General features: G+C 35.9%; 3 protein-coding genes across 13 annotated transcripts; all 3 read right to left on the bottom strand.

Moving 5' to 3' along the window:
* Positions 1 to 5,778: 5,778 nt before the first annotated feature.
* Positions 5,779 to 23,130, bottom strand: MED26 (mediator complex subunit 26). Of its 4 annotated transcripts, none has more exons than XM_070218005.1 (6): positions 22,966 to 23,130; positions 22,536 to 22,668; positions 21,593 to 22,472; positions 20,788 to 21,474; positions 20,659 to 20,730; positions 5,779 to 5,843 (listed from the first exon to the last, which is right to left on the bottom strand). In XM_070218005.1, the coding sequence occupies exons 2-6, from the start codon at positions 22,599 to 22,601 to the stop codon at positions 5,794 to 5,796; spliced, it is 1,755 nt and encodes a 584-aa protein (XP_070074106.1). In that variant the 5' UTR covers positions 22,602 to 22,668; positions 22,966 to 23,130; the 3' UTR covers positions 5,779 to 5,793. The 4 variants fall into 4 exon arrangements, with proteins under 4 accessions (XP_070074106.1, XP_070074107.1, XP_016998556.2 ...); XM_070218006.1 differs by lacking the exon at positions 5,779 to 5,843 and adding an exon at positions 6,322 to 6,347; XM_017143067.3 differs by lacking the exon at positions 5,779 to 5,843 and adding an exon at positions 12,886 to 16,118.
* A 4,505-nt stretch (positions 23,131 to 27,635) lies between these two features.
* Sox102F (transcription factor Sox102F) lies at positions 27,636 to 111,983 on the bottom strand. Of its 5 annotated transcripts, XM_070218076.1 has the most exons (6): positions 110,823 to 111,983; positions 98,553 to 98,637; positions 87,546 to 87,726; positions 82,533 to 82,650; positions 30,141 to 31,067; positions 27,636 to 29,249 (listed from the first exon to the last, which is right to left on the bottom strand). In XM_070218076.1, exons 4-6 carry the CDS (start codon positions 82,629 to 82,631, stop codon positions 28,416 to 28,418), a joined length of 1,860 nt encoding a protein of 619 aa, XP_070074177.1. In that variant the 5' UTR covers positions 82,632 to 82,650; positions 87,546 to 87,726; positions 98,553 to 98,637; positions 110,823 to 111,983; the 3' UTR covers positions 27,636 to 28,415. The 5 variants fall into 5 exon arrangements, with proteins under 5 accessions (XP_070074177.1, XP_044251283.1, XP_016993321.1 ...); XM_044395348.1 differs by lacking the exon at positions 87,546 to 87,726; XM_017137832.3 differs by lacking the exons at positions 82,533 to 82,650; positions 87,546 to 87,726; positions 98,553 to 98,637; positions 110,823 to 111,983 and adding an exon at positions 38,979 to 39,293.
* Positions 111,984 to 120,327: 8,344 nt separating this feature from the next.
* fd102C (forkhead domain 102C) lies at positions 120,328 to 135,418 on the bottom strand. Of its 4 annotated transcripts, XM_017139367.3 has the most exons (3): positions 135,141 to 135,418; positions 121,882 to 122,388; positions 120,328 to 121,827 (listed from the first exon to the last, which is right to left on the bottom strand). In XM_017139367.3, the coding sequence occupies exons 2-3, from the start codon at positions 122,322 to 122,324 to the stop codon at positions 120,543 to 120,545; spliced, it is 1,728 nt and encodes a 575-aa protein (XP_016994856.1). In that variant the 5' UTR covers positions 122,325 to 122,388; positions 135,141 to 135,418; the 3' UTR covers positions 120,328 to 120,542. The 4 variants fall into 4 exon arrangements, with proteins under 4 accessions (XP_016994856.1, XP_016994855.1, XP_070074209.1 ...); XM_017139366.3 differs by having other exon boundaries at positions 120,329 to 122,388; XM_070218108.1 differs by lacking the exon at positions 135,141 to 135,418 and adding an exon at positions 125,903 to 125,954 and having other exon boundaries at positions 120,329 to 122,388.
* Positions 135,419 to 144,179: the final 8,761 nt, after the last annotated feature.

Consider the following 144,179-nt stretch of genomic DNA (forward strand, 5'->3'; position numbering starts at 1 on the left):
AAAATTGGATCTACACAGCGATCTGTGAACAATTCGCAGCTCGCCTACCTTTTTTTTAAAGCGGACAAAAGATAAAAAGGAATACAAATTTGTTAAAATTATATAATAACAATGTAAACAACTTGCCAAGTTTCAAAATTCCAGCACAATCTCTTATTGGTTAAAAGAAAGGTGGTGTGTCCAGCCTACGCACGACAGAAGTGAAACTATTCCTCTCTCCTTTATCATTTCATTATCTCTTTTTTTGGTGTAATTGGAGATGGTGTTATACGGGGGTGTGCCAGAAACCGGCGACGGATTTGGGGACGGTTGGTTTAGAAACCAACCGACCAAAACCGTTGGTGTCACAGCAATTCGAAAGATTTCCTTTTTTCGGAAAATTTATCAAAAAAAGTCCAAAGCTGGATGCATACACTAAATATCGAATATTCAATAATTATCGAATTTTTTTTTACTTATTTGGACTACTTTCCAATAATTTGTAAACTTAATTAATGTTTTTCTTGAAAATTTACAAAAAAACAAGAAAGGAAGCTACCTTCGGCCAGCCGAAGCTTATATACCCTTGTAGATAAAGTAGTGCTCACTCGGTGCAGTTCCAGGGATTCCAGAATCAGCGTTTCTATTTTAATTTTGTAGACAAACAATAATTTTAAATTAATTTTATTTATTATTTTTTTATATTATGTAATTTATTAAACATTTTTAAATATTTTTTTTTAAGTTTTTAAAAAAATTTATTTAATAAAAATAAAAAATTATAAAATTTAATTAATTTTTTTTTTTAAATTTAAAAATAAATATTTCAAAATGTTTAATAAATTACATAATATAAAAAAATAATAAATAAAATAAATTTAAAATTATTGTTTATTAAATAGACGGTTAAATAAATAGTTGTAAGTTTTTAATTGATTAAAAAATGACTTTTTACTTTTTGTCATTCAGAAATTGTCAAAAAACTTAAAACTTAACTTTTAATCATTAACAATTGTTAAAGGACTAGTAAACAATGAGAAAACATAAATTCCATTAGGATCCGATAAGAGTGAGAGAGTAGATCTACTTGCTGCGACGTTTTTTCATAGAAAAAAGCCGAGGCCTTGCTAAAACAAATTCGATATTTTAAAATCTAAAAGTGGCTCCAACTTTTTACAAAAACCGATTGTAACTAACAATATGACGCAAGTATTAAAATAAAAAATTTTTTTTTTTTTTGTGGGGGCAATAGTTAAAAAATTTTTTATACCCGTTACTCGTAGAGTAAAAGGGTATACTAGATTCGTGCAAAAGTATGTAACAGCTAGAAGGAAGCGTTTCCGACCCCATAAAGTATATATATTCTTGATCAGGGTCACTAGCCGAGTCGATCTAGCCATGTCCGTCTGTCCGTCTGTCTGTCTGTCTGTCTGTCTGTCTGTCCGTCTGTCCGTCTGTATGAACGCTGAGATCTCAGAAACTACAAAAGCTAGAAGGTTGAGATTTCCCACACATATTCTTAGGCCTCCTACACAGCGCAAGTTTATTTTAGCCGAGCGCCACGCCCCCTTTAACGCCCACAATCGCCCACTAACGATTTTAAAATGGGTCCTGCGCCCACATCTTTAAAGATTTCCGTGAAGTATAAATGCAATTTTGTTGTGTATATTTATACCTATCGAAATGTAGAAGACATATTTCAAATCGTACCATTCATTAAAAAGTTATACGCAATCAAAAATTATATATCTATCTCCCTCGCACTCCCTTTAGCTGAGTGACGGGTATTAGATAGTCGGGACAACAACCCGACTATAGCGTTCTCTCTTGTTTAAATCTTATTTTGTTTTTATTTTTAAGAAATTAAAAAAATTTTTTTTTTAATAAATTTTATTTTGAAAGGAGAGGTTTTAGAGGAATTAATGCAAAAGACATGAAGTCAATTGGATTCATATAACCGGAGATACAGATTTTCAATGAGAGGGTACTTTTTCAAATTTGACAATTTTTGGCACACTTAAAAAAATTCTAACTAGGAAAATAATTTTTTTTCGGTCAAATCCTGATACACGTGTTTACTTATTTTCCGAATAGTACGTGTAAAAAAAGTTTCAGGCAAATCAAAAATGTGAAATTTTTTTTTTGGCCAAATCTGTTCGGTTTGTAAAAGAACGGCCCATTTGTTTAAATATTCCTATGGGAGCCTTATGATATAGTGGTCCGATCCGGCTCGCTCCGACATATGTACTACCTGCAATAGAAAGAAAACTTTCGGGAAAGTTTCATCGCGATGGCTTTAAAACTGAGAGACTAGTTCGCATAGAAACGGACAGACGGACATGGCTAGATAGACTCGGCTATTGGTGCTGATCAAGAATATATATACTTTATGTGGTCGGAAACGTCTCCTTCACTGCGTTGCAAACATCTGACTGAAATTATAATACCCTCTACAAGGGTATAAATATATGTTTTAAATATAACCCGGAGTTTATATAAAAATCGTAGTATGCAGATAGTTGATAGAATTCATTAGAGTTGTCATAAATAAAGATATATTTTTGGGAAACATGTGTAATAGTCTAGTCACACTGTGTGGGGTAACCTATCGAGTGAGCCAATAACCCATTTACTCCAAAAAAGTGTTTCCACATGGTTAACTCCAAATATCGAGTAATGACATCTAGTGTTTGTTGTTTGTGTTGTTCATTTGACTAGGGATGGACCTTCAACGATAGGAAATAAATACAAAATATACCGAAATATACAAAAAAATACTCCGAAATACCAAAGACCCTAAAAGTACCCCACTTTTGCCCACATCTAGTTGCCTATACACATCCTATGTAAAAAAAACAGGGTTATGTCAATAACCCCATAACTCCATAACTCCACTTCAGTGTAAATAGACTATTAGTTGGTTAATTTTATCAAAACGTCCGGCAAAATACGGGGGACTTAGAAACCATTAAAAATTACGTCTGTGATACCGACATTTGCTATTCGGGGGAAATTCGGTTTGAATGGTTTTCTGTGACACCCCCGATAGAGAGATTATAAGACGCGTTTTCTGTTCACACTGTTGTCGGCAAGGCGAAATGGGGGAATGAGCTTGTTCTATTTTTAACTTTCGTTTATTAGGTACACAAAACAAAAATAAATTTTTAGTTCGCGCAAATGGCTTATCTAAAATATATGTAATATATTTAATATTTTTTTAAGATCTATCTATTTAATAATAGTGTTACCCATTGATGATCAAATGTAGAAAACAAAATAGAAAAACAAAAAAAAACAAGAGAGAACGATATAGTCGGGTTCGTGTCCCGACTATCAAATACCCGTCACTCGGCTAAAGGGAGTGCTCGAGAAAGCCAAAATGCCTTAGCAGGGACTTTATTTATTTGGTAAATGTTAGCCGGCACTCGAGAAACCGGACCTAAGTGAGATCACTTGGTATAGAAGCAATTGCATTAAATACACTCACGAAATAAGCAACAAAGTAGTATTAACAAATGGGATGGATATTTTTAATGAATATCCATTTCAAATTTAATGGTTCTACGTCTTGTCGTCAAAGAGATATTAATTTATATATGCACTGCAAAATCAAGCAAATTTAAACACGTGTTCGCCAGCTGCGCTTGACTCTAACAGATGTTATTTTAACATTGGACTGGACTGGACATTTGCGATACAAATTTAGAATATTTGAATACGGGAGTACCAAAAGTCCACTGAAATGATAGCACAATTACTGGTGCACTTTAACCGCCTGGCTAAATCCTAAGAATTCGCGGACCAAGGAGGAGAAGCACAAAATAGTGGAGTGAAGAGGCAGAAAGGAAAGGTTCATTAAGAAAGTTTGTTTTTAACCTTTTTTGAGTTATGGACCGCTGTACCATTGGGCTTGTTTTGAACGCATGTGGCCCAAAGATTTCGCGGATTGATTTTGATTGTTTTTTGGATCGGTTGCTGTTTGCATTCGCAAGAGCAAGTGCATTTGTGCTATGCTTTTTCCTCCATGGACCGCGACTTCTTCAGCTGTTATTTAATCACATAAGGTATGTTTCAAAACTCTAAGGTAGGTAGAAGTGGTGATGTCCTCTCTGCACTCATAAAAGAAAATCAAAAAATTTCCTTAAAATCTATAAAGTTCTTTCCTGAATTTTTGCAAAGTGCGACCTCACCTTTGTTTCAAGAAATGTTTTTTTTGAAAGGCCTATTAAAACAAGAAAAAATATTTCTTAAAACAAGAAATTAAATTTTTTAAAACAAGAAATGGTTTTTTAGAAAGTTACCATTGAAATAAGAACACATCTTTCTTAAAACAAGAAAGGCGATTCTTGTTTCAAAGGTGGCTGCTTTCTTGTTTCAAGAATTTAAATTTCTGAAAACAAGAAATGGTTTTTTAAAAAGGCACATTCTAAACAAGAAAAAATATTTATTAAAACAAGAAAAGCAATTCTTGTTTTAAAAGGAGATTTTTTCTTGTGAAAATTTTTATTTCTTGATTTAAGAAATAACACTAGTTTACAACTTTAAATTTTTTTTCGAGGTAAGCCTTCAGACCAATTTTTTTGTATTAGTTTTGAGTTGCTTATCACGCTGAACAAATTAAAATATTGAATATCATTTTCCAGAAATGGGTTGTTTCAATAAAAAATGCATATCTCCTAGAATTTGCACTCGATTTGCAAATATATGGCCTTAACTTGTTAACAACAAAAGGGCCTTTAGATCTGAAAGCTCAAAATAATTTATACATTTTTATGTGTTTTTTTTTTAAGTAAATGAAATCTAGCTATAACAAAAAAACGCCAGAAATTAAACTTTTTTGAACTTTCACAGGTTGTACCTCTATTAATTGCGACCCGATTACAACGAGTAATAGCTTTTCAGAAAGGCTCATCTATTGCCTTTAAAATAGTGAAAGTTACAAGTTTATTGGTCTAATGGTTTTTGAGATCTGTTAGGTTTTATAAAAGAAGTGCCGAAAATCTGGATTTTTGCGAATATCTTCAGAACGGTTCTTTGGGAATTTTTTTTAATTTGTTCAGCGTGATTAGCAACTCAAAACTAATCAAAAAAAATTGGTCTCAAGGCATACCCTTGTAGAGGGTATTATAATTTCAGTCAGATATTTGCAACGCAGTGAAGGAGACGTTTCCGACCACATAAAGTATATATATTCTTGATCAGCACCAATAGCCGAGTCTATCTAGCCATGTCCGTCTGTCCGTTTCTATGCGATGAAACTTTCCCGAAAGTCTTCTTTCTATTGCAGGTAGTACATATGTCGGAGCGAGCCGGATCGGACCACTATATCTTAAGGCTCCCATAATAATATTCAAACAAATATCAGAAAATTCATTGTAACTTTGTAGGAAGTAGGCGTTTTGATTCTTGACTACTTAAAAACAAAATTTAAATAAATAGAAACGCTGAGTCTGGAATCCCTGGAACTGCACCGAGTGAGCATTCTTTTATCTGCAAGGGTATATAAGCTTCGGCTGGCCGAAGGTAGCTTCCTTTCTTGTTTTACTGTAAACTAGTGTAATAAAAGAAATATAGAGAAAATAGAAAGGAAGTTTTACAAACCCTAATAGTAAAAAGTAACTTAGTTTTTTTTTTTATATTGTTTTTTATTACATTTCAAACATTTAACACTTAACATTTAAACATAAACATTTTTAAATAACACACTTTTGACTTAAGAAAACATTTATTATTTAGCATATGAGTTATTATTGGTGGTATATTGTATAACCCAAGGTCTGTTGAACTTCATATGACATAAGGTGATCTCAAAACTCAGTATGTAGCTGCAGGCATCAAATACCATTTTCTTCGCCTTCCCTCAACTGGAAAAAATAGAATTATCAGGATATCAAATATTTGTTTTAAGATAAACAACATTTTTTGAAATAATGTAATGTTAATATTAGCCAAAATACAATCACGTTGGTCAAAAGACAGTGAGAGGAGCAAGACAGGTAGAACACGAGCATGGAAGGGGTGAAAATCGAATTTCAGAGAGAGAGATCCGGGAGAGACACGCGCAAGGGGGTCCGAATGTAAGCAGGGCGGATCATGACAATTTTAAGAAGAAGAGAGAAACGTCGCGTCGGTCAAGAGAGCGAGATACAGGAGCAGAATATGAAAGGGTTGAAAATCGGGTTTCAGATCAGGTGAGCCGCGTACATACCTACATATTTACATTGGGAGGTATGTCAAATAAAACAAATACAACATATTATTCTTTTTGATATACTCTTACCTTAGAAGGTTTTAAAACAAAATAACAGCTTCGCCAAAGAAATTATTTGGCTGTAGGTATTTTAGCGATTCATCTGTAATATTTCACTCTGAAAAATAAATATAATGCGAGTAATAAGGTGAAGTTATTTTAGAACTCTACACCTAAATATTTATGTACAAATGTATGTATGTAAGTAGCTTTTAGCTAAAAAACAATTCAACTACATTTGTATAAACTTGGTTAAGAGATTTACAGTTTTTCATTTAATTACATACACACAAATACGCGCTATACAGAAAATTATACATGTACATATCCCTTTGAATATTTGGAAAAAGGCTTCACCTCTTATACGCTTGAGAATCACGCCCATCACTTACGAATTTTTTTCACAATTGACGCTCGGGTGATCAGAGAAGTATTCGGGCCGAGTAGGCCCTTCGTCCTACTTCGTTTTTCTTGTCGTTAACATACGGTAGTTCTAGGGTCATTTCTTTCATATATTCAATGGCGACTTTGCCATTAAATACGTAGAAATTGTTTTGGCTGCGACGGCAAAAAAAACATATAAGATTTTTATTTTTCTAATTTCAAGAAAAATTATTTCTTGAATTTTCTTCATCTCTTCAAAGGTAAATTTTCTAAAAACAATAAATTTTTTTCTATTTTCAAAGGTAGGCCGGTTTAATGGCGATATTTCTAAAATTTAGAAATTAATTTTTATGAGGGTGAGGACTTCCAAGTAGAAACCCTAGGATTGCCCCGAAGTATCTCGCCCTGATGTGGTTTAGTGCTGGGCAACGCCACATCATGTGCTCAGGTGTCTCCTGTGTGTCTGTTTCTTTGCAGCTTCTGCAATTATCGTTGTACGGAAGCCCCATCTTCATGGCTTTCGTGCCAATGGCCCAATGGCTTGTGTTGAGTGCCATGATCCTACTAATATCCCTTTTACTTTTAGTTATTAGCTCTCGAGTTATCTTGCTATTGACGGTTGGCCAGCAGAGCTTTGATCTCCTGAGACCCCGCTTTTTCGACCAACTTTTACTGGCTTGTGTTTTGTAGTGATCGTGAATCCTTGCTTTGACTGTATTTAGGGATTCAGGTAGACTAGTTGTATAGGAGTCGTCTGCCGTCCCCACCGCCTTTTCGTTTCCTGGTATATCATTGTGCTTTGGCACCCATGTTAAATATACATGATTTTTTGTTGCTAGTATGCAAAACTATAAGACCAAAGAAATTTTTTGTTTGAAATTTTGTAAAGTTTAAGTTTCTTATGGAAGCAAAACATTTGCGATTGTTTCATAATCCTAAGACACCATTGATATTCCGTTCTAATGGCCAAACTTAACGTAGGTTTTTCCAGGTTAAGGGCTCATATGAAACAAAATTTTTTGACGTTGTTTTTAACAGACTCCATTTTGAGAGAAATCCAGCTCAAAGACGCTTCCAATCTTCGACCCATATATAAATCAAATAAAAACACCTCTAAACGAGGTAAAAAACTAGTGACGATCGCACCTTCAACGTACAAAGGTTCTGATATCAACTTTTGTGACGAAAAATGATTTTAGATGCGACTAAATAAGTACGCTACCTAAAATTTACTCGTTCGGCCCGCTTTAGCAAATATTTAATATCTACACGAAAGTTTTCTGTTGTAGCGTGCCGAATGAATAAATTTTAGGTAGCGTACTTATAATACATATAAAAATACCTTTCAAACGAGATGCTGCACAAGTCTGTAGCTTTAGTAGTATAGAAGTTACGGTTTTCCGAATTTTAGCTATTTATAGCTGTTTTCCCGCTAAACTAGCGAGTTTTTCCAAAAGTGGTAGAACAAAAGTTTTTTATATCGATGTGATGAACGTCATATAAAATTTTCAAAACTTAAAAAACATGTTTTGGACAAACTGACAAACTGACAAACAGAATTTAATTTTCATTTTGGGAAGACGTAGAAAATCTTATTTTGGCTATAACTTTTGAACGGAGCGTCGGATTTTATCATATGACCCCTCATTCGACGGGTATTTTCAATAGGAACACAAATAAAGCATTGCGAGGGGGCATATATCCCCCCGGCCCCAACAGCTCCAAATTTCGAAATTTGCACTTTTTCACTTTCACTGCTCTCTCTCCCAAGCCAATTGATTTTCTTAAAGTCTTGGTATGCAATCCTTTAAGTTTTTGCAATACCTTTCGATTGGTGTATTACTCATTACGATCGGACTATCACAGCAGATTTTCAATTTTGCGGCTATATAATAGTAGTCGCCTTCGCACACTCTCCTGGTGCGCTTCGTCACTACATGGACTGCCGTCCATAGTGATATTGAATATTTTTTTGTTCCTTAAAAAATAGTTTTTTTGAAGTCGTTTCGCTATCAGTCTCTCTGTTTTGAAGCTTTCGAAATGAAACTTTTCCAAAAGTCTTCTTTCTATTGCAGGTAGTGTATAAGTCGGAACGGGCCGGATCGGACAACTATTTCTTATAGCTCCCAAAGGAAGGATCTTAAAAGTAATTGGAAAAAAATTATAGCTTCGATGTTTTTTGACATATAGCCTCCTACGCTTGGGAATAACATTTGCTTATTAATTTTGAAATTCGAATTTAATTTTATAAACATCGCACGACCATATAATATAGCTGCCATAGGAACAGTTAGTATAAAAGTCGCAACTGATCGGACAACTATATCTTACAGCTCCAATAAATAGGATATGAAAAATAATTGTACAAATTAAAAAAAAATATATAGCTTTGGTGTATTTTGAAATATTATTGGATAAACTTCCGTTTAGCTCCTACCCCTAATTTTTTCAAACTTTTCATATTGACGTGTTTTTGGGTCCTGATTACGGGAAAAATAGCCAAAGTTGGCGCAAATAACGGGATCTTGAAAAATAACGGTAAAAATCTTAAAATTTTCGGCTTTTTGCAGTTTTTTCGGAAAATAAAAGAAAAATCAAAAAATGTTTTAGACAAAAACAGAAGATATTTATAAAACGGATCTATTGTGTATTAATCATTTTCTTCGTAAACATAAAGGTTTGCGAGGAAAAACTAAAAGAAGTATTTTAAATTGGGTTGAACATTTCAAAATACTGCAATATCCCGCCATAAAATGGCGACAGATAGTTTTCGATTAGTCGATAACAGCATTTTACCTTCTACTCTAGTGATGGACCTATTTTGCCTTTTTATACGATGTATCGTGTTCATGCTCCTCGAAAAAAGGAAATGGAACGGATGACCTGAATGAAAGGTGCATAAGCTTTTAAAGAAAGTAGGTAGGTAGGGGAGAAAAAAGCGCCGCAAGCAAAAATTTTTTTAAACAAAAATCGCGGCGGTTTTTGTTTAAAAAAATTTTTGCCTGCGACTTAATAAATGATTTATATGTATTTTTTGTTAATACATATTATTTCCGTTGTATAATTTGTATTTTATTTTGTTTTCTAAATGTTATACTTAACTACGATAACTGAAATGCTCTTCCTAAAAAATGTAATGCCATTCTCGTGCTTAGGTAGTATCATCGCTAATACATCGAGAGACATCGATATAAATTTTGACACACCGATACAACATGAAGAACATGAAGAATAACGTGGATTTTGAAAGTTTGAACGAAATCGGGGGTTTGGAGCTAAACGGAAGTTCACCCATATTATTTTCTACTTTTGGGAATATAATTTTATTTCTGAATTTTGATAATAATTTTGAAAAAATCGGAAACTAATTGTAAAAATTATAGCTTTCTTGATTTTGTTGAATTCTTTTCTACTCTGTAATATAGGGGAGAGTGGGGCAATTATGTCACCTGCAATATCTCGGAATCCATAAGTCGTAAAAATATATAATTATACCCGTTACTCGTAGAGTAAAAGGGTATATTGTATTCGTGCAAAAGTATGTAACAGCTAGAAGGAAGCGTTTCCGACCCCATAAAGTATATATATTCTTGATCAGGATCACTAGCCGAGTCGATCTAGCCATGTCCGTCTGTCCGCCTGTCTGTCCGTCTGTCTGTCTGTCTGTCTGTCTGTCTGTCTGTATGAACGCTGAGATCTCGGAAACTATAAAAGCTAGAAGATTGGCATTTTGCATGAATATTCTAGGAGCTCCTACGCAGCGCAAGTTTGTTTCAAAAAGGTGCCACGCCCCCTCTAACGCCCACAAGCCCCCTTTAACGCCCACAGTTTTGAAGCTATTATGAAAATAGTAACTGATATGTATTCGCTTCGTCAATACCTATCGATTGGCCAAGTAAAAAATTGCCACGCCCACTCTAACGCCCACAAACCCAATAAACGCTTAAACCTGGCCAGCGCCTACATTTCCACCTTTCATGACCAGTAGTACCAATATCTGGCGGTAGATGGCGCAATACAATATACACTAGCGCCATCTAGGAAATGGCATTGGAAAAAATCTGCGTTTTTTTCTGTGGTCACTCTAATTCACATTATGTTAATGCAAATTTTAAATTATTTGAAATGCGGCGCGCATTTTGTCTCTTTTTCTCGTATACGTTTTTCACAAGTGCTTTCACCTGCGCTAGAGAGAGACGGAAGATGTGCTAGGCAGAATTGAAAGTTCTAGAAAGCGTCTTCTAGAAAGAGATCCCTGGGTAAAAATCGAGCGGCGAAAAACATATAAGAAGGCATATTTCTATTAAGTTGTTTAGCTGAGTAACGGGTATCTAATAGTCGAGGCACTCGACTATAGCGTTCTCTCTTGTATTTTTTTGTTTTAGTCCTTCAAGACGGCATGACACAACCAATGCAATTTTTTTTGCACAGAAGGTCAAGATAATTAAGCTATAATATTAAATGTGTTTTAATAGTTCAAAAGCTATATTTAGTTCTCGACGAAATTTTTTCTGTATGCCACAATTAAAAAGGGATAAGATACAGTTTTTTTTATATAATACACAGTGCTATAATGTGCATTTAGTGATTTAGTGATTTTTAACTTCGCGCCTAATTTCGGAAAAAAAAATAATTATTTCTAAAAAAGTACTGTGTGGGGAAATTTCGCCACCATATGCTAAGGGTAAATTCGCACCTATTTTAAATACATATTTTTTTATTTGACGAGCTGGCTAACGAACAGACTACCAGCAGCAGCAACAAATATAAGACGTCACCAAAAATGGTACGCTTGATCAGTGTAGCATATTTACAGGCGTTAAACTCCCTACATTTTTCAGGTGACGAAATTGCCTCAGTGGTGTGGCGATTTTACCCCCCTATGTGGCGAGATTGCCCCAGTATATTGGTTTTACTTTTTAATTTTTTATAAATCACCAAGGTAATAAAAAAAATTGGGGAATGCCACATTTTAAAGCTTGGTGCTAAGCGCATTCATATTTTATTTTTTCAGAGCTTGGAATTAAGTTTAACGAAAATCGGACTTACTATATACAGCTGTGACCATGAAAATAGTAGTGCACTTACTTCTTAAAAGTTTTGCTGTGGCTATTCGGATTCTTTTGTTAGATAAGACTATATAGAGTAGAATTCAGCCAAAACCCGATCCAAATTTTGGTTTATACCACTTTTTAAAAATTATGTCAAAATTCGGCCGCTCATTAAAGCAGAAGTGCCAGCGTTAATGACTAAAACAATATTAAAACTTAAGTTTTTATTTTCAATTCCTATTCAAAATAATGTTTTTGTATTATAAAGTGCCATTTAAATAACATCCACTAATTTTTATAGCCGATACTATCGGCTAATATATCGGTGGCAAAGCGATTGCTGGAACACTATTAAAAAAAGGCGTTTTGTTGGCATACTATATTCTTCAAGCATTTTCGACACTTAATTGGCGGCTGGGCAAAACAAACCCCTATGCTCACTTAATAGGGCGCTGCCGACCTATGCCTACAAATTTCCAAAAAGTACCTATAAGCAACATTTTTCAAATATACTTGGTTCTGACACTTTTGGCCATGACTTACTTCGGTATCTGGCCGAGGTCTAGACTTGCATAAAAAAGATATAGGTTTTATGGCAACTTGGTTTTGCTGTACTGTTCTTGGTGGTATAACTTAACTTTTTACTGCACAACATTATTAAATCAGTTCTTTATGAAATATTTAATCTAATAATACACACATTTAGTTCAATTTTTTAATTTTGCAAAAAAACGATAGGACCACCCAACTAGGCGCACACTTCTGATCCTAAATTATTGGTTTATAAACGTTCTAGCCGGTAAATTGTAGATTTTATGATAAGTTTCTACTCTTAATAGTGTTAAATTAATCAAAAAGGTACAAAATGATTTTAACATGTAGTTGTTTTTGCATTTCAACCACCACATTTTATTATTTTTTGTTATTACCGTTTTTATGTTTTTCCCAAAGGATAACGACAGTGTATGATCGTCCAGCTAAAAACTTTTGCCGATCTAAAACATTGCGTTTTAATATTTCTTTAGTCATTTGGTTCCGATTAATGTGTTTTTGCGGGGATAATATCGTATTTTAGTGGAAGAAAAAGACAAACAAAATAAAAAAACAGGAACTATAAAATATTACTAATTTTATTATTTTTAATATTTTTAATTTTCTCATATGCCGTAAAATTGGATCACGGAAAATATCTTCGTAATATAAAATTTGAATTCGGTAAAATTTCATTGAGAAACGTATTTAATGTATATCTATTTTATTTACAGTTATTATACATTAGTTTGTGTTACTTATCGGTATTTAAATATTTACTGAAAATTTTCAAATTAAAAACATAAAAAGTTTTAACAATAGAATGTAACAAAAATTCATATTGCAAACGCAATTGATTCTTCTTATATTAGTATATTTCTTTTAGTCCTGGCAAACGTACAATTAACCAACAGTGCTGTGATCTGATCAAAAGTGACTTAGTATACACAACACAAGATTATGATTAATTGATAATTTTTTTTAATGTATTTTATTTCGCTACACGCTTTTACATTTTCTTTTTTTGTTTTGGAAATGCTATCACACAGCGTGAGTGAAAAGTTGAATTTATTCAAGCAAAACGTAAGGCAGAACAATTAAGGGCTCATTGTTGTACGATTTTAGTTGGAGAACCTGATGCCATTCCTTAAATTGTTGAAAGCTGGTTAAGTTCTTTTCCGCTATACTTGTAGAAGCAACATCTGAAGATGACCGAATTCCAGTGCGGTACTCAACGCCGAGCAATGGAAATTTAATGGTTGATTCGGCCGACTCGATAGATTTCCGTCTCATGGTTAGGTCTACATCTAAGTTGTTGTTGTTGTTAAAACATATATTGCTAGCATCGGAATTATCAATTTTTTGTGATTCGAGCGATGCTTTAGTCGGAGATAATTTTATACTTGCAACAGAACTCTCAGCAAATATTGAATTAAAAGATTGCAGCATACTGTTGTTTTGAAAATCGTTCCCCTCATTGACAGTATAATCAATTTCTTTAAGTTCTTTCTGATCTCCATTATCGCTATCGCTTAATGAAGTTAAATATGAATCCAAATCGCTTTCAAAATTGGCCTCGGAAATCGCTGCTGCGGCACTCATTTCAGTCTCAATTTTTAAATTATATGTATCCAAAGATGAACTTTTTTTAACTTTTTTGTCCTCTGCGGAAGTGTTTTCCACTTCGCTATCGTCGTCATAACTAGAGCTGCTGCTACTGCTATAATTTATTATTCTTTCCTTTACACCTAGAGCGTTCTCCCTGCACAGTTCATGGTGGAAAAACAGTTTATTGTGAAGCTTAATATCTGAGTAATCTGTTGTATTTGGTTTTAAATGAAATAAATGTTTTAGTTCTAAATCAATAGACCTAATTTGACTTTTTTCTTGTTTTCGGCATGTTCGGCGATAGCGGATATTACGGGGCCTAGAAGCTAGCCTGCATGTTTTCGATTTTACATTACAGTGTTCCAGTGGAATTTCAGTTTGGCATTTAGTTAGATCTTCTTGAAAAGAGTTGGGAAGCGGTTTTTTTACATTTCCCATATCTGAAGTAGTATTTGGTGAGACTGCAGTCATAGAGTTGGCTGGAGAATTAATTTTACTTGGCGTTTTCTTTATTGTCAATACAATATGGTTGCTGCAAGCTCCCCCATCACCTACTGGGCGTTGAACAATGGCATATTCTTCATTATTACTGTTTTCGTATTCATTCTCATTATCATTCTCTGCTCCATTGTCACTATCACTGCTGTTATTATTACTACTCAAATTTGAAAAGGTTCCATTCAAAGATGTTTTAAACCGCTTGACTGAAATATTAAATTCATTTCGTACTTGTTTCTTCTTTTTTATAACATCCTCTGCATAAATTCTTTTATTTTTTCGATGTACTTCTGATTTTGTGCCTGATGAATCTTTCCTTTTATTTCTTAGTTTTTCATTTATGGAGTTTTGAGTTGCTTTTAAACTAGAATAGCTACAACTGCTGGAACTACTAGACCTATAAGGACTGTCATCCTGATATTCGTGATCACTGCTTTTATCAGTTTTATCAGGATCAGCGAAGTGCACTTCATCATTAGCCAATTTTAATAAATTATAACTGAAAGCTTTCACGGAGGACGTACCAAATAATGTCTTCGTTGACGGTGATATATTGATGTTGCAATTAACTTGCGTTGGCACGTGGTTTTCATTATGGCTATTCGTACCAGAAATCGGGACATCAACATTAACCTCAAGCGGGCTGGAACTATTAAATTTATATTCTATGTTACCTTCGGGAATTTCTAAACTTTTAGAAAATGTATTAGCAGTATTCGGAGAGTTCAGCCATTCCTTAACCCTGTTTCTAGCACGTCGACACGTTGGCAAGCACTTTGCTACGCCAAGAAATGGTGCCATTAAAGATTTAAATTGTTTCGCTTTAAAAGGTTTTATAAATTTTAAAGAACTTAGGTCTTTTTTGATTCTATCGGATGTTAGAAGTCCATATTTAGGGACAACATCAGCTCCATCAGTCACTGTGTAAGAGTCCAAGGTGTGGAGACATTTATTCTCAGATTGAAAACTAGAGGCTGAGTCAACACTATCCCAGTTCCCATTTATGTTTGGTATGTAGAAATTATGCAAAGAATTTATGTGAAAACTGGTTACTTTGTTGGTTTGTATATAAAACCTTTGCTTTGCTACGCAATCAGGATCTTCGTGAACTGTAAAGACAGGAAGAACTTCATTGTTTGTTTCACTGCTTTCTTTTTCTTGATTAGTATTGTCAAGTTGAGCATCCGCGTTATTACTTATCAAATTTGACGCAACGTTTTGTATGGGTGCACTAAAAGATACATTTTTGGTATCAGAATTATTTTTTGAATCTTCAAAATTAGCTATTGGCTTTCGAATTTCATCCATTAACGAATACAAAGGATCGTCGTTATCATCAAAATCTAGATCAAAAATTGACTTTACTGGTTTTGGCTGAGTGTCACCTACTTCACCATTATCCACACTTTCAAAATTAAGCAAGTTTTCTTCATGCTTGTGAGAAATGTTCTCCTTATAATTTAAACTAGTTTTTGGATCATTCTTATCCGTATCTGAAGTTGCATTTTTAGACTCTTCTAATGTACTCTGAACTTCCTCGATAACTAGGCAAGTACATGGTACTATTTGAGCTTGGTACATTTTCTCAATTTCCATTTCATTCAGTGGGCTGTTCAAGCTGTGAATTAGGTGCATTAATTGAGTGGTGACATCATTAAAATTGTTCGGCATCAAGTTTTCCGATGTTCTTGCTAAAGGTAAGGTATGGAGTGAATTGCTATTGCTCTCCAATGAAGTACATTCCTTAATTTCCTGCGATTTATTACTATCGTGAGATGGTTCTGAAGTCACCGTATCACTGTCCGTAATTGCAGGTTCTGTAAAGGGAAAATTGTTTTTTTTTAATTTTTAAATATACCAGCAAGGTCGGCCGCAGTTTTGCCTGCGGAAATCAGGACTGCAAGTTTTGAAAATAGATTCAGTTATAATTGCTTATATGCAGTCACACCACGTTAATATATTTAACAAAGAAAATCAAAGAGCCCTTTTGACTTATCTTTCAGTTCGTGTAGCTCAGGTCCAACATTTTTACTCAATTAAAGAAAGCAAGTAGACTGGATCAGAGTAGCAAGACTAAAAAATTATTATAGGGAATTTTTATACCGTTTACCATCAATACTTTTACATTTCCGCGATTTCTTAAGATTGGCCTTAAGGAAAAAGACTTTGGTTGTTGGTTCGGTAGTTTCATGTTAACGAAATTCAAAGATTATTAATTCCATTGGGGATCCTGTTGTCGCGATTTATGACCATCATGTCTCTCTATAATTTTAAAAATATTGCTATATCGTCATCTAAAAAGTTGACACTTTAGGACTCAAGATATATTTTTACCCTGTCTGTGTGTCTGTATGAACGCTGAGATCTCGGAGACTACAAAAGCTAGAAATTTAACAACACAAATTGTTTGGCTCCCTACGCAGAGTTTGTGCCACGCCCACTCTTACGCCCACAGTCGCATTAAAGGACTTACTCTATGTATTAATTATATCCGATACTCGTAGAGTAAAAAGGTATATTGTATTCGTGCAAAAGTATGTAACAGGGAGAAGGAAGCGTTTCCAACCCCATAAAGTATATATATTCTTGATCAGGGTCACTAGCCAAGTCGATCTAGCCATGTCCGCCTGTCTGTCAGTCTGTGTGTATGAACGCTGAGATCTTGGCAACTACAAAAGCTAGAAAGTTGGAATTACCCACACATATTCTTGGGCTTTCTACCCAGCGCAAGTTTATTTAAGCCAAGCGCTGAAACGAACGCTATATTCGGGTGCCCCGACTGTCAGATACCCTTTCCTCAGCTAAAGAGAGTGCAAGGGAGATATAAAACTTTGCTCGGACATAACTTTTTAACGAATGGTCCGATTTGAAAAATTTGTCTTCTACATTTCTATAGGTAGTACACACAAAACAATGCATATTTACTTTTCCGAAATCTTTAATTGTGTGGGCGCCAGACACCTTTTAAAATCGTTTAAGGTGATTATGGTCGTTAGAGGGGGCGTGGCCCTCGGCTGAAACAAACTTGCGCTGCGTGGGAAGAGCCCAAGAATATGTGTGGGTAATCCCAACTTTCTAGCGGACAGACGCACATGGCTAGATCGACTCGGTTACTGATCCTGATCAAGAATATATATACTTTATGGAGTAGGAAAAGCTTCCTTCTACATACTCTTGCACGAATACTATACCCTTTCACTCAAGGAGTAACGGGTATAAAAACATAAAAAAAGTAATTTTAACCCTTGCAGAGGGTATTAAATGGTCAAGAAAATCTTAATAAATAAATAAATATTTATTCCGCACAACCTGAAGATCCCCTAGTTCTAAGGAATTATTTAAGGACAAATTTCTCTGATGGTTGGTTTGATATACTTCATTACCCGCGAATTCAACGTAACTAAAGATATTGACAAGTATTGGTACTTATGTTCAATGTTGGTCCCGTTTGTTATCAAGAAATCGGCCTTAATTGGATCAAATAAAAACACCTCTTAACGAGGTAAAAAACAAGAGAGAACGCTATAGTCGGGTGCCCCGACTATCAGATACCCGTTACTCTGCTAAAGGGAGTGCGAAGGAGATGGAGATAAGAACTTTGATCCGCCGTAACTTTTTAACGAATGGTCCGATTAAAAAAATTTCTTCTACATTTCGATAGGTATTGATAAACACAATACAACTGCATTTTTACTCGTAAAATCGTATATAAGCGATTGTGGGCGTTAAAGGGGGCGTGGCACCCTTTTGAAATAAACTTGCGCTGCGTAGGAGCTCCTAGAATCTGCATGCAAAATGTCAATCTTCTAGCTTTTATAGTTTCCGAGATCTCAGCGTTCATACGGACGGACAGACAGACGGACAGACGGACATGGCTATATCGACTCGGCTAGTGACCCTGATCAAGAATATATATACTTTATAGGGTCGGAAATGCTTCCTTCTAGCTGTTACATACTTTTGCACGAATACAATATACCCTTTTACTCTACGAGTAACGGGTATAAATTCCTCAAGTACCAGAGCTGTTTTTCTATGGTTTTGGTTTTACTCAAAAATTTATTTATTTATTTATATATATCGCCAACGGATAAATCCTTATCTGGCTACATCTTAACTTAAATCTATTATTGAAAAATTGTTGGCCGTTTTTTTACGCAGTTTCAAACACATTCGCTTGGGACAATTTTTCTCACCGTTTTGTAAAAAGGATTTCTTTACCTCTATAACTCAATTGCAGGCTGTTTTGCTTTTAACTTAATAGTTTGACATGTAAAAATGAAGCATTCAGTACAGAAAAATGTCACACACAAAAAAAAAACTTGGTAAAATCAACTGTAATAATTGTCAAACAGGCCCCAACCAGCAAAATTGTCAATTCTAAATAAATAGTCATTTCACAACAACAAAATACACACAATTAGCAAAGACACAAACCCAAAGCAAAAACAAAATACACGTAAATATTTTAATAGTTTCGTAACTATCTTTGTTGGTCAATTTTACCAAGCAAATTTTTTTGTGTGCACATATTGGCATTTCTATAGGATAAATTAACAACAAAAGACAGGTCCAAAAAATAACAAAAAAAAATCCAAAAACTAACTTGCGTATATTGATGGGGTGGGTTTGTCATAAAAATCAAACTATACTCAAAATTTGTAGTTTAGCTCAGGATTCAACTAATTAGAAACTAATATAGCGGCAAAATCATGTGGAAATATGTTTTATTAAAGTTTAAAGGGTTTTGGCATTGTGGACTTTTTGGTGGAAATGCCCATATGTATACACAAAAAAAACTTGGTAACATCAACTGTAATAATTGTCAAACAGGCCCCAACTACTAAGCAAATTGTTACTCTTACGTAATTCGTAAACGTAAGGGTTACTATAAAAAATAGTTATGCAACTATAAAATAGGGTAGAATGTGCCCGAACCATAAATTGTAGTTAACTTACTATTTTTATAGTAAATATACAATTATTTATAGTTATTTTACTTTTATACTAAAGAAGTTACGTTAGGGTAACTATTGTTCATAATTAAACAACTATTTAAAATAGTTTCAAGGTACAAAAACAGAATACACACATCTCGTAATCGTAACTATTTTAATAGTAGTTTAACTATTTAATAGTACGCAAAGCCAAAACAAATACACGGACGACTATTTATACCCGTTACTCGTAGAGTAAAAGGGCATATTGTATTCGTGCAAAAGTATGTAACAGGGAGAAGGAAGCGTTTCCGACCCTATAAAGTATTTATATTCTTGACCAGGATCACTAGACGAGTCGATATAGCCATGTCTGTCTGTCCGTCGGTATGAACGCTGAGAATTTGTAAACTACAAAAGCTAGAAAGTTGCGATTGTCCACACATATTCTTGGGCTTCCTACGTAGCGCAAGTTTATTTCAGCCGAGCGCCACGCCTTCTCTAACGCCTACAAACGATTTTAAAATGTGTCTAGCGCACACATTTTTAAAGATTTCGGAAAGGTAGGGGAGAGGTCTGTAGGTTGGGATGGTCTGTAAGTTGAGACACTCAATTTTCTCAAAACTTTTCCACTAAAAAAAATGGATTTTATTTTTTTTTGTAGTCCTTTTTAGTGACAAAACTTTTGGGAAAACATTATAAGCCAGGCTCTAGCCAGATTTAAGCTGTGAGAGTCGTGTACCATTTTATACCAAAAAAGTTTTTGTCAGAAAAAAAGGTTTTAATTTTTTCCCGAAACATCCTAAAAGGCCTTAGCCCGACAGAGGTCGCTTTCTTCCTAGTACATTTCTTTGATATTAGGGGAAAAGTGCTTGTTTAATTTGGTTTAAGTTCTTAAAAAATGGATGGGAAATAATTTAGGACGAACTTAAATTGGTTAAATTAACATAAATAAATTGTTTTTAAAAGTTTGGACTACTTTTGGTGTGAGTATTATTGACTTATAAAAGTGTCCCAACTTACAGACCTCTTTTTCAAAATGTCGTTTTTTGACACTTTTCAAAAAAAATTAATTTTTACTTTTCCCTAACAAAAAAAAAATTTTTTTTTGTTTTTTTAAAGCTAATAGACTAACCTTTCGATCAGTACCAAATACGTGAAGTTTCACAAGTGAATGTCGAAATGGCAGATTAAAAACAAAAGGTGTACCAACCTACAGACCTCTCCCCTATAAATGCAATTTGGCTGCGTTTATTTATACCTATTGAAATGTAAATTTATCAAATTTTAAACTTTTTTAAAAGTTATATATCTCCGTCTCCCTCGCACTCCCTCGAGCTGAGTAACGGGTATCTGATAGTCGGGGTAGTATTCCGACTATAGCGTCCTCTTCTGTTTCCCTATAAGTTTTTGTACAAACCTTCTATTTTGCTTGTAAAAGTAGCATTGCCCGAAAAAGATTCCAAAATTTGTGGAGAATGCATTGAAGTGTCTAAAACATTTAGATAAATAATTAATCATTGCGCAATGAGTTTTTCCAAAAACATACCTGAGCAAGACGACGTTGGTCTTGGAAAGATAGCACGGGAAGCCAGTTCTCGATTGGTTGACGAATTTGAAAGATTACTGGTTGACGATTGCATGGAAACACTTAATTTTCTGCTCTGAATTTCGTTAAAGAGTTCCTTCGTGGTCTTTACTTTTTTAACGGTTGAGCCCCCAAAAAATATTTGTTGCGACAGGCTAGATGACTCCTTGGCGATAAGACCGTCCACACCTTTTGATCCTTTTTTTCTACCACGTCTTTTTGGAATTTGAGACTGGGAGGAGTTTTCCAAATACTCAGGTCTACTATTTGGATCATAGCCCATGCCGGAAGAAGGCATTGCTATCTGAATAGCAGATGCATTGTGTAATCGAGCATCAAATAAATTCTCGGACTTTCTTACTTCTTCGACAGTTGATGGAGATAGACGGCTACATGATGCACTTGAGTCGTAAGCACTATATTCATCAAATTTTTGCTTCCCTGATTCAGTGTTTCGAAACACACTGTTTTGTCCGGCCAAAAAGCTTGAATTACTGTGGTTCGAAACATCCAATTGGTTAACCGACTTAAATCTGCCGGTAAATGTCAACTCGCTTGAGCTTAATCGAGTCTTATGCTGGGAATTTCCCAATGTAGCATCCCCAGATAAAATTGAGCTCATAGAACTGTTTGAAAGGGAAAAAATTTCTGAAAATATAATAAAAAAAGGGATTTCCTTCTAATTCAAGCATTAATATCAAAATATGTATCGTTACGTCACGAAACATTTATAAAAAAAACTTTTGTTTTTTTTTTTAAATCATACCTGAATCTGCTGCGAGAGCAGACTGTAGCAATCCGTCGCTAACTTTTGAACCAAATCTTATGTTTTGTGCGACCTGCCCTTCTCTATCCTTACTTCTTTTCTCTTTTTTTAATTTTTTCTGCCGAGAGCTTGGCGTTGTTGGAATTGCAAGGGGCGCTGGCACCACCAAGTTGGATTTTTCTTGCTTCGACACACAGTTGTTGTCGTTCTCATCGGAATCGGATACAATGTCAATGACAACTGAAGCTTCGTTCATCTTCTCGGCGCTGACATCGGTTAGGTTGAATACGGAATTGACCGACTGTTCAATTATGATCGGCTGAGGAGAGCTCTGGTGCCTACTAAGTGTGGGCTGTGGTTGGCGCCGGTCCTTGTTATTGTGCAGTGTCGTTACAGAGTTTTTTTGGTCACGCTCGCAATCATGGATATTGTTGACCAGGTTTGAGAAGTTCGTATGAAGTTGGGTGTGCACACCCAAAGGCGCAGGCTCAGAAGAGTCGATATTTAGTTGCATGTGTGAAGCAATTTGCTGCGAAGACAACGCTTGAGAGAACGGTAGATGAGCAACTGGCTCGCTCATGTGGACACCGCTGTCTGGTGCCACCGCTGCGGACTTTACAAAGTCTGATACTAGCTGCGTGGGTTGGGAAACAATTTGACTGGGATGTGGGAGACTTTCAGTGGCCGTTTGCTGAATCCCCACCATTTCCCTCCACTTCTTTAGCAAGGACTTTGCGCGTCGAGCCAAATGCTCATTTTTGGTCCTTCTTCTCAGCTGATTAATGTACTTAGCCAGTCTGGTGGCCTCCAGCTGCTCCTTGGTGATTGGTGTGCCTTCCAGTGCACATATAACAGAGAGCACTGTATCCATGTTGACGACCTAGAAACATCGTTTATAAAGATATAAAGACCGATTTGTTAAACAGATAACACACTTTCTTACATCGTAGTTTTGATCAAGTGCCTGCGATAGGTGAGTGGTAAGTTGCTGGATTTGGTTTTGGTTCATTTATATCTTCCGGATTGCAAAGCCTCTGGTCCAGATTCAAGGAACAGCAAACGGCGAAAGGCGAGTTCTGTTCAAATTTTTTAAATGAGAGAAAGTAGCATGTGAAAACAAAATGTATTTGCTGTAAAAATTGTATTCATTTTGTCTGTAGTTTTGTATTAAAATTTTTTAAATCAAGAAAAGATTTCATCTGTTTTTATACACAAAATCCAACAATTGTAACTTAAGAAATGCTTCAAAACAAAAATGTGTTTTCTGAAGACCAAAATATTCCAAAATTATAATGTAATTAATGTATGCAATGAATATCTGAAAAAACACACATACTAAAGCACGATGTATATTGGCCAATCGTTATGCTTACAAATTATAGCTACACAATTAAATTGTAAAGTCTGTGTTCCCTCGACACACTTCCTTGAACACGAAATTGTTTATATTCGTCACAAAATAAAGTAAATTAATAATTTATCATCAGTTCCCCGACTCCATCGCAATTCGCCATTTTCACCATTGACAGCTGCACTACTCTGCGGGTGGGAAGAAATCGATAAAAAGAAATATCGCTACTTTTCACGTGTACTTGTTATAATATAACAGCCTGTTCATACTGTGCCGCATCTACGGCAGGTCCCAGTCTCCACCATCAGTCTTTGTCGTAATCTTGTAAATTGTCGATAAGCTACGCGATAGGTAAGGCTCTCCCCCAGTCAGCAATATGTATGCATACTCGTTATAAGAGCTCAAATATGTTTTAAACTCCTATCTTATGCTATTTAGTGTATTATTCTCAGGAACCCTACTCATTATAAGTGAAAAAATAAAAATTACCATTTAATGATTATTTGTAAGCGAAAAAAAATATCGCTCAGAAATAATGATTATTATGTGAGCGATATTAAGGGCTGTCCATATATTACTTAATCACGTTTTTGGTGATTTTTGACCCCCTCAATAAACAACCCCCCCCCCCCTCCCAATGATTACGTAATCCCAAGAATACAATTTTTTTTGTTTTAATCTGTGGATTCAAACGGAGATGCAACCCAATCTTTAATATTGTTTATAAATGAAGTTTGGTATGACACATTCGGTTCGTCCACGGTGATATTATCTCCATCATACTCTTCGTCAAGCCATTTCGTGTGATTGAACCACTAAACATTCTCTTTTTCGCCTCTCCATGTAATCAAACATAATCATTTCAATGACCCCCTCCCCACCCCTAGCTGATTACGTAATATATGGCCAGCCCCTTATTTCGCTTAAAAATATCACTCAAAGTGCGTTTGCAGCCGTTCTGTACGGAATTTTAGAAAGATTTAAATTTGTGCTTGTAGGTAGAGCCACGGAGCACATATTGAGTTAATAAAATAAGGTGTTTTTTTTGTATAAACTTTTAACAACGCTGTTATTAGTTTACAAGAGGTATGCATAAAAACAAAGAGTTGTAGCAACCTTAGGACTTTATCTTGTTTATATAGTAGCAAAACGACTTAACAAGATCTTATGAACTATTTCACATAGATCCAACCCGACATGTGGGCTGGGTGTTAGTGTGTTGGTCTCCCGTGCTGTAAGCACGAGTTCGATTCCCACAGAAAGTGTTTTTTTTCTACAAAAGTCAGCCGTTTTTAAGCGGTTTATACAAAGAACATTTTTTTTAGCTGGATATGTGCTTCGTGGTTCTACACATTTTAATAATTGTAAAATTCCGCGTAGGACGGCTGCAATCACACTTTAAGTGATATTTTACGCGAAATAATATCGCTCACAAAATAATCATTATTTCTGAGCGATATTTTTTTTCGCATACAAAATAATCATTAAATGGTGATTTTTATTTTTTACTCAAAAAAAAAATCATTATTTTCGGTCCCTGATTATTCTACAATACGATTATGAGAACGCAATTTAACGACAGTTTTGCTGAGTTGAAATCCCCCTTCGGTTATGATGGGTTAAGCAACTGCTCCTCAAGTCCGCTGTTATCGGATGGTGTATGTGCTCTGTGGAAACACGAGTTTCACATTTGTCAAAAATCCCAACCGTTTCACACGGACTCTATGGGAAGAGGCTATAAAACACTTTGCGGTTTTTTGGTATTTTTGTTAATTTTCGACTGGCAACGTGAGGTGTTTCCATTGGCAAACGCGTTTGAAAACAGCTGTTCTGTGAAATTGTCAGTCGCAAGCTAAAGAAAACGAACGATTTAAGTAATTGGTTATTGATAATTGTAATCGCAGAACAGCATTTGCACAGCGTAAATATATGTGCCAGCAGTTGGTGAAGATCCAAATAAAGATCGGGCCATCATATATGTATTCGGGAGTCCAGACAACAAAAAGCAAATGGATCTGCTGCAGCAGAAGGGAGAGGTGCCATTTCCAGCAGTTCTTCGAGGACGGTAGCACCACCAGCAAAGTAAAATAAGATAAGGAGCAGCATTCAGTGGCAGTAAACAAATCAGGAGGTGGTCATGCTGCTTTCTGTCGTCGCCAGACAAAGTGTGTGTCACTTAAATATGGAATAGCCGTCGATGGTCGAATCATAATTTGGTACCTGCGCACAAAGTGTTACCAGGAGGTCGCCTTGATGGCAGGCCCATGTGCCTGCGCTACAACGACCAATTGGTCGATTTCGATCCTTTCTAGCTGAGACAATCCATTGGGTAGACGTACTGAAAAGTACCACAAATTTGATCTTGCAGCCCTGTAACGCGAAAATATTCCACCACGCGTTAAGCCTAGTACTCAGTACGACGAAAACTGCTAGCTAAGCATAGGAGCCAGCGAGAGGCAAATAGGTAGCTAAGGCCTTTAGCTGGGACTTTTTTCCACGGCGGTACTCAGTTGAGCTAAGGAAACAATAAGGAAATACCAAAAAAATACTAGATTTAGCGGATGAATTCCGATGAACGCTTTTAGCCGCGGCCCAAAGAATAAAGCCTAGTACTCAGTTCGGCTAAGAGTTTTACTAGTCGAAAAATATTAATATTTTAGGGTGACCGAAGTTTTCGGAGTTCATCCGCAATGCATGTAGAATGGTCTTACTCTTAGCAAGCAAATTAACTGGCGCCAATTTTGAAATATTACAAAATGATTAGCCGACCTAGGTCGCAAGCTTTAAATTTGCTGTTGGAATGAGGATATGTATTGCTACAACTCCTACAGGCAGTTTTCCATTGGTTTTTGGGGGTTTCATTCTATTTATAATATGTTATTGGCATACCGCTTCTGCACAAACACAGCCAAAGATCAAATTTTTTATTCTTTGGGCCGCGGCTAAAGGCGTTCATCAGAATTCATCCGCTAAATCTAGTATTTTAGTGGTATTTTCTTACTATTTCCTTAGCTCAACTGAGTACCGAGGTGGGAAAAAGTCCCCGGCTAAGGGCTTTAGCTACCTATTTGCCTCTCGCTTACTCCTATGCTTAGCTAGCAGTTTTCGTCGTACTGAGTACTAGGCTTTAGCCAAAGCCTAGTACTCAGTTCGGCTAAGAGTTTCACTAGTCGAAAAATCGTATTCTTTTAGTGAGACCGAAGTTTTCGGAGCTCATCCGCAATGCATGTAGCATGGTCTTACTCTAGGCAAACAAATCAACTGGCGCCAATTTTAAAATATTACAAAACGTTGAGCCGATCTGGGTCGTAAGCTTTAAATTCGCTGTTGGAATGGCGATATGTATTGCAGCAACTCCTACAGGCAGTTTTCCATTGGTTTTTGTGGTTTTCCTTCCATTTATAAATTGTTATTGTCAACCCGCTTCTGCACAAACACAGCGAAAGATCAAATTTTGTATTCTTTGGGCCGCGGCTAAAGGGGTTCATCGGAATTCATCCGCTAAATCTGGTATTTTTTTGGTATTTCCTTACCATTTCCTTAGCTCAACTGAGTACAGCAATAGAAAAAAGTCCCAGCTAAAGGCTTTAGCTACCTATTTGCCTCTCGTTTACTCCTATGCTTAGCTAGCAGTTTTCGTCGTACTGAGTACTAGCCCTTCAGTTCTGGCGTCCCATGTCGGGGACAATTCCTTAGGCCAAACGCTCGGCCGCTGTCGACGTCAGCAGAGCAGTCGGTATTTATATATTGCGCTCTCTTTCCTTGTCTTATAATTTGTTGTTGTACTGAAGGAAAAAGCGGAACACCCATACAATTTTCTCTATGTGGCATCCTCGGTTCGTCCTGAGGTACAAATGACATGTCCTCGGGCTTTCCTTTGGTGATTACTGAGGGAAAAGTGACATCTGGAACTGAAGGGAGGCTATAGGGGTAATACATGCACAGCCAATACCCCTATTTAAATTTTCTATGTTTTTATTGTATCCGTGCAAAAGTATGTAACAGGGAGAAGGAAGCGTTTCCGACCCTATAAAGTATATATATTCTTGATCAGGATCACTAGGCGAGTCGATCCAGCCATGTCTGTCTGTCCGTCTGTCTATCCGTCTGTCCGTCCGTATGAACGCTGAGATCTCGGAAACTTCAAAAGCTAGAAGGTTGAGATTTTCCACACATATTCTTGGGCTTCCTTCGCAGCGCAACTTTATTTCAGCCGACCGCCACAGCTCTCTTATGCCCACAATCGCCCACTAACAATTTTAAAATGGGCGCTCACACCTTTAAAGATTTTCGAGAAGTACAAATTCAATTTTGTTGTGTAACGAAATGTAGAAACTTTTCAAATCGGACTATTTATTAAAAAGTTATACGCACTCAAAAAAATTTTATATATCCATCTCCCTTGCACTCCCTTTAGCTGAGTGACGGGTATTAGATAGTCGGGACAGTCTTGTTTTCTTTTTATTAGGAACGGTACTGTCCCGACCCGGCAATCTTATCGGACTCTTAGCTCTTCAGACGGAACTCATACAGCATTTGCCATACATTATTCAGGACAATACGAATCTATATTCCTGACAAAATCTGACCTGCGTAATCCAGGCAAAATACTTACATTAACATGTTTTTCCACGCCAGGAAAAGTTATGTTCCCCTTCCCATTACTCCCTGATAAAATTCAATCGCTTTCAATTAGTTTTAAATTTATATTTCAGAGTATGCGCATTTTGATTCGATTGCATTGTTAAAGATTAAAATTAATAAGGTTAGCGGGAAATGATATTCTGACTGATTGTACATTTTGACCCTTTCTTCAAAGACAATACATTCTGTGAATTTTTTGAAAATATACATTTTAATCACCAGCATAATAAACACCAGCAATACGAAAAGCGGCTTACTGCCGGAATAGGAATACTATTAGTTTTTATAACAACATAGCAATGTGTTTACTAAGTATGCACACAAGTCAATTTAAATAATTAACTCGAAAGTAATCATGAAAATATACGACTAAGTGAATATATGTATACTTATGTATTTTAGTGGCTTCTATTAGACTACGTTCGAGTATTTGGACGCATACAAATTTGACATTTACATATGAATCTATTTGAGTTTGTATATTTTACAAATATTAAACGATACTAACTACCTATTTGAGTACGTCTAAACTGGAGTATATTTCTATGGCTACAGCATTGGTGCGTAAATGGCACAAAAATTGCAATGTTCCCAAGACCGAATGTCTTGCGAACTATGGTTTCACAAATTATCTATATTTATACGCGTGTAATGGCACTTGAACTGAAACTTATATGGCTAAATCAAACAGTGACTATCCTAACCGTTTTGTATTTACAAAGCTGATTACATTTAATTATCTCCCTCCCTTCTGTGCTATGGAGAACTGGTACGTCTCGTCAGAATTGTCACTATCCCGTTATTGGCCTGGCAATCGCCGTCCCCACCTTAATCGTCCAGCTCGCGCTGAGATGCCAACTCCACTTCGTCGGAGGAAAAGCCAGAGGGCGATAAGCTTTCCGGCGGGTAGAAGAACTGCTGAGGGGGCGTGTGCCCGCAGTCGTTGCCATGAACGGTAGACGCTGCTGCAGATGCCATATCCTGCAAATGGTAAACAGCTGCAGCGGCTGCAACCGCCGCCTGGGCGTTTGATCCACCGGGGTGTCCTTTTGGACAGGGATCGGCGCAGGCACTTCCAGAGCCACTGACCCCGCCGGTCCGACACCATAGCTGTCTCATCTCAGCCCGCCGATTGCGCATCAGGACTTTATATTCGGAAATACGCATCTTTTTGCCATCTACAATGCAGGTGCGCTTCGGTCGTGGTCTGTAGCGGTAGTCCGGATGCTGCTCCATGTGAAGCTTTGAGAGCCTTGACTGTTCCTCGTAATATGGCTGCTTGTCGGCGTTAGACATTGCTTTCCAGCGCGCACCCAGGATTTTCGATATATTCGAGTTATGCATGTCCGGACATGCCTTCAAAATCTTTCTTCGCTCATCCTTTGCCCACACCATGAACGCATTCATAGGCCTCTTGATGTGCGGCTTGCTATGCCCGTGCCCGTGGCTATGACCGTGTCCATGTCCATGCCCATTGCCTTGCCGCAGTGGATGTGACGACGGTGACGGAGGTACAGGGCCAATTTGACTTGGGTTAATGGTTTCTGGGTCCAACGCAGCAGATCTTTCTGAATTCGTACCACAACTGTTCACTGAGTCCCGACTCATGCGCGTTGCACGTGATCCTCCAGAACCGACGACAGCTGAGTTCCAAACTCTTCCCTGGAAAGAAATGCACAAGAAAAAGTTTAATATTAACTCCGAAACCATAATATATTTTATTAGATGCGCTATGCACTACACTCATCATGTTTCATATTTCACATGCATGTTTTGATTTCCCACATTTTTGAAAAGAACCTTTGCTTGCTCTTACGAAAGAAATTAAGTATGGGAGGTGAAAAAACTGAAACCTCAATCTCATCCAGGATTATGATAGAATTTGGTGAGCAACAAATGCATTTGAAAACAAGACAGAACGCTCTAGACGAGTGTCCCGGCAATCAGAGATCAGGACATGGCTAGATCAAATCGGCTGGTGATCCTAATTAAGACAAGAGAGAACGCTATAGTCGGGTGCCCCGACTATCAGATCCCCGTTACTCAGCTAAACGGAGTGCGAAGGAGATGGAGGTAAAAACTTTGATCCGCCGTAACTTTTTAACGAATGGTCCGATTAAAAAATTTTTTTCTACATTTCGATAGGTATTCACAAACACAATAAAACTGCATTTTTACTTTTCCGAAATATTGAAATTGTTAAAATCGTATATTAGCGATTGTGGGCGTTAGAGGGGGCGTGGCACCCTTTTGAAACAAACTTGCGCTGCGTAGGAACAAAATGTCAATCTTCTAGCTTTTATAGTTTCCGAGATCTCAGCGCTCATACGGACAGACAGACAGACTGACAAACGGACATGGCTATATCGAATCTGCTAGTGAACCTGATCAAGAATATATATACTTTATAGGGTCGGAAATGCTTCCTTCTAGCTGTTACATACTTTTGCACGTACTTTTTTACACTACGAGTAACGGGTAAAAATATACAGTGCAATACAATATTCCAGTTAAGCGAGAAAAACACGGGAAAACAGGAAGTGTTACACTCACATGACTCTTCAAAAGAGGTGACTCTATCTCGGCATAATGTTGTTGCCCTTGATGCCAGCTAAGGGGTGGACTGGACACAACGGGAGTAAGGCTTTCGCTGTGATCCCTTTGGGAAGAGCTGTTCGGCGAAGAACTGGGCGATCCCTTTGGCTTGCTGAGATTCAGTGGAGCATCCATTTCCGAGTCTTGGGCTTCAGAGAGGCTCGCCATGCTGTGATTGTCCATCGGAGATGGTGGAAAGTTTTTGGAACATTCAGCTGTTCGCCCATGTGGAGATTCCGGAGGTGTGTTGTGGCTATAAGAGAGGATTGCATAAGGTGGGTTTTCGTATGCTGGGGACTCTGGCCTTGACAAGCTTGCCCCTCCATTCCCGCCTCTTCTCATCTCTCCGATCTCCATCAGTGGCAGAGAGACGGAGGAATCTGCGCTCGATGGCTCATTAGCAATATTTGATGAAGCGAGTACGTTGTTGTTGCTAGAAAAATTGTTGCTGCTTTGATTGCTATTGGCAGCTGCTACCGCTGCAGCCGCCAGGGCCGCCTGAATGTGCGCAGCCGCCACCGCCGCAGTGGACCACATAGGAGCTAGGGCCATTTTGTGTGCGCTGGATGGCTCGTTTTGCGGGTGACTGTGGTGGGCGACAGTTTGGGGACTCGCATGGCCAGGAATAAGCTGCAAAAGCTGCTGAGCAGGCATTGGGGGCTGTAGGAAGGCCGGAAGGAATGGAACCAAGTTTCCGGAAGACACGGAAACTGCCTGCTGCTGGTGGTGGGGGTTCGGTGCTGCAAATCGAGCTGCCCCAAACTGACTGCTCAGTTGATTGTGCAACTCTTGAAGGCAGCTTTCGTGTTGCAGCCTCTGCACGTTTTGGAGGTGTTGTTGCTGTTGAGCACTTGCATCAATGTCGGTCATGCTAACGTAATGGGTCTGAAAAAAAAAATATTTTTTCCTGTTAGTATGTGCAAACAAACGAATTATACTGTCTAAGACTTTAATCAATTAAAACAAGAGAGAACGCTATAGTCGAGGTCCTCGACTATTAAATACCCGTTACTCAGCTGTACAACTTTAATATAAATATGCCATCTTGTATGTTTTTTGCGCCCCATTTCAAATAATTTACATTTTGCATTCACATATTCCAAATTAGAGTGACCAGCTTTTTTCCAACACCAGCAAGAGTTTTGAACACGCGGCGCCATCTATGGCAAGGAATTGGTACTGGGTGTACACAAAACTGTGGGCGCAACGGCTTTTTGCGGTTTGTGGGCGTTAGAGGGGGCGTTAGAGGGGGCGTGGCACCTTGATAAAATAAACTTGCGGAAATCCCAACCTACTAGCTTTTGTAGTTTCCGAGATCTCAGCGTTCATACAGACAGACAGACGGACAGACGGAGGACGGACACGGCTAGATCGACTCGGCTAGTGATCCTTATCAAGAATATATATACTTTATGAAGTCGGAAACGCCTCCTTCCAGTTCCTTTTGTAGTTTCTGAGATCTCAGCGTTCATACAGACGGACAGACGGACATGGCTAGATCGACTCGGCTAGTGCCCCTGATCAAGAATATATATACTTTATGGGGTCGGAAACGCTTCCTTCTAGCTGTTACATACTTTTGCACGAATCTAATATACCCTTTTACTCTACGAGTAACGGGTATAAAAATGCAGTTTTATTGTGTTTATCAATACCTATCGAAATGTATAATTTTTTAAATCGGATCATTCGTTAAAAAGTTAAGGCGGATCAAAGTTTTTATCTCCATCTCTTTCGCACTTTCTTTAGCTGAGTAACGGGTATCTGATAGTCGGGGCACCCGACTATAGCGTTCTCTCTTGTTAAAAAATGTAATGGCTACATCTAACATAATTGGTTTTTATACAATTTTATAAAGAAACAAGAGAGAACGCTATAGTCGGGTTGGTGTCCCGACTATTTAATACCCGTCACTCAGCTAAAGGGAGTGCGAACGCTGTACTCGGGTTGGTGTCCCGACTAGCTCAGCTAAAGGAAGTGCGAGGGAGATAGATACATGTAGATATTTTGATTGCGTATAACTTTTTAATGAATGGTCCGATTTGAAAAATGTCTTCTACATTTCGATAGGTATAAATATACACAACAAAATTGCATTTATTCTTCTCGGAAATCTTTAAAGATGTGGGCGCAGGACACATTTTAAAATCGTTAGTGGGTGATTGTGGGCGTTAGAGGGGGCGTGGCGCTCGGCTGAAATAAACTTGCGCTGCGTAGGAGGCCCAAGAATATGTGTGCAAAATCTCAACCTTCTAGCTTTTGTAGTTTCCGAGATCTCAGCGTCCATACAGACGGACAGACGCACATGGCTAGATCGACTCGGCTAGTGACCCTGATCAAGAATATATATACTTTATGGGGTCGGAAACGCTTCCTTCTAGCTGTTACATGCTTATGCACGAATACAATATACCCTTTTACTCTACGAGTAACGGGTATAAAAAATAAGTTCCTGGACTTAAAAATGGAAGAAAGCATCTTTTGAAAAAAAACGATAAGGGAATATAACTTTGGCATGTGTAAATAGAAAATATGACAAATATACAACAAAATATTGGCAAATGTCTTGAAAAACAACCAATTTTGACATAATTTATTCATTCATTCATTTTATAATGACTCGTAGCTGTTTAACTGAAATCGCAAAGCGCATTTAAATAGACGGACGTAGCTATATCAACACGTCTAGTGATCCTGATCAATTAGGGGAGAGGTCTGTAAATTGAGACACCATATTTTCTCAGAACTCTTCAACAAACAAATTTTCTTTTATTTTTGTATACCCTTGCAGAGCCACTCAAAATAAATTTAACCCTAAATTTTAGAAAATCGCCATTAAAATTTCTTTTTTCTAAATACAAGAAAGTTATTTCTAAATCTAAGGAAATTTTGCTTAAGTCAAGAAAGTTTTCCTTAAATCCAGGAAGTATTTCTTAAATGTAGAAAATGGTTACCATGAACTAAAATCACCCTAAAATCTAGAAAAAATGCCCTTAAAATTAGAAATAATTTTCTGAAAAATAGAAAGGCAAACGAAAATAATAAAATATTTTGGCAACACTTTTTCTAAAAATGAGTGCCCTAACCCTAAAATTAAGCTAACCCTAAATAATAGAAACATTTTCTAAAAAGTAGAAAGTTTTTCTAAAAAATAGAAATAGTTGTTTTCACATGCTCTGGCACACCAAAATGTTCAATGCCAGAACTTGTCAGCTGCCGGGCGGCTGTACTCGTAGCGCAGACGGTTAAAGCGCTTGGTTAGAAATCGAATCGACCCTGGTTCGAGTCCCAGAGCAAACTATTTTTTACCTTTTTTTTTTTAAGTTTTTTTAAATTTTCTTTTAAAGTTTTTTTTTTTAAATTTGTTTTTTTACTCTTTTTTTTATTCCTTTTTTTTATTGGTGGCAAGCGGTAAACCGAAAATAATTTGGTTTATATTTAGCTATTTACTATATACTACACATAATATAAATTGCGATAGCATAAATATATACATAAGTATATATGTATGTAAATAAGTAAAACGCGAATGGTCAAAATTATGCAATAGTATTCAAATGTATTCTCCGCTTGACCCTTTACATACAATGCTCGGTTTGCCACAGCGAATTTAAGTGCTACAATGGCCCAGTATGTAGGCCGTTCGCTCCTCGCGCGGGAGACCCGGGTTCACCGACGGACAAGTAAAAATGTAAGTTTTTTTCATGAAGATAAAATATTAACTAATCATAATTTCTACATTCCCAATCTTCCGCAGTCCCGTAGTCCACATTTACAACAACATTTGGCTTTGGTTAGATAAGAAATCCAAGCGCAAATACATAATAATAAATACATAACCTTTAAAATTCACAATATACAAGGCACACAACGCCTGCATATGTATATAGGGAGGAGTACATAATATAAACGTATATACAAAAAAAAATCATGATTGAACATGTTTTTTTGTTTTCTTTTTAATTTCTACTTTTTAGGAAAATTTCCTACTTTTTAGAAATTTTTGCCCTTAAATTTAGTAAAATTACCCTAAAAAACGACGTCAAACAAAATCAAAAAATATAGAAAAATGTGACCCTAAAATTTAGGGCGAGCTTGTCTTGAAGACAAAAGTAAAGCGATTTCCTTGACTTTAGGGTTAATTTTATTTTGAGTGAGGGTATTATGATTTCAGTCAGAAGTTTGCATCGCAGTGAAGGAGACGTTTCCGACCCCATAAAGTATATATATTCTTGATCAGCACCAATAGCGGAGTGCACCTAGCCATGTCCGTCTGTCCGTCCGTCTGTCTGTCCGTACGTCTGTCTGCCCGTTTCTACGCAAACTAGCCTCTTAGTTATGAAGCTATCGTCTTGAAACTCTTCCAAAAGTTTTCTTTCTATTGCAGGTAGTATATAAGTCGGAACCGACCGGATCGGACAACTATATCTTATAGCTCCCATAGGAAGAAACGAAAAAAAAACTTTAAAAAAATTCTAGCTTCGGTGTTTTTTAAAATATTACCTTCTAGTCTTGGGAATATTATTTTTTAAACATTTCTGAATTTCGATTTAAATATTTTAAAAATCGGACGACTATATCATATAGCTCCCATAGGAACGACCGAAAAACAAGAGAGAACGCTATAGTCGGGTTGGTGTCCCGACTTTCTAATACCCGTCACTCAGCTAAAGGGAGTGCGAACGCTGTACTCGGGTTGGTATCCCGACTAATAATCGTAACTCAGCTAAAGGGAGTGAGAGGGAGATAGATATATAAATTTTGATTGCGTATAACTTTTAAATGAATGGTCCGATTTGAAAAATGTCTTCTACATTTCGATAGGAATAAATATACACAACAAAATTGCATTTTTACTTTTCGGAAATCTTTAAAGATGTGGGCGCAGGACCCATTTTAAAATCGTTAGTGGGCGATTGTGGGCGTTAGAGGGGGCGTGGCGCTCGGCTAAAATAAACTTGCGCTGCGTAGGAAACCAAAGAATATGTGTGGGAAATCTCAACCTTCTAGCTTTTGTAGTTTCTGAGATCTCAGCGTTCATACAGACAGACAGACGGACAGACAGACGGACAGACGGACAGACGGACATGGCTAGATCGACTCGGCTGGTGATCCTGATCAAGAATATATATAGTTTATAGGGTCGGAAACGCTTCCTTCTACCTGTTACATACTTTTGCACGAATCTAATATACCCTTTTACTCTACGAGTAACGGGTATAATAAATGGGAATGTAATAGGAAATAAATGTTAGCTTTTTTGTTTTTTTTTGTATTTTCTTCTACTGTAGGACATGACTCTTTTTAAATATTTCCGAATTTTAATTTTATCAAAATCGGACGACTATATCATGAAGCTGCCATAGAAACGATCGAAAAATTAATGTAAAATAATAGGAAATTTAACATTTTTTGTGATATGTCAATTAATAGAATGATCTGCAAGGGTATATAAGCATCGGCTTGCCGAAGCTAGCTTCCTTTCTTTCTTTCTTTTTAATATTTCCGAATTTTGTATTAAATTTAACAAAAATCAGACGACTATATTATATAGCTGCCACGGGGAAGGACAGAAAAAATAATGTCAAAAAAATACGAAATTTAACATTTTGGCGATTTGTGTATTAATAGGAACGATCGGAACGATCGGAACGATCGGCCAGCCAAAGCTAGCTTCCTTTCTTGTTTTCAAGTAGTTTTTGATTACAAAACTTTTGTGTTTAACATTCGAAGCCAGGCTCAAGCAGTGACACTCGTGTACCATTTTTTACAAAAAAAAGTTTATTTTCACTTTTTTAAAATTTGAATAGCGCGCTAAAATTAATTTGGTAAGATGTTTAAAACATTAGTAATTAAACTGTAAACAAATTAAAAAAATTATAAAATTCATTTGACAGTAGGGCCACTTTGAGCCTGTAAGTTGAGATACCCGTTTTGCTAACAAAAAGGCCTCAGCCCGACAGAGGTCACTTTATGCCTAGTAAATTTCTTTGAAATAACGGAAAAATGTGCTCTTTCAAAGAGCATATTGGTTTTAATTGTTATTTGATCTAAGTACTTCGGCTATTGGTGCTCATCAAGAATATATACATATATATACTTTATGGTATCGGAAGTCTTTTTAACTGCGTTGAAAACTTGTGACTGAAATTATTATACATTCTGCAAGTCGTCGTTGATTTCGTAAATGTCAATCGTGGAACCATAAATTATATTAAAGTGGTATTAAGATAGTTCAATAGTTCCTGATATTAACATTTGAGATGAATTTTTAGCATTTTCAGCAAACAGTTCTAAAAGGTTTATCATTATACCCTTATATACCCTTGCATATAAAGTAAATACCTATAGTTTAATGCTCACTCTATCGGTGCATTTCCAGAGATTCCAGATTCTGCGTTCCTATTTAAAATTTTATTATACCCTTGCAGAGGGTATTATGATTTCAGTCAGAAGTTTGCAACGCAGTGAAGGAGACGTTTCCGACCCCATAAAGTATATATATTCTTGATCAGCATCACAAGACGAGTCGATCTAGCCATTTCCGTCTGTCCGTCTGTCTGTTTCTACGCAAACTAGTCTCTCAGTTTTTGAGCTATCGGGACGAAACTTTCGCAAAAGTCTTCTTTCTATTGCAGGTAGTATATATGTCGGAGCCGACCGGATCGGACAACTATATCTTATAGCTCCCATAGGAAGGATCGAAAAAAAAACTTTAAAAAATTCTAGCTTCGGTGTTTTTTGAAATATTACCTTCTACTTTTGCGGATGTTATTTTTTTAATATTTCTGAATTTCGAATTAATTATTTAAAAAATCGGACTACTATATCATATAGCTGCCATAGGAACGATCGGAAAATTAATGGAAAAGTAATAGGAAATAAATTCTAGCTTCTTTGGTTTTTATTGTATTATCTTCTACTCTAGGATATGACTCTTTTTAAATATTTCCGAATTTCAATTTTAATTTGATCAAAATCGGACGACTATATCATATAGCTGCCATAGGAACGATCGGAAAATTAATGAGAAATATTAGAAAGTTGAACATTTTTGCGATTTGTTAATTAATAGGAATGATCTGCAAGGGTATATAAGCTTCGGCTGGCCGAAGCTAGCTTCCTTTCTTGTTTTTAAGTTGTCAAAAATCAAAACGCCTACTTCCCACAAAGTTACATTGAATTTTCCTATATTTGTTTGATTATTCCTATGGGAGCTTTAAGATATAGTGGTCCGATCCAGCTCGCTCCGACATATGTACTACCTGCAATAGAAAGAAAACTTTAGGGAATGTCGCTAGACTAGTTCGCATAGAAAAGGACAGACGGACAGATCGACTTTAGTGATGCTGATCAAGAATATATATACTTTATGGGGTCGGAAACGTCCCCTTCACTGCGTTGCAAACTTCTGACTGAAATTATTATTCCCTATGCAAGGGTATACAAATGTCAGACCAGCTCCAATTTTCCGAATTATTTAATTTTTACTTTTACCCACATTTTTTCGGAGTCCTATGTTTTCTGAAAAGGGTTCAGAATCGCGCACTCCCGGTGCGATTCGTCACTACGTGAAACGCCGTCCACAGTAATAGAAAGAGGACGGACAAGGCTAGATCAAAATAATTGTATCTAAGAGCTAGCAACATTTACACCCACATTTTCGCCCCGATGAACGCATTTATCATATTAACAGCTTTCTTCAGAAGCAACTGCCGAGAAGGACAAAAAAATTAATGTACAGCGAAATCTAACTAACAAGTGAACAATAATCTTATTTGACGTTTTGGGTCGGTGAATTTAAAGTCTCGCTGATAAATCGGTCTTACAGAATCGGTTGATATACTTTTTTGATCATGATAAACATCCGCTCCAATCGGGCAAACACCATGTCCTATTTCTACCTTGGGAACAAATGTAACATTTTGTATATTTTGTTCTAGTGCGTTATAAGCAGGGAGCGTCATTAATTTCAAAGGTAAATCATTTTAAGACAACAAGGGTGCAACAACTTATATTAGCAAAATCATAGTTTAATATAATTACACCGTGCAATGTATCCCTGTGGAACAAGGTCGTAATCCGCCTTCCAGTAGATACTGCTATTCAGCAGTCGAGTTTTTCATTTAGAGCCTACGAAGCGCGCCCATTTTCTTTTAAACAATTTTCAGATAGTTATAAAATAGCACTGTAACACAGTATAGTCCGTTTTTTCACTCGTATCCTTTTATTTTTTTGTGTCGGAAATAATCACTCGAGAATGATTATTTTGTGGGCCATCTGCTCCACTCACTTATGCCGCACAGAGTTGTACTTATATTCACGAATGTTCTAGTGTAAAGTCTTTCCTGATTTGCACTCACTAGCTTTGAATCTTGGTAAATACAGCAGGTGGCTCACCTCGCGCATCGTCAAGAGTTGTGCCATTACAGCAAGTCAGTCTTGTCGAGCAGTTGAAAATTTAAATAGGGAGGATGGCCCGAAAGGTCTGCGCCTGATTGGCCAGGGCAATGCGACACAATAGCAAATCGCAGCGTGACGCGTATCCGTATCGGTATCAGTACCCGTAAACGTCACTGCCAAGCGCCAGTGTTCCTCCACCTCCACCTCCACCTCCACCGACCACGTTGCCTGCTTTGCTCAAAGCTCGGTGCTCAGTGCTCGGTGCTCAGTGCTCGCCGCTCTCAGAGGCAGCATTCGGCACACATTGGTCATCCATTCCGGCAGGGTATCCAAATCCAAATGACGGTTCTGCTCTGCCCTCGGGACTCCACTTGCCGTACTCTGTGCACTTACGCTGGCCCTCGTCGTCGCCGCCTTGGCATCTACTCATCTACTGCTCCTGTCGAGCCATCGCGGAAAACTGTCGAGCCACTGCGGGAATCTGACGATGGAGCGTCGGAAAATTGGCGACGCTGGAGCACCCGACTACTTCTGCGCTGCGGCGGAGCTGAACAATGGACTGTTCGAGACGCCCAGAGCGCAGCAGCTGCGCACAGTTGGCCGGAATGTCTCAGCAGCGGAAAACGTAAATTGCTAGGCTGGGCGACCCCAAGTCGAAGCTTCCAACGCTTCTATTGTATATTTGAAAGTATTGATCTGTCTGATTGGAAACCTGGGAGAGTGTTATATACATTGTGTTATTTAATAATAATCAAAAAAATATCTAGCAACTTGGCCCCAATTTTCGTATTTTTTTGAGAGGATTATCAGTTATTTTTTCTGACGTTTGCGCGGTACGAGGTTTGTCGATCAGCAAGCAATAAAATAATAATAAAAAAAGTTAAAAACTTGAGTTGGCTCGTTCACCTCATCCACTGTGCAGCTCACATTTTACTCTCTTTGCGCTCTTCGCTTCTCTTCCTGCCACTCTTTGCTTTGCCAGCCGACGGGCAGGGCGGCTCTTTCCTTTCCACCAGCTCTCCCACCCTTCGAGGTCACGAAACAGCTCGCCGAGTGGTTGGTTGGGGATCGCCGTAAATGTGTGTGGGCGTGGATTCAATTGTTCTGCACATACATATTGTTGCACGAATTACGAGAATTGTCTCTCTCGCTCCTTGTGTTTCGACCAATGTTTTCCCATCACTCTCTCTCACTTGGGGAAGACCAGGCCCCCAGACCCCCGGACCCCCCGACCCCGGGACCCCCTCTCCGTAGATCTGTCTCTGTCCCGCCCGTGCACGGGGTTCGTTGCCGAGTGAATACATGAATGCCGAGAAACAAAAACCTTTTTGTTTCTGCTCGACTCCAAAATCGATAGAAAGAAAGCCAAGGAAAGGGCATTGTCCAACACAACCGTACATATGTACAGTGAAGCTCCGCCTCTTTTCGTGCAGCGACGTCGCAAGTAGTGGTGGTTACTGCTCCGCTTGTCTCAGCCAATTGTCTCGTCAATTATTTGCTATTGTATTGCAGCATTGCGATTCGGTTGGCGGACGGATAGCGGAAAACCGGTAACGTAAGTATATTTAAAAGAAGCACATGCCTATGTGGACATGCCTTTGCAACATACGTGTGAGTGTGTACGTTACCCTTCGGCTTTTCAAACCGTGTTCACTATTTCGACCATGTACGCATGGGCGTAGCCCGGAATCGAGCTGGTGGTGGCTCAAAATACACTTTGTAAGACAATTTAATGCACAAAGCCCACATTCATGACACCCATTACATAAGGAAAAATAAAAACATCGCTTTTCTGAATATGCATACATATGTAAGAACATGAGAGATTATTTAGCTGCCCAAGAATTGATTTCTAAAATGGGATTAGTAATTGTCTGCCCTGGCTATATGCTGTTACTAATCGCCGGTAAAATCTGGGAAACTTACCCGTCCATTACAAGAATGAGGGAAAAGATTGGATGAAATTCGCAATGCTTTTCAGTCGATGGCGATTTACCATATTTTTTAGAAAGAAATTTTCTAAAATGTAGAAAAAAAGTTTCTGAAAAGCAGAAATACTTTCCTAACATCTAGAAAAATATCCATCAAATTGAGAAATTTTCCTACAATTTTGAAAGTACTTTTCTTAAACATAGAATTTTTTTCTTAAAATAAGAAAGGACTTCTTTTATTTTCAAAAAGTTTTCTTTATTTAAATAAAATGCATACATTTTATTTTACTATTTAATTTCCTAAACAAGAAAGAGAAATGAAAATAAAAAAGATGAAAAGAAAATTATGTATTTTTTCTAAACAAAAAATGAAAAGAAAACAAAAAAGAAAAGAATAACATTAAAATTTTTCCTAAAAAAAGAGAAAACAAAACAAAAAAAGATAAAAATAACATTATAATTATTTCCTAAACAAAAAAGAGAAAACAAAACAAATAAGATAAAAATGTAATTATTAGGGGAGTGTAGGGTAATTTGACGAGTAGGGTAATGTGACGAACTCGTCGAATCTCATATATGACGTCACGACAAAAATTCCAAATAAATGTAGTCGTCTCCCCTTATCGTGTCGACAATGTATTTACAGTAATATTAATAAGAAGTCCCGTAATTTGTTCGTGAGGTAATTTTCGCTAAAAATGTGGTGCGCAAACTAGCAAACCTATTTAATTTACAAGCAAAGATGAGTGGAAAATAAAACCAGGCAAATATATGCACGTATACATGAGATCTTTATCAACAGTTTTTGGTACCTCGCGTTTTTTTCTTTTGCGCCGTTTGAGAGTGACACCATTTTTGCTCCAAGTCTACCTTGTAGGGTATCGCGACGAACTTTTTGTAGGGTATTGTGACGAACTTTTTTTATTCAAGAATTTTAATTGTTAAAGTTAATTATTTGTAAAAAAAATATAATAATACCAGATAACATTTACTGCTGCAGTTTTATTGTTGTTTTTAATAGTGAAATAAACAAAAAAAAAATTTGTTTAATTTAAAAAATTGCACTTTGACCTTTTTTTTTGGTAAGTTTCGGTATTATCTTATTACTTCTTTCTTTTCCGTATCGAAAATAACTTTTCCGTAAATTATATATAAAAATTTTTTTTTTTTTTTGTGAAAAGGATGATTTTGACCAAACGCTGTGGGATTTGGCTACATTGAAATTTCGAATACAAATTTTTCAGAAATATGCTCAGTAAATGTAAGTAACTTTCTGCTTTTACACTTTTAAAAAATATTGATTTTTGGAGAAGTTACATTGAAGAACAAATCGTTCGTCACATTACCCTACAACTTTTGAAAGTGCAAAAAAAGAAGTGTTCACGCGAAACGCTGAGGCACTTGGCTGCATTGGAATTTCGAATTTTACAGGGATATGCTCAGTAGATGTAAGCAACTTTCTGCGTTCACACTTTTGAAAAATATTGATTTTTAGAAAAGTTACATTCAAAAAACGAATCGTTCGTCACCTTACCCTACACTCCCCTAATATTTATATAAAGTATTTAATATATTATTATTACAATTTACTTACTTACTGCCAAATTATCAACAATATCTGAAATAGAAATTACTCCTGCAATCGAAAATAAAAATTAATTTTAGAGAAGGATGGTATTTGCGGCCTGCAATATTATTAATAGCCAAATCTATTAAAATAGTATGCCCTTTGGTTACCATAAATTTCCACACACTTACCAAAGTTATATTTCAGTTTAATTCAATTGCTTACCTATAAATTGCATCTTTGAGGAATCGCACTTTAACTTTCTTAAATAGGCTCAACACAAACTTGTTCTTTAAATTTAAAAAAATGTACCGTGGGTTTTATGGCGACTTTCTAGATTCTAGAAAGGCTTGAAGTACATTTTTTCTTAATTTAATGGCGAAATCGCCATTAATTTAAAAAAACATTTCGGAGAGCAAAGTAGGAAAAAACACCATTGATTTAAGAAAAAAAATCATTTTTCTAAATTTATGAAAAGTTTTTCATAAAATTATGTTTCTATGGTCGATTTTCCTAGATTCAAGAAAACAGCTTCTAAAATTCAGAAAATTTTCTAAAATTAAGAAAACTTTTCATTTTATGGCGATTTTCTAAAATTTAGGAAACAAATTTTTTGAGTGTAGGTCACTGTTTAGTCTGCAGTGCCCGGTTAGTAACCCGGTAACGATCTTAAGTGAATTCTGGTTGGATAAGTTCCTTGAACCTCTTGTTATAGTTATCTATTAGAGTTTTGGCTTGCCTTAGGCCTGGGGTTGTTGGGGTTCTCGTTTCTCAACTTATTATTCTCTCCTCTATTTAAACACATGGATGACGTCACGATGCTTGTACACAAACCCACCTTTAAATTTAAATTGTAACTGAAATAATAACTGAAATTATTATATTATTTATTAATGATAAACATAAAAATCAAATAACTTACTATCTTGAGAAAAACATTTTGGTCGCTCGCGGGAATCGAACCCCTTACCTCACAGTTTGCAGTCAAACACTCTACTAGCTGCGCCAGGGAAGCATCACGAGAGGCGCTGTACAAAGTACATTCTCATTCTGTTCTCTTGGGTTTTAGGTTTATAATCTTATTTATCCATTATGTGTGTGTTAGCTTACCTAAATCCTTATTTGTATTAAAGTATTCATATTAATGCGCAAAAAAAAAAAAAAAGACGCAAAAAATGTCCGCCTCGACGTGGGATCGAACACACGCTTCCGAATATAAGCGTAGAAAACAAATAATTCGCTCGCATTAGACCCCTAGGCTACCGATTGGGCCAATTTCCTAAAATGTAAGGCGATTTTTTCTTAGTTTGAAAGAAAAATTTCTGAATAACAGAAAATTTTTCTTAAAGTGGATAACAAGAGGAGTTGATCTAATCAGGGTAAGTTTTTCTTATTATTTAGAAAAATATTTCTGAAAAATAGAAATATTTTCAGAATTTCAAGGCGATTTTCAAAGTATGGCGATTTTCTAAAATTTAGGGCGATTTTTTTTCTGAGTGTATGCAACGTCCGATAGTATACCTCAGCCTCAGTCTGGCCAACTTACAAAGCTATCTTAAGCTGTATCTTAAACTATTACAAGTAAGTTATAAGCTTAGGTGTTGAAGGCCTAGCAAACTTTTTTTAAAATTGACCAATGTTTTTTTCTTTATAAATGCGATTGTTAAACGATGCATATATATGCATCCAAAGAATTCGCGGTTTCGTTTTCGGTTTTTCGGATATTTAACTGAGGGCTTAGATAAGACAGTAAAGAAATGACATTTTTGACCAAGAAGTTGGCCCAATCAGCTGAAAAACTCGCGGTTTAACCAAATTTTTGGTAAAAAAAAGGATGACTACGATACAAGTAATCAACTTTAATGTCCGTCCTCATCCATTTAACGCCTAAGAAGTCGAAGACTTCTCATATGTTTAAGGCAAAGCTTCTTATTGTCTTTTTCCTCAAAAATCATCAAGCAATTCCAAAAATAAGAAGTTAGCCTTTTCTTGTACGTCAATATCTTTCAACGATTTTTGAAAAAAGGTCGTTTACAGTATTTGTTTGGTAAACTTACAAAGTTTACACTTTTGCAACGCAATTGAATACCCTAATTTTAAAAAAAAACCTTGAAAAGGACATCACAATTTCCGTCGGAAGAACAGAAAGCTGTATGAGATAATGACGTTCTTTAGGCGTATTTGCCATCGTTTCTTTGGTGCTTTTATGACTGACTAATACTTTGCCTTAAAACAAGTTACTCAGCTAAAGAAGGTGCCACAGATGGAGATAAGCATACAACAGAGCGACTGTTGCAGTGCTTGAATTTTATTATTTGCGCATAACTTTTGATGAATGGTCCGATTTGAAATCTCCAGAACACGTGTGGACCAACTTTCTAGCTTTTGTAGTTTTCGATCTCAGCGTTTGTACAGACAAGCAGACGGCGTGGCTATATATAAACACGGCTAGTGATACTGATCAAGAATATATATACTTTATAGGGTCGGAAACGCTTTCATCTACTTGATACAACTTGCCGATGAATACAATCAAATAAAAACACCTCTTAACGAGGTAAAAAACTAGTGACGATCGCACCTTCAACATACAAAAGTTCTTATATCAACATTTGTGACGAAAAATTATTACACTCGTCCTTAAATAGACTTTCTAATATTTTCTCATTCGGCCCGCCCTAGCAGACTATTCCAGCCTTTTTCCCTTCACAGGCATTTTCTATTGCAGCGTGCCGAATGAAAAAATATTAGAAAGTCTATTTAATGACGAGTGTAATAATTTTTCGTCACAAATGTTGATATCAGAACTTTTGTATGTTGAAGGTGCGATCGTCACTAGTTTTTTACCTCGTTAAGAGGTGTTTTTATTTGATATCAGAAGTTTTTGTTTGTTTACATTTGCTCTCATAGGAGCTAATATATACATTTAAATTTAAATTGGTCAATCATAATTTGTAAGCCATTATATTTAAACAAATTAAGTTAAAAAGGCGTTTAAGTATTTCAAAATACCTTTTAAACGAGGTATGGCGCATGTCTGTACCTTTAGTAGTGTAGAACTTACAAACTAACGAAATTTAGCCATTTTTAGCTTTTTTCCCGCTAAAGTAGCGGCTTTTTCCAAAAGTCGTAGAACAAAAGATTCCTATATGGAACTCTTAAGTGCAAATTTACTGATTCCATGACCCTAAAATACAGTTCGGATACCTTCACACAAAATTCAATACTCAGGAAGCTTTAGTTGTTCGAGCTGGCAAAAGAGGCTATTTTCGTATAAAAATAACTTTTAAACGTGACTTTTTACAGTAATGTGTTATATACCAAAATTTAAGGAATCTCAAGGGCTATACAGTTTAAAGTTTTTAAGAAAATCGTTAGAGCCGTTTTTGAGAAAAATAAAAAAAAGCTAAAAAAAAAGTTTTAAAAAATTGTCTTTTGTTCATATCTTTTTAACTATTACATTTACACAAATTCCTTATAAAAAGCGTTTATAGCATTTAAAAATACCTTTCAAAGAAGACGCAAGTCTGTAGCTTTAGTAGTATAGAAGTTACGGGTTTCCGAATTTTAGCTATTTATAGCTGTTTTCCCGCTAAACTAGCGAGTTTTTCCAAAAGTGGTAGAACAAAAGTTTTTTATATCGTTGTGATGAACGTCATATTAAATTTTCAAAACTTAAGAAACATGTTTTGGACAAACTGACAAACAGAATTAAATTTTCATTTTGGGAAGAAGAAGAAAATCTTATTTTGGCTATAACTTTTGAACGGAGCGTCGGATTTTGACAAGTGACCCCTCATTCGACGGGTATTTTCAAAAGGAATACAACTAAAACATTGCGAGGGGGCATTTATCCCCACCGGCCCCAACAGCTCCAAATTTCTAAATTTTCACTTTTTCACTTTCACCGCTCTCTCTCCCAAGCCAATTGATTTTCTTAAAGTCTTGGTATGCAATCCTTTTTTTGCAATACCTTTCGATTGGTGTATTACTCATTACGATCGGACTATCTCAGCAGATTTTCAATTTTGCGGCTATATAATAGTAGTCGCCTTCGCACACTCTCCTGGTGCGCTTCGTCACTACATGGACTGCCGTCCATAGTGATAAATCCTTTTACTCTACGAGTAATGGGTACAATATCCCAGAGTAGAAAAAAATTGTATTTTCAAAATACAATAAAAATCAACGAAGCTACAAAAATGTTCACAAGAGTAGAGGTAATATACATTTGTTTCATAAAGGTGCCACCACCCCTCTAACGCCCACAAACACAGTTTTAATGCTTGGATAAAAATTTAAATTGAAATCTAACTGAAAACGGCCTAAACGCTGTCTAGCGCTCACATTTATGCTTTGCATGGCAAGTGGTACCACTGCCTCCCGGTAGGCGGCGCAGTGGCATAAATTGAAGCTGTTCCTCTTGTTCTGAGGAATTCGGGGTTCTGTTCTGCTAAAGAATTAATTTAAATAAGTTCAAATTGAAAGCTTACAAACATAGGTTTAAACTCCAACAGACGAGATTTCTGTGTTATTCAGATATTTAAGCAACTGATATTTATTAATTATATATTAAAGATCATCAGGAATATGTAGACCGTGTCTCCTTCTCGCCGTTTTTAAGCTTTTTCCGTCCAGGACCATCAATCCAAATGTGGATATTTAAATACTACATTAACGTTCCTAGTAAAAGTTGAAGGCGTATTTATGTATCAACGAGCCAACCATAATCGAATGTGACTTAGCCAATTTGTATTTGCGATTTCATTTGTTTGTCTTGGTACTTTGGTTCTGGTTATGGCTTCAAAAGCATCTATGAACCAGTCGAAAATTACGCTTTCTTGGGCATGGGTTGAGCGTGGAGGAGGTGGAAAAAGATCAAAGGACAATTTCCTGATTGTTTTATTCCGTTATTTTATTTTGTTTGCGCTCCGTTTCGTTTCGTGTTGTTGTGTAGATGTTGGTACAGTTTTATTGTTGATTTTTGGGCGTATGTTGTCTTTGCTTATTTATTCTATTCGTTTACTTTGACATTCACCGTCACTCTGTTTCAAATACCCTCGGCCGGGCGCATCCGCCTCCCTTATTGTCAACCACCCACCATGGTCAGACTTATTTATTTATTTGTTTATTTTCATTATTAAATTGTACTTCATTTGTATATTCCGTTTTGTTTCATCTCATTTATCGTTTGGGTATTACGTTAGCTCTGCTTTGCTTTTGGGACTTAAAGCCGATTTATTAATTGATAAGAGTTTGTTTTCCATTGCCGCTTGCAGTCCGGGGACATGTGGTGGTGGGCTTTTCGTAGCACTAGTAATACAAAATTAAGATAAACCTTGAGCTCCAATTAAAACAGCAAGTGTTTTAGCCCCCATAACAGCCGTAGCACCGCCCTCCTATCTTGCACCAACAATGCAAACCCTCTGGCTCCCATCCTAGGAGAAACCGCAGACCCGGACACCGGCACCTCATTAACGCCGCGAAACGAACTCGACACAATGTCGAGCTCTCAAGTGTACTCTTACAGCCCAGCTCATCGGAAGAATGGGTATTGGGGATGGGATTTGTTGTTAAAATGTTTTGTTTGCCGCCAAACAATTGCTTTAACCCCGTCAAACGTACTCATCCCGGTCGAGTGCCTACTGCAATACTGCCAAAGAAGCTTCTCCACAGACCTTCCGTAAAATCTGATCCATTGAGAAACGTGCCGGGTCGATGGCCGGCCGTTCACGTTGTGACGAATCGCACCGGGAGTGTGTGGAAGAAGATTACTTTATGTGGGCCTGAAATTTAATGCCTGATACTAAAGTCCGATTCCAAAAATTTACCCAACTGCCATGCTACTAGCAACAAGAACGGAAACTAGCTTATATAACCCTGTAGATCATTCCTATTAACTAAAAAAAAAACATTAAATTTATATGTTAAAACAATCAAAATTTCGTATTATTTTGGAATTATTCGATTGATCTTTCTATTAGAGCTATATAATATAGACGTCCGAATTTTGTTAAATTTAATAGGAAATTGTAATGTTAAAGAAAAGCTATATCCCAGTGAAGAAGAGAATGTAATAAAAATCAACAAAAGATATATTTTTTTCCTAATAATTTTCATTTAAGTTTTTTAAAAATATTTATTGTAATAATATTTATTATAAATATATTTTTTTATATTTTTTTTATACATTTTTCTATATATTTATTTATATATATATTAATTTTTTAATAATATTTAAAAAAACACCGAAGCTAGAATTTGTTTTAACGTTTTTTTCCGATCTTCCTTATGGGAGCTATAAGATATAGTTGTCCGATTCGGCCGGTTCCAACAGACTTCTGACTGAAATTAGACCAATTTACCGTTATACCCTCTGCAAGGGTATAAAAATAGTATAGTGCTGAAATATTTTCCTGAAGTTGCCCCCATTAAAACGTATTTATTTTATCGATTGTATAATCTTTTTTCGTCACAAAACTGTATAATAGGTGGTGCACTCGTCACACTCTTTTTATTTCGCTAAGAGCTGTTTGTAAGAAACTTTTTGAAGTATTTGTATATGTTTTTCATCTTGGTGATTAACCAGTTAACCAGTGGTGATATTGTCGGTGTAAGCCAAACATATTTATCCGATTCTTATTTTTGGTAAATTTAATTTAAAATTCGGAAATATTAAAGAAAAATCATATCCTAGAGTAGAAGAGAATACAATATGAACCAACGAGGCCATAATTTGTTTCCAATAAATTTTTCGCTTGTTTCTATGGCAGCTATATGATATAGTCGTCCGATTTTGATAAAATTAAAATTGAAATTCGGTTATATTTAAAAAGAGTCATATCCTAGAGTAGAAAAGAATACAATAATAAACAAAGAAGCTAAAATTTAATTCCTATTAATTTCCCGTTCATATTCTGATCCTTCCTATGGGAGCTATATGATATAGTCGTCCGATTTTTTAAATATTTAAATCGAAAATCAGAAATATTTAAAAAATAATATTCCCAGTAGAAGGTAACACCGAAGCTAGAATTTTTTTTACGTTTTTTTTTCGATCCTTCCTATGGGAGCTATAAGAAATAGTAGTCCGATCCGGTCGGACAGACGGACGGACAGACTGACAAAGGGACAGACGGGCATGGCTAGATCGGCTCGTCTAGTGATGCTGATCAAAAATATATATATATTTTATGGGGTCGGAAACGTCTCCTTCACTGCGTTGCAAACTTCAAACTGAAATCATAATACCCTCTGCAAGGGTATAAAAACGTTAAAAAAATTATATCTTTAGTGTTTTTTGAAATATTACCTTCTACTCTTGGGAATATAAATTTTTAAATATTTCTGAATGTTGAATAAAATTTTTAAAAAATCGGATAACTATATCATATAGCTGCCATAGGAACGGTCGGAAAATTAAATACACTTATGTGGTCGGAAACGCCTACTTCACTGCGTTACAAACTTCTGACTGAAATTATAATACTCTCTGCAAGGGTATAACAAGACGAAAAGCTGTAAACCAATTTAAAAACAAGAAAGGACGCTAGCTTCGGCCAGCCGAAGCTTATATACCCTTGCAGATCATTCCTATTAATTAACAAATCGCAAAAATGTTCAATTTTCTAATATTTCTCATTAATTTTCCGATCGTTCCTATGGCAGCTATATGATATAGTCGTCCGATTTTGATCAAATTAAAATTGAAATTCGGAAATATTAAAAAAGAGTTATATCCTAGAGTAGAAGATAATTTTTTATTTTCTATTACTTTTCCATTAATTTTCCGATCGTTTCTATGGCAGCTATATGATATAGTAGTCCGATTTTTTAAATAAATAATTCGAAATTCAGAAATATTTAAAAAAAACACCCCCAAAAGTAGAAGGTAATATTTCAAAAAACACCGAAGCTAGAATTTTTTAAAGTTTTTTTCTTCCGATCCTTCCTATGGGAGCTATAAGATATAGTTGTCCGATCCGGTCGGCTCCGACATATATACTACCTGCAATAGAAAGAAGACTTTTGCGAAAGTTTCGTCCCGATAGCTCAAAAACTGACATGGCTAGATCGACTCGTCTTGTGATGCTGATCAAGGATATATATACTTTATGGGGTCGGAAACGTCTCCTTCACTGCGTTGCAAACTTCTGACTGAAATCATAATACCCTCTGCAAGGGTATAATAAAGAGTCAGTCAGATGGCGCCAGCTGCAATTGCATGGGTACCTATACTTCTTAAATTATTAATTTAAAATATACAAGTTGTGTTCAATGACAGATATGTGGGAGTATCATTGCTCATAGTATGCTTCTAAGGGTCTAATATAATTTCGCGCTTTGTGGGATGTGGTTCAAAACACCTAATATATGTACATATATTGTAATAAGGAGGAATGTACCTATTTCGTCAACGGGAAAATACCATATTGCGAGCCATTGAAAAGCAGAAACAGTTACGTTTTCCTTTCCCGGGTTTTTAAGACCCAAGTTGCGCCAGGCAATCCTTTTGTGCTTTTATTATTGCAGACGCCTAGCCCCCAAATGATGAATAAATAACGAAATGAAACAGACACCCCACAAGCATATTGAGGAAGAGGCAGCCACAACTTTGAGATATAAGGAGAAATGCCCGATTACTCTGAATGATGTACACACTACCAAGCACATATACATATTTGTGCATACATGCATACATAATAGGTTAAGAAGACCCAGTTGGAAGTTAAAGAAGACATTCAAAACAAACTCCTCAGACCCTCAGATAATATTCAACTAAAGAATTCTTGAATTTCGATATTCGTCTGTTGTAAAAATATCGTTTTAAAAATGAAACTTATTTTCCTACAAAAATTACTAGTCAGTACGGGGAAAAGACGATTGTAATATGGGGTAAAGAGGTATAGGGGGTGGAAAAGCTCGCCAGGCGATTTTATGTTTCGACCATGTCTAATGTTTAACCTATTTGACGTGTATTGTCGGGCGTGTTGGTAATGGATGAAGATTGATGACGGCGATTGATGATCGTTATTATCCATATTATTGGTGGGGTGGCTGCTGTACTTGGAGCTGAACAGCGTGTTGACGGACCACATCACCCAGCTACTTTTATGTATATCCTTGGCGAAAGCCGTGGTCTAGGTTTTGGATCTACGGCACTTGCGAGGGCTACGGCTTATGTGAATACATCCCAGCTCTTCATTTGTGACCCCATTGTCTGACAGGAACAATGGGCCTTGGATGTCCCAATACATTGACTGTGGCGCTACTTTGGCAACAAAACATCGACAATGAGCTTCTAATTTGAATGCTATTTTGTCTTTTGTTGTCGGAGATTTAATCATCTCCTTCTAGGCGGGACTGGAGCTGCCTGGCATTTTCCCATCATTAGAGCCACCATTGTTTTCGGGCTTAAATGAGCGCTTTATTCTCATATTGGGTGATGGGTGGTCAGAAGATTGGGACAACTGACTACATATGTGAGTGTCACAATGGCCTTTTAAAAACTTCGATGCGATGTTATTTCCAAGGCTTCCTGTACTTTGAGGACGGCAAGTACAGCCTGAAACGCAGTTCTAATAATTTCTACAATCATGTTTTCAATTCAAATTTCAATTTCCCCAATCTATATCCGAATTTCCTGGCCAAGAACAACGGTGTGGTGAGACCTGGACGACATGTGGAAGCTTCGTGCGTATCCCGTTTGCATTGCCAACGTTAAATAATTCGTAATTGAATTGACGCCGACTCAGGATGCAGGCTTCAGTATGTAGTGCGCAGGGGCTGTTGAAGGGAACAAAGTTACAAATTGTCGAGCAAAGAAAGAAAAAACAATTACCCAGCAAACGATGGGCGGTCCAAGATGAAATGTGCTGCTATTGAAGAACTCTGAACTGAATTCCGTTCTCTGGCCCGCAATCTCGTCTCTTATGTGCCGCGACCTTTGCTCTGACTGTGACTCTGACCAAGACATTTGCACTTGACATTAGCCGTGGGTGGGCCGAGGGTTGTTTTTGTAGCTTTGTAGGCTTGTACTCGTAATTAGAATAAAGCCAGAAGTTGAGTGGCGGTCTTTGCACAGCCACACCGGCTTGCCACTTCCACTGACTTTTCTCCCCGGGAAAATACAAATCATTTATTTGTGTTCTCAAACCATTCAATGACCTGCACGTGCAACTGCATCACCCTTCTTAGGGCACACTCCCTTTTCCGTGTGGTACTACAAGGGCCATCAGACAAGCGTTCAAGCTATATTCGCTTGCCATTTTTTACGAAAGGTCCATTAACAAAAACACTGAAAAAGCACAGGTGTGTTCCCACAGAGGCAAAGGCTAGCTCTTTTTTTGCTTTCAACGGCAAATATATTAGCTGTAGGATATGGTCGTTGGATGTCAATATAATTTTCTTTGGAAAATACTTAAAATTTGACAACATTTATGAGCAGATAATAAATTCAAAATAACGGTTAAATTGGAATAATAAGTCCAATAAAATATCCTTTTAAATACGCTTTAAAACGAAATGAAAGCTTACAGTGGGCAGTAGATTCCATGAATAACAATAGAGAACGCTATAGTCGAGTGCCCCGACTATTAGATACCCGTTACTCAGCTAAAATGGTACGATTTAAAAAATTTCTTCTACATTTCGATAAGTATAAATATATACACCAAAATTGAAGTTATACTTCTTCGAAGTCTTTAAAGGTGTGGGCGCCAAACACATTTTAAAATCGTTTAAGGCGATTGTTGGCGTTAGAGGCCATCGGATGAAACAAACTTGCGCTGCGTGGGTAACCCCAATTTTGTAGCTTTTGTAGTTTCGGAGATCTAAGCCTTCATACGGACAGACAGACCGACAGATTGCTAGTGATCCTGATCAAGAATATAATGAGTTATTAATGAGTTATATACTTTTGCATGAATACAATATACCACTTTTCTCTCTTCGATTAACGGGTTTGTTTGGGTTAATCAAAAAAGATTTCTTGTAAAAACTTTTTTGAAATAAAATAAAATGGTTTAAAGATCCAAAGTAAAAAAAAATTGTATGAAGCGTAATACTTTTTTTTTAATTTTTTACCCCTGATTTCGAACCTAAAACTGTTAATAATTTTCAATGTGTACCCTCAGCAAAGGTATACAAATTAGTTCCATTTAAGATTCGGTTTGCCATCAGGGGAATCGTGAACTTTTTGGGAATTTTCAACTTTGACGTCGAATTAAAAGCACATGAGAAATGGTTCAAATTGGGGACAATTTGGGAATGCCGTAGGTGATGGAACATAACATAAGGACTTTTACTCAGGTGCACCCAAATATCATGGAAAACTAGAAATGGTTCGTTGAAATTTTACAAAGTTTAAGTTTATGTTCCTGTCTAATCGCAGTGTACAAGAAAACCTAACAATGTGAGTTTTAGTTGGCCAATTTGAATACCCATTACTTTATAAATTAATAAAGTATATTTGTACGTCTGACCGTACCGCAAGCGTACATATAAGTTTGAAAATCAGTTTTGCTAATCGGACGTATTAAAAAAGTTAAAAGGCACGATGATATGCAAAATAGCTTAAAGCAAAGAGATTTCGCTGCAAGGATGTGATTATTGGGTATCTCATAGTCTGGAAATTCTGTGCAAAATTATATCATCACCAGCAACAACGAAAACGTAGATTAATGGCAGTGCATAAAAGGAGCAGTTTATTATTATAATTGAGTTGAATTTTATTTGAATTTCACGGCTTTTTGGCCAGGAAGAAAAAAATAATAATGCGAATCAGAATAATCACTTTTGCATTACATTTTAATATTTTATTTCGCTTGTATCGCAGCTCATCCGATGCCTGTGTATCCTTGCTCCGATGCCTGTGAGTTCGGGAGCAAGGAAAACAATTATTATTAATTCTGTAAAAGAGCTGAAGTATTTAAAGAATGGCAAACCAGCCACCCGTTGGGTATGATTTACCTTCCCATGGGGTTTGTTTTTAAATATTTGTTTTTATCTTATCTCATCGTTGGATCTAAGACTCTGCTGTTTAAAAGAAAGCCGTATTGATTTTATGCCATCTGAAAAGGAAATTACTGGGAAGAGGCCCCTCCAAAACTCTTGTAAAACCTTTCCACCAACAACAATGCGACAAGATATGTACGACAATGCGAAATTATTCAATAAGCAAGGGCTCAGCGCCAAGGAAACTTTTTTCAGAGTCATTCTCCAGGACCAAGGACCAAGGCCCAAGGACTAAGGAGTTAGTCAATGAAGCGATGACACAGCGTGTCATCTGTGTAATTTGCAGCCTTAATGCCACCGGCTTTCGTCCACTGTTACCCCTCACTTTCGCTATACCTTGTGTTATTGGAATATTAACGGTTTTTGTTACAGCTTTCGGCGACAGGAGCAGTCGCTTGGGAATTCGGATTCGGCAAGTACGCGGCTGAATGTCTCAGCTGGTGGTTGCGGAATTGCGGAGTTGCGGTTGCTTCAATTTTTATCAGATTAAGCCTTGTTGGCAGACGACACACGGAGCGTGCCAATGAATTTTAATAGCAGTAGCCACCTGAAAAGCAATAGGAACGTCAGTACCAATCTCAACAAAATCTTCTTTTCTTCTTCTTCAGGTCTTGACAGCTTGATAGCCCTCTTAGGAGAATTTACAAGAACCAAATTCAACTTACATATTTTACAATAATATTAATCCAGCATGTCATCGATGATTAATCCGATAATTATCGGACTTTTGTCAAAATTTGCTTAGGCAGAGATATTTTGGACTGGAAGCTCCTGCTTGACGTTGCAGTCGGCACGATGGTAAAACTTTGATGAATTTAGCCGGTTAGGAGAGCAACTAGTCTTACATCTCAATTGCCTGCGTGTCACATACGTGCGTACAACCCATGCTGGACAGCGTGCTCTAATTGCGTAGGGCACACACGCACTTCACCACAGATTTATTTGCTATTTCAGGAGTCATTAGCTACGCAAAGGGAAAGGACATCAACCCTATTCTAAGCCCCTCCTAAAATGTTAGAGGCATATGTATAATAGGAGGATTAAGAAGATATGCGAGGTGGTGGCAGATGGTAATTATATTTGTTGGTCCCAAGCACTTCGCTTTCCTAATGTAGGCCATTTTAACAATCCCAATTTGCGTCATCGACGTGGTAATAAAAGCTTTACTTATTTATTATCCAATATAAAACAAAAACCGTTTACTAATAATTGCATCGCCCAGGGCGCTACCTCGCTCAATAAGTCTCTTACTTTGATTCTTAATTTTTAAAAGTCAGTAAGGCACATTTCTGCCGCCAGCACCAGGCTAAAGATACATACATAAATTAAAAGAACATACAAGTGCATACTCCGAGGGAAAACGAATAAAATACATAGAAGTCTGGTCTTGAGACCTTTTCTGAATTCCGAAAGAGAAGAGAGTTGTGAAAAAATACAACTAGCTATATTTTCATAACAATTATAGTAACACAAGTTTCCAAAATAGTTTTTATCAAATAAAAACACCTCTTAACGAGGTAAAAAACTAGTGACGATCGCACCTTCAACATACAAAAGTTCTGATATCAACATTTGTGACGAAAAATTATTACACTCGTCATTAAATAGACTTTCTAATATTTTCTCATTCGGCCCGCCCTAGCAGACTATTCCAGCCTTTTTCCCTTCACAGGCATTTTCTATTGCAGCGTGCCGAATACAAAAATATTAGAAAGTCTATTTAATGACGAGTGTAATAATTTTTCGTCACAAATGTTGATATCAGAACTTTTGTATGTTGAAGGTGCGATCGTCACTAGTTATACCCGTTACTCGTAGAGTAAAAGGGTATATTAGATTCGTGCAAAAGTATGTAACAGGTAGAAGGAAGCGTTTCCGACCCCATAAAGTATATATATTCTTGATCAGGGTCACTAGCCGAGTCGATCTAGCCATGTCCGTCTGTCCGTCTGTCTGTCCGTCTGTCTGTCTGTCTGTCTGTCTGTATGAACGCTGAGATCTCGGAAACTATAAAAGCTAGAAGATTGACATTTCGCATGCAGATTCTAGGAGTTCCTACGCAGCGCAAGTTTATTTCAAAAGGGTGCCACGCCCCCTCTAACGCCCACAATCGCTTATATACGATTTTAAAAATTTCAATATTTTGGAAAAGTAAAAATGCAGTGTTATTGTGTTTATCAATACCTATCGAAATGTAGAAGAAATTTTTTAAATCGGACCATTCGTTAAAAAGTTACGGCGGATCAAAGTTTTTCTCCATCTCCTTCGCACTCCCTTTAGCTGAGTAACGGGTATCTGATAGTCGGGGCACCCGACTATAGCGTTCTCTCTTGTTTTTTACCTCGTTAAGAGGTGTTTTTATTTGATATCAGAAGTTTTTGTTTGTTTACATTTGCTCTCATAGGAGCTAATATATACATTTAAATTTAAATTGGTCAATCATAATTTGTAAGCCATTGTATTTAAACAAATTAAGTTAAAAAGTATTTCAAAATACCTTTTAAACGAGGTATGGCACATGTCTGTACCTTTAGTAGTGTAGAACTTACAAACTAACGAAATTTAGCCATTTTTAGCTTTTTTCCCGCTAAAGTAGCGGCTTTTTCCAAAAGTCGTAGAACAAAAGATTCCTATATGGAACTCTTAAGTGCAAATTTACTGATTCCATGACCCTAAAATACAGTTCGGATACCCTCACACAAAATTCAATACTCAGGAAGCTTTAGTTGTTCGAGCTGCCAAAAGTAGCTATTTTCGTATAAAAATAACTTTTAAACGTGACTTTTTACAGTAATGTGTTATATACCAAAATTTAAGGAATCTCAAGGGGTATACAGTTTAAAGTTTTCAAGGAAATCGTTAGAGCCGTTTTTGAGAAAAATAAAAAAGTAGCTTTAGTAGTATAGAAGTTACGGTTTTCCGAATTTTAGCTATTTATAGCTGTTTTCCCGCTAAACTAGCGAGTTTTTCCAAAAGTGGTAGAACAAAAGTTTTTTATATCATATTAAATTTTCAAAACTTAAGAAACATGTTTTGGACAAACTGACAAACTGACAAACAGAATTAAATTTTCATTTTGGGAAGAAGAAGGAAATCTTATTTTGGCTATAAAATTTGAACTGAGCGTCGGATTTTGACAAATGACCCCTCATTCGACGGGTATTTTCAAAAGGAATACAACTAAAACATTGCGAGGGGGCATTTATCCCCACCGGCCCCAACAGCTCCAAATTTCGTTTTTTTCTATTTTTCACTTTCACCGCTCTCTCTCCCAAGCCAATTGATTTTCTTAAAGTCTTGGTATGCAATCCTTTAAGTTTTTGCAATACCTTTTGATTGGTGTATTACTCATTACGATCGGACTATCACAGCAGATTTTCAATTTTGCGGCTATATAATAGTAGTCGCCTTCGCACACTCTCCTGGTGCGCTTCGTCACTACATGGACTGCCGTCCATAGTGATTATTTCGCTAAGAGTCCTGCAACAGCTCAAATATGATTAAGGGCCGTTTTCTCGTCCGTTTCTTAAATTTAAAGTTGGGTTAAAAAATAATTTCCCATACGATTTCAAGGTTTTAACCCAACTTTAAATTTAACAAACGGACGAGAAAAGGGCCCTAAAACTGATTAAAACTGTGCGGTTCTCTTTCTCAGAATACATATAGGGGAGCATTTTTGTAAACACATTCGCAAATTACGCTTCGAAGCCAAAACTATCCATAAGCATTCATTTATGTACAACTTAGCTGTAACAGTGATATTATTGATTCCAATGACTCGCTGGAAAGAAAATACTTAAATATGTGTAAAGGTAGGTACAACAATAAATATTTACATTTTAAAAGAAGTGGTATTTGAGTGCTCACGCCGAAATGTGCCCTTTCACTATGTGATGCAAAGGGGAATGTCAACCAATTATTAGGAATCCCCTCTCTTAGCCATGCCCCGAAGAATCGTCATATTCTCAAAACAGATCGTCACAATCACACACGACCCACAAAAGACCACGCGTATGGCACATGCCACACGCGTATCCCCGCGTATCCATCAAAGAGGTAGACATCATAGAAAATCTTCGCAGAAGATTAGTAACGGAAGTTTACTTCGCTATGATGAAATTTTAATACCAATCCTTACGCTTGGTTATCTCTAAAGATTATAAAATGAAAGACCGATTTTTAAGAGGATACGGCAAAAACCAGAGAGCGGATGCCAAGAGAGCGACGGCCGAAAGAGCAACAGCCAAGAAAACTGATGAGGGGGAGTGGTAGTGCTGCGTTAAAAAAGGAGGGGAGAGGGGCAATTTAAGTTAAATTTGTTTTGGATTTTAAAAACTTAAGCTGCTGCTCCGATCAATATGATTTTCGATCAATAGCCAGTTCTGTGGATCAAATGCTTAGGTTTTATTTTTTAAAAAGTATTTTTCATTTTGTAGCAGAAGTAAGAGCTCTAATTGATTTTCGCCATGGAAGAAAATAGAAAATTACTACAAATTCTGTAAGCAAAGCCAAAATGTTTTCAAGTTAATTATTAATCTTAAGATTGTAACTTTTGACCAAATACGTATGTATATGTGCAATACATTTACATGCAATACAATACAACCACACAGTGTGTGTGTATGTTTCTATTTGAAAGTAGATAATTTGCTTAAATACAAATCCCGACTATCTAATACCCGTCACTCAGCTAAAGGAAGTGCGAGGGAGATGGATATATACAATTTGTTGGATTGCGTATAACTTTTTAATGAATGGTCCGATTTAAAAAATGTCTTCTACATTTCGATAGGTATAAATATACACAACAAAATTGCATTTTGGGCGTGGCGCTCGGCGCTCGGAAGACGGACATAGCTAGATCGACCCAAAAATATGGGCACTTCCACCAAAAAGTCCACCAAGCCAAAAACCTTAAAACTTGAATAAAATATATTTCCACATGATTTTGCCCCGATATTAGTTTCTAATGAGTTGTATCCTGAGCTTAACTACAAATTTGGAGTATAGTTTGATTATTTTTATGACAAACCCTACCAATATACGCAAAAATAAGTTTTTGTCTATTTTTTTGTTATTTCTTGGACCCGTCTTCAGTTGTTAATTTAACCATTAGGAATGCTAATATGTGACATTTTTCTGTACTCATTTACACGTTAAACTATTAAGATTAAAGCAAAACAGTCAGTAATTGAGGGATAGAGGTAAAGAAATACACTTTACAAAACGCTAAGAAAAAATGTCCCGAGCGACATGTCCCGAGCGAATGTGGTTGAAACTGCATAAAAAAAACGGCAAACAGTTTTTGAGTGAAACCAAAACCATTTCACAGCGACATGTTTGGACACCATTCTAAACAAGAAAGGAAGGTAGCTTCGGCCAGCCGAAGCTTTTATACCCTTGCAGATCATTCCTATTAACTTACAAAACGCCAAGTTTTTAAATTTCGTATTGTTTTGACATTCATTTTTCTATCCTTCCCTATGGCAGCTATATAATATAGTCATCCAATTTTTGTAAAATTCCGAAATTCCGAAATATTAAAAAAAAAAAATATCCTAGAGTAGAAGAGAATACAATAAAAATCAACGGAGCTATAATTTGTTCCCAATTAATTTCCCATTAATTTTTCGATCGTTCCTATAGCAGCTATATGATATAGTCGTCCGATTTTGATCAAATTAAAATTGAAATTCGGAAATATTTAAAAAGAGTCATATCCTAGAGTAGAAGAGAATACAATAAAAACCAGCAAAGCAATAATTATACCCGTTACTCGTAGAGTAAAAGGGTATATTAGATTCGTGCAAAAGTATGTAACAGGTAGAAGGAAGCGTTTCCGACCCTATAAACTATATATATTCTTGATCAGGATCACTAGCCGAGTCGATCTAGCCATGTCCGTCTGTCCGTCTGTCTGTCCGTCTGTCCGTCTGTCTGTCTGTATGAACGCTGAGATCTCGGAAAGGGTATATTAGATTTGCATTTAATTTTCCGACCGTTCCTATGGCAGCTATATGATATAGTGTCACGATTTTTTCTAAATTTTATTCGAAATTCCTAAATATTTAAAAAATAACATTCCCAAGAGAAGAAGTTAATATTTTAAAAAACACCAAAGCTAGAATTTTTTAAAAGTTTTTTTTTCCGATCTTTCCTATGGGAGCTATAAGGTATAGTGGTCCGATCCGGCCGGTTCCGACTTATATAATACCTGCTATCATGCCGATAGCTTCAAAACTGAGAGACTAGTTTGCGTAGAAACGGACAGACAGACGGACATGGCTAGATCGACTCGTCTAGCAATGCTGATCAAGATCACTGCGTTGCAAACTTCTGACTGAAATCATAATACCCTCTGCAAGGGTATAAAAAAAGATTTTTTAGTTAAACAAAATTTTAAAACACTTTTTTTAAAACTGAGCACTCAAGTTTATTTCCTGACCACAATTCCCTGGCACATACTTAACAACGTACATACAGTTGCGGTCAAAATAATAGTAGTGCCGTTCGCGCACAGAGTTTTTTCTAAATATTTTCTCTATTTCTTCACGTATCCAACTCATTCTTTCTCAAAAGTAACTGTAATTATCCTCTCTTTAAAAATGTGCAGTTATGTTAGGATCTCGTCTCTCTTTGTATTCCCTTTCGCCTTTTATTGCAAAGATGCACGTGTTGGGGTCAGTCAAAATAATAGTAGTGCCAGAGAAATTAGCAAGAATAATTAAATTTACTTCTTTTTAAACAAGGTTTGTGTTATTAAACAATACGTTTGGATGTTATTTATTAGTCCCTAGCATTTTTAGATCCCTGCTCAACACTTAGTCCTGGCTACATGGGGCGTGGCAAACACTGTACTGCCGAGAGGCGAGATCTAATTAAAAAATTGATTTCTGATGGAAAGACTTATGTAGAAGTGCAAAATATTATAGGCTGCTCCTCTACAATGGTTAGAAATGCTATTAAACATGAGCCAGCAAATGAAACGCGTGGGCGCCCAAAGATATTGGACAAAAGATCAGTGGATCGCTTGGCCAGACAGTCAAGGATCGAGCCATTCGCGTCCGCTGCATCACTAAAAAAACGTTGTGACTTAAATGTTAGTTTGGAAACAATAAGAAGGAGGCTTAGAGATAATAACCTCATTTCAAGAAGTCCAAGAAAAGTACCGTTACTCACAAAAAAACATGCCGCCAAACGCTTGAAGTTTGCAAGAGAACACTTGACTTGGCCCTTGGAGAAGTGGAGGAATATTTTGTGGTCGGATGAGTCAAAAATAGTTAAGTTTGGAGGCCGTGGCTCTCGGCAGTTTGTTAGACGACCACCCTTATGCGCTTTTACTCCAAAGTATACCTTAAAAACGGTAAAGCACGGTGGATCATCAATTATGATTTGGGCGAGTTTTTCATATTATGGAGTAGGCCCTATATATTGGGTCAAAACCATAATGGACCGTTATCTATACGTCAGTATTTTGAACGACGTGATGCTCCCATATGCCTCTGAGGACATGCCTCTTATTTGGACGTTCCAACAGGACAACGATCCGAAGCACACCAGCAAACTTGCTAAAGAGTGGTTCGCAGCCAATGAAGTCGATGTCATGGAGTGGCCCGCACAGTCACCCGATCTCAATCCAATTGAGAATTTGTGGTGTGACGTGAAAAGAGCAGTCTCGGAATTAAAACCAAGCAATAACTTTCAACTTTGGGAAGCTGTACAAAGATCTTGGAGCTCTATTCCTCTAGAGAGATGCCAAAATTTAGTTAATTCCATGCATAAGCGCTGTGCGTCTGTTATTGCAAACAAAGGATATGCCACCAAATACTAAAATAAACCTTAAATATAGGTCTAATATATACATTTAAATATTCAATCTTAAAACGTTTTTTTTGGCTGTGAAATTTTTTGGAACTTTTCACTACTATTATTTTGACCAAACAAAATTTTGTAAAATTACACATTTTTATTTTTTTCTGAAAATTTGTATGAGTTATCCTAAGTTGTTGTTTATTATTATTACCTTTAAACAGTTGAGTTTCAATGGAAATTTAAAAAAAATTGTTAAAACGTTTTTAAAGTTACTTTTTGGGGTTTCAAGAAATCGTCTGTGGGCACTACTATTATTTTGACCGCAGCTGTATGTATTAACACATAGCTGAAGAAGTGCACTTTGTCGGTATATATGCGTACATGGTACGATTCCAAATCACACCGGAAATACGTTTGCAAAATTTTCTGAAAATACTCTACATTAATCAAATTGTGCTAACCTTGCAAAGCCACTGCAATATCATAACATGACAACCTCATCGCTGCATGAGCTTGACAACCCGGGAGGGAAAAGGAAGGAGAAGTATGTACTTTATGTAGGTATGTATGCATATGTAGAGATATGCAGGCGTAGAGCTAGGGAGTGCTACTACGGGGGAATAGAAATAGGAAGGAAAGACAGAGTTCTATTTTTAAAAGCGAAATTTATGAATGAAAACAGAAACAGAAAATCATACCGCAGTAGAAACGGAACACATCTGAACACATATCAACAGATATAAGAATCTTTCGCGAACTTTATTCTTCCCTTGCGTCACATTAAACACCCAGAAGAACTTAATGCTATTGGAGTCAGAAAATGTATTCTGTAATAGAAATAAGTGGCATAGTTTCATCATAAGCAAAACTTTTGTATTTGTTTGAAAACAATATTTTATGATCGCTAAACATTGAAAAATATAATAATAGTTTGACCACAAATTAAGATTTAATCAAGTAAAAATCTCTGTCAATTAAAAAGTTTAAGAATTTGGGGCATCCTTATAAAAATACTAAGTAATGAATTGATCAGCAAGTATGATAAGTATTGTACTCTCGCCCACGCACTCGAATCTATCGTCTGCACATATTTATGAACATATATACTACGTTAGATAAATGTAATTCGCCATCACCTCGGAAAGCGAATAAGCGATGGATAAGTGTGGGTGCCATCAACACTAGCACATGCAGTAAATCAACACATATAAATATAGAAAACTCACAAAAAGATGAACAATATGCTATCCCAACGCTTCATATAGATCATTGCACGTACAAAACCTATATAAAACTTATTTATATATGTAAGTACAAAATCCGTGAAAGGCGCTCGGCTGCTTTGCCATCCATTTTCATTTCCCATCCATTGCTGTTCAATCTATGAACCGATTCATAGTGTGGGCGAAGAAAAGACGGAACATCTCATATATAAATTGATCAGCCAGTTCATATTTTATACACATGACAACACCAAAATGCTGAACTCATCCATAAATGTCATAAAATTCATAAATATTGCTGTAAAATGTTCATTGTCTTTGCCGAAATGATTTAGGTCAGAGCATATCTTCAGATGTTTGTGTGGGCTTTTCTTATTTTATCGATGGCCACATATAGATATCATGTATAAAAGCCGATTTCTCTACATATTCAGAACGTAAAGATAGGAAAAGCTAATCGATATTCACTTTGTAATTTGATATTTTATAAAATAATTAAGCTTACTGGGTATAATAAGTATAGATTCAATCTCAATAAAAACAAGAAAGGAAGTTACCCTTGCAGTTAAAATAAATACCTAACGTTTATTTTTCCAGGTATATAAGATACTAGCAGGGTCTGTAACCCGCAGCTTCGCCTGCGGAAATTAAAATTGAAAATTAAGCATTGCTTTATCTTTGGTACTTATTTTAAATTTAAAAAATTCCTAATTTTTATTCTATAAACCGAGAAAAGATTTTATCAGAACTTTTCCCTTGATATTCGTAAAAACAAAAATATTTTGTCCTTTGAAAACTACTTAAAAAAACATGTGTTTTTTTAAATCTTTTTAAAATTACACTAGTTTACAGCCAAACTGCTCCAAGGCAATTGAGTTAGTGTTCGACCCCCAAATTACGAAAATACCACTATTTTTTTTTTCGATGGCACAGTTTTCTTTTAAAGATTTTTTAAAGTTCAAAATGTTAAATATCGGACTTTTTTTCGAATTTCTTCCTATATCTCGGAAAATATCCACCCAATTGGGCCAGGTTTTGTTTCATTATAAAGTCAATAGATCAGAGCTTAACTTTGCCATACAGATCAATATGATTGGATAAGTAATGGCAGCGCAGCAGCTCGACAAAGATGAAAAACGTGTTTTTTGGTCCTCTGTAGGTCGGCTGTATGTATCGTAAAAACTCGAAATAAATCCGTTGAAAAAATATAATGGGTACAAACTTGTAAGTATGGCCCAAATTCATAAAAAATTGGATTTATGGTGAATTTTTAAAGTTCGGATTTTTCAACTTTTTTCGGTTGACAAAGTTCAAATTTTAGTTTTATCCTAGGCGGCGACATGTAAACAAAAATGAGTGGTGATGGCAGCCGGGTCAAAAAATAGCTAAATCAGATATTTAAAAGCTAGAAAATTATAAAAATGAATTTAATTTTTAAAAATTCCTTAAAAAATATAAAATTGCTTGCGTAATGACTGTAAGTATTTTTAATAAGTAATATCTATTCTTATGAAATAACCATACTTTTAAAAAAAGCATGCTTTTTTTAATAAGTACTGCAGTATCAAAAAACGAAAATAAGACTACGAATAAAAAAAGAGGATTGTGCTTGTGATTGTGTGTAATAATGAATCAAATAAAAACACCTCTTAACGAGGTAAAAAACTAGTGACGATCGCGCCTTCAACATACAAAAGTTCTGATATCAACATTTGTGACGAAAAATTATTACACTACATAAATACATAAATAGACTTTCTAATATTTTCTCATTCGGCCCGCCCTAGCAAACTATTCCAGCCTTTTTCCCTTTACAGGCATTTTCTATTGCAGCGTGCCGAATGAGAAAATATTAGAAAGTCTATTTAATGACGAGTGTAATAATTTTTCGTCACAAATGTTGATATCAGAACTTTTGTATGTTGAAGGCGCGATCGTCACTAGTTTTTTACCTCGTTAAGAGGTGTTTTTATTTGATATCAGAAGTTTTTGTTTGATTACATTTGCTCTCATAGGAGCTAATATATACATTTAAATTTAAATTGGTCAATAATTTGGAAGCCATTGTATTTAAACGAATTAAGTTAAAAAGGCGATGAAGTATATCAAAATACCTTTTAAACGAGTTATAGCACATGTCTGTAGCTTCAGTAGTTTAGAACTTACAAACTAACGAAATTTAGCTATTTTTAGCTTTTTTCCCGCTAAAGTAGCGGCTTTTTCCAAAAGTCGTAGAACAAAAGATTCCTATATGGAACTCTTAAGTGCAAATTTACTGATTCCATGACCCTAAAATACAGTTCGTATACCCTCACACAAAATTCAATACTCAGGGAGCGTTAGTTGTTCGAGCTGGCAAAAGTGGCTATTTTCGTATAAAAATAACTTTTAAACGTGACTTTTTACAGTAATGTGTTATATACCAAAATTTAAGGAATCTCAAGGGCTATACAGTTTAAAGTTGTAAGGAAAATCGTTAGAGCCGTTTTTGAGAAAATTAAAAAAAAGCTAAAAAGAAAGTTTAAAAAAAAATTCGTTCGTTCATTTCTTTTTAACTATTACATTTACACAAATTGCATATGGAGGGCGTTTATAGCATTTAAAAATACCTTTCAAACGAGATGCAGCACAAGTCTGTAGCTTTAGTAGTATAGAAGTTACGGAATTCCGAATTTTAGCTATTTATAGCTGTTTTCCCGCTAAACTAGCGAGTTTTTCCAAAAGTGGTGGAACAAAAGTTTTTTATATCGATGTGATGAACGTCATATCAAATTTTCAAAACTTAAAAAACATGTTTTGGACAAACTGACAAACTGACAAACAGAATTAAATTTTCATTTTGGGAAGACGAAGAAAATCTGATTTGGCTATAACTTTTTAACGGAGCGTCGGATTTTGACATATGACCCCTCATTCGACGGGTATTTTCAAAAGGAATACAACTAAAACATTGCGAGGGGGCATTTATCCCCCAACAGCTCCAAATTTCGTTTTTTTCTATTTTTCACTTTCACCGCTCTCTCTCCCAAGCCAATTGATTTTCTTAAAGTCTTGGTATGCAATCCTGTTAGTTTTCGCTATACCTTTCGATAGGTGTATCATTCATTATGATCGGACCATCACAGTAGATTTTCATTTCTTCGTGTATATATAGTAGTCGCCTTCGCACACTCTCCTGGTGCGCTTCGTCACTACATGGACTGCCGTCCATAGTGATAAAATTAAGGAATACAATTGCTTAAATGGTCCAGACACTTTTTGCAATGTGTGTGGTAAATTTATTATGAGCAATACATTTCGACCCTTTGACAGTGAGGTACACACAAAAAAATTTGCTTGGTAAAATTGACCAACGAAGATAGTTACGTAACTATTAAAATAGTTACGTGTATTTTGTTTTTGCTTTGGGTTTGTGTCTTTGCTAATTGTGTGTATTTTGTTGTTGTGAAATGACAATTTACTTAGTAGAATTGACAATTTTGCTGGTTGGAGCCTGTTTGACAATTATTACAGTTGAATTTAACAAATTTTTTTTTTTTTGTGTGTAGAAGATCGATATTTCCTCTACTTTCGCATTAAACCAAATCTTGAAGAGGCTTGGACACCGAGGAGAATTTGCGAATATTGCCGCTTGACATTACTTAAATGGAGCGAAGGCAAACGGTATGTATTGCTCATAATAAATTTACCACACACATTGCAAAAAGTGTCTGGACCATTTAAGCAATTGTATTCCTTAATTGTATTCATTATCACACACAATCACAAGCACAATCCTCTTTTTTTATTCGTAGTCTTATTTTTGTTTTTTGATACTGCAGTATTTATTAAAAAAAGCATGCTTTTTTTGAAAGTATGGTTATTTCATAAAAATGATTTATTATCCATTAAAAATACTCACAGTCATAACGCAAGCAATTTTATATTTTTTAAGGAGTTTTTAAAAATTAAATTCATTTTTATAATTTTCTAGCTTTTAAATATCTGATTTTGCTATTTTTTGACCCGGCTGCCATCACCACTCATTTTTGTTTACATGTCGCCGACTAGGATAAAACTAAAATTTGAACTTTGTCAACCGAAAAAAGTTGAAAAATCAGAACTTCAAAAATCCACCAAATCCAATTTTTTATGAATTTGGGCCATACTTGGCTTGTTTTGTCCGGTGGGATGTAAACTTTAAGTTTGTACCCATTATAATTTTTCAACGGATTTATTTCGAGTTTTTACGATACATACAGCCGACCTACAGAGGACCAAAAAACACGTTTTTCATCTTTGTCGAGCTGCTGCGCTGCCATTACTTATCCAATCATATTGATCTGTATGGCAAAGTTAAGCTCTGATCTATTGACTTTATAATGAAACAAAAACTGGCCCAATTGGGTGGATATTTGCCGAGATATAGGAAGAAATTCGAAAAAAGTCCGATATTTAACATTTTGAACTTTAAAAACCTTTAAAAAAAAACTGTGCCATCGAAAAAAAAATTAGTGATATTTTCGTGATTTTGGGATCGAACACTAACAGAATTTGCCATCGATTGCTTTGCAGCTCTCCAAGAATACTATTTTGTAAACTAGTGTTATTATGGATTGTTTGCATAAAAAATAGATAGGTTATGAATTTGATTAAATTTACATGTTAAAAAAATTAAACTCTTTTTTAATATCAGAGAGTTTTGACTATTGCTGTCTCGCTCTTACCCAGATAAATTTATGCGTTTTATTGTATGAATTAAGAGTGCAAAAATATGAATTTCAAAGCAGTACTTTATCGAAAACAAAGCAAAAAACTGCCAAAATATGGATTATCACGCCGCGTTAAATTTGTAATTCGATTCCAAATCGATTAGCGTTTAACTCTGGAAAAAAACTTGTATTCTTAAAAAAAATTGCTAAAAGTTTTACATAGCTCTCCAACAACCAATATAATAATTTTGACTAAGATTTAAAAAATTTGAATATTTTTAATTTAAGTTCGCCTTGAAATGTAACAACTGCTTCAAAATGTGATGGGATGTTTATCCTTCGACAGTTAAAAAAAAATTAATGTCTACAATTCTTATTTTAAAAAAATGAATGCCAGAGATAGGATAATTTTAGGCTTAATTTTATTTCATCGGTCCCTTAAAACCTAACTCGTTAATAATAAGGAAGGCAGGTGGGCGGGGAAGCCGTGAATTAAATTGTTTAAACATTTGAATTTGTTTAAACAATATGAGGCACGTGTAATAAAAAGCAAGAGAATCAATTAGTTTGAATATTTAATGTTCTTTTAATATTATCAATGCGATTTGAATTTTAGTTCACAAAAATCGGTTACAAAATGTCTTATGTAAGTATGTTGTGGAAATGTAAATGAAATATTCTTTTAGCAAAAGGATATCAGTATTGTCTTGAATTTGAATTTGATCGAATCTCAATTCCTTAGTCAGCTGCAATGCACACACACAAACGTACACACGCATATACATATGTATCTAATGGCTGTGTGTGTAAAATACGAATTTTTTGAATATATTTATTTTGTGCGTGTGTGTGTACATTAGGGTGGACTTCTTTAAGGTCAACTGAGCTCAGCATCTTAAATGGTAGGTTTCTGTGTCCAATAAATTTATGCGAAAACAGAAAAATTTTATTTCATCGTTTAGGCGGTGCGCAATGGCCCTAAAGTTTCGCTAAAAATTAAGTGTAAAACTAGGAATTTACCCCATTTCATTTCTTGTCAGATTTTAACATGTCAACTTTTTGGTTTCGCTCAAATAACAGAGTCAAGTAGAAGTTTATTTCAGGAATATTAACAGTTGGACGTAGCCTAGCCAGTAGAGCTTCTGTCTCCGAACAAATAGGACCGAGTTCGATCCCCGGCTCACCATTTATTTTTATGACTCACAATAAAATAGAGATTCTATTTTACAATTTTGAAGATTAACTATCACTTTTGCGTTCGCCAATAAAAATTTTCGTCAAAGGATACAACGATATTGACTCTTATTTTTCACAGACCGTAATATTTATAAGTTGTACTCTAAAAGTCCTTGATTATTCGTTATTATTGTTATTTTTAAGTTGTAATTGTCTCTTAGGGACTCGAATTTTATCAACAACTTCATCCATTGTTAAAAAGCTCTGGAAAGTGATTAAGATACTTTTTAAAATACTGTCAAAGTATAAAATTAAGTTTACGGCATCTAGATGAATCTGAAATATGCGTTATAAACTTTAAGCCCGTTGCGCACCGCCTAGAACTAATTATTTTTTACTTTTTCTTTTTTTAATGGATTAAGGATACAAAAAGGCTATATATGAAGGGGTGAAAGCATGGCCTTAGAAATTTCATACAAAATAAGTCCACCCTAGTGTACATAGCAGAGCAAATCATAGTTTGTTTTTGTTTTTTACAGATCCAAAGTTTGTCGATAACTCAACATTTGAAAACTAAACAAGGGAGAACGCTATAGTCGGGTTGGTGTCCCGACTATCTAATACCCCCCAGCGGGAACCCAGCGGGAATGTGAGAAGTTGGTTTTTGTGTTCTTGAAATCCTGTTCCTTTTTGCAGGCGGCGGTGTAGGGATAGATAATTTCTGAGCGCTAAATGAGGGTGGGTTTCTGAGTAGCATCAATATCAGGCCATTTATGCGCTGTGTGATTTCTGTGGCACTACGATTATAATATTTTTAAACAAGAAAATCACCAACTTATAATATTCAAAAATCCTATGATTTACACCAAAACCAAAAGACTGGTTCTCACATTTAGTTTTAATTTTTAGTAATTTTAAAAGTCGTAGAAAAAATATTAATAATTGTTAATCAAAAAAATTAAACTATATAACATTATTATCATAATGTCTATAATGATAATATTAATTTATTTTACTCAACATTTTTCAAATAATAATAAGGATGAATGTGGGATTCAACCAAATTATAGAGAAAAGCCATGGTAAGACGATTAAAATATTTGATCACATTTATCAAGGAATTACATTAAATTACAAAGAAAACTATTGTTGTATTTTACATTTTTAAACATTTTCTGTGAAACAAAATAATTTGATCGTCAGATCGTGGCCTAAGCCATTTTTAAGTGTTGTTAAAATATAAAAATTCGCGTTGGTGGTATTGATAACACGAAAAATGCCTAACATACCAATAATATACGTAACCTTTAATGATTACGGTCCCTGAAAAGTATTTTTTAAACGAAATACTTATTTGGCGCCAAAGTGTGACCGGACTTTACAACGAAATTTATATCAAATCTGCATTTAGTATTATCAAGTATATGATGCAGGGTCACATCATTTATAAATTTGTTGGAAAAGGTGAAAAAAAAGTGAAAATAGTTAATTTTAATCTAAAAAACAATAAAAAGGTGAGTGATAAAATGAATTTTGTCTTTTTATAACCTTTATTTCAGCGTTACAAAGGTTAGTATCACAGATATTTTCCCCATTAATAAATATACGCCTCCGGATGCTATCTTCAACACAAATTCTGCATTTCAGTGACACTTGAAATGTTTTTAATCTTTACCAGTGGTAAATGGTGTGAGGTGTTCATTAAATGGTTGTATAAATAGTAGTTCAGTACTAACTTAGTTGTTTAACTTAATCAAAATATTACATTTATTTCAGCCAGGCCGACTGAGACTTCTTGGGACCAGAAGTGTTGCGCCTGCGCTTGTCATATTTTATTTTTTCTTCTCATAGTTTTTGATATAGATACCCGACATAAAACAACTGAACAGAGGGTAAATGATCGGCCATGGCAAACCAGGCATAATTTCTGGAGAGATCCTTTAATTTTGTGCGGAGACCTAATAATGGTAATTACTCTTATTATTATTCCTGGTCTTACATTCATATCTAAATTATGTTTGATATTTTCAGAAGACAGACAAGAAATGGATATCTAAGTACTGCATTCGGCCAAGCAAAACCCGGGAATGCTTCAGGCATTAAAAATTTGTAGTTCCAATGCTTCGATTGTAAATATTATTAATAAATACACAAACAAATATTACAAAAAACATGATTTTTATTGTGGAAAATCAGATACTGCAAAGCAGTGCAAAACCAAAACTGCGAGGGTCTGGAAAAACCAAAACTGGGAGGGTGTAGAAAAGCAGATATTGCAAGTGGAGGAAAACCATAACTGGGTACGTGTGGAAAATCTATAATGCGGGAAGTCGAAAAACCAGTGGATTTTGTCCTGCATTCTTCTGCCAGAGATCCAGATAGAAACCTCATTTCCCCCTTACTTTTTGTGTCACCCCCGTGTATTTTGAAACCAGAGATGGAAGAAATGTAAGGGGTGAATGAGGTTTAGTCCCTTCCGCTTCTATGGAGAAACCTCTTGAAAATATGTTATTTTCCAGAGGAATTTTCCCGGTGGGAATGTGAGAAGTTGGTTTTTGTGTTCTTGAAATCCTGTTCCTTTTTGCAGGCGGCGGTGTAGGGATAGATAATTTCTGAGCGCTAAATGAGGGTGGGTTTCTGAGTAGCATCAATATCAGGCCATTTATGCGCTGTGTGATTTCTGTGGCACTACGATTATAATATTTTTAAACAAGAAAATCACCAACTTATAATATTCAAAAATCCTATGATTTACACCAAAACCAAAAGACTGGTTCTCACATTTAGTTTTAATTTTTAGTAATTTTAAAAGTCGTAGAAAAAATATTAATAATTGTTAATCAAAAAAATTAAACTATATAACATTATTATCATAATGTCTATAATGATAATATTAATTTATTTTACTCAACATTTTTCAAATAATAATAAGGATGAATGTGGGATTCAACCAAATTATAGAGAAAAGCCATGGTAAGACGATTAAAATATTTGATCACATTTATCAAGGAATTACATTAAATTACAAAGAAAACTATTGTTGTATTTTACATTTTTAAACATTTTCTGTGAAACAAAATAATTTGATCGTCAGATCGTGGCCTAAGCCATTTTTAAGTGTTGTTAAAATATAAAAATTCGCGTTGGTGGTATTGATAACACGAAAAATGCCTAACATACCAATAATATACGTAACCTTTAATGATTACGGTCCCTGAAAAGTATTTTTTAAACGAAATACTTATTTGGCGCCAAAGTGTGACCGGACTTTACAACGAAATTTATATCAAATCTGCATTTAGTATTATCAAGTATATGATGCAGGGTCACATCATTTATAAATTTGTTGGAAAAGGTGAAAAAAAAGTGAAAATAGTTAATTTTAATCTAAAAAACAATAAAAAGGTGAGTGATAAAATGAATTTTGTCTTTTTATAACCTTTATTTCAGCGTTACAAAGGTTAGTATCACAGATATTTTCCCCATTAATAAATATACGCCTCCGGATGCTATCTTCAACACAAATTCTGCATTTCAGTGACACTTGAAATGTTTTTAATCTTTACCAGTGGTAAATGGTGTGAGGTGTTCATTAAATGGTTGTATAAATAGTAGTTCAGTACTAACTTAGTTGTTTAACTTAATCAAAATATTACATTTATTTCAGCCAGGCCGACTGAGACTTCTTGGGACCAGAAGTGTTGCGCCTGCGCTTGTCATATTTTATTTTTTCTTCTCATAGTTTTTGATATAGATACCCGACATAAAACAACTGAACAGAGGGTAAATGATCGGCCATGGCAAACCAGGCATAATTTCTGGAGAGATCCTTTAATTTTGTGCGGAGACCTAATAATGGTAATTACTCTTATTATTATTCCTGGTCTTACATTCATATCTAAATTATGTTTGATATTTTCAGAAGACAGACAAGAAATGGATATCTAAGTACTGCATTCGGCCAAGCAAAACCCGGGAATGCTTCAGGCATTAAAAATTTGTAGTTCCAATGCTTCGATTGTAAATATTATTAATAAATACACAAACAAATATTACAAAAAACATGATTTTTATTGTGGAAAATCAGATACTGCAAAGCAGTGCAAAACCAAAACTGCGAGGGTCTGGAAAAACCAAAACTGGGAGGGTGTAGAAAAGCAGATATTGCAAGTGGAGGAAAACCATAACTGGGTACGTGTGGAAAATCTATAATGCGGGAAGTCGAAAAACCAGTGGATTTTGTCCTGCATTCTTCTGCCAGAGATCCAGATAGAAACCTCATTTCCCCCTTACTTTTTGTGTCACCCCCGTGTATTTTGAAACCAGAGATGGAAGAAATGTAAGGGGTGAATGAGGTTTAGTCCCTTCCGCTTCTATGGAGAAACCTCTTGAAAATATGTTATTTTCCAGAGGAATTTTCCCGGTGGGCCGTCACTCAGCTAAAGGGAGTGCGAACGCTGTACTCGTGTTGGTGTCCCGACTAATAATCGTAACTCAGCTAAAGGGAGTGCGAGGGAGATAGATATATAAATTTTGATTGCGTATAACTTTTTAATGAATGGTCCGATTTGAAAAATGTCTTCTACATTTTGATAGGTATAAATATACACAACAAAATTGCATTACTTCTCGGAAATCTTTAAAGATGTGGGCGCAGGACCCATTTTAAAATCGTTAGTGGGCGATTGTGTGCGTTAGAGGGGGCGTGGCGCTCGGCTAAAATAAACTTGCGCTGCGTAGGAAGCCAAATAATATGTGTGGGAAATCTCAACCTTCTAGCTTTTGTAGTTTTGAAGACAGACGGACAGACGGACATGGGTAGATCGACTCGGCTAGTGACCCTGATCAAGAATATATATACTTTATGGGGTCGGAAACGCTTCCTTCTAGCTGTTACATACTTGTGCACGAATCTAATATACCCTTTTACTCTACGAGTAACGGGTATAAAAATAGTTTGCTGATCGGGCTTTTGCGTTAAGCAATTTTAAGGAAAATTTCGACTGTAAAATTCAACTTAATAGGATTTCTGTAAGGTCTACCGATATTTTAAAATTTATCGTTTACTTAAGAAAAAGGCGCAAAAGAAAAGATTTGCGATATAATCGATTTTTTAACCGCGAATTTTAAACGTATTATTATTGTGGTAGTTTCGTTTTAAAACTGTTGGCTGTGGTATTTTCATTTTCCCCTTGCGCGGTCGCACTTAAATTGCGACAGCAGGACATACATATGTACATACATACATGCGGCAGCAGAACATACATACAAACGTATGGGGACGCGTGACGTTAGCCATGTCCGTCTGTCCGTCCGTATGAACGCTGAGATCTCGGGAACTACAAAAGCTAAAAGGTTGACATTTTCCACACATATTCTTGGGCATCCTACGCAGCGCAAGTTTATTTCAGTCATCGCGATAGCTTTAAAACTGAGAGACTAGTTCGCATTAAAACGGACAGACGGACATGGCTAGATGGACTCGCCTCTTGGTGCTGATCAAGTATGATATACTTTAGACTGACTGAATTTTGTACAACCCTCTGCAAGGGTATTAATATATAAAAAAAAAGACCTCTTAACGAGGTAAAAAACTAGTGACGATCGCACCTTCAACATACAAAAGTTCTGATATCAACACACTGGTATCAATACACTTACTAAAATGTTCTCATTCGGCCCGCCCTAGCATACTATTCCAGCCTTTTTTCCTTCACAGGCATTTTCTATTGCAGCGTGCCAAATAAGAAAACACAAGGCAAAAAAAAAGAAAAAAACACTGTAGACGAGTGTCTCGAATATAAATTACTCCTTACTATAGTGATTTTTATACTCTTGCAGAGGATATGATTTCAGCCAGAAGTTTGCAACGCAGTGAAGAAATTTTTTTTAAAGCTGCCATAATAAGGATCGAAATATTAATGTCAAAATAATTCAAAAGCAGCTAAAATTTTGTGTGATGTATATTTTTAAGTTAATAGAAATGATTTGCAAGAGTATAAAGACTCGTCTGTTTTCTTTCTTCTTTAATATAATTTTAATCGGGAGAATACCGGAAAAAATATAGCAAAACAAGAAAGAAAGCTACCTTCGGCCAGCCGAAGCTTATATACCCTTGTAGATAAAGTAATGCTCAATCGGTGCAGTTCCAGGGATTCCAGATTCAGCGTTTCTATTTTGAATTTTGTTTTTAAGTAGTCAAGAATTAAAACGCCCACTTCCTACAAAGTTACAATAAATTTTCTCATATTTGTTTGAATATTCCTATGGGAGCCTTAAGATATAGTGGTCCGATCCGGCTCGCTCCGACATATGTACTACCTCCAATAGAGAGAAGACTTTCGGGAAAGTTTCATCGCGATAGCTTTAAAACTGAGAGACTAGTTCGCATAGAAACGGACAGACGGACATGGCTAGATAGACTCGGCTATTGGTGCTGATCAAGAATATATATACTTTATGTGGTCTCCTTCACTGCGTTGCAAACATCTGACTGAAATTATAATACCCTCTACAAGGGTATAAAAATAGGCGCCATAGTTACGTTACTACGAATTTACTATACATTTTGACGAAGTGTTAGTTGTAAATCCTTAGTTTAAAACTCGTTAAAACCCTAAAAAAAGAACTACTACTAAATATAAAGGATGTTTAGGCTCTTCGAATTTTTACCAATTCATAATGGAAAAATTCACTAATTAAATTTCGGTACAATTGCAAAGCGAACATAACATGGGTTGGCTTTGCTTTCTGGTTTTGGTAAAAATAATATCCGCTTACTCTGATCACTCGTTACTCGTAGAGTAAAAGGGTATATTGATTCGTGCAAAATTATTTAACGGGTAGAAGGAAGCGTTTCCGACCCTATAAAGTCAGTACCACTAGCCGAGTCGATCTAGCCATGTCCGCCTGTCTGTCAGTCTGTGTGTATGAACGCTGAGATCTCGGAAACTACAAAAGCTAGGAAGTGGGATTAACTACACAAATTCTTGGGCTTCCTACGCAGCGCAAGTCTGTTTCAACTGAGCGCCACGCCCACTCTTACGCCCACAATCTCCTTAAAGGACTTTAATATGTTTTTGACGCTCACATCTTTAAAGATTTATGCAAATTATTATTGCAATTTTATTGTGTTCTGAAATACGTATCGAAATGTATAAACAATTTTAAGATCGGACTACACTCAGAAAAAAAATCGCCCTGAATTTTAGAAAATCGCCATACTTTGGAAAAAATATTTCTAAAAATTAGAAAAAAAATTTCTGAAATTTAGGGTTAGTTTTTGCAAAATTGACTAAGAAGAAGAAAAAAAAAATCGGGGAATCGGGAGTTATGCCGACTCCACCCCTCTGTCAGTGTGGGATGTTGTTGTTGGGGTTCTCGGTTCTCAACTTATTTTTCTCTCCTCTATTTAAACACATGGATGACGTCACGATGCTTGTACACAAACACACTTTTAATCTTATATTTTATCTGAAATAATAACTGAAATTATTATATTATTTATTAATGATAAACATAAAAATCAAATAACTTACTATCTTGAGAAAAACATTTTGGTCGCTCGCGGGAATCGAACCCCTTACCTCACAGTTTGCAGTCAAACACTCTACTAGCTGCGCCAGGGAAGCATCACGAGGGGCGCTGTACAAAGTACATTCTCATTCTGTTCTCTTGGGTTCTAGGTTTATACTCATATTTATCCATTATGTGTGTGTTAGCTTACCTTAATCCTTATTTGTATTAAAGTATACATATTAATGCGCCAAAAAAAAAAAGACGCAAAAAATGTCCACCTCGGAGTGGGATCGAACACACGCTTCCGAATATAAGCGTAGAAAACAAATAATCCGCTCGCATTAGACCCCTAGGCTACCGATTAGGCCAATTTCCTAAAATGTAAGGCGATTTTTTCTTAGTTTGAAAGAAAAATTTCTGAATAACAGAAAAATTTTCTAAAAGTGGATAACAAGAGGAGTTGATCTAATCAGGGTAAGTTTTTCTTATTATTTAGAAAAATATTTCTGAAAAATATAAACATTTTCTGAATTTCAAGGCGATTTTCAAAGTATGGCGATTTTCTAAAATTTAGGGCGATTTTTTTTCCGAGTGTACCCATTTAAAAGTTAAGTTTGACGACTGGATCTAAACTTCCCTCGCACTCCCTTTAGCTGAGTAACGGGTATCTGATAGTCGAAGTACTCGACTCGTTCTCTTTTGTTTTTAATGTGTTTTTGAGTGATTCAGAGCAGTTAATTTGCATAGGGTTAGGCCTATGTGTGAAATATACTTTTAATGAGGACCTTTTGAACTTCTAAGGTAAGAGATAGTATCTTCCGTTGGGACTATACATTGCGGCGGCGATGTGATTGTCTTTTTTTAAAGCCCATATTGGTGGCAGCTACCCCGGAAAAACAACCGTAAACCGGAAAATTCAGATTTCATTAGATCTTTTGCGCATTGACAATAACAATCAGCCCATCATCGTCGTCAATCATCCCCTTCTTTTCAGCGAAGTATGGGACAGATAAACATCACATTAGCGTGATTCCAAGCCGATTAGCTTAGTTAAGCCGGAGTCTGAACCTGAACTCCGCTGAAGTTGCTTATTCATTGACAGCTACAGCTGAAAATCTGCTACCTCACCGTTACTCAATGCTTAGAATTATTCCCCCGTGAGTAATAAGTACACTCCCACTGGGTGGTGGTGAAGCATAAGCATAATAAGTCCGAATATATTTGATGGTCAAAACATATTCATATTTGTACACGTAAAGAAAAACAGCTTGAAAAAAGGATTAGAAGCTCATATTTAATGTATGTGAAAATAGACCACTAACGTCATTTGCATTTTACAGAGTTTGCAAAGAAGTTAATATTGGCACACCGAACATTTTTTTATCGAATTTTGCTAAAATTTTAAACGTATTACTGAAACCATATACAAATATACACACCCATGATTTGCGAACAATCCGTTCTCCTTTTTTTTCTCACATTTTGAACGTTTGTTCTTAAATCTTCCTAATTCAACACCAATATGTTCTAAAAGGGACCCATTCGTTCAAAGCATGCCAAATATTGCGGTCAAATTTTATGAACAAGCGTTCATAAACTGACAAAAAATGGGGCTTACGCACTTGTTGACCCCGTTTGGGCTTGATTTTTGAACGTTTTCGTTTTTCGAACGAAAAAATAACGCTCAAAAAATAGTCATTATTTTTTGATCGATATTTTTTTTGCTCACAATAACAATAATTATTCTTTGAGCGATTGAAAAAAACTCAACAAATAATTATTAAAATGGAGTAAAATGTATAAAAATCAAGAAGTAAAAGATCATTGCGGATATGGATAGAGCACACAAATAGTAGCCGATTGGTATAATTCGTTTGTTTGTACGGCTTTTCCAAGTGGATGATTTTTTTGCTTGAAAAATACATCGATAATTTTGATACCTTTTGATAGGTTACTCATTATGATCGGACCATCACAGCAGATTTTCATTTTTCCGTGTATAATCATTTTAGCTTAAAACAAGAGAGAACGCTATAGTCGGGTTGTTGTCCCGACTATCTAATACCCGTCACTCAGCTAAAGGGAGTGCGAACGCTGTGTCGGGTTGGTGTCCCGACTAATAATCGTAACTCAGCTAAAGGGAGTGCGAGGGAGATAGATATATAATTTTTGATTGCGTATAACTTTTTAATGAATGGTCCGATTTGAAAAATGTCTTCTACATTTCGATAGGTATAAATATACACAACAAAATTGCATTTATACTTCTCGGAAATCTTTAAAGATGTGGGCGCGGGACCCATTTTAAAATCGTTAGTGGGCGATTGTGGGCGTTAGAGGGGGCGTGGCGCTCGGCTAAAAATAAAAAAAATAAAACTTGCGCTGCGTAGGAAGCCAAAGAATATGTGTGGGAAATCTCAACCTTCTAGCTTTTGTAGTTTCTGAGATCTCAGCGTTCATACAGACGGACAGACAGACAGACAGACAGACAGACAGACAGACAGACAGACAGACAGACAGACAGACAGACAGACAGACGGACAGACGGACAGACAGACAGACGGACAGACGGACAGACGGACATGGCTAGATCGACTCGGCTAGTGACCCTGATCAAGAATATATATACTTTATGGGGTCGGAAACGCTTCCTTCTAGCTGTTACATACTTTTGCACGAATCTAGTATACCCTTTTACTCTACGAGTAACGGGTATAATTACATGTAGGCGTGCCACATAACTTGTTTTTCCGCCTCTTTTTATTTAGCAGTGTGTCACGAACAATATAACTCCCACAAATCGCAAAATACTGAACTTTATCACTGTGGACGGCAGTCCAGGTAGTGACGAAGCGAACCAGGAGAGTGTGCGAAGGCGAATACTCTATATGAAAATCTGCTGTGATGGTCAGATCATAATGAGTGATACACCTAACCAAAGGTATCACAAAAACTAAGAGGATTGCATACCAAGGCTTTAAGAAAATCAATTGGCTTGAGAGAGAGAGAGAAAGCGGTGAAAAAATAAATGCCCCCTCCTATAGTTTTAGTTGTGTTCCTATTGAAAATACGCGTCGAATGAGGGGTCATATGATAAAATCCGATGCACCGTTTAAAAGTTATACCCAAAAAAAGCATCGATTTTTTTAAAAACAATTTTCTTGTAGATTAACATTTTAGATTATACAAAAAAGTTTTAAGTCAATCGGACAAAAACTTTAGAAGTTATGCTAAAACTAGTACCCTAACCTCTAAGGCCTTTGGTACATGAGTGAATCTTTAAGTGCGTTTTTCTCGAAACCACTTTTCGAAAGTCTGTGTTCATCAGCATTTCTAAACGGCTCAACCGATCGTTTTCAAATTTGTCGCATATTTTTCTGCATAAAAAAAACCCGCCCCTGGGAAGCATTTTTTTTTTTATTTTTTAACTTTAAATATTGTATTTTTAAGCCGAAAGTCAAGATTTTTAGGTGAAAAGCGCATTTTTGACTTTGGACTTTCGAAAAAAATTGTAAAAAATAAAAAAATTAAAAAAAGGGCTTCCCAGGGGGCGGGTTTCTTTTATTCTTAAGCGAAATGTAAAAACAACATGGAAATCCGATCATTTTTAGCGGAGGTACAGTGAACACCGCAAACCGCCTTTTTTTAATAGTGGTCCAGCAATCGCTTTGCCACCGATATATTCGCCGATAGTATCGGCTATAAAAATTAGTGGATGATATTTAAATGACACTTAATAATATACAAAAGGTTTGAATTAAATCCATTCAACCAGTTTTTATAGAAAAAATCGAAAAGATAGTCGATTTTTTGGTGCCAAAGACCCTACCTCCCCCTTAAGGGATTCCGAAGGAGAATGATATGTATAAAACTTTGATCGCGCATAACTTTTTAACGGTTTGAAACATTTCTTCTACATTTCGATAGGTAATAATAAACACTGTAAAATTTCATTTATACATTTTTAAAATCCTTAAAGATGTGGCCGCCAGACGTGGCGCTCGGGTGAAATAAACTTGCGCTTTCTAGCTTTTGTAGTTTCCGAGATCTCAGCGGACAGACAGACGGACAGGGCTAGATCGACTCAGCTAGTGATCATAGTTACATACTTTTGCACGAATAAAATATATTTTACTCTACGAGTAACGTGTATACAAATATAATGGCCGTTATGTTTCAATCCTCTATCGAAAAAAAAGTTTAGATTTTTTCTGAGATTTGACCTGTCACGTTTCACATAGAATGAGCCATGTGCTAAAAATATTGAGTATTCATACTTGTGAGTCTCAATTGAAAAACTTTGAAAGTTAAATTTATACGTTATATTTACTTTCTAGGGTCAAAGGGTCAATAATGTCTTTAAATGTGAAGAATTCAGTTCTTTACTGAAATTATAGCACCCCTTGCAAGGGTAAACCAAGAATAGATTTTCTTCCTTTAACCAAGCATCAGGGACTGTAGGAAAGTCACGTATTACATCTAAGGTGGCTGTTGACAAATTACCATGTACAAATTAAAATAAGTAGTCACGTAATCCGAAAATTCAAAGTTTTCAATAAACCACTCAGAGTTGCCTCGAATACAATCGACTTTTTTGTAAAATACATTGTATATTGTTTTATTATTTAGATTTATACAAATGTGCACCTAGCGAACATTTTATCTTCTACAATACCTATTATGATTGTAATATTTGTACATTAAATTCCATTTTTATTTGATTTTCCTCAACGTCTGAATAGGCTCTTATTATTCTTTTATACGGCACTGTGACGCTTTGTATGTAAGTCCTAGTTGGTGCTTTCAGTTTCTTTCATCATTTGCGCAGGTTTGAATAGCCTTTGTATTGTTCTCTCCATTCAGGACTCTAACAATAAGCTTTTCTTTCCAATGGCTTGTACTTTCTCCCTTAACTTACTGCTGTTCTCGTTTACGGTGGTCTTCAAATAAGGCTGTATCCACTGACTTGTTCTTGCCACTTTTACGTTGGTATTTAAGAAAGTATAAAGTAAGGGTCTTTCATTATTTGGCGTTAGACTTATGTGTTTAGGTGATATATTTAGGAGTGAGCGGCATAGGAAACGAACTACCCCTATGCAGAATCGTATCTTTAGTTAAACCAAATGGTATCACTGTGGACGGCTGTCCACGTAGTGATGATTCGCAGCGGAAGTCTGCGGGAGAAGACTACTGCAAATATAAGTATATATGGGACGCTTCATATCAAAGGCGTTTCTTTAAGTGCACCGTTCCTGTGTATATGATATAATTCCTGTGTATATGATATAATTATCTGATTTTTTAAATATTTAATTCGAAATTCAAAAATTTTACAAAACTCATATTCTTAAGAGTAGAAGGTAATATTTCAAAAAACACCGAAGATTGAATTTTTTTAAACTTTTTTTCCGATTCTTCCTATTGGAGCTATAAGATATAGTTGTCCGATCTGGTCGTTTCCGACGTATATACTATCTGCAATAGAAAGAAGACTTTTGGGAATGTTTCATCCCGATAGCTAAAAACTGAGAGACTAGTTTTGCGTAGAAACAGACGGGCAGACGGACATGGCTAGATCGACTCGTCTAGTTATGATGATCAAGAATATATTTACTTTATGGGGTCGGAAACGTCTCCTTCACTGCGTTGCAAAGATCTGACTGAAATCATTATACCCTCTGCAAGGGTATAAATATATCATCCATCGAAGTAAATTTTTTATGTTGCATAGTGTTATTAATGCCTGCTATAGCTATTATCGGAACGACCTGCACGGGTATAAGCAATAACTTATATAAGTAATAACTTAACTTAATAAAGTTCGTGCCAGCGATATTGCATTATCGACTTCAGATTTAGAACGCACCGTTATTTGGTCTTGTGATTTAGGCATCCATTTAATATCTAAGATAGTTATTTTCGATCTTCACCTTCAACTTAAACTTAAAACGTTTTTATATGAAAACGGCACCTAAAACGTTTTATAATTTTCTCTGTGAAGGGATGAGACTCACCTGACTTAGTAATCGACTTCGTATTAGTTGAAGTTGTTTAATCATCTCTAGATCGGATTGTTCCTTCTCATTCGTTTGATCTTCTCCAGGAGGCGGCATATCGGCATATCGGCGGTCTCTGTAAAAATTGTTTCCAAAAATTGCTAATTAAAAGAGGCTCTTAGCTCTTAGATCGGGACAAAAGTTTAACATTTAAGGGGTATATAACGTATACATAATCGAAATAAGAAATTTTAACAACGTTTTCGGTATATTTGTTGTCTAAAATATATTATAGAAAGATGTAAGAGTAGTGTGATTTTAAATTTTAAAAAATGGGTTATGGGATGGCGTGGATTCACGGGGGGTGATATGGGTGATATATCACCCCCCTTTCGGTTTAAAAATAAATATAATTTTGGTATTCAAAAAGTATGCAACATGAAAATTGTTCTGATATCACCCCCCACAACAATATCCTAGATCCGCCACTGGGGTGAACCCATACATTTTGTAGCTTTTAGCCATTTCATCAGTGTATGTATCTCTAATCTAAGCCTTCCTGTTGTGTGGCCATCCACATTGTGCTAATTATTCCCTAAGGACTGAAAATTTGAACAAGCTTCCTTTTTTTGATTGGCAATCTAATCTAATTCCATTACACCCGGTCATCGAAACTACCGAAAACGTTGATGAGAGTATTCTGGTTTGAGGGATTGGATAGCAACCTTCTGTACATGCGCACAAAACTTTTACATTTTTAATGCTCCTTTTAATTTTATTTTTATCTACCCACGTTTACTAGCAAAGCACTGCATTAGTAAATTATGCAATGAAAATATATGTATGAACATTTAAAAGGGAATAATACCACAACTTTTCTTAGACAATTGAAAATATGCCTAAGCAAGAAAAAAAAAGCAAGCAGAAGTTTATATACATTTCAGGTAATTGATACCATATAGAATAAGGAAGAAAGGATTTGGCGTTGTTGGCAGTGTTAGTTTAGTTTTAATACAATGTTTTCAAATCCTTTAGGAAAGAAGCAAAGACCTCTAGATAATTATTTTGTACTTATCACTATGGACGGCAGTCCATGTAGTGACGAAGCGCACCAGGAGAGTGTGCGAAGGCGACTACTATATATACACGAAGAAATGAAAATCTGCTGTGATAGTCAGATCGTAATGAGTAATACACCAATCGAAAGGTATTGCAAAAACTTAAAGGATTGCATACCAAGACTTTAAGAAAATCAATTGGATTGGGAGAGAGAGCGGTGAAAGTGAAAAAGTAAAAATTTAGAAATTTGGAGCTGTTGGGGCCGGTGGGGATAAATGCCCCCTCGCAATGATTTACTTGTATTCCTTTTGAAAATACCCGTCGAATGAGGGGTCATTTGTCAAAATCCGACGCTCCGTTCAAAAGTTATAGCCAAAATAAGATTTTCTTCTTCTTCCCAAAATGAAAATTTAATTCTGTTTGTCAGTTTGTCCACTTGTCCACTTGTCCACTTGTCCACTTGTCCACTTGTCCAAAACATGTTTTTTAAGTTCTGAAAATTTGATATGACGTTCATCACATCGATATAAAAAACTTTTGTTCTACCACTTTTGGAAAAACTCGCTAGTTTAGCGGGAAAACAGCTATAAATAGCTAAAATTCGGAAAGCCGTAACTTCTATACTACTAAAGCTACAGACTTGTGCTGCATCTCGTTTGAAAGGTATTTTGAAATGTTATAAACGCCTTCTATATGCAATTTGTGTAAATGTAATAGTTAAAAAAATATGAACAAAAGACAATTTTTTAAAACTTTTTTTTTAGCTTTTTTTTATTTTTCTCAAAAACGGCTCTAACGATTTTCTTTAAAACCTTAAACTGTATAGCCCTTGAGATTCCTTAAATTTTGGTATATAACACATTACTGTAAAAAGTCACGTTTAATAGTTATTTTTATACGAAAATAGCCACTGTTGCCAGCTCGAACAATTAACGCTCCCTGAGTATTGAATTTTGTGGGAGGGTATCCGAACTGTATTTTAGGGTCATGGAATCAGTAAATTTGCACTTAAGAGTTCCATATAGGAATCTTTTGTTCTACGACTTTTGGAAAAAGCCGCTACTTTAGCGGGAAAGAGCTAAAAATAGCTAAATTTCGTTAGTTTGTAAGTTCTACACTACTAAAGGTACAGACATGTGCTATACCTCGTTTAAAAGGTATTTTGAAATACTTCAACGCCTTTTTAACTCAATTTGTTAAAATACAATAGTTTAAAAATTATGATTGACCAATTTAAATTTAAATGTATATATTAGCTTCTATGAGAGCAAAAGTAAGCAAACAAAAACTTCTGATATCAAATAAAAACACCTCTTAACGAGGTAAAAAACTAGTGACGACCGCACCTTCAACATACAAAAGTTCTGATATCAACATTTGTGACGAAAAATTATTACACTCGTCATTAAATAGACTTTCTAATATTTTCTCATTCGGCACGCTGCAATAGAAAATGCCTGTGAAGGGAAAAAGGTTGGAATAGTTTGCTAGGGCGGGCCGAATGAGAAAATATTAGAAAGTCTATTTAATGACGAGTGTAATAATTTTTCGTCACAAATGTTGATATCAGAACTTTTGTATGTTGAAGGTGCGGTCGTCACTAGTTTTTTACCTCGTTAAGAGGTGTTTTTATTTGATTAGTTTTAACACTTTTCTCTTTCGATCTTTATTTCAATCGTTCTCTAGCTATGAACGGTACATTTACACGCATTTGCACGAACGATTCGTTTTTTTATACAACTTTTCCAAAACTCAATATTTTTCAAGAGTGTAAAAGCAAAAAGTTGTTTACATCTACTAAGCATATTTCTGTAAAAGTAAGATTAGAAAATCCAACGGAGTTAAATCCCACAGCGTTTGCATTGTTTAAAATTCTTTTTTTTTAAAGTAATTTCCCCAGAAATCATTATTTTTTGAAAGTGTAAAAGAAAAACGTTGCTTACATCTGAGCATATTTTTGTAAAAGTAAGATTAGAAATTACAACGAAGTCAAATCCCACAGCATTTGGCGTGAACCATCCTTTTCAACTGACGGCACAACTAAAAACAATACAAAACAAGAAGGGAAGCTAGCTTCGGCCAGCCGAAGCTTATATACCCTTGCAGACAAAGTAAATACCTATAGAACAATGCTCTTTCTATCGGTGCAAATCCAGGGATTTGCTTATTCAAAATGTTGTTTTTAAGTTGTCAAAAATCTTCCTACAAATTTTTCAAATTTTCTTATATTTGTTTGATTATTCCTATGTGAGCCTTAAGATACACTAGTCCGATCCGGCTCGCTCCGACAAATGTACTACCTGCAATAGAAAGAAGACTTTTGGGAAAGTTTCATTGCGATAGCTTTAAAACTGAGAGACTAGTTCGCATAGAAACGAACAGACGGACATGGCTAGATGGACTCGGCTATTGATGCTGATCAAGAATATTTATACTTTATATATACTCCTTCACTGCGTTGCAAATTTTTTAAGGGTATAAAAACACTGAAGCTAGAATTTGTTTAACGTAATTATACCCTTGCAGAGAGTATTATGATTTCAGTTAGAAGTTTGCAACGCAGTGAAGGAGACGTTTCCGACCCCATAAAGTATATACCCACATGAACATTCGACGACTATTTCTTCTAAAGTATTGGTCCAATTAACTTGCAACTTTGGGAGTGTAATCTAGACAACTTTAACTTATTGAAAAAGAATAAAACATAGATTTCTTTAAAACCATATGTAACTCCCTAAAAATACGTGGACGAACTTTTTATAAATGTTAAATCTGCAAAATGTAACTATAATTTATATTCGGTATTAGACGCACGACAAACCCACACAAGTTCTGTCCCATACACTAGATTCAGCACTGCCGTGCCCTTCAAGAACAAATGATTGTTTTCCCTATTCGCTTTGAACTGAACATTTTATTTATAATGATGACTTCCGCTCACTGCGACTCCATCCGCAAGAGGCATAGTGATGTTGTGCCGTATCCCTTTATATATATGAACACATTCGCCGGCTATGTGGATGTGGATTCTCATACACTTGTAGACACAAATATTGACTTGTACACTTACAAATAGCTTCCGCAAATTTACTTCAATGGATTGCTCTCCTTTAGATAGTCTTTTGCTCGTTCGTGTCCGTATTTAAATATCAATATTTATAGACGCCTAAATATATGAAAACGAGTGTATCTTTAAAAATTACACCCTCAATAGTTGTTGTACTTTCTTATTCCCAAACAGCAACGCGAAGCAAAGAGCAAGTAACAGGAACCGAAAATAAGACATAAATAAATACAAAATTAGTTTCGGCAAGTGCAAACAAAGTGGATAACGGATGTTATTGGGAAATGTCCCACCCGTTTTTCAAAAAGTTAGGACTTTGCAAATGTGTCCAAGTACATTTTTTCTAATTTTGAGGGAATACTCTATATAAAACAAAAACACCTCTTACCGATGCACCAACGACATACAAAAAACAGAGTGGTTAACATATTAAATTACCTTTTCAACGCGGTATAGCACGAGTCGGTAGCTGAAGTCGTTTAGAAATTATAAGCCTTCAAAATCTAGATATTTATACCCTTGCAGAGGGTATTATGATTTCAGTCAGAAGTTTGCAACGCAGTGAAGGAGATGTTTGTGACCCCATAACGTATATATATTTTTGATCAGAATTACTAGACGAGTCGATCTAGCCCTGTCCGTCTGTCCGTCCGTTTCTACGCAAAAAAAACTTTCCCAAAAGTCTTATTTCCATTGCAGGTAATATATAAGTCGGAACTTCAAAGGTGGGACTTCATTTTCTATTATTTAAAGGCAAATTGCCCTAAAAATGAGACAAATTAAAAAAAATATTTAGTAATGCTTGGATACATTTTGGGAGGCATGCTTAATCGTGAATTTCTGGGAACTGTAAAATCATATCTGTAAACGAATTAGGGAAATAAACATGGGCAGAAAAAACAACTTACTTTTGATCACTGTCAGGAATCGAACCTACAACCACTCGGGTTGGAGTCTTACGCCCTACCGCTGCACCACAGTCCAATCGCGCAAAGCGACGCAAAAACCCTAAGGTTTTTTTTCCGATCTTTCCTATGGGAGCTATAAAATATAGTTGTCCGATCCGGCCGGTTCGGACTTATATACTACCTGCAATAGAAAGAAGACTTTTGGAAAAGTTTCATCCCGATAGCTTATAAAATAGTTTGCGTAGAAACAGACGGATGCTGATCAAGAATTCATACACTGCGTTGCAAACTTCTGACTGATATACAAATCTATCTTCGGTGTTTTGTGAAATATTACCTCCTACTGTTGGGAACATTATTTTTAAAGTATTTCTGAATTTCGAATTAAATTTTTAAAAAAATCGGATCACTATATCATATAGCTGCCATAGGAACGGTCGGACAATTAATTGGAAATTAAAAGGAAAACAATTATACCTTTTTTGATTTTTATTACATTTTTTTCTTCTCTGAGATATAGCTTTTCTTTCACATTTCAAAATTTCGAATTAAATTTAACAAAATTCAGATGTTTATATTACATAGCTCCCATAGGAAGGATACAAAAATAATGCCGAAATAATACGAAAGCAGATAACATTTTGATTGTTTTAACATATAAGCAAGTAAATCTAAATTTAATGTTTTTGTAAGTTAAAATGAATGATCTGCAAGGGTATATAAGCTTCGGCTAGCAGAAGCTAGCTTCCTCTCTTGTTTTAATATTCAAGTCAAATTGAACACTTTCTTAATGCAGCTTCAATCTATTTATCTTCGGGAGGGTAATTGTAACATTGCCCAAATTTGTAAGGAATATCGATTTGGTGTTTCATTTTTACTTGAACATTTCTTTGGACCAACTGTGTCCGATTTCGCGAAGTAGGCACGTGGTCGATTGGTGTGTATTCCAAGGTGCATACAATAAATATTATTTCCCTTTTTTTAAGACCTACAAAACACCCAAAGGGCATAAAAAACCTCCTGGTGCAATAATGAATTTTCAATTGAGGTCCTAACCTTCTCATGACATGTGGCCTTTTCTATTGATTGTGGCCGTCATTGTTTACGAGCAGTGGTAGTAGCCCTAATGCGGCTGCTCAAACACGTGTTGGCATTAAAAATGAATACGGTTCGAAAGGACCAAAGGGAAAAGTTCACGTCTGAAATCAGACGTTTTTAAAAGACCGTTTGCCACTTTGCAAATTGAAGAACCACAAGGAATTTTATCCGATCACGTTTACTTACAATAATGTGTGTTTCATGGAAACAGAGTATTGGTCAAAAGTTTGTAGAAGTGTAGCGCACAGTAATGCTCATAGACTTCGCAGTTTTTAGTAAGTTTGGCAGTCTGGGCCCTAAAAACATCTAACCTTGTAATTCGTACTTTTTCTGTTTACCCTGTTCAATGTAAAAATGTTTGCGTATTAAGCTACTATATCTAATGGCTGCTATAGGAACAATCGGATAAATCACATTTTAATTTTTTATGTGAGCTAATCAGGGGCGTAGCCCCTCCTGGTGCTAAGTGGCTGTTAGATGTTAAACCCCTGGTTGGCCAAGATATAATAAATTTCTGTTATTAATAATAACAGTCCTAAGTTTGACGTTTTCTAATCAGCACCAAAATCCGAGTCGATCTACCCATGCTCGCCTGTCCGCAAATCCGTATGGACGTTAGTGCAATACAAATGGTATTACAACTTCGGCTTGCCGGAGCTAGCTTCCGTAATCTTTATCATGCCGGATAAGGTTTAGAGTTTAGTTTCAAAGAGTTTAGGTATTCAAAAAGCCTGCAACAAACAAATTATTTTGATAACACCCCGCAACAAAATCCTAGATCCACCACTGCTCTTTATAGTAATAAATTAATTCCCTTGGACATTTCGCGGGAAAAAATTTAAATTTACATATGTGGCACGAAGTTGGCTAGAAAATCGCGAACAGTTGGCAGATCCTTTTTGTCTACCTAGGGATGTGAACGGATCAAGGGGCTCTTACAAATCGCAGTTCAAAGAGAGCTTTGCCTTTGTGTTATGACTGTTTTGTTACTGAATGCGCTTTGTGTGTTTATTGTTTGTTTGTTGATGGTGCACTTGTTTGGTCAAAAAGCCGCAAACAAAAGGCTGACTGGACCGCGCATAGCTTACAAAGGACTACATTTTCTGCCCCGTTTATCCGGCCGTCCAGACTTCCATCCGCCGACAGATTTATGTATTATTTATGCCTGCTTATGTTTGTGCATTTCTTCTAGCACCAGCCATCCCTAAGAAAGACTCGCAAATTTCCTTTCATACACGCATACTATTACCGTTAGGTCAGACTTGAAATCAGCTAGTAACTTGTGTATGCCGATCAGTGGCAAATTCAAGACTTGAATGCCGCGTTTTAGAAATTACTTCATTATTGTCGACCATCAAATACCCATTACTCAGCGAATGAAAGTGTGAGGGAGATGGAGATATGCAAGCAGCAAAGCGACTGATTGCATTTCACTATTTGCATGTAACCTTTTAATGAATAGTTCGATTTTAAAATTGTCTTCTACATTTCGATACGTTATGGACGGCTGACACAATTTAAGAATATTAAATGAAAAATATTATATTCTGTAATAAACAATGCTTATAAATTTGACTAAATATAAACACTTACTAAAATATTTCCATTCAGCCAGCTTCTAAGAATATTCTACTGAAAAACTCGTACAAAATGTGTGCGCCACAAACTTTTGCAGTTAGTGGGAGTAAGAGTGGCCGTGGCGCCATGATAAACCAGCCTTGCGCTGCGAAGGATTCCCTAGCGTACTCCCAATCTTCTAGCTTATAAAGGTTCCGAGATCAGCGTTCAGTCGTTCATACGGACAGACAGACAGACATGGCGGACATGGCTAGACTCGGTTATGCGGTTATTCCACTACATTGTACGGCTCATTCATTAGAGTATTCATTAGAAGCTTAGAAAAGGACAAATATATATACATTTTCTGAGATTTGTTCCTATAAAATGGAAGAATTTAGAATTTAAACGTTAAATTTAAGCTTTATAATTCAAATAACTTTAACTGGTCAAATTAAGTAATTTAGGTTAAAAACTATAAAATTAATTGTGTGTATTGCCATGAAATCAAACAGTTTTAACACGTTTTTAAAAATGTTTTGGGCTGTAAAAAGTACATATATGTAATTGTTTTTATTTTATCATATCCGACAATAATTTTTAGAAAGGCAATTTTATATAAATTTCTATACGCAATAATGTCTTTATTTTGAAGGTTGAGCGTTATTATACCCTTGCAGAGGAGGGTATTATGATTTCAGTCAGAAGTTTGCAACGCAGTGAAGGAGACGTTTCCGACCCCATAAAGTATATATATTCTTGATCAGCATCACAAGACGAGTCGATCTAGCCATGTCCGTCTGTCCGTCTGTCTGTTTCTACGCAAACTAGTCTCTCAGTTTTTGAGCTATCGGGATAAAACTTTCCCAAAAGTCTTTTTTCTATTGCAGGTAGATCCGGAACCAACCGGATCGGACAACTATATCTTATAGCTCCCATAGGAAGGATCAAAAAAAAAAATTAAAAAAATTCTAGCTCCGGTGTTTTTTAAAATTTTACCTTCTACTCTTGGTAATATTTTTTTTTATATATTACTGAATTTCGGTTTTTTTGTTTTTTAAATCGGATCACTATATCATATAGCTGCCATAGGAACGGTCGAAAAATTAAATGGAAATTAATGGGAAAAAAGTTATATCAACTCTGGGATATGACTATTTTGAAATATTTCCGAATTTCGATTTTAGTTTTTAAAAGATCGAACTACTATATCATATAGCTGTGATAGAAACGATCAAAAAATTAATGTGAAATAATAAGAAATTTAACATTTTTGCGATTTGTAAATTAATAGAATGATCTGCAAGGGTATATAAGCTTCGGCTTGCCGAAGCTAGCTTCCTTTCTTGTTTTTTAAATATTTATGAATTTCGAATAAAATATTTAAAAAATAGGATCACTATATCATATAGCTGCCATAGGAACAATCGGAAAATTAAATGCAAATTAATAGGAAAAAAATTATTGCTCGTTTTTTTTTATTGTATTCTCTTCAACTCTGGGATATGACTCTTTTTAAATATTTCCGAATTTCGGTTTTAGTTTTATTAAAATTGAACTACTATATCATATAGCTGCCATAGGAACGATCGGAAAATTCATGAGAAATAATAAGAAATTTAACAATTTTGCGATTTGTAAATTAATAGGAATGATCTGCAAGGGTATATAAGCTTCGGCTGGCCGAAGCTAGCTTCTTTTCTTGTTTTTAGTTCGCAACGGAGTAATTAGGCTGCTGAAATAATAATTTTATTGTTCTTATTTGCTTATAGCACCTAATTAGCCGCAAAAGTTTCGAAAATTCAACCAAAAAGCATCAAAATCATTTTTATTATTGATCCCATTTTACAGTAGCTCTAATGAATGAGCAAAATTTTACTCTTTAAATTCAATTTTGCTCATTGCTCATCGGTCGAGGTACTACCATATTGAGGCATTTCAAAATACAAAAAAAAACAAGAGAGAACGCTATAGTCGGGTTGGTGTCCCGACTATCTAATACCCGTCACTCAGCTAAAGGGAGTGCGAACGCTGTACTCGGGTTGGTGTCCCGACTAATAATCGTAACTCAGCTGAAGGGAGTGCGAGGGAGATAGATATATAAATTTTGATTGAGTATAACTTTTTAATGAATGGTCCGTTTTGAAAAATGTGTTCTACATTTCGATAGGTATAAATATACACAACAAAATTGCATTTATACTTCTCGGAAATCTTTAAAGATGTGGGGGCAGGACCCATTTTAAAATCGTTAGTGGGCGATTGTGGGCGTTAGAGGGGGCGTGGCGCTCGGCTAAAATAAACTTGCGCTGCGTAGGAAGCCAAAGAATATGTGTGGGAAATCTCTACCTTCTAGCTTTTGTAGTTTCTGAGATCTCAGCGTTCATACAGACGGACAGACGGACATGGCTAGATCGACTCGGCTAGTGCCCCTGATCAAGATAATATATACTTTATGGGGTCGGAAACGCTTCCTTCTAGCTGTTACATACTTTTGCACGAATTTAATATACCCTTTTACTCTACGAGTAACGGGTATAAATACCAAAAGTGCCCATCGGTTTTTAAAATTTTGCTCATTGATTGCTCATTGCAGCCGACATATATCGGACTGAGAAAAAATTGTTCTAATGAATATGCCGAACAATGTAGTGCAATAACCGCATTAGCGATTTTGATCGATTTGCATACAAAACAAGATTCTATAATATTAGGTCCGAAGTACAAAATAAATTTTTTTCGAATAAATCGAAAACAAAATGGCGGCTGGGCAGCACTTCTTCGTAGGCTTTCTTTCATGGACCGAAAGTAATGATTATTTTTTATACCCTTGCAGAGGGTATTATAATTTTGGTCAGAAGTTTGTAACGCAGTGAAGGAGACGTTTCCGACCCCATAAAGTATATATATTCTTGATCAGGATCAATAGGAGAGTCGATATAGCCAAGTCCGTCTGTCCTCCTGTCCGTCTGTCCGTCTGTTTCAATACCGTTTGCCAGCTCAGTTTAAAAGCTAGCGACTTAAAACTTTCACAGTCGTCCTAAAACATGTGTACGCAGATCAAGTTTGAAAACCTTCCCGATCGGACGTCTATATAGTATAGCTCCCCTAGGAACAATCGGATATAGCTTTCACAAAATGAAGATATTTCGCTCAGTGTAAGAGCTTTTGACATGAATCTTATTCTTTTACGCATACCTTGATCAGGGTAAAATAGGGTGAAATCGGTCAAAATTGGACGTTTTTCAAAATATTTCGCGCATAATATAAGCTATTACCATAAAACTTTTCAAATCGTATTATTTTATGCATACCTTGGTCAGTCTAAAAGCGCGTGCCGATCGGACGTCTATATCATATAGCTCCCATAGTAACAATAGCGTGAAACATTTTAAATTTTTATGTTTTTCAATTATAGAATATTTTGTTGTTATACCCGTTACTCGTAGAGTAAAAGGGTATATTAGATTCGTGCAAAAGTATGTAACAGGTAGAAGGAAGCGTTTCCGACCCTATAAACTATATATATTCTTGATCGGGATCACTAGCCGAGTCGATCTAGCCATGTCCGTCTGTCCGTCTGTCTGTCCGTCTGTCTGTCTGTCTGTCTGTCTGTCTGTCTGTATGAACGCTGAGATCTCGAAAACTATAAAAGCTAGAAGATTGACATTTTGCATGCAGGTTCTAGGAGTTCCTACGCAGCGCAAGTTTGTTTCAAAAGGGTGCCACGCCCCCTCTAACGCCCACAATCGCTTATATACGATTTTAAAAATTTCGGAAAAGTAAAAATGCAGTTTTATTGTGTTTATCAATACCTATCGAAATGTAGAAGAAATTTTTTAAATCGGACCATTCGTTAAAAAGTTACGGCGGATCAAAGTTTTTCTCCATCTCTTTCGCACTCCCTTTAGCTGAGTAACGGGTATCTGATAGTCGGGGCACCCGACTATAGCGTTCTCTCTTGTTTATTATTTCATGTTGCTATTCTAGTCTAGTTTTCATTCGTAAAATCTGCAAGGGTATTAGAACTTCGGCTTGCCGAAGTTAGCTTCCGTCCTCTTTATACCCTTGTAGAGGGTATTATAATTTCAGTCAGATGTTTGCAACGCAGTGAAGGAAACGTTTCCGACCACATAAAGTATATATATTCTTGATCAGCACCAATAGCCGAGTCCATCTAGCCATGTCCGTCTGTCCGTTTCTATGCGAACTAGTCTCTCAGTTTTAAAGCTATCGCGATGAAACTTTCCCGAAAGTCTTCTTTCTATTGCAGGTAGTACATATGTCGGAGCCGGATCGGCTACGAGTAACGGGTATAAAAACACTTTCTATGGGAATCGAACTCGTGTTTACAGCTCGGTGGACCAACACACTAACACCCAGAGCAGGGTGGATCTAAGTGGAATAATTCATAACATCTTGTTAAGCCGTTTTACTAATATATAAATGACATAAAGTCCCAAGGTTGATACAACTTTTTGTATTTATGCATACCTCTTGTAAACTAAAAACCGTGTTTTAAAAAGTTTATACAAAGAAATCACCTTATTTTATTAACTCGATGTGTGCTCCGTGGTTCTACCTACAAGCACAAATTGAAAACTTTGTAAAATTCCGTACAGAACATTTGCAATCGCACTTTGAGTGATATTTTTAAGCGAAATAATATCGCTGACATAGTTTCATTATTTCTAAGCGATATTTTTTTTCGCTTACAAAATAATCATTAAATGGAGAATTTAATTTTTTCACTTATAATGTTTACGGTCCCTGCTTTTTTTGTTGAAGGGGGTCATGGCCGGACACCTAACATCCTTAATTTTTGATCTAGAACAAGTTTTGTTAGTTTCTATACATCAACAGCCATCGACACACGTAAGATTTTTTCGATATATTAATTTTTTTGCAAAATAGTGAGTGATTGAAAAAAAATTAACATCATTAATCTTAACATTAACATTAACAAAAAAAGTAAGCAACATAAAAAAAAACCTATGTGTGTCGATAGATAAAGGTATTTTGAGTATAATGTCAAAATTTTAGATCGATCGGTTAAGATTGGTTTGAGTTATGTGTCCGGCCGTTTGACACTCCGTTCAAAAGTTACAGCCAAAATAAGATTTTCATGATGCAATTTTAGAAAGCGTATTTAATGACGAATGTAATAATTTTTCGTCACAAATGTTGATATCAGAACTTTTGTATGTTGAAGGTGCGATCGTCACTATTTTTTTTCCTCGTTAAGAGGTGTTTTTATTTGATCCAACATTAATTCCAACATCGATTTTTCCATTGAACGCATTTGCCTTTGATATTTTTTCGTTTACTTGAAATAAACAAACTGTTATTGACATTGTTCGAGGAAGGCGTCTAAAAAACCAAAGTAAGTACCCTGCAGGAAAAATGCGAACTAGTCTGAAAAACAACTAGTTATACGACTAATATAAAGCAACCGGAAAAAACGTAAGCCGGAAAATTTGTGCTAGTCGAAAAAATGATTAATACAAAACTAGTAAAAAAGAAACTTGTCTTGGACTAGTACCATTCTGACAAAAAAAACCTTAAAAATATTTAACTGGTAGAACAAATACAAATACATACAAATACATGTTAGGGTCTAGTTAAAAGGCAACTGGAATTTAACTAGTTGCAAATGAAACACATATGATCCAAAAATATAGCCTAGAGTGTAAATGTCTGCTTTAGTTTTATTTTAAACTTTGTTTAATCTGGCAATATAAATGTGAAAAATCACTGTTTTTGAATTATGTCACACTAAAATTCATAAACCTTGTTAGGGCAATACAAAATGTGATGCGTGTATGGCTCAATCAGTTAGTGTGTCTACAAATCCAAAGGTCCCGGGTTCAAGTCCTAGAGAGGGCGACTTGCCTCAAAAAAAGTAAGTTTGTTTGAATTCCATTTAATTATCATTTACTGTATTTGATTACATAATAATTATCAGAAATTCCCTAAGGACCGCGCCTATTAATTGGATACTAAATTAGGAGAGCGTCAAGTTAGGCATCGTCAAGTACTAGTGAAATCCAATCACTTGATGGTTTAGAGATTAATTTTTAGTTTTTTCGTGAAAATATTTTTTTTAGTGTAGTTTAACAGCTGTAACCATAAATTGGTTAACAGTCACTAGTGCAAAACTAGTAGCAAATTGACTAGTTGTTTCCGACGACAAGCATATGAAAAATGGACCACTTCGTTACAAGGAAATGGACATAACTTGAACTAGTTAACCTTCTTGACCCAACTAGTATTTTAATAGTCCAAAACTGATTCCGTTTCCTGCAGGGTACCTACAACGTAATTTAGAAAACGGAATCAGTTTTGGACCAGTAAAATACTAGTTGGGTCAAGAAGGCTAACTAGTTCAAGTTATGTCCATTTCCTTGTAACGAAGTGGTCCATTTTTCATATGCTTGTCGTCGGAAACAACTAGTCCATTTGCTACTAGTTTTGCACTAGTGACTGTTAACCAATTTATAGTTACAGCTGTTAAACTACACTCAAAAAAATATTTTCACAAAAAAATTAAAAATAATCTCTAAACCATCAAGTGATTGAATTTCACTAGTACTTGACGATGCCCAACTTGACGCTCTCCTAATTTAGTATCCAATCAATAGGCGCGGTCCTTAGAGAATTTCTGATAATTATTATGTAATCAAATACAGTAAATGATAATTAAATGGAATTAAAACAAACTTACTTTTTTTGAGGCAAGTCGCCCTCTCTAGGACTTGAACCCGGGACCTTTGGATTTGTAGACACACTAACTGATTGAGCCATACACGCATCACATTTTGTAATGCCCTAAAAAGGTTTATGAATTTTAGTGTGACATAATTCAAAAACAGTGATTTTTCACATATATATTGCCTCGGACAGATTAAACAAAGTTTAAAATAAAACTAAAGCATCACCTAGCAAACAAAAAACAAAAAAAAAAAGTGCAGAGACTGGGGATTGAACCGAGGACCTCGAGTGTTTAATTTGTTTATTGTTAAATTTCCCAAGACATTTACCCTCTAGGCTATATTTTTGGATCATATGTGTTTCATTTGCAACTAGTTAAATTCCAGTTGCCTTTTAACTAGACCCTAACATGTATTTCTTCTACCAGTTAAATATTTTTAAGGTTTTTTTTGTCAGAAAGGTACTAGTCCGAGACAAGTTTCTTTTTTACTAGTTTTGTATTAATCATTTTTTCGACTAGCACAAATTTTCTAGACCCTGTGTAGTCCAAATGCATTCAGACAAATTCCGGTTGCTTTATATTATTTGTATAACTAGTTGTTTTTCAGACTAGTTCGCATTTTTCCTGCAGGGTAGGTACAAACTTCTTACGAATTTTTTCTATATGTCGTACTTGAGCGCATTCGAATAACGTGTGAGCCTTAGATCTGATAAATATGTAGCTTAGATGACTGCAAATCAGTATGGTATTAGGAACAACTTCATCCCCTTTTAGAACCTTTGTTAATACGTGTATTCTCCCCGTAAAGAAACCAGCCGAAATAATAAGCCACAAAATTTCATTGCATCTACGTGATGGCCAGGGGAAAATTGACAGAATAAGTACATCGCAGATGATGAACCAGACACTGACGGTTTCTGAAAACATAGTAATCTGGAGGGTGAGTCAATAACATCGTGGCTAAACCCAATGGGGTGCGACAAGTGTAATAATCACCAAAGGACTTGATGCCGATGACATGGCCTGACCATGGTTTGATCCTAAAAATATTGCTCAACTTGCTTTGGAAATGTTTCGGGCAAAATCCAGCCTTAATGTATTTTCTTAATTTGTACACACAAAAAAATTGATACGAAATGATGATTAATTTTATGAAATGTAGTGTAATTATGATGAAAATTTAAATAACATAATCGAAGTAGGTCGAATACCTCTATCTCGCAACCCCTCACGTAATTTTTGGCGCTATCTTGATCCTTTCTCTCTTTTTTTGATTAGAAAGAATTTTCAAAAAGCAATAAAACGGAAAAATGAAATTTTCAGTATAAACTTTACATTATTTTAACATGCGCAAATTGATCCTGATCTGTTTTTTATTGTGTATACTGAAACTACTTACACATTTTGATTAGCTGTAGAATTAATATAACTCGCGTGCTATGTATAGCGAATTTATTTTAAAAGATTGGCGGCCTCCTCTCCCCCAAAAATCGACAAAAAATGTTTATCCTAAATTACAAATTTAATTTTTGATCCACCAATGACGCAGGGGAATATAAACATTGGCCAATCAGTATCTGGTTTTTTAAATCTAATTTTTTTGTGTGCTGGGGTATTATAGTTTGACCTGTTTTACTTACCCACTCCTTTTATCGCTGCCTAATCATTGTCAAGATATTTTTATAAAACACTTAGCGACTACTAAGCCATTTCTCTGTGACGTCTCTGAAACGAAAAATATAAAATGAGTATATCGTGATTAAATGAAATATAAATTATCTAACTTATGGCTGTAGTTTATTATTTGAACACCTCAAAATGTAACCTGTTACGCACCTTTCAACGAATATTTATACCCTTTTTCTCTACTATTAAGTGGTTCAATATTTTAAGACCTGCGATGAATAACCATTGAGTTAGGTCCTGACTAATTGGGATGATTCCCATGTAATAATTTAGCTGTGCCTAATTTTTGAAAGATATTTGCAAATTCATTACTATATTCATTACTTTTGTTTCCGTTTTTTGAAAGACATATAATTTGATTATTTTTTATTATACCCGTTACTCGTAGAGTAAAAGGGTATATTAGATTCGTGCAAAAGTATGTAACAGGTAGAAGGAAGCGTTTCCGACCCTATAAACTATATATATTCTTGATCAGGATCACTAGCCGAGTCGATCTAGCCATGTCCGTCTGTCCGTCTGTCCGTCTGTCTGTCCGTCTGTCTGTCTGTATGAACGCTGAGATCTCGGAAACTATAAAATCCAGAAGATTGACATTTTGCATGCAGATTCTAGGAGTTCCTACGCAGCGCAAGTTTGTTTCAAAAGGGTGCCACGCCCCCTCTAACGCCCACAATCGCTTATATACGATTTTAAAAATTTCAATATTTCGGAAAAGTAAAAATGCAGTTTTATTGTGTTTATCAATACCTATCGAAATGTAGAAGAAAGTTTTTAAATCGGACCATTCGTTAAAAAGTTACGGCGGATCAAAGTTTAACCCACGAGTTAAGCCAATTATCTCCATCTCCTTCGCTCTCCCTTTAGCTGAGTAACGGGTATCTGATAGTCGGGGCACCCGACTATAGCGTTCTCTCTTGTTTTTTAATTCTAATTGTCCATAAATGTTATATACGAAATAAATCCAGCAGTAGTTATTTGACTGACCACACCCTCAGTTATGTACATAAGTAGGTCAAAGTCGAATTCCCTTGAGAGGAGGGGTCTTCTAACGTTGACTATTTTGGTCCATCCACCTTCGACAGCACCAAAGCTCGCCTTCCTTCTTCTTTCGCCTTCTACTTTCAATGTAATTCCTAAGGCTGGCCCGCAATATGGTGTGTCCGTAAAAGAGAAATGTTTTTTTTATTACTATTGAATTACATGAAATGTGACCACTCGGACATTCAATGAATTTTGTATGCATGCTTCTTTAAAATTATCAATAGGAACAGCAGAGACCAAGAAAAATCTAAGCTTTATAGTCCCAATGCGGAGTCATTTTCAGTGTAGTTGCTTAGGAAGATAGGGGTTGAATTATTGAGGCTTTATAAAAAATTCGGGTTTGATGTCCCCATTCTGTGGAAATAATTCGTTTGTTTATAGAATAACAAGAAAGGAAGCTAGCTTCGGCCCGCTGAATCTTATATACCCTTGCAGATCCTTCCTATTAACTCACAAAAACATGAAATTAAGATTTACTTCTGTATATTTCACAACAATCAAACTTTTAGTTGCTTTCGTGTTAATTTGGCATTCATTTTTTGATCCTTTCTATAATACAACGACAACGAACCAGTATTGATAATCGTAAAAAGTTGTTGGTTTTTTGCTAAAGAATTAAACCCATACATGAATTCATCAACACAATGAGACCGCGAATTCTTTAGCACAAGAGGAACCAAAGAGACCAATCGTATGGCGAATGGTCAACCATACTTATGTAGCTACGAATTCCAAACTTTTGGTGCAAAATGGTTATCTTAGTCAAACATTGGTTCCTCTTGGTTTTAAGAACTCGCGGTCTCGTTGTGTTCATAAATTCATGTATGAGTCAAATTGGTTAGCAAAAAAAAAAACTAACAACTTTTTACGATATTGGTTCCCTTGCCCTAAAGAATTCGGGGTGTCGTTGCATTAAGGAATTAATGTATGTAGGTAAATACAATTTGCCGCCATAAGAAGATAAGTACAAATTCCAAACAAATTTCATGAGGTGAGATTTTGTGACGTCATTGGCAACAGATATTTTTGAATTTTTTTTGTTTAAGTTGCACAATAACAGTTTCATAATAAAAGTCTCCGAAACCATGAATCCGTTTGCCTCTGAGAGCTCCGGAAAGTGGACCAATTTCAGCATTTTTCGAACTTTGAGGTCCTTTTGCTAAGAATCCTTGCGTCGGGGAACTTTTTGGAAATCGCAGTTTAACTTCGGAATTCATAACGAATCCAAAAATATAGCATCCATCGAGGTAAATTTAAAAAGCATTAAAAATGCTGCACAGTGTAATCAAAGCAATAGCACGCTTTTACAAAATCTTAAAACATGCGTTTGCTAGCCCGGTTTTAGAGTAGAAGGGTTTTGTGGCCGTTAGGGTAGGCGTGGCAAACTGTTTTACGTCAATGAATAGGTATTACCTAGACATCGGATTTTAGATTTTTTCTGTTTGTGGTCTGAAAAATCTAGACAGTTTTAAACAGAGCTTGCAAATAACTGTCAACCCTTTAAGGGGTTAGCTCACTCCCAGTTGTCATAGGGTTTTTTGTGACAGGTTTTTCCTAACACTTTGAAAAGGTTGACCGAACCTTGCAAGCTCTGGTTTTAAATAAACTTATAACTTATAAAATTACAAGTTTATTTAAGAAAATTACGGCATGTGGATTTCTACCATTCTTATAAAGTTACTAAAATAGAGATTAAAATTTTAAATAAATTGGTTCAAGACTTTCCAAGTCTGAAAACTCCGCCAATTTTTTATAGTTTACGTGTCCAGTATACCAGTGGATCAAAATATTTGAAAATTCGGATTGTTATCCATTGCTTCTATCTACCAATCCTCATCCAAAATATCGCAATAACGTCTGGGCCAGTTTTCTCAGGCATGGTCAGTAGACTCGGTCGAATAGAGTGGGCCGGCGGGACGTAATCTAGGAAGAATTCTAATCAATATTGCAAAAGAAACTATATCTTAAAAACCTTGTTTGCAAAAGAAAATAGCCAAGTATTTGATGAAAAGTATCACAGTAGTTCTAAATCTTGTACTCTGGAATGGACGCGAAAAAAAGTAATAAATCGTTTGGGCGGAAAACAATCTCTGGGAATTTCTAAACCATATGCCTAAAATCACGTTTGACCCTTCGCATTTGAGAAAAATATCTTTTACTTTTGAGAAAAATATCATAGTAGCCGTTAAATATTTGTCTATGTTCAAAATGTTTTGTTCTCTTTAAAGCATTTTTATACCCTTGCAGAGGGTATTTATCCGTTTCTTTGCAGATCATTCCTATTGTATTATAAATCGCAAAAATTTTAAATTTCGTATTGTTTTGACATTAATTTTTCTATTCTTTCCTATGGCATCTATTTAATATAGTCATCCAATTTTTGTTAAATTCCGAAATTCGAGTGGAAGAGAATACAATAAAAATCAACGGAGCTATAATTTGTTTTCAAATTAATTTCCCATTAACTTTTCGATCGTTCCTATGGCTATATGATATAGTCGTCTGATTTTGATCAAATTAAAATAGAAATTAGTAAATAATTAAAAGGATTCATATCCTAGAGTAGAAGAGTATACAATAAAAAACCAAAGAATCTAAAATTTATTTCCTATTGCTTTTCCATTAATTTTTCGATCGTTCCTATGACAGCTATATGATATAGTCGTCCGATTTAAAAATAAAGAAAATAAATAAAATAAATAAAAATATTAAAAAATAATATCCCCAAGAGTAGGAGTTATTATTTCAAAAAACACGGAAGCTAGAATTTTTTAACGTTCTTTTTCCGATCCTTCCTATGGGAGCTATAAGATATAGTTGTCCGATCCAGTCGTTTCCGATTTATATACTACCTGCAATAGAAAGAAAGTCTTCTTGGGAAAGTTATAAGCCGATAGCTTTAAAACTGAGAGATTATTTTGCGTAGAAACGGACAGACAGACGGACAGACGGACATGGCTAGATCGACTCGTTTAGCGATGCTGATCAAGAATATATATAATTTATGGGGTCGGATAGGCAATGAAGGAGAATTGCGTTGCAAACTTCTGACTGAAATCATAATACCCTCTGCAAGAGTATAAATATTGAATATGAGTACAAATTTTGTACCTGGTATGTGCGTATGTCGCAACATAATAAATCATTATAAGTTCTTGTTTTATAAGTACATAAGTACAATAAACTTTCGGTATGAAAACATTATATATATATATATATACATTTTTAAACGATTGACAATGAGGTAATGCTTCTTATAAAACACATCTGAGCCACATCTGCTCTGCAGATGCATATGTACGTATGAACACTCGAAAGAAAATTAAAAAAAATATTTGAAACAGTTTGATCAGATAATGAAGAGTTAAATTGGATTGTTCAAATCACTGATAGCACCAGCTTACAAAAAAAATCGACCTCTTCCTACTCGAAGAAAACCTTGGTTTTGTGTTAAAGTACTTCTCCCTGATTAAGAAATGGGCATTTAAAATTTTGTTATGGTGTCAATTTTTGTAGTGTAAAAAACGTTTTGGGCCATTTTTATTTTCTATCTTGAGTTCTGGTATACTGATTGAGGTCATCGATGACTCATTTTACAGGTAATATAATGCCCTTTAACTTTCTTAAATACAACATTGAGTTCCAGTCATTAGTTTAGAAGCTACACCTCGTCAAAGTTAAATTTTGGTATTACAAAAGTATGCAACAAAAAAATGTTTCTAATATCACCCCCCACAACAAAATCCTAGATCCGCCACTGGTTGAAAAAGTTGAAAAAATGCAAAAGCTCTGGCACAAATGGCTTCGTTAAAAATACACGCCTAAAAATTGAAACTAGTTTTATAACTTCAACTTAAAGATACAACTTTAAGCAAACTAACAAGACCATCAGCTCAATCAGCTCAAATCAAACAAGGGTTCCATTTTCTATCGATTTTTTAAGTTGGGACAAACACAGCCCTGTTGTCTCAGTTAACAGCTGTAAACGTCCAAAAAATCACAGTTGTCCCAAGCTTAAAATATTCATATAAAATTCTTTTGCTGGTGGATTCTAATGATCATTATCTTGTTTTTTTCTCAAAGTACCATCTACCAGAAGTAGTTATAAAACTAATTTCGGTTTTTAGGCGTGTATTTTTACAGAAGTCATTTATGCCAGATCTTTTGCATTTTTTTCAACTTTTTCAACCAGTGGCGGATCTAGGATTTTGTTGTGGGGGGTGATATTAGAAACATTTTTTGGTTGCATACTTTTGTAATACCAAAATTCTTTTCATTTTTCACCCGAGTGGGAGGTGATATATCACCCATAACCCCCCGTGGATCGGCTAGCAACCCTGATCAAGAAAATTTATATATTTTATAGGGTCGTTTACATACTCTTCTCTACGAGTAATGAGTATAATAAAAAAATCGAATGTGGGGATTGAAATCTTAAAAGGATTCCAATCTATTTTTAAATATACGCAGAGGCAAACAAAAAAATTGATTTTAAAGCTCATTAAAAAGTATCATTAGTACTCTAAGGGCGATATAAAACAACAAAATAGTGGGCTCTAAAAAAAAATATCGGATCATAAAATCAGAGCAAATTTACTCTGAAACACATGGAAAACGGTTTAGTATCTGGGACACCGACGGAATTTTTGCAAAAATCGGAAAATCGCAAAATGAACGAGAAATGAACAGAAAAAATGATTTTACTGTATTTTCTACTCTGGGATAATATTCAACAAAAACATTAAAACTGGATATATTAAGCTGCATTTGAAAGGAGAATAAATAAATGTCTAAATAATTCGAAACATTTATAGCTTGTAAAATATACGCAAGTAAATCTAAGTTTAACATTTTTGTAATTGGTTATTTAACAGGAATGATCTGCTAGGGTATATAAACTTCGTCTGGCCGAAGTTAGCTTTATTCCTTGTTTTATATATATCCGGTACGTTCTTACATACAAGAGTAGACCATCAGCGTAGCGACTACACGATGCATACTATTGAAAGGGTATGCTTTTGCCTGAGGTTTGTGTACAATGAGTTGGTACATGCTGATCCAAGAGAGAAGTATTCACCAGCGAGTGTGTGTTGCCCTGCTTGAGAAAGAGTGTGACGATCAGCAACTAGATTGAGACTGAGGCGAAGACTACAGCGCAAAGTGGTTTGGTCCCCTCCGATTCTGGGATGCTCCGAGTCGTTCGGATACTGGCAATACATCATTTTGCGTTGGGCAAAGGCTCAGTTGCAGTCGCAGAATCAGCAATGTTCACAGAGTCGTTGACTTGAACTCGAGCTGTCTTTCTTTTTTGTGTTTTGTTTGTCTCTTTTCTTGGGGATGCGCAGGCAGGCATGTCTGTATTTTGTTTATTTTACTTTTCAGTCTTGTGCGAGGAGAAAAAGTTATACTAATTTTTGTAAGTTAAAAACAAAATTATAAAACCGGAACAGAAAACCATTTTTTTTGTTAAATAAGTTAAATTAAAATCAGTATATCGAAGCTTTTATACCCGTCATTCGTAGAGTATAAGTCGGAAAGTATGTAACAGGTAAAAAAAAGCGTTTCCGACCCTACAATACATATATATTCTTGATCAGCATCACTAGACGAGTCGATCTAGCGACGTTCTTCTGTCTGTCTATCCGTATAATCTCGGAAACTATAAATGCTAGAATGTTGGGACTTATCGTGCAAATTCTAGGGGCGCAGCGCAAGTTTCCTTTATCGCGCACTCTAACATTTTATAAGATTTTTTGCCGTGTAAATTATATTTTATTTGTTTTGTCAATACCACGCCAATTTCAAATTATTAATTACTTTTATTAAAAAGTAATGAGCAAATAATAGTAATAACTCTATAACTCGTTTTCTGTTGTTTTAGTAATGAAGTCCCCTATAACTTATTTTCAGGGCAAAATTATGTGATAGGTAAAACTACTCAGCTATGTAATACAGCTTTTTGCTTATACAGTTTAATATTGTGTCAGAAGACAAATGTCATTGATTTTATAGAATGATTTTTTACTGCCGCATTGTTAGTGCACTCGAGAAATCGGAAACAAACGCATCGTCTGTTGATTAAACGCAAAATGGATGGGGGATCGGATTCATCTAGTCAGAAGAACAAAACAGCTTTTGTTTTCGATTTTTATATTGGGCTGACTCTTGTTACGAGTCAAAAATGTTACAGTTGACATCATCCGGAACAAACCAAAAATGTAACGGCCTTTTCAAGATACCCGGAAGAAACACAAACAGTCCTAAACATCTTTACGAATCCCTTAAATTTTATAAATTTTCAAGGCCAGATTTCAGTAAAAATTTTGTGTTCATTAGAGCTTCTCCCGAGAGAGGGGTGTTTAACACCCAAACCCCCCGTCTACGTCCCTGGTCGAGGCAGTAAAAGTAAAAAATAAGCAAAATAGATAAATCTTGAGACCAATTTTTTTGATCAGTTTTGAGTTGCTAATGTGAAATGCAGATTTTGGGCACTTCTTTTATAAAACCTAACAGATCTCGAAAACCATTACATCAACCAACTTGTAACTTACACAATTTAAAAAGCAACAATTATGATTATGACAAGAAATGATTTTTTACTTTTTGTCAATCAGAAATTGTGAAAATACTTAAAACTTAACTTGAAATCATTAAAAATTGTTAAAGCTGTTAAACTAGTAAACGATGAGAAAACATGAATTCCATAAGGATCCGATAAGAGTGAGAGAGTAGCCCTACTTGCTGCGACGTTTTTTCATAGTAAAAGCCGAGGCCTTGTAAAAAAAATTCGATATTTTAAAAACTAAAAATGGCTCATCCTTTTTAAAAAAAACCGATTGTAACTAATTTTAATTACTAAAACCGGAACTACAGATTTTCAATTAGAGGGTACTTTTTCAAAATTGACCTTTTTAAGCAAACTAAAGAAAAATAGTAAAAAAAAGTTTCCGAATAAGAATATTTTAGAAACTGCATTTATTTAGTCGAATAATTATTGTTTCGACATTTTAGAAAATTATTCGATTAATCAAAAAAAAGTAAAGAATAAAGTTTATAAAATTAAATCAATGAATTCCAAACATCTAAAACAATTTATTTTTGCTCAACATTTTGTACTTTTACTCTTTTATTGTTCTTTCTTCTGTTCTTACTGTTCTTTCTTTTTTGTTGTGATTGAAACTTGAAATCACAATTTTGTAGGTCAAAAAATTACTTTGCATCTGACTGATTCTATATCCTCCCAAATTTACTGTTACCTCAATTCACTAAATGTATAAATGTATTAATTGTTAAGTTGTTAAGTTAGCTGTCCATAGTTAACTATTCAAATAAATAAAAATAATAAATAAATACATTTACTAAATTTTACATTTGGGTTAAAAAATAAGATATTTTTTACTGCTATTTACTCTTTTAGCATATTTTTTATTAACAACCATTTCTAGATTTCCATAATATTTGAATGCTTCTGGGTCAAAGTCCCATACAATGTGTTCCATCACGCACAGGTTCCGCGGTATAGCTTTGAATTCAAAAAACCGATGTTTGTCGACAGTTGGAATTATGTGGCCTATCTAATTGCACTGTCAAAAAACAAAGTTGAAAATCCCAAAATGTTCACTACTTCTTTGATGAAAAACGAATTCTAAAAATTCAATCTTAAAACATGACAATAATTAGGGATCGTTGGCCAAGACAGCGATTTCACTGCTGATGATTGTAGTTGGTTACTACATGACACATGCATGTACAGTGAAGCCTCTTCGCTCCTTATTGTGTGTTGGCATAATGCCAACGTCTTGAACTCCTTGAAGTCTATGCCGGCATGACATAGCTTAAAACTTCTCTATAACAAAAAAAAAGCTAATCTTTAAATAAAATCAAAAAATATAAAAAATCCAATAAAATATCCTCATGAAAATGCCCTAAATCGAAATAAAAACATTGAGTGGTTAGTAGATTCCATGAATAATAAAAAACAGAAAAGCAATAGTATTTTAAATAAATTATTTCCGATTATTTCTATGGGAGCTACTAGTTTGCAAGTCTATAAAAATAATATAAAACAAGAGAGAACGTTATAGTCGGGTTAGTGTCCCGACTATCTAATACCCTTTACTCAGCTAAAGGGAGTGCGAGGGAGATGGATATATACAATTTTTTTGAATGCGTATAACTTTTTAATGAATGGTCCGATTTGAAAAATGGGTATAAACATACACAACAAAATTGAATTTTTACTTCTCGGAAATCTTTAAAGGTGGTGGCGCCAGACCCATATTAAAATTGTCAGTGGGCGATTGTGTGCGTTAGAGGGGGCGATCGGCTAAAACAAAATTGCGCTGCGTAGGAAGCCCAAGAATCGACCTTATTAATCCCAACTTTCTATCTTTTATAGTTTCCGAGATCTCAGCGTTCATACGGACGGACAGACGGACATGGCTCGATCGACTCGGCTAGTGACCCTGATCAAGAATATATATACTTTATGTGGTCGGAAACGCTTCCTTCTACGTGTTGCATACTTTGCACGAATACAATATACCCTTTTAATCTACGAGTAACGGGTATAAACACAGTTTTGTATGGACTTTTGCTCAGAAAAAAAATGTCACGGACAATTTTTGTAAATTTTTTACTGTGTACCTGTGTAATTGAAAAATAAAATTTAACAATCCAAGCAGGCTAAAAATTCTCTTCGTGGTTAAATTTTCTGTAAATAAATTCTAGTTAAAATCACCCAGTTGCTGTTAATAGAGGGTTTTGTCTTTAAGATACATATTTCAATTGCGTTCGGATGCAACTAAAAAGTGCATAGGAGCGAGCTTTCTGGTCCGGTTTCTTCAAAAACAATGAAATCAAACAACTCAAACTGGCCCGATTGCGATTGCAGAGGATCTTTGCTCAGTTTGCAAACCAGGCTTACTGAGCGGCCTAGCACACCTTTCTTGTTTTATTTTTATTGATTTCTTGGATTCGCATTCACCTGTTGTTATTTCGAGTGTGCTGTTGCTTTTTTTGTTGCAACGGCGTAAAAAAAGCAACAGCATTAGCGTCGACAATACAACTAGTTTTCCGTGCTGCATTCCCGTCGACTGTCGTCTTATGTCGTCCCGGCGGATCGACGCTATTTGCAGCATGGCTATGTGGATTCGGACTTTATCTATATAACCCAAAACATGTTTTTCGCTGCATTTTCTTAATAGACAGAGACTTGCAAGATCTGTGCTCTTTCGTAAACGTATGCACATAAGGATGGACATTAGTTTTAAGTTTTCAGAACTAGATCCTATTAATTGAAACACTCGGTTAAATTACCTGATATACTGGAGGGAGTCGATTTAAAGGTTGAGCATACATTGAAATATTTTTTATATAAATTATCTGGAACTGGTAATGTTAGTTGGTACTACAAATATGAAATAATTCTTAAGCTATAGGGATATTCACAAATTAATTATCAGATCGTTTGTACTTTTATACATACTTAATACTACGTAGCACTGGGATACTAATAAAGTTAGTTAAATTGAATTCAGTTAGATGAAGGTAGCTCTGTTTTGCAACATTTGGTACCCGATAATAAAATTATGTTACGTAATTGCTAGTCAATAATTAACAAATACTTATCGACAAATACTTATCTTTGGAACGTAATGTTATTGCTTATTAATTATTATTATTTCTGAAGTTTTCTCCAAGGGTATTCCAAACTTCGGTCCCGAAAACTAGCCTTTCTTTCTTGTTTAGTTCGTTGCTGCTAATTTTTTCTGTGGGCCAGTTTTGCCAGATCTCTCAGGCAGAACTGGATAAACAACCTGTCATGTTGCCCCCCGTACGTACTCCTCAAGTTGAACTTAATGATCGTGCGTGCAAATGGGTAAGCGCTGTGGATCTTTTAAGAGTGCATGCTGTATTTTTGCGAATAAATGACTATTGCAGATACTGGCGCAGTTGATAACATATACTTCAACGCATACGGTACTGTGAACTGTAAGACTGGAACAGCACAATGCCCAGGCAGACTTTTTAATGAATTGAATGGGGCATTTGATTTATAGGACGAGAGCGCGTCACCAAACCTTTCCATCTCACTTACAAGTACTCTCTCTATCCCAAAAAACCCGTTGTCGTGCAATATCCATTTGCGTAAGCAAAATTAATAGAAGGAAGAGAGCTTGAATACGCTATAAAGGGCGACAGATCCTAAGCCGGATCATAGTCAATAGCTTCGATTTTTTTTCGCTTGCTCAACCAACAAGCCGAAAGCCTGGGGGCGGCGGGCGGCGGTCGGCGGGGCTTATCATTGTTTTGCCTTTGATTGTCTCTTTGATGTAACCGTGGACCTTATTATAACCGCTGCGGATGCGACACGGCACCTTTCCAGTCTCTACAGTCTCCAGAATTTATGGCGTTCCACAGTGACACCACTGGACAACAAGTAAACAAACCTAGCAGACAATCGAATGAACGGCAACAAAAGCAATAACTCGATGGAACGAGTATGCATGACACTGGATACCCGATACCAATATCATTAGGCCGACATGAAATCTGGAGAGTGCGAACCAAAAGCGCGATTTAGGCTCAAAGTGAAGTCTATATTTCAGACGGGAGAAATGTAGGAACGCGAATATAGGTAGGGGACTATATGTTGGCGAGTCGTAGCGAATACGAAATACTTTCGCAGTACTGCAATATTGTTGCGATTGCATTCATGTCCACATACATGCACGGACCCACAAGCACATGCGTACTCAAAAAACCAGTCCACTCCGAACCATCTCATACACGATCTCCAACTCCTTTGAGCCAGCTACTGATGAGATATTCCTCCCTGCTCCCTGCTGCCTGCTCCTCTGCGAGCATCGCGAATTTCGATTCCAGTTCCGATCACCGATAGCCCCTTGGCCCCCTTGGCCACTTGGCCCCCCCTCCCCAAAGACATTCTCGCGTGGCAATGCACCTGTCGCGACCAATGCTTGTATGCTGCAGCAACCGGCACCACCAGAGACCACGGTGAATCAGGGGAACTGGCCGAGCCACGGGCTGCAGATCCCGAAGCACTGGGAGAAGGAGAAGGAGAAACAATGCCAAACGACGTGGCAAAAGGAAACATTTTACGACCATCACATGGGGAATTTGTATATCGCCGCTGCGTAGGTACACACTATACTCACCTTTCCTCACAGAACCCGGCTGGGATTACACATCTCTGAGTTGTACTCCTTGACTAGGTGCAACAAAGACTGCTTTGTAAGCCGTTGCATGTTAGATGTATTTATAGAACAAATATACGAGAGTAATATATGTGTATATTATCTTATGGCACTTTTCAAAATTCACACTATTTTACTGCGTCACATTTAATTAGCTTCCATAACGCGGTTCGAGGATTTCCCGTTTCGCTGCCTCACCACACCCCGAACTTGGTGTACTTGGGACCATGGCATAAAGTCGGATATCCCTTGGAGCACAGTCGCAGGCACTGAATCGTGTCTACAAGTAAATACCGGGCACGGCAAGTGCGTCCCCTCGACGAGCTGGGCGCTAATAATATTATTTTTTCATCTGCGATACCTCTTTCACCTCCTAACTGCGGCTCAAATTGGATCTTGTGTGCGCTTCGTTTCCTGTAACAGACACTATTTGAGGCACTACCTTCTCTGCAAGTGAGGCTCTACGAGACACTTCCATTGTGGCATAATGTTTAGCTCTCTCGCTCTGTGATTTTGTGAACGCATCAATACACGAGTGCCGATTGGATCCTGTGGCCAGTAACAGATTGTGAAGCTCAGTGGCATTTTTTCAACAATAATGGGTCTTTGAACTGCACTGCGGCTTTGAGTCTCGGTGTTTTTGTCCCACCGTTCAATGTCATCAATGCAAAGTTTTGTAACCCACTAGGACCACAAATTGCAAGAGAGTGCTAGAAAGACACACACCACTGGTAGCATCACTAGGCATTGGATGGACATTGTACTACAACGATAGTAGTTAACACAAATTCACAAATACACAACACGGGGTAAAGGGTACATGCACATTATTCACATGCGATTGTGTTTCTTCGACTGCTTAGCTGCTTGGCTGATCATTCTTCCAGAAGAACACTTGGCACCCATGCTCTGTTTTCTGAGACTGCCGCCAAATCCTCGCAATCAGCACATGGCGGGCTTATAAACAAAAATCATTCTGGCCAAAATCGTGTGGAGTTATGCAGCATGAGGTTGGCATAGGGCTCTTCAAGTGCGGCACGCGCACGTGGAATGTGACCCAAACCACGAGAGCACCAGTAAATGAGACGGCAAAACGGCGCGTTTTGAAGCACCACCACTGCGTAGCGATGTCCAAAAGTGACTGATTCTGATTGGCAAACACGTTGCGTATGAGCAATTCTTGCCGCCAACAGCAGAGCTCTGTTTTCACCGCTTACACAGAGAGAATTCTGACGGATTCGAATTGAGTATGTGTATTCTCAGAAATTTAACTAAAGAAAAGAAAAAAACTTTAAATAATCACAAAATTCTCAATTTGAGAAACACACCTTTTATTTCCCATTTAAGAATAAATATTCTCATAATGAGTCTGACATTAATTAATAAGCTAAAAAGCTGTTTAAATATTTTAAATTTCCGAAAACAACACAAATGTACTACATTTTAATATGTATATTTATACCCGTTACTCGTAGAGTAAAAGGGTATATTAGATTCGTGCAAAAGTATGTAACAGGTAGAAGGAAGCGTTTCCGACCCTATAAACTATATATATTCTTGATCGGGATCACTAGCCGAGTCGATCTAGCCATGTCCGTCTGTCCGTCTGTCTGTCTGTCCGTCTGTCTGTCCGTCTGTCTGTCTGTATGAACGCTGAGATCTCGGAAACTATAAAAGCTAGAAGATTGACATTTTGCATGCAGATTCTAGGAGTTCCTACGCAGCGCAAGTTTGTTTCAAAAGGGTGCCACGCCCCCTCTAACGCCCACAATCGCTTATATACGATTTTAAAAATTTCAATATTTTGGAAAAGTAAAAATGCAGTTTTATTGTGTTTATCAATACATATCGAAATGTAGAAGAAATTTTTTAAATCGGACCATTCGTTAAAAAGTTACGGCGGATCAAAGTTTTTCTCCATCTCCTTCGCACTTCCTTTAGCTGAGTAACGGGTATCTGATAGTCGGGGCACCCGACTATAGCGTTCTCTCTTGTTTTTGTTTGTAATTTTGCGCTCAAAGTAAACTTTTATCATCATGCTTAACTTGTGAGTCCAAAAATACTCCATTTGAGTAAAACTAACTTGAATAATTCTCTCTGTGCACTCTCTGTTCAGTGGCAGCGATTGCCAACGCCATCTACAGCCTTAAGAGAGGAAGAGAACCGAAAATGAGAGAGGTTGGAGATCAAAAAGAGATTAGGCAGTAGGCAGTAGTAAGTAGCTAAGAGTACGTCCTTTCGACTCGTCTCTTAATTCGAAAGAGAGCTCACTTGGATTTTGCACAGAGAGGCAAAATAAGCCACGCCCCGCGCAGTATGGCATGCACACGCATATCCAGTTTTAGAGCAGCTGCCATGCGTTCTCAGTACAGTTTTAGAGCAGCTGCCTTTTTTAACACATACATATAATTCAAACTCTCTGGCATCTCCCTGCATCTTAGCTTTTAGAAAATGTTTACCTACTTGTTTTCGCAGGGATTTTCATGAGCGTCAAATTAGTGACGTGACTTAGCGGCACATGGGGCCAATTTTTATTTCTTGTTTTTTTCGGCTTCTGGGGGCCAAATTGAAAAATGTTAAATGCAAAATTGTTTAGAATGAAAATATCTATCACAATTTTCTATATTGCTCCCCTCATAGAGGTTGTACCAATATGCACGGTAAACATGGTTATTGGGCCTTTATTCGAGCTTCTTGTCAGAAAGTATCATTAAGCCGTCAGTTTTTGAGAAAATGAATAATTCTCGGATATTTCCCATACAAAAAAGGGGGGCAAATAATAAATTGTACAGGGCTCCACTCTCAGACGTTGTACCAACATGCACCCTATATTGGCAGATTGTGGATCGCCTAAAGCAAGTATCGATATAAGGTTAATACTTTCCTAGTTACGATTTTGGAACAAAGAAGATCCCGACAACGCGCTGATCGTTTTTCTCAAAAACTGACGGCTTTTTAGTTAAATTTAGCTAATGTAAGGATAAATTTATCCAGGCGGCAAATCGGGTTTCGTTTTCTCGTCCGTCATTTTAAACTCCAAATAAAAGGCGCACTAAATTGGCGACACCACAACAGAAGAGTTAACTAATTGTTAAGACAAAATGTAAAAATGTAAACGTAATGTAAAAATATTGTACCCGAAGTTACTGGTGCCATAACAAAAGGCTTCACTTAGCCTGTAGCACTGGGATAAAACCAAAAAAAAATGAATTTTAAAATACCGATGAACAGGAGACAACTCTTATTAAATCGGTGTCTTCGGAATCGCCTCCGGGAGATTAAATTCTTACATGCGTGCAATCTATGGCTCCTATAACTTTCGGAAACTTGGCTGTTTTAATTTTAAATTTTTAATACGCTGGTACTTCATAAATTGTTTTGAAAAATACGCTATAGCAAAAGATACTTCCCTAACAACTCGACTTGCTGTGGCCACGCTAACACCACAAAAATCGCCTACACTTATAAGAAAACTGTCGCTATTAGAAGCTTAACCCACGACTGTATTGTCGTTTCCCTGTAATAATGGTTTTTGATTATATGGAATTAGTTAAATCAAATGAATGCACTAACTTCATTACTTTAGATTCAAGTAGCAAAACCATTTCTTGCAAAACAAATAGCGCCGTGCTTTTACACAAGCGAAACCTATCTGCGCCGATAGGTTCGCACTTTAGACAATTCGACGATATCCCACAGAGTTTGAAGATAAATCACTCGGGTATTCATTTTAAAATAAATTGGATGACTTTAACAATTTTGATTTATGTTTAACTGTAAATAGAATCAGCTGTTTTCGAATGAAGATTGGAACCAGATTGACATTGCTCGAATGTCTGGCAACCTTGCGCGCAAATCCAACCGCACAAAATTGAAACGGTGGATGAAGTACCGAGACAAAATTTGTCGTTACCTGCGCTAACAGAAGGCTTTGTGCATGTTGGTACCACGTCTGCGAAAGTGAATTTAATTGGTAATAGAGTTAGCGTCGAATCAGAATTGTTTCCCAAAGGGTTAGAGTCATGAATACATTTTTTACATAGTGGTTCATGTCTTGGAATTTACCGGTTCAAATTTGAATTTAGCGGCACATCTTTTAACTTTTTATCTTCCCCCACTGTAAAGCGATTTTCTCAAAAACTGACGGCTTTATCTAAATGATTTTTTCACTGAACTTGCTTTAGGCGATCCACAATCGACCGTGCATGTCGGTACAACGTCTGAGAGTGGAGCCCTGTACAATTTATTATTTGCCCCCCTTTTTTGTATGGGGAAAATCCGAGGATCATTCACTGTTAGGCGATTTTCTCAAAAACTGACGGCTTTAGCTTAATGATACTTCCTGACAAGAAGCTTGAATAAAGGGCCAATAACCATGTTTACTGTGCATATTGGCACAACCTCTGTGAGGGGAGCAATAAAGAAAATTGTTGGAACACGATTTTTTGAATAGATTTTGAATGTACTTCTATAGGTATAGGATAGGTTTCTAAATCGATAGATATTTTTATTCTAAACAATTTTGCATTTAAAAAAAAAATTGGCCCCATCTTCCAGATTTCACCGTTTCACAATCGCCGCTAAGTCACTGACGCTAATTTGACGCGAAAGATAACTTCATTCTAAACAATTTTGCATTTAAAATTGTTCGATTTGGCCCCCAGAAGTCCCAGAAAGAATAAAAATTTGCCCCGTCTTCCAGATTCCACTGTTCCACAATCGCTGCTAAACTCTTCGATGCTAATTTGACGGCCATTAATTTATTTATTATAATATATATACCGTCCTGTTCCAGTTTTCACTCGGAAGTGAATTTGATATTATGCTGGCGGATTTAAGTCCGCGTGTATTTTTCGGAAGTTAACAGAGTAACAAAGAGGGATTTTTGAATCCGTGCATTCTTTCGGATATGAGTCCTGGAATAGCTCTGAGAAATTCGATTCCGTGTGAATCTTTCGGAAGTGAAAACTAGAATAAATTGTACACTGAATGAATATTTATTTTAACATGGACGTGGCCTATTCGGTTTGAAACTTAAATAATACACAAAAACATCGCCATATCGAATACGAAAACCTAAAAATCGACCTTAGCAGAAAGCTACAAGCGATACACAAACCTTGGCAAAGTACATAGGCGGGGAAATTCGCCTAACCTCATTTCTGGATAAATATACAAGTATGGATAATGGTTTGTGTCCATGGTTTGAGACCGCACTGCTTAGATTGTTGGTTAAATATGTAAATATGGAAATGGTTTGTGTCCATGGTTTGAGACCGCGCTGCTTAAATGGGGAACAGTTGAAGCCTCGGCAGTAGGAAATTTGGTCTTCGTCGAGGGTATTATGGTTTGTTCTCAGTTAAGACCATATTTGAACATAATTTAAAAACATCTGTGAAGAAATAATGCCTCGGAACCCTCTGGATCCTCCAACAGGATAATGATCCTAAGCAAACGGCGCATATCCTGAAGAATTTGCTGCTGTTTTAGGCTCTTCGACATTTTGGTTTTTGTGTATTAATAATATGGGCAATTATCTGCTGTCGCACGCGACGTTCGTACGCTTTGCAGGTGAAAAAAAAACATCTAACTAGAATCAAATATCAGTGGAAAATCGTATAGAAATATGTTTTTATCAAGTTTCAAGCTTTTTGGCTTGGTTGACATCCCCAGAGAATTGCCCATATGTAGAACAAAACTGCATCATTACTTTTCCCGTAAAAGCAATAGGAGTGGGTGAACTCCCAAAAAGGGTCGTATGTAGACTTTTGTCCGCCACTGTAGAAGACTTTTGAAAAAGTTTCATCGCTATAGCTTTAAAACAGCGGTCTGTACACACACTGATGAGCTGCCCTGTGCAATTTACTCACACAAATATAAAACAAAATGTAAATGTTTTAAAACTAACCCTGCAGTTCCCGAATTCAGCCGAGCGCTAAAATAGCACTGATAGCGACTGCGACACCGGCAGAGCCTCGGCAGAATCGACTCTCTCACCAATCGATTCTCTCTCCATCGCTATCTTTACGAAATTAAGGCGCTGAAAAAGCTGTGAATAAGCGCCTAAAATTTGTGAGGAGCACGAAATGAAATTTGGTCAAAATTCATCACAAAATCATCTACAGCGGCTCCACCGCTAAATCGGACACCTACTTTCATAAAATGAACATGCATAAATATGAATAAAATGGGTTAAATTCGTCGTTTTTTTTTGCTTTTACTTATACATTATGTTAATATCTTCCAAAAACATAAACAAAAATCACATATTTTTAACGAAAACACTTAGTTTTCCAACATAAACAACAAAAAATCCGGAAAAAATCGGACACTTGCTGAATACGGTTATTTTTTATGGAACTTACTGCAAACTTGGGGTTTGTAGTAGAGATTAAGAGCAAAAACCATTACTACACTGCAAAAAAAAGTTGGGATGGCTCCAAGGAAAGTCATTTTCTGTGAAACTTTGTCAGTTGATTGGAAAACTCAATTTCGAACTGAAAACTGTACGGAAATTCACTGGATTGGTCGGAAAAGTCAAGTCTATTTTCCAGGACATTATTATGAGGTTCCGGGGTACATTTTAATATGACAATAGAGGCGGGGAAGGCCAAATCAAGATGTTAATGACGGCATAATTCCAAAGTACCTTAAGATTTTAAAGGATAAAAAATATTTAAAAAACTCGAAAAATGTGTATATAATTGTGTATATCTGTATTTTTTAATATTTTAGTGATTTTTCCAAACATTTGGGTAATAAAATTTCCTAAAAAACTTTCCCTCTAAAAATGTCTTTTCGCTAAAAATCCCCCAAGCTCGTCAAAAAACCCCTAGATTTAGGGGGATAGCCCCAGATCTGGGAACACTGATTCTTTTTCTAATTCTCAAACGCAGGCGCCGTTTTTTCGCTAGTACTCAACCCAACAAAAAGTCGTTCAAAACAAAACACTTCATATGAAAAAAAATCAAGAAATTTTATTTCATATTCAGTTTTTGGTTTTGGACGACTTTTTGTTGGGTTGAGTACTAGCCCTTATTCAATTGCGTTCTAACTGTGATAAGTTGTTTTGAGTTTAAAAAAAAAAGTGCTATTAATCAAGAATACATTTTTAGGAAAGTAATTTTGAAGGGTATTAAAACTTTGTCTTGTCTAAATTATTATACCTTCTCATTTTTATAATATGTATGTTTTATTTTTAATATTTTTAGGTCAAGCTGATGGTACAAGTTGCATAAACAATATAATAGAGATAATTTTGTACTACAGCCCAGAAGGATGTTATTTTTGCACTGCTATATAAGTTTTTATCATTCTTGTCTAATATTCTAATATTATATTATATTATAAAAATATATATATCAGATCCCATAGGCCCCTGAAAAATCTCCATGCGCGAAAAGGCAGCCCACAAAGACTTCGGAAGCTAAGAACGTACCGAAGAACCCTACAAGTCTCGGAAGTATGTATAAATCTATTAATTTAATGTAAAAGGTATGAAAATAGTTTACCAAAAATGATGTAGTAAAATGAATTGTAAAGAAATAAACCTTTTTATATAGGCGATGAAATTCAACATATTTTTTAAGAAAATGGGCGATTAAGAGGTGATGAAAATGGGCAGTTAATAGGTGATGACTTTAATTAGGCGCTGAAAAAGCGCCAAAAAGGTGATGAGATAGGCGGTGAAAAACGGTGATGAACAGGTTTCGAGCACCGATGATCACCTAGGACATGCCCGTGTTAAAATTATCGCCATTTTTCTTACAAATTCACTAGTGATTGAGCGCTTTAAAAATCCACCATAAATCTAATTTTCCATGGATTTGGGCCATATCCGGCTTGTTTTATTCGGTAGGATGTAAACTTTAAGTTTGTACCCATTATTATTTTTCAACGGATTTATTTCGAGTTTTTACGTTACATAGAGCCGACTTACAGTCGACCAAAAACACATTTTTCATCTTTGTCGAGCTGCTGCGCTGCCATCACTTATCCAATCATAATGATCTGTATGGCAGAGTTAAGATTGACTTTAAAATGAAACGAAAACTGGCCCAATTGGGTGGTTATGAGCCGGGATATAGGAAAAAAAATCGAAAAAGGTCCAAAATTTAACATTTTGAACTTTAAAAAATCTTAAATAATAAACTGTGCCATCGAAAAAAAAGGTAGTGGTATTTTTGTTATCTAGGGCTCCAACAATTGAATCAACAACAATTGAACCAACAATTAAATCAATTGCTGCGGAGCACTTCAAGAGTATTATTTTGTAAACTAGTGTAATTCATACAAAACCTTTTGCATATTATTTTTATAATTTTTAAATTCCGGTTTTTTTTTATACAGAAAAATGTGCGATAAGTTTAAAAACGATCGGTTGAGCAATTTAACCTATTAACAAAAACACAAAAATATTGAAGAAGTAACTTTTGTCCTCCTTTTTAAATTTGTATTTAGTACTACTCGAACGATTAAGCTTTACCATTCTTAAAAAGCCAACAGTCTAATATTTTAGTTCGCGAAATCAATTTTTTCCTGAAAAGGCGCCGGAACAATAGCTTGGTTCCTAGAGAAATTCGAGCTAAGGAAGTTCACCTTATAGAAGTGTGGCTCGTATGTGGGCGGTTCTTTTACAAACCAAACGGATTTGGCCAAAAAAAAATTTCACATTTTTCATTTGTCTGAAACTTTTTTTACGTGTACTATTTGGAGTAAAAGTAAACACGTGTATAAGGATTTGGCCGAAAAAAAATTATTTTTTTTTAGAATTTTTTTTAGTTTGCCAAAAAAAGTGAATTTTGAAAAAGTACCCTCTCATTGAAAATCTGTATCTCCGGTTGTAGTAATCCGATTGACTTCAAGTCTTTTGCAATAATGCCTCTACAACCTCTTCTTAAAAAAAAATTTTTTTTTAATGAGTTTTTAATTTTTTAAAAATAAAAACAAAATAAGATTTAACAGAATTTTTTTAACGGGTTCCCCACAAAAAAAAAATTTATTTTTTAATTCAACATATGCGCCATATTGTTAGTTTTAATCGGTTTTTGTCAAAAAGGTGGAGCCATGTTTAACAAGGCCTCGGCTTTTTTCTATGAAAAAACGTCGTAGCATTAGGATATAAGATATAAGGGGCTGTCCATATATTACGTAATCATCTAGGGGGGGGGTCCACAACATGATTACTTATTATGAAGAAATGATTACATGGGGGGGGGGGGACAAAAATCGGCGAAATTGTGATTACGTAATATATGGACAGCCCCTAAGATATAAGATATTTTCTTATCAAATACACGCACGTAGAAGGTAATGGGCCCTAAACGGTTAGAGCGTGCCTCAAAAAGATACTTAGAATGACTTGAACTAGGAACATTCTGAAAATTTGACTTCATTATTTTTATTTTATTATCGAGATGAGTGAGATTTACACTATAGTGAACTTTATTAAGTCGCTAAATTTTTATTGCAATCTACGAAGTTTAACAATAGTTTAACATTTATTTTTGCTCGTTAAAATACAAAACTACATTGAAAGAACCCTATTTAATAAATATATATTTAGGTATGTATTTGTATTGCAGGGTGGGTCGTCAGTTTTGCTATGTAGTTAGACATTGGATCTTCCAGTCCTTAACAATATGTGGCTGCTTATGTGGCAATACAATCTATTATGACACGTTACTTGTGTGAGACCATTTCAATTTCCATTTTCGGAGGTGGCGTGAGGGAAGTTTGCCTTGCTGGCTTCGACGCCTCTATACTAGCTCGTCGCGCAGCTGCGGCCATATATGTCCCGTAGTATCTACTCAGCATGTGCGGATCGACGTGGTTGAGTTCGATATATGCATTTGGTATGGCTACTGCCAGGGTTGATGGCCTCGCGGCAGCCGGGGGCGCGGCAATGGCCTCTGCCAGTGGACATTCCTCCAGTGAGCTGGACTCCTCGTGTTGGCTACTACTACTGCCCAAGGACCTCGCCGCCGAGCTGGAAACTGAGTAGTTGTGCTGTTCAAGATCTTCGGGGTCGGGATCGGGATCGGGATCGGCATCGGCATCAAATGAAGACAGCCTGCCGTCGCTTAGGTACGAGTTATTGTCCTCAACGGAAAATAGTTGCTTCATGGCTCCTCTGCGGCTTTCCTGTTCCTCCGCCTCCGTCTCAGGATAGGAGTCCGGATCGGCATTAATGCTTTCGTCAACCACGTCAACGTTAACCTCCACATCGATATCAGTGTCAATGTCGGCATCAGCCACAGGCTGTTCCAGGCCCAGGACTACCTCGCGGTGAATGGTTTGCTTGGTGATGACCGTGTGGGTTTGAGTCGTAGTCCTTGCCGTGGCTGGCCTGACTGAGGACTCCTGATCCTCAGAGACAATGTCCACTATCTGGACATCGGGAGCCAGTAGCGAGGCCACGTCAAACTGGCGCTTCCTTGTCTGCGAGAACATGTTCGCGATGGTTGTTGTCGTGGTGGAGTTGATATACGCAATGTGCTGATGCGGGCCATGTTGCTGCTGGAGCTGAGCCGGCTGGATTACCTGTTCCAGCTGGTTGGCCTGTTGCCGTTGCATCGCCATGGCCGGGTCTGCAGGGGAGTACTGCGTCAGCCCGGGTGCCGAGCTGCGATTGAAGAACTGGCCTATATACTGTTGGTGGTACGGATAGCCCAGGGCCGACAGCTGCATCGCGGACTGGGAACTGGGCGGAGGTGGGGTGGTGAGATCCAGGGGTGGCGGGCTGGGCGAGTCGGTGCTGGCATCGTCCACCGACAGACCCATATGCTTTCGCACCTTGCGCTGAGCCTTGCGACGTCTGAAGTCCCCTTTGCGAAAATCATCCATGTTGGCGGGGTGTATTGCCCAGTAATGCCCCTTTCCATTGGCACTGCGGCCAGACTTGATAAAACAATCATTCAGTGAGAGATTGTGTCTGATGGAGTTCCTCCACCCCGGCCCGCGGCTTCTAAAATACGGATAGTTATCCAAAATGTATTGGTAAATGTCTGACAGGACCAACTTCATTTCAGTTGAGCTCAAAATGGCCATGGCTATGAGGCCAATGTAGCTGTGTTGCGGCTTTGGCTCCTCGGGCTGAAAGATGCGCTGCGTTTGGGGGAAGAGTGAAATGGTTGAGAGCGCGGCCATGCGATTGACTGCCGGAATATTGCCAGAAGCATGCGGTCCGTAGGGGCTTAAATGCAGCCACGGCGCACTCGTACCACTGCCTCCCGAGCCCCCGTATTGGGGGCATCGAAAGCGTTCAAAATTCAGGGCGTAGTTGTACAGTTGCAGGCGGTATTGCTCCAGAGCCATCGTCGTGGCCTGAGCTTGTGGACTTCTCGGTGTTCCAAGAGGATAGATGCTGGGCAAGGTTTGCTTGGGCACATTGCCGTTGTTCGATGTCCCCTGATCCTGGTCGGCCGTAGTCGCCTGCGAAGTACCCAAGTCAGAGTGAGCCATTTGCTTTTTTTACAGACGGACTATAATGATCCTTGTTACATCATCGAAGATCGTCAAATTGGACCTGTTTAAAATGAAATAGAGTACAAGATATCATCATTTACTGTGTTTAATTCAAAAATACTTTGAGTGACGAATATAACAGGCTAATACTCTAACTTATAGTCACTCAGGCAGTGGTATATATGGTTTAACAAGAGAGAATACTACATCAAATACCCGTTACTCAACTAAGGGAAGTGCGAGGGAAAGGAGATATGCGACTGCTTGCACTGCTTAAATTTAATTATTTAGTCAAAACTTTTTAATGAATCGCCCGATTTGAAAAAGTTCTATATTTCGACAGCTGTAAATAAACACAATAAAATTGCTTTTATACTTCACCAACATCTTTTAAGATGTAGGCGCCAAACACCTTTTTAAATCGTTTGATAAATCGTTTAATGAATATATACACTTTATAGTGTTGGACACACTTTCCCCAAATCAGGTATACGAAGCGTATCAGGTGAGATTGCCAAGGCGACTACTATATATACAGGAAATTTAAGAATGCTGTGATGGTCCTGATCTAGCAAAGGATACACCAATCGAAAAGTTTCGCAAAATCTTAAAGGGTTGCGTACCAGACTTTAAGTATATCAATTGATTCGGGAGAAAGAGCGGGGAAAGTGAAAAGTGTAAAGGCCTAACTGAAAATACGTGAAAATGAGGGATCTTATGATGAAATCTGACACTCCGTTCAAACAACACTCAAAAACAAGATTTTGGGGGATTTTTGAAAATTAATATGTTAATCTGCTGCTGGTCAGTTTGTCCCAAATTGATGTTAAGTTAATATCGGAACTTTCGTAAGTTGAAACACTGAACCGTCACTCTACGAGTAATGGATGTAAGTCAGGTACCGTAAATAATAATTACACTATGCAACATCTAAAATTTACCTCGATGGATGCTATATTTTGAATTCGTTACGAATTCCCAAGATAAACTGTGTTTTCCAAAAAGTTCCCCGACGCAAGGATTTTTAGCACAAGGACCTCAAAGTTCGAAAAAGGGTGAAAGTGGCCAACTTTCCGGAGTTTTTAGAGGCAAGCGGATTCATGGTCTGTTTTGATGTTAAAGTTTTTTTAAAAAATACACTCTTTATACTTCAAACCCCATGCTTAGAATAATTTTAGGATTTTTTTAAGGGAGAAACAAATTCTAGAAAACAGTCAAAAACAAGAGAGAACGCTATAGTCGAGTGCCCCGACTATCAGATACCCGTTACTCAGCTAAAGGGAGTGCGAAGGAGATGGAGATAAAAACTTTGATCCGCCGTAACTTTTTAACGAATGGTCCTATTAAAAAAATTTCTTCTACATTTCGATAGGTATTGATAAACACAATAAAACTGCATTTTTACTCTTCCGAAATATTGAAATTTTTAAAATCGTATATTAGCGATTGTGGGCGTTAGAGGGGGCGTGGCACCCTTTTGAAACAAACTTGCGCTACGTAGGAACTCCTAGAATCTGCATCTAAAATGTCAATCTTCTAGCTTTTATAGTTTTACTCAGCTTAACAACTTTAATATAAATATGCCTTCTTGTATGTTTTTTGCGCGCCTCATTTCAAATAATTTACATGAATTCAAAATGTATTCCAAATTAGAGTGACCAGCACTTTTCCAGCACCATCTATGGCACGAAATTGGTACTGTTTATAAATGACTGTGGGCGCCACGGCTTTTTGCGGTTTGTGGGCGTTAGAGGGGGCGTGGCACCTTGATAAAATAAACTTGCGCTGCGTAGGAAGCCCAAGAATATCTGTGTGAAATCCCAACCTTCTAGCTTATGTAGTTTCCGATATCTCAGCGTTCATCCAGACAGACACCCAGACAGACGGACAGACGGACATGGCTAGATCGACTCGCCTAGTGACCCTGATCAAGAATATATATACTTTATGGGGTCGGAAACGCTTCCTTTTAGCTGTTACATACTTTTGCACTAATACAATATACCCTTTTACTCTACGAGTAACGGGTATAAATATTGTACTGATTATAATAAAGAATTTTAAGAAAAAAGATTTAAAAAAAGCTTAGTTACTTACAGTAAATCTGTATATAATTTCGTCACATTCTATAATATTAATGGTCACCCTTTACAGCTGCGGCAAGAATCCTTGGATCTATGTGTGATGTTTGATTCGAAACTTAAGTTCTCAGCACACTTTGATTACATCATGCCCAGAGCGTATGCCAAGTTTGGATTTGTGAAAAGGAACGCATCGCTATTCACTGATCCCTACACCAGACTTGCGCTTTTGCATTTGTCCGATCTAAGCTAGAATATGCAGCTCTTATATGGAATCCCTTTACTAGCACTCATGGAAATAGAATAGAACGTTAGAATCGTTAGACCCTGTTCCTTCATATCACCAGAAATGCAAGCTTTTTCGTCTACCATCCCTTGCGCATCGTAGAAATATCCGCGACATTTGCTTTATCTTTGATTTGGTGAATGGTAGTACCGGAGCTACTCTCGAAAGTTGGTTTTAACGCTCCTTCTAGGCAACTTCGGAATTTTGATCAATTTTTTTTCGCGGTGAGGCGGACTAATTATTCCTAATTATTCCTAATAGGCTCATTAGAAATAGGCTCAAGAAAAATTATTTTGAAATATTTTTTTTTGCCGTTATTATTAATTTTGATTGGGGAAAAACTTTGCATCAAAACATTTTTGTTTTAAGCCCCAGGAAAAAATTTAAAAATTTAACTTTCACAAAATTTGCTCACTTTTCGAAGGGGTTAAGAACATTTTTGTGCCATTTAAACGGAATTGAAGTACTCTTTCTATAGGTGCCAAAAGTTTATATTAAAAGTTCAAAATGTGACTACAGTTAACATTCAAATCTGTCAAAATAATTATGCCTACTAGTGTATTCTTGATCAGGGTCACTAGCCGAGTCGATATAGCCATGTCCGTCTGTCCATCCGTATGAACGCTAAGATCTCGGAAACTATAAAAGCTAGAGGATTGGTATTTGGCATGAAGATTCTTGGAGTTCCTACGCAGCGCAAGTTTGTTATTGTGGTTAGCAATACCTATCGAAATGTAGAAGAAAATTTCAAATCGGACCATTCATTAAAAAGTTATGCGTGATCAAAGTTTTCTATTTCCATCTCCCTCGCACTCCCTTTACCTGAATAACGGGTATCTGATAGTCGGGGCACTCTCTTGTTTTTGACTATGATTTCTACAATTTGTTTCTCCCTTTAAAAAAAATCCTAAAATTATTCTAAGTATGGGGTTTGAAAGATAAGAAGTGTATCTTTAACATCAAAACAAACCATGAATCCGCTTGCCTCCAAGAACTCCGGATAGTTGGCCAATTTCAGCATTTCTCGAACTTTGAGGTCCTTGTGCTAAGAATCCTTGCGTCGGGGAACTTTTTGGAAAACGCAGTTTAACTTTGGACTTCGTAACGAATTCAAAAATATAGCATCCATCGAGGTACATTTGAAAAGCATTCATTTTGTTGCACAGTGTTATTTGTTTGAGTAAAAACTAAATGATTGTAATTATTACGTTCCCTGGTATAAATATCTTGTTTTACATTTATAATAATTTAATAACACAGGCCGACAAAATGTGACATGGGTCGATGTCCAGGCCTGCCACCATTTTATTTCGATAAATTCGGCTTTTCTAAGCATAAGTTGCCACTACGCCGATAGCCCATCAGCTCTGGTATTTGCGGTATCTATAATTTAAGAAAATCACAAAATTTCTTCGGCTTTTGGGATATATCTTCAAGATATCTTTTCGGAATTAAATAGTTACATGTCTCTTTTATACGGTCGTTTTGGAAAATTCAATCTAACTCAACCACAAGAGGAGGTGGGCGCAATCAAAATTTTAAAGTCACAGCAAAGTTTAAAAATCTTCATTTGTGAACAGCGTTTAAAAATTAAATAAAAATATTTTCTTCTACGATGCATTTTTGATCCAAAGTCACCTTATGTCCTTAATTTTTAGGACACTCATCAGGTTTTGGTGAATTGTTTTGGAATTTTAAAAATTGTTTTTCTTACTTTCTTCACAGTGACAATTCACAAACAGTGCCCAAACCTGTCACTATTTTACGTAACGCATAACTATTTTTGAGCACAAGTGACCTTTCCTTTAAAAATATTTATACATGGGCGTAAGTTAAAAGATGGAGGGGGATAACACTTCAGGCATTTCAGCCCCCATAGATTAGTAGGCTACGCTCATGTGCTTATATTCAAAACTACTTAGATCGTTTAGAAATATGTTATTTAAAATTTAAAACAAAAAAATTATTTTTTTTTTAATTTTTAAGAATTCGCGCTCCATCGAAGATATTTTTTTTGCGAATTTTGGGGATGAGGACCGTAAACTAGAGTATTACCAAAATTTGTATTTTATCTAACATATTTAAATAATTATTTTTTTAATATTTTATTATTTAATGGAGGCTTAAATAAATTACTCGTAAGCCAGCGGATCAAAATATTTGAAAATTTTAATTCTTAGCTATTAGGTTCCTATCTACCAATCCCCATCTAAAATTTTGCAATATCGCCTGAGGCCGTTTTCCCATATTTGTTTAAATAGGCCCTTTTATATTTCCTTTTTTATTTTTACGCGAGGGTTTAACGACAAATTCACCAGAGGTAACTTGAGGAAATTGGCAACGCGGTGTCATTTTCTTGTATTTTTTTGGTCATCTGAGTACCGCGGTAAAAAAAAGCCTTGAAGAGAAGTGTCCTCACCCTATTTGCCTCTCGCCCTCAAAAAGCTGGAATAAAAGTGAATGCACTATCAAGAGTAGCAATGTTATCAATTCAGTTGATCTAAATTTATTGTTTTTATCCCAAAAAAAAATTCTATTACAACACCATTAAAAGTGGGTGGCGGATAGAATAGGAAATAAATACACTGCGATTCTTTTGGAGGAGGAAATATATCACCATTCTTTTCCTTTACATCTTGGATACGAGGATCTTTTCATTGAACGTGTTCTACTCGAAATGGGATTTGCCTTCACACAATTTCAATGAGAGGAACTGATTAATTCAAAATCCGACATACATATTATTCCGTCAAAGTTTATATGGCTTTTATTACGACCATATTTTTATCTTTCTGTGCGGTCTACGGCTTGGCCAATGCTAATGCTCAACACATTGTTGATCTTCTGCATTTATGTTAATGAGTACTCCACTCAACGCCACTTTTGAAGTGATGTGCAGTTTTTGTTTGTTTTGAATGATATAGTTTAAGTACTCTTCAGATTTTTAGTAAATCAATATTTACGGGGATTGGTGTATCGGTGGAAAAATGTGATGGCATATTATGAGGTGCGCCACACACAAAAAAAAACTTAGTAAAATCAACTGTAATAATGGTCAAACAGGCCCCAACCAGCAAAATTGTCAATTCTACTTAGTAAATAGTCATTTCACAACAACAAAATACACACAATTAGCAAAGACACAAACCTAAAGCAAAAACAAATACACGTAACTATTTTAATAGTTACATAACTATCTTTGTTGGTCAATTTTACCAAGCAAACACTAGTTTACAACTTTAAATTTTTTTTCAAAATAATCGCAGAGACCAATTTTAATACCCGTTACTCGTAAAGGTAAATAGTTAGAAAGGTAGTTAAAAGGTAGTAGATGCACCTTTCGTTATCGTTGTGATCGGGACGCAATTAACAAAGATGCAACCTGTTCATATGTCAAAAAGCAAACTAACAAAAGCAGGCCACCTAAATTGGGATGTTTCACTAAAAAATTCATATCTCCTAGAATTTGCACTCCATTTGCAAATATTTGGCCTTAACTTGTTAATAACAAAAGGGGCCCTTAGATCGGAAAGCACAAAATAATTTATAATTTTTTTTTTTGTATTTTTATACCCTTGTATAGGGTATTATAATTTCAGTCAGATGTTTGCACCGCAGTGAAGGAGACGTTTCCGACCACATAAAGTATATATATTCTCGATCAGCACCAATAGCCAAGTCTATCTAGCCATGTCCGTCTGTCCGTCTGTCCTTCTGTCCGTCTGTCCGTTTCTATGCGAACTAGTCTCTCAGTTTTAAAGCTATCGCGATGAAACTTTCCCGAAAGTCTTCTTTCTATTGCAGGTAGTACACACAAAAAAAAAACTTGGTAAAATCAACTGTAATAATTGTCAAACAGGCTCCAACCAGCAAAATTCTCAATTCTACTAAGTAAATAGTCATTTCACAACAACAAAATACACACAATTAGCAAAGACACAAACCCAAAGCAAAAACAAAATACGAGTAACTATTTTAATAGTTACGTAACTATCTTTGTTGGTCAATTTTACCAAGCAAATTTTTTTGTCTGTACATATGTCGGAGCGAGCCGGATCGGACCACTATATCTTAAGGCTCCCATAGGAAAATTCAAACAAATATAAGAAAATTCATTGTAACTTTGTAGGAGGTAGGCGTTTTGATTCTTGACTACTTAAAAACAAAATTTAAATAAATAGAAACGCTGAATCTGGAATCTCTGGAACTGCACCGAGTGAGCATTACTTTATCTGCAAGGGTATATAAGCTTCGTCTGTCCGAAGGTAGATTCCTTTCTTGTTTTGCTGTAAACTAGTGTTATTAGACCTGACCTATAAAACTGAACTTTTTAAACTTGGTATGTATGTACAGGCAGCAGTGAACGAGTTTGACCAAAAAATAATATTAAAAAAAAACAAAAATATGCTTGAGTTTGTGAGCTTTGAACTTTTTCGTATGCATTGACCTTTTGGCTGTACCCTGTATATACATTTCCGAAATCTTTAAATATGTGGGAACCCATGTGCGGATCCACGGGGGTGATAGGGGTGATAGGTGATATATCACCCCCCCCCCCCTCGGGTGAAAAATGAAAGGAATTTTAGTATTCAAAAAGTATGCAACAAAAAATTTGTTCTGATATCACCCCCCACAACAAAATCCTTGATCCCCCACTGTGGGAACCAGACACATTTTAAGGTTGTTTAATGCGATTGTAGGCGTTAGAGTGGGAGTGGTGCTCGGCTGAAATAAACTTGCGCTGCGTAGGAAGCCAAAGAATATGTGTGGTTAATCCCTAGCTTTTGTGGTTTTCGAGATCTCAGCGTTCATACAGACGGTCAGACAGACAAACGGACAGACGGACATGGCAAGATCGACACGGCTATTAATCCTGATCAATAATATATACTTTATAGGGTCGAAAACGCTTCTTTCTACCTGATACTTATTTTGCTCGAATACAATATACCCTTTTACTCTACGAGTAACGAATATAAAAACAAGAAAGGAAGCTAGTTTCGGCAAACCGAAGCTTACATACCCTTGCAGATCATTCTATTAATTTACAAATCGCAAAAATGCTAAATTTCCTATTATTTCACATTAATTTTTTGATCGTTTCTATGGCAGCTATATGATATCGTAGTTCGATCTTTTTAAAATTAAAATCGAAATTCGGAAATATTTAAAAGTAGTCATATCCCAGAGTAGAAGATAATGTAATAAAAATCAAGAAAGATATAATTTTTTTCCTATTAATTTCCTTTTAATTTTTCGACCGTTCCTATGGCAGCTATATGATATAGTGATCCGATTTTTAAAATATTTAATTCAAAATTCAGAAATATATAAAAAATCATATTTCCAAGAGTAGAACGTAATATTTGAAAAAAACATCGAAGCTAGAATTTTTTTAACGTTTCCTTCCTATGGGAGCTATAAGATATAGTTGTCCGGTCCGGTCGGTTCCGACATATATACTACCTGCAATAGAAAGAATACTTTTGGGAAAGTTTCATCCCGATAGCTCAAAAACTGATAGACTAGTTTGCGTAGAAACAGACAGACGGACAGACGGACATGGCTAGATCGACTCGTCAGTGATGCTGATCAAGAATAAATATACTTTATGGGGTCGAAAACGTCTCCTTCACTGCGTTGCAAACTTCTGACTGACTCTGCAAGGCTATAAAAATAGACAACGCTTGATTTCTTAATTTCAAAGACCTTTTTTATTTAAAGGCAATTTTTATTTGTCGGAAAGGATGTAACAGGTAAAAGGAAACGTTTTTTGACTCCGGTAATGATCCTGATTAAATAAAGGTATACTTTATATGTTTTTGTACACACAAAAATAAAAACTTGATAAAATCAACTGTAATAATTGTCAAACAGGCCCCAACCAGCAAAATTGTCAATTCTACTAAGTAAATAGTCATTTCACAACAACAAAATACACACACTTAGCAAAGACACAAACCCAAAGCAAAAACAAAATACACGTAACTATTTTAATAGTTACGTAACTATCTTTGTTGGTCAATTTTACCATTTTACCAATTTTACCATTTGTGATCGGGACGCAATTAACAAAGATGCAACCTGTTCATATGTCAAAAAGCAAACTAACAAAAGCAGGCCACCTAAATTGGGATGTTTCACTAAAAAATTCATATCTCCTAGAATTTGCACTCCATTTGCAAATATTTGGCCTTAACTTGTTAATAACAAAAGGGGCCCTTAGATCGGAAAGCACAAAATAATTTATAATTTTTTTTTTTGTATTTTTATACCCTTGTATAGGGTATTATAATTTCAGTCAGATGTTTGCACCGCAGTGAAGGAGACGTTTCCGACCACATAAAGTATATATATTCTCGATCAGCACCAATAGCCAAGTCTATCTAGCCATGTCCGTCTGTCCGTCTGTCCTTCTGTCCGTCTGTCCGTTTCTATGCGAACTAGTCTCTCAGTTTTAAAGCTATCGCGATGAAACTTTCCCGAAAGTCTTCTTTCTATTGCAGGTAGTACACACAAAAAAAAAACTTGGTAAAATCAACTGTAATAATTGTCAAACAGGCTCCAACCAGCAAAATTCTCAATTCTACTAAGTAAATAGTCATTTCACAACAACAAAATACACACAATTAGCAAAGACACAAACCCAAAGCAAAAACAAAATACGAGTAACTATTTTAATAGTTACGTAACTATCTTTGTTGGTCAATTTTACCAAGCAAATTTTTTTGTCTGTACATATGTCGGAGCGAGCCGGATCGGACCACTATATCTTAAGGCTCCCATAGGAAAATTCAAACAAATATAAGAAAATTCATTGTAACTTTGTAGGAGGTAGGCGTTTTGATTCTTGACTACTTAAAAACAAAATTTAAATAAATAGAAACGCTGAATCTGGAATCTCTGGAACTGCACCGAGTGAGCATTACTTTATCTGCAAGGGTATATAAGCTTCGTCTGTCCGAAGGTAGATTCCTTTCTTGTTTTGCTGTAAACTAGTGTTATTAGACCTGACCTATAAAACTGAACTTTTTAAACTTGGTATGTATGTACAGGCAGCAGTGAACGAGTTTGACCAAAAAATAATATTAAAAAAAAACAAAAATATGCTTGAGTTTGTGAGCTTTGAACTTTTTCGTATGCATTGACCTTTTGGCTGTACCCTGTATATACATTTCCGAAATCTTTAAATATGTGGGAACCCATGTGCGGATCCACGGGGGTGATAGGGGTGATAGGTGATATATCACCCCCCCCCCCTCGGGTGAAAAATGAAAGGAATTTTAGTATTCAAAAAGTATGCAACAAAAAATTTGTTCTGATATCACCCCCCACAACAAAATCCTTGATCCCCCACTGTGGGAACCAGACACATTTTAAGGTTGTTTAATGCGATTGTAGGCGTTAGAGTGGGAGTGGTGCTCGGCTGAAATAAACTTGCGCTGCGTAGGAAGCCAAAGAATATGTGTGGTTAATCCCTAGCTTTTGTGGTTTTCGAGATCTCAGCGTTCATACAGACGGTCAGACAGACAAACGGACAGACGGACATGGCAAGATCGACACGGCTATTAATCCTGATCAATAATATATACTTTATAGGGTCGAAAACGCTTCTTTCTACCTGATACTTATTTTGCTCGAATACAATATACCCTTTTACTCTACGAGTAACGAATATAAAAACAAGAAAGGAAGCTAGTTTCGGCAAACCGAAGCTTACATACCCTTGCAGATCATTCTATTAATTTACAAATCGCAAAAATGCTAAATTTCCTATTATTTCACATTAATTTTTTGATCGTTTCTATGGCAGCTATATGATATCGTAGTTCGATCTTTTTAAAATTAAAATCGAAATTCGGAAATATTTAAAAGTAGTCATATCCCAGAGTAGAAGATAATGTAATAAAAATCAAGAAAGATATAATTTTTTTCCTATTAATTTCCTTTTAATTTTTCGACCGTTCCTATGGCAGCTATATGATATAGTGATCCGATTTTTAAAATATTTAATTCAAAATTCAGAAATATATAAAAAATCATATTTCCAAGAGTAGAACGTAATATTTGAAAAAAACATCGAAGCTAGAATTTTTTTAACGTTTCCTTCCTATGGGAGCTATAAGATATAGTTGTCCGGTCCGGTCGGTTCCGACATATATACTACCTGCAATAGAAAGAATACTTTTGGGAAAGTTTCATCCCGATAGCTCAAAAACTGATAGACTAGTTTGCGTAGAAACAGACAGACGGACAGACGGACATGGCTAGATCGACTCGTCAGTGATGCTGATCAAGAATAAATATACTTTATGGGGTCGAAAACGTCTCCTTCACTGCGTTGCAAACTTCTGACTGACTCTGCAAGGCTATAAAAATAGACAACGCTTGATTTCTTAATTTCAAAGACCTTTTTTATTTAAAGGCAATTTTTATTTGTCGGAAAGGATGTAACAGGTAAAAGGAAACGTTTTTTGACTCCGGTAATGATCCTGATTAAATAAAGGTATACTTTATATGTTTTTGTACACACAAAAATAAAAACTTGATAAAATCAACTGTAATAATTGTCAAACAGGCCCCAACCAGCAAAATTGTCAATTCTACTAAGTAAATAGTCATTTCACAACAACAAAATACACACACTTAGCAAAGACACAAACCCAAAGCAAAAACAAAATACACGTAACTATTTTAATAGTTACGTAACTATCTTTGTTGGTCAATTTTACCAAGCAAATTTTTTTGTGTGTAGTTGTACGATCGTTCCTATGACAGTTATGACATACTCCTCCGATTTATTATACTCGTGACTCGTAGAGTAAAAAAACTTGGTAAAATCAACTGTAATAATTGTCAAACAGGCCTCAACCATAAAAATTGTCCATTCTACTTAGTAAATTGTTACTCTTACGTAGTTCGTAAACGTAAGGGTTACTATAAAAAATAGTTATGCAACTGTAAAAACAAAAGTAGAATGTGCCCAAACCATAAATTGTAGTTAACTTACTATTTGTATAGTAATTTCCAATAACCTTTTCCAAAAGTGACTTTATCCTACACCTTATAAAGGTGCGGGTTGCACTTGACTTCCAGCTAGTGTGGAAGTATATTAAAGACTTAAGACAGAAAATAAGTCTTAATGACTAAGAATCTCACTTGGGCTTGGTCCATGAAGGGCTACACACAAAAAAAAACTTGGTAAAATCAACTGTAATAATTGTCAAACAGGCCCCAACCAGCAAAATTGTAAATTCTACTAAGTAAATGGTCATTCCACAACAACAAAATACACACAATTAGCAAAGACATAAACCCAAAGCAAAAACAAAATACACGGAACTATTTTAATAGTTACGTAACTATCTTTGTTGGTCAATTTTACCAAGCAAATTTTTTTGGGTGTAGACTCAGTTGGGAATTATAAGTAAGGCATCCCAAAAGGTTTGTAAATTACTGTTGCTTACTTTTACACTAAAGAAGTTACGTTAGGGTAACTATTGTTCATAGTTAAACAACTATTTAAAATAGTTCACAAAACAAAAACAAATACACGGACGACTATTTTTATTGTTAAAGTCCTATTTTTAATAGTTACTGAACTATCTTCATTGGTCGATTTTACCAAGCAAATTTGTTTAAAGTAAAAAAATGTTATTCTCTTCAAGACATTATTTTTTAAAGCACAGAAAAACATTTTTTTTTTTATCTTGTTTGTTGTTGTCTTTTTGTTATATCCGTTATTCGTAGAGTAAAAGGGTATATTCGTGCAAAAGTATGTAACAGCTAGAAGGATGCGTTTCCAACCCCATAAAGTATATATACTCTTGATCAGGGTCATTAGCCGAGTCAATATAGTCATGTCCGTCTGTCTGTTTGTCCGTCTATATGAGCACTGAGATTTCGGAAACTACAAGAGTCAATATAGTCATGTCCGTCTGTCTGTTTGTCCGTCTATATGAGCACTGAGATTTCGGAAACTACAAGAGCTAGAGGGTTGAGATTTCCCACACATATTCTTGGGCTTCCTACGCAGCGCAAGTTTCTTTCAGCGCCACGCCTTCTCTAACGCCCACAATCGCCCACTAAAGACCATTCGTTAAAAAGTTATGTGCAATCAAAATTTTATATATCCATCTCCCTCGCACTTCCTTTAGCTGAGTGACGGGTAGATAGTCGGGACACCCACCCGACTTTAGCGTTCTGTCTTGTTTTTATTTTAAATCTATCTTAATATCCTTGTGTAAGCTTTATCGTTTTACTTTAATTTCCACTTCTGTTAGAGACAGTGGCGCATCTAGGATTTTTTTGTTGCATTCTTTTTGAATGCCAAAATTCCTTTCCTATTTTACCCCAGTTGGGGGGGGGGGGTGTGTGTGTGTGTGTGTTTTCCGGAACAATTTTTGAAATTTTAACCGAATTTAATTTTTTTCTGCGTGAACTTACAATTTTCTGCACAATACTGCTCCACTTAATTAAGGCATGTCTGCTTGCGCCGACGCTATCTCAGTGAAATGATTACTGATGAGAAGTAACTGGTTGTCACTGGCACTGAGTAGGTAACCGTTAACCATACATATTACACGTAAATAACACAAATTTGACGGAACCACTTAAGCACTGGTTTTTATGTCGGGTGCACTAGCTTTGCAAAATTTGTGTTGATAATATTTTATTTGCAGTGTTATCAGGGAAATATCGACGGAAATCAGGAACGTGCGGTCGACGCCGTGTTCGAACTATGTCTGAGTCCGTCCAAAATGGCTGAGGGCTTGGCCACAAGGGTGTAAGCAGTACGAGTGACTTGCAGGCCACGCCCCTTCTTCACTTGGCGCTTCCCATTGGCCCAAGCAATCTCGTGCGCAGAGGGTGGCAATCAGATGTATTCGGCGTTGTTTGGCCTGTCCTCTTCAGTCCTCTACTCATGGTATTAGCGCTGTCTCTGTTGGACCTTTTGAAAGTTCAAAGGGGACTCTAACAAATCCATTACACCTACACCTATCTTGTTCTAGCACTCGCACTTCCGACCAGGGAAGAAAGGCATGAACTACTTGCAGTAAGTTTTAATTCCTATTGTAGGCACTGCGCTATATACAGACCCGGGGTACATACAAGTAAGTTTATGTGAATTGTGTTCATATGTAAGATCAAGGTATACCGAATTTGCATTGTAGGTAATCAATAAAAGCGCCATCAGATTGCTTATTTACGGTTTTACATTTTAATTAAACTGTTTTTGAAAACATGCCAATAAAACCAAAAAGAAATCCTGTACACATACAGAATCGATGTTGCAGATTTAACGTTTCATGCACTATAATGTCACCGCTATGGCAGATCCAGGATTTGGCTCATAAGGCTCTGACTGCTAGAAATCAAGCTCACAATAGAACAAGCTTCAGGTGCCAATAGATCACTTGATATCAAGCTGATAGCTTTAGATGGACCCTTTGAAACTAAGTTATGCGGAAAGGATACCAGTTGGGTAGGATGAAATTCGCGTTTAGCAACAATTCCGTTTAGTTGGTAGGCATATATTCGTATGCAGTTTTCATACACACAAAAAAAAAATTGTCAAAAAGACCCCAACCACAAAAAATTGTCAATTTTGTCCAGGATATAGGTGTGTGTTTTGGCTAATTGTGAGTAGAATTGACTATATTTTGTGTGTATTATTCAAAGTAAAAACAGAATTGGATATTAAATGAACAAATTGGTATGACGCGTTTATTCAATTTGTATTAATTTTTCCAAAATTATTCCCAATATCACAGAATTTCTTATTATGTCCTTAAGCCCTGCCATTTCTTGTCTTTTTCAGGACAGTTCTGTTACTTCTTTTATTGTTTTAGCCGAAAAAGGTCTGTTAAACTCTTATTTTCCCGAAGTCTGTCCGTGTACCCTCTTTTCTGTATACTTGATAAAATGTTTGGTTTTTTTTCTGTTTCATTCCACATCTGTATTTTTTTGGCAACACAGATCTTCCAATAATTTTTTATTCTTCAAATTAAATAGACCCAGTATTTGCCGAATTTTTAACCCATTAATCTTAAAATGTATCTTTACCAAAGATTAAACAACTAAAAACCATTTTAAATACCATCAGAGTTATTAAAAACATTAATTGAATAAACTTTCCTAAAACGATGCACAAAAAAAAAAACGTAAAAGCAACATAGAAAATTATTACTTTACTATTTTAGGAAATTAATTTTTATTGTTATTTTATTTTTTGGGTCATTGAATAGATTGAATAAAAGGGTATTTTAGCCGAGTCGAAATAGCAATGTCCGTCTGTTCGTGTGGACGCTGTAATCTCGGAAACTATAAAAGCTATAGAGTTGAGGTTTTAGATTTAATTCCTTAGCTTCTCATTCAGCGCAAGTTTGTTATGCTCTAATGCCCAAAATCGCTTACGACGCTAAGTTTTTTTAAAAGTGTAAATGAGACTTTGTTATATATAATGTAAGTGTCTATTAATAACATTAATATAAATTAAGATAACAACCTAAAATAAAAACGAAACTACACTCAGAAAAAAACGCATCCTAAATTTGAGAGCGATTTATACTTGATTTCGGATAGTATTTTTTGGGCTTGTTTTAAGAATGAGAATGTTGGGCGTTCTTGAATTAAGAATAAATCATTCTTAAAGCCCAAATTATCCGCAAATGTTCTTGATTCCAGAACATAATTCAATAAACAGGACGAAACAAGAACGATTTATCCTAAACCCAAGTATAATTTATTCTAAAAAAAAAATTTTTCTTGGTAAGCACAAACATTCTTAATGTGATTACTAAAAGTACTTAATTTCAGAAAATTAGGTTTAAGTACTCTGTAAATAAGAATGAATTATTCTCATCAGTAGTATTAAAATTAAAAAATAAAAAGAATTTTGACAAGTACAATTTGTGCTTAAGCCAATGTTAAAATGTACTAATTAATTTAGTTAACGAGTACCAATATTGATTAAAGTAAAATAGAATTGGCGCTAGACTAAAAAAGATTAGTTCACAAAAACTGTATAATGAAGGTACATACATATGTTTATAAAACACAAGTAGTTCAATATTATTAAAAATTAAGAATTAGATCCTCAAAACAAGCAAATTTTGTTAAATCGGAGAAAATTTTGAAATTAATAATTGGTATTAAATACTGTGAAAAACGTGCATCATATATGCCAAAATACGATTCGATTTAAAAAACATTTCAATTCACAGCTAAGAATTAAATTCTCAAAACAAGCCGATTTTATGTTTAAATCGGGGAGAAAATAGCAAATTACGGATTTTGTGTTTCAAAACATTTACATAAAATCACAAGGAGATAAATCACTGTGCGCGTAAGTCCACGTAGTGACGAAGGGCACCAGGAGAGTTTGTGAAGGCGACTACTATTATATAGCCGCAGAATTCAAAATCTGTAATGGTAACGAGTTATACACCAATCAATTGTTTTGGGAGCGAGGTCGTTGAAAGTGTGAAAATTTTGAAAATTGGAGCTATTGGGGCCGGTAGGGATAAATGTCCGACTTGTATTCTTACTGACAATACGCGTCGAATAATATTGTCTTCAAAAGCATATTTAAAAAGTATACTTATTTAGTCGAATGTACAAGAATTTTTCGTCACAAAATGTGGTATCAGAACTTTTGTATGTTGATGGTGCGATCGTCACTCCATTTTACCTTGTTAAGAGGTGTTTTTGTTTTATATTACTTAAAACTAAGAATTAAATTCTCAAAACAAGTATACGTTGTACTTAAATTAAGTATGCAAATAAAAGTACTTATGTAGGTTTTTTGGTCATCGCCGCGTAAGAGCGAGCGTGGCCGAGCTGTTAGAACGTCCGACTGTGGTGCGTGAGGTTGCGGGATCGAATCCTAGGAGAGGTATGTGATTTTAACAAAAATGTTTCGTAAGTATAAAACACATTTTTATCTACAAATCTTTATACATTTATCAGTAATTAAGTTTAAGATTATACAAAATAAGTATTGTTAACTAATAAATCAACATAATGATTTAAACTATTAGTTTAAGAATATTTCATACTTCATTTGAGCATAGCTTATACCTCATTCACAAGTAAATCGGATTAAATTTGTACAAATAATAATATTAACCCTCCACTCTAAAGCAATTTTCATTAAATTTTTAAAATTGTTTTTTTTTATTTTTTACATTGTTTGAGGAGAATTTAATTTAATTTTAAGTATAATTAATTCTGGGTTCAAGAACATTTCATACTTAATTACGCCCGAAAATGTTCTCAAATTAAGAATGTCGGTTTAAGAATAAAACGTTTTTGAAATGAAAAAACAAGCCCATTTCGTACCTATCGACCTTTCAAGACCGTTTGAGCTTGAAACAAGCACAATGTGCTTGGTTTTTTTTCTGAGTATACTTAAAATAATATGTTCCCTACTATTTTTTTTTTGAGTTTTCTATTTTTTATAGATTGTTACAGTTGTCACTATAAATAAGTTGATTTAACCACGTTTTTTTGTGTGTACAAGGTGTCCATACACACAAAAAAATATGGTTGGTAAAATTGACCAATAAAGATAGTTCATTAACTATAAAAATAGTACTTTAACATCAAGCAACAACAGCGCAACGTGTAAGAAGAGACAGCAATACGAACACGGGAGAGCAGGAATAGTGCTTTCCCTTTCTTACACGTTGCGCTGTTGTTGCTTGATGCAAAGTTGCTAAACTAAAATCGTTGTCTTTACTAGTAGGTCTTGCAAATACAAAAACTTTATTTTACCACTTCGTGAAGAATTGATGAAGCAACAGGAGGATAATTATTTTTATCGGAAATCGTGTGTATTCCGGCGTACAGAATTTTTTAATTTTAAATTCCCTTAAAAAATACTTAATTTAAAAATTACAAATTTTTTTTAATATTTTTCTGAAAGATACTAAGTTGTCTCACAAATATTAAAATAACTCAAACGAGTCTCAAGTGCTGCGAACGGAAAAATCTGAGCTTATTTACAAAAATATTTTTTTTAAATAAACGGTAAGATTTAAAAAAAAACAAAACCGATCCTTATATTTTAATCCTCTATCGAAAAAAAGAGTTTCGATTGATTCTGAGACTTGACCCAAATTGGCCTGTCACGTTTCACGTGGAATGAGCCTATAACATTTCATTAAACACTATACAAATGTATTCCATTTTTAAAAAATTCAATAAAAAATTAATAAATTTAAAGGGAACAAGAAAGGAAGCTACCTTCGGCCAGCCGAAGCTTATATACCCTTGCAGATAAAAGAATGCTCAGTCGGTGCAGTTCCAGGGATTCCAGACTCAGCGTTTCTATTTATTTAAATTTTGTTTTTAAGTAGTCAAGAATCAAAACGCCTACTTCCTACAAAGTTTCAATGAATTTTCTTATATTTGTTTGAATATTCCTATGGGAGCCTTAAGATATAGTGGTCCGATCCGGCTCGCTCCGACATATGTACTACCTGCAATAGAAAGAAGACTTTCGGGAAAGTTTCATCGCGATAGCTTTAAAACTGAAAGACTAGTTCGCATAGAAACGGACAGACGGACATGGCTAGATAAACTCGGCTATTGGTGCTGATCAAGAATATATATACTTTATGTGGTCGGAAACGTCTCCTTCACTGCGTTGCAAACATCTGACTGAAATTATAATACCTCCTACAAGGGTATAATACGGTTTAATCTGTTATTCATTCCCTAACAATGATAACAATTTTTTAAATTTGATCATGAAAACGCTATTAATTACAACCATTACTAGCAGAATAAAATAGTATATTATATATATAAAACAAGAGAGAACGCTGTAGTCGAGTTCCTCGACTATTAAATACCCGTTACTCAGCTGTACAACTGCCTCCTTCTAGCTGTTGTATACTTTTGCACGAATACAATATACCCTTTTACTCAACTAGTAACGGTTATAAAAATTATATAACAGATATAAATATTTTCGACCCTGATCAGGGTCGAAAACAGCGACTTGATGAAAAAATTATTCAAACCAAATATTCCCTTGCTTTAGCTTGTTTTATTGCTTTGTTTTTTAAACCATCCTGAGAAACGACTTCAAATATACTCCAAAAGATCCCTAGGTTGAGATACACTGGTCTTTGAGAAACTATTTTATTCTAAATCTACCTAACTCGTGTTGATAAGCCACAAGCCCGTATACACATTGTTAAAATTTTAATCCTGTCGACTCCTTGAAAAACTTGTCACCTTTTTGGAATTACTGGTCGCAAAACCACTTTGAAAGATTGCCAGCAATGCGATTAAGATTTGCAAAATAATCCCTCTTTGTCATTCAATACTTACATCTCATCTTTCTAGGACTGAAGGAGTCTGAGTAAACATTTTTTTCAAATCATTATTATTATTTGTATTCGACACTTTCTTTTTAAAATGGGAGGCGATTACAATGGCATCTATTATGAAGCTAAATGGGGTTCTTTAGAATGCCAAAATGGAAACCACTTAAAATTGTTCTTTGGTCCTAACAGCTGATTTCTTTTATTTGCTTGCTTATATAAATAAATAAGTCTTTATAGTTCCTGTGTCCGTCTATTTTAGTACCCAGCATGACTAAAAATGCGAAGACTGGGGCCCCTTAATTACATTTGTCTACGTTTTAAAGAAATAATTGATTACAAAGTGTAATTTACCCGGCTCTCGTTGTGGCGTTGTTAAAGTCAATAGATCACAGCTTAATTTTTCCATAGAGATCAATGTGATTTGTGGAGTAAAAACCATCACAGGAGCTCGATAAAAATGAAAAATTTTATTTTTGGTCGACTTTTAATCGGGTGAACATATCGTAAATTTAAAATTTAAAGTTTCCGAGATCTCAGCGTACATTTATAAATCCTTTTACTCTTCGAGCAACGGGTATAAAAAATTTTTTTTAAAAAAACTGTGCCATTAAAAAAGAGTTAGTGGCTGGGGAGCGTTTCATGAATATTAATTTGAAAGCTAGTGTAATGTATCTTCCCTAGTTTACTCTTATCTTAAAGCCTTAAATGTATAAATTGGTTAAATAAGATACATTCATACCTACATAAAGTAAGCCCAAGATTGTGATTAGACACTCTTGAAGTTAAAGGTTTAAAGTACCACTTCCGCTAAATTGTGGCTCTAGGGTACACACACAAAAATTTGCTTGGTAAAATTGACCAACAAAGATAGTTACGTAACTATTAAAATAGTTACGTGTATTTTGTTTTTGCTTTGGGTTTGTGTCTTTGCTAATTGTGTGTATTTTGTTGTTGTGAAATGACTATTTACTTAGTAGAATGGACAATTTTGCTGGTTGGGGCCTGTTTGACAATTATTACAGTTGATTTTACCAAGTTTTTTTTGTGTGTACGAAGGGTTTTCTTGCTATTGAGCCGCAAAAAGGGCCTAAAAATCTAAAATTTGGAACTTTGACCACAACAACAAAATACACACAAAATCACGTAACTATTTTAATAGTTACATAACTATTTTTGATGGTCAATTTTACCAAGCAAATTTTTTTGTGTGTATGTCAGCTATATTAAGATGTAGCCAGATAAGGATTTATCCGTTGGCGATATATAAATAAATAAATAAAAGTATGGTTCACGCCAAACGCTGTAGAATTCAGCTCCGTTGGAATTTCAAATCATAATTTCTAAGTAGGTGTAAGCAACTTCCTGCTTTTACACTTTTAAAATATATTGATTTTTAGAAAAGTTACGTTCAAAAAACGAATCGTTCGTCACCTTTATACTACACTCCACTACACTTTATGGGGTCGGAAACGTCTCCTTCACTGCGTTGCAAACTTCTGGCTAAAATCATTATACCCTCTGCATCGGTATAACAAGAGAGAACACTCTAGTCGGGTGCCCCGACTATCAGATACCCGTTCCTCAGCGATTGTTTCAATTATTTTTCCGATTTCTTGTATATTTTGGACCATTCGTTAAAAAGTTATGCGCGATTAAAGTTTTATATCTCCCTCACACTCCCTTAGGATCAGTGTTGGGACATACCTAGATACTTTTACCTAGGTACGTACCTAGGTACAATTTAGTGGTACCTTTTACCTTACCTAGGTATAAAAATAATTGGGTACCTTTTACCTTACCTAGCTACAAATTTGTATATACCTTTGGAATTATTAAGGTACTTACATAGGTATTAAACATTGCTCTGATTTAAACTAGCCACATCTGACTGCGACACTGAAATAAGCTAAATCCACCAGATCTACACGTCATTGTATCATTTCGTTTCGAAATTGTAATAGTCGGAACGCAGCATTAAAAGTCATTGGAAATTAGCCGTTCTCATGTTTGTTTTGTAAAGTTACCTTTTGCATTGCAATTTTCTCAAATGCACAAAGCAATTTGACTTTGCGCGACAGACATGGCCGAAAAAGAAAATTTAAACGAGAAAGTGTTGCCAACAATATTAAATGGCAAATTTTTTAACCCGGACGGCAAGTGCGTGTTGTGTGTTAATAAAACAATAAAATTCGATGATAAATCGACAGGAAATCTGCACACACAGCCTATGCCTTTTTTTATGTGTGAGATATGTACATATACACATTACTTACATATGTACATATTTGAGAATGAAAACTAATCGCGGTTTTATTTTATATAATTTTGTGCACGAATGTATGTTCCCATCACTACATCAATTTATTTATGAAACCAAAGTGTATTTGGCGCGCAAAAATGCCGTATGTACGTAAACAAACGGCATATACATATGCACAATATACATATAGTCAATGTTTCTACATACGGAATTTTTGCGCGCCAAATATGTACATGAGGCTTTCATAAATATATTAATAAAGTGATACGTGCATACAATTATTCATGCCGCGTGTTTTAAAAATATATACACAAAATTATTAAAGCTTATATTTATAAATAATTGGATTTAATTTCAACAACTTTCAACAAGCAGTTACACGGACTACGAGGCCATGAAAGCTAAGAAAGCTAAGACAAATATGGAACTTTGTAAGGAAAATTAAAAATCGTTTTTCGGTTCCTTGAGCTCAGCTTTTATAAAAAATAAAAAAGCAATATATTTACCTTTTACCTTTACCTAGGTACTGGGAAATTGAAGTACCTTTACCTTACCTAGGTATTTATTTTTGCCCAATACCTTTTACCTTACCTAGGTACAAAAACACAGTACCTTTCCCAACACTGCTTAGGATCTATTCGCTGGGAAAAATAATTGTTTCAATTATCTTTAAAATAGTGACACTTACCATTTTTTTACCATGGAAAAAAATATAGAAAAATAAATATAGAAATTATAATATCCTCAAAAGTATAAAAACATGATTCATATTTTTATAAAATTCCTAATGGCAATCCTCTTGCTGACCAGCATTCATTCTGATTCTTTATGTACTCCAGATATAGTGAAAGGAAGGTCTTTATTAAAAAACTAATCGTCGATTGC

Source organism: Drosophila takahashii, chromosome 4 (assembly GCF_030179915.1).
Source record: "Drosophila takahashii strain IR98-3 E-12201 chromosome 4, DtakHiC1v2, whole genome shotgun sequence".
NCBI classification, from domain to species: Eukaryota; Metazoa; Arthropoda; class Insecta; order Diptera; family Drosophilidae; genus Drosophila; species Drosophila takahashii.

Bases quoted from the DNA above. Each gene is read 5' to 3' on its own strand.
- fd102C (XM_017139366.3), bottom strand. From the start codon at position 122,324: ATGGCTCACTCTGACTTGGGTACTTCGCAGGCGACTACGGCCGACCAG.
- MED26 (XM_017143067.3), bottom strand. From the start codon at position 22,601: ATGAACCAAAACCAAATCCAGCAACTTACCACTCACCTATCGCAGGCA. The intron at 22,473-22,535 runs GTAAGAAAGTGT...CGATGTTTCTAG, and splicing joins CACTTGATCAAAACTACGAT to GTCGTCAACATGGATACAGT. The intron at 21,475-21,592 runs GTATGATTTAAA...TTATATTTTCAG, and splicing joins TGCTCTCGCAGCAGATTCAG to AAATTTTTTCCCTTTCAAAC.
- Sox102F (XM_044395348.1), bottom strand. From the start codon at position 82,631: ATGCCGCCTCCTGGAGAAGATCAAACGAATGAGAAGGAACAATCCGAT. The intron at 31,068-82,532 runs GTGAGTCTCATC...TTTTTTTTTCAG, and splicing joins GAAGTCGATTACTAAGTCAG to ACCCATTACGTTAGCATGAC. The intron at 29,250-30,140 runs GTGAGTGTAACA...ATTTCTTTCCAG, and splicing joins CACCTCTTTTGAAGAGTCAT to GGAAGAGTTTGGAACTCAGC.